This window comes from Pongo pygmaeus, chromosome 7 (genome assembly GCF_028885625.2).
Source record: "Pongo pygmaeus isolate AG05252 chromosome 7, NHGRI_mPonPyg2-v2.0_pri, whole genome shotgun sequence".
Classification (NCBI taxonomy): domain Eukaryota; kingdom Metazoa; phylum Chordata; class Mammalia; order Primates; family Hominidae; genus Pongo; species Pongo pygmaeus.
In genome coordinates, this window is record NC_072380.2 from 108,607,629 (window position 1) to 108,729,524 (window position 121,896).

General features: G+C 42.4%; 3 protein-coding genes across 6 annotated transcripts; 1 reads left to right on the forward strand and 2 right to left on the reverse strand.

The window, feature by feature from the left end:
* Positions 1-8,247: 8,247 nt before the first annotated feature.
* LOC129042353 (cytochrome b-c1 complex subunit 7) lies at positions 8,248-12,943 on the reverse strand. 2 transcript variants are annotated; one of them, XM_054498236.2, is made up of 4 exons: positions 12,818-12,943; positions 10,462-10,533; positions 9,081-9,247; positions 8,248-8,441 (listed from the first exon to the last, which is right to left on the reverse strand). In XM_054498236.2, exons 1-4 carry the CDS (start codon positions 12,834-12,836, stop codon positions 8,364-8,366), a joined length of 336 nt encoding a protein of 111 aa, XP_054354211.1. In that variant the 5' UTR covers positions 12,837-12,943; the 3' UTR covers positions 8,248-8,363. The 2 variants fall into 2 exon arrangements, with proteins under 2 accessions (XP_054354211.1, XP_054354212.1); XM_054498237.2 differs by lacking the exon at positions 12,818-12,943 and adding an exon at positions 12,735-12,816.
* Positions 12,944-16,720: 3,777 nt separating this feature from the next.
* Positions 16,721-38,927, reverse strand: MTERF3 (mitochondrial transcription termination factor 3). 3 transcript variants are annotated; one of them, XM_054498240.2, is made up of 8 exons: positions 38,795-38,927; positions 35,660-36,003; positions 34,273-34,425; positions 28,231-28,420; positions 23,588-23,735; positions 23,141-23,212; positions 21,204-21,365; positions 16,721-16,985 (listed from the first exon to the last, which is right to left on the reverse strand). In XM_054498240.2, exons 2-8 carry the CDS (start codon positions 35,991-35,993, stop codon positions 16,791-16,793), a joined length of 1,254 nt encoding a protein of 417 aa, XP_054354215.1. In that variant the 5' UTR covers positions 35,994-36,003; positions 38,795-38,927; the 3' UTR covers positions 16,721-16,790. The 3 variants fall into 3 exon arrangements, with proteins under 3 accessions (XP_054354215.1, XP_054354216.1, XP_063525059.1); XM_054498241.2 differs by having other exon boundaries at positions 35,660-36,022; positions 38,795-38,918; XM_063668989.1 differs by lacking the exons at positions 35,660-36,003; positions 38,795-38,927 and adding an exon at positions 35,495-35,642.
* Positions 38,928-38,929: 2 nt separating this feature from the next.
* Positions 38,930-111,938, forward strand: PTDSS1 (phosphatidylserine synthase 1). The gene is made up of 13 exons (XM_054498238.2): positions 38,930-39,514; positions 50,532-50,623; positions 61,157-61,201; positions 64,079-64,203; positions 72,243-72,401; positions 76,840-76,991; positions 81,198-81,339; positions 83,608-83,720; positions 86,712-86,777; positions 97,595-97,694; positions 107,579-107,647; positions 108,391-108,460; positions 110,848-111,938. Exons 1-13 carry the CDS (start codon positions 39,336-39,338, stop codon positions 110,955-110,957), a joined length of 1,422 nt encoding a protein of 473 aa, XP_054354213.1. The 5' UTR covers positions 38,930-39,335; the 3' UTR covers positions 110,958-111,938.
* The last annotated feature ends 9,958 nt before the right edge of the window (positions 111,939-121,896 follow it).

The following is a 121,896-nucleotide window of genomic DNA, read 5'->3' on the forward strand; positions in this document are numbered from 1 at the left end:
CAATCCAGCAATCCCAGTTCTGGATATATACCTCCAAAAAATGAAACCACCATCTCGGAAGGCATCTGTGCCCACATGTTCGATGCAATAGTAAGGACATGGAAACAACCAAAGTGTCTGCCAACAGATGAATGAATGAAAAAATTGTCATACACACACACACACACACACACACACACACACACACAATGGTATGTTATTAAGCCTTAAAAAATAATAAGATACTGCCATTTGTGACAACATGGATGACCTGGAAGACATCACACTAACTGAAATAAGCCAGACACAGAAAGAGAAATACTGCATGATCTTATTTATTTGTGCAATCTAAAACATGTCAAATACATAGAAACAGAGAAGAATGGTGGTTTCCAGAGTGGGAAGGATCAGGAAATAGGGAGAGGTAGGTCAAAGGATACAAACTTGCAATTATATAAGATGAACAGGTCTAGAGATTTCATGTACAGCATGGTGACTATAATTAATTATATTGTAAACTAAAAATTTGCTAAAAGTGTAGATTTTAGGTGCTCACCAGACACACATACACAAAGTACTATTGTGGTAATGGATATTTTAATTTGCTTGCCTGTAGTAATCATTTCACTATGTATATTTATATCAAAACATCATGCTGTACACCTTAAATAAAAAAGAAGACAACATAGCAATTTCAAGGAAGACAGAATTTAACTTTCCATTTGCTCACTTGCAAAGTGTGATCTTGTACCCATTACCTAACATCTCTGAGCCTCTATGAAAAGAGGATAATTGTGCTCACCTTGGAAAAATTTTCAAGGAATAAATGAAACCTGAAATGGCCCACAGTGAACACTAGGTAAATAGTATTCATTATTGTTAAACAATAAATGATTGGTTGAAGCAGTAAGTGCTTTACAAAGTCAAAGAAAATAGAAATGTCAAGTGCCTGGGAATAACAAAGAGCTTCTCCCAGTAGGCAGAATTTAATTTTTGTCTTAAAGTAAAGCTAGAATTTAGACAGAGAGCATGGTGAGGATTGCAAGTGGCATTGCAGGGGACTAAGAATAGAAGGAAAAAAGGTTAGAGGTAGAATTTTGCAGAATGTGTTTGGGGAAGAGGGAGTTAAAACAGGAGGAAAGAGAACACAATGTTTTCAGAATGGACAAACCTTCTGTTTTCTATCATATGGCATCTTTTTAGCACTGGCATTTACCTGCATTAAATTGTGTAGAAGAGTAAGTCTCTGATTGGAAGCAGATCTATGATGGGTAGAGGCAGACAGGTGGGAGTGGTAGAAGCCAGGCTTTGGAACGCCACCCCTTCAACAGGAACTAGTGTGGCCTCCTGGAGTCTGACTCTGGGGCATGAGTTAGCTTACCTCAAAGAAGCAAGCTTTGGTTTTCCAGGAACAGACCACAAACCAGTTCCAAGTGGCAGCACTTGGTGCTCTCATGGGGCAACCCAACCATTCTCAAGGGCAGCCCAGTTCTGTGTGAGTCAGAGTCCTGGCAGGCAAGTGTGGCACACCCAATCAGGCAAACCAAAGAATGTCCAATGAAGGGACAATTAACAAAGGGCAGGCAAGGTCAAGGAGAACCAACTTTGATAGAGATAGCACAGTGGGGAGGGATGGAAGGGAGAGCTGTAGCAATCTTGAGAGGGACTGCCTGACAGGAGCTGTAGCTTTCTTCAGAGGAACGTGGGCTGGGGAATAAATATCCCTGTCTCTCTTATCTGCCCTTTCTTGCAGGTGGCCACCCTCCCCACACTGGCTGGCCAAGCCCAAGCCAGAAGCCAGAAGGCAAAACTGTCTATTTGTGCGGTCTTTACATCAATTTCTCTCCTGGGGTACAGAGCTGAATCCAGAAGGGACAAGAGTAGATTTAGAATATGCAGCACAGCCAACATCTCACAGAATGAGAAACCACAGAAGGGGCTGATTACCAGGCTGCATCACCCTTAACAGACCTGTGTTCGTGGAGCCCCTCTGGACCTCTCTCTTTTACCCTTCCTCACATCCACCTCCTACACATCTAATTATCATCTAGTCAGGCCAACTGGACTTCTTAGTATCTCTCAAAAATATACTCTGCTCACACCATATACCTAAACTCCAGAGGGATTGAAGATTTATGGTTTTGTTTCTTATACCTAAAAGTACTGGATGAAACCTTGCTGGATATTTATGAAACCTTGGAGTAAAGAGAGGACTTCTCAAAGCATGACCTCAGAGGCAAAACCACAGAGGAGAGGACTGAGAATTTGTACTACATAAAAATTAGAAACTTCCATTTGACAAAACCCACCGTGAACAAAGTTGAAAAGGCATCCAAAAAACCTCAAATAAAATTCAATGAAATAAAAATATCGTTTCAGCAAAAGTAAGTAAAAGGAGTACTATCTAAACATATAAAGGTCTCATACAAATAGATAAGAACTGACCCAGGTTTGGGAAGGGGGAAGAGGGAGCTAAGAGGAAAACTACACAAATAAGGAAAAGGCTGTGAAAATTAAAAATAGGCCCATAGGTGAAGGACATGAACAAGATTGATGAAAGAGAAATAACAACTTGATAATAGCATATGGAAAAAGGTCTAGCTACTCAATCCGAGAAATGCAAGTTTAAACAAGAAACTCTCCAACCAAATTCACAAAGATTGCTTTTAATGAGAGCACTCAGTGCAGGCAGGAATGCAATAAAGGGACCCTCGTGATTGCTTAGATGAATATAAATTATTATAAACTTTTGAAAAGCAAATTGGAAGTCCAGTATTGAAAAACTTCAAATATTCATCCCCTTTGCCCCAACATTTTCACTTCCCAGAATCTATCCAAACACTCTGCTGCTCTCAGGATGAAGTCCAGGCATCTCAATATGACGTACACCTTTCAAGTTGCATCTCCAATGTCTCTCCAGCTGATATTTGCCACTCCATCAGTGCAAAACTGCCTGTCCTTCCCTAGACATACACCCTGCACTTCCATGCCTTTGAGCATTTCCTGCTCATTTTCTTCTGCTTGGAAAGCCCTTCACCATCTTCTTGGCTTAGCTAACTTTGCTTACTCTTCCGGAATCAGCCACATTATCAGAGGCCCTGATTCCCATCCAGGTTTAGTTTACCTTCTCCATGTTTCCATAGTACCCAGTACATACTTTCTGTGGACAATTCACACAGTATGTACATATATGTTTACATATTCATGCATCTGATTACATACCTGTCTCTACCATCTTGGTTTTTCTCTGTATTCCCTACACTGGTGGTTTTTAGCTGGGGACAATTCTGCTCCCCCAGGGGACATTTCCAGACAATGTCTCGAAACATTTTTGGTTGTTACAATGGGAAGCAGGAGGTGCTACTGGTACCTACTGTGTAGAAGCCAGGGATGCTGCTAAATATCCTGTAACATACAGAGGGGGCCCCCACAACAAAGAATTATCTAGCCCCAGATTTCAACAGTGACGAGGCTGCTATATTCTTCCTAGCTTCTGCCTAGCCTGGAACATAAACACGTACATCAATTTAAAAAACCCAAAAAATTATGTAATGAACAAGCATAAAATGGACTTTCAAAGCCCAATTTCTTCTTCCATACAATGGGCATTATAATAGCCATGCCAGAAGGTTGCAGGGAGGATTAAAAGAGACAACATATGAACAGTGCCTAGTACAAAGCTAGTATTCCATCAGTATTAGCTCATCCCAACAATAAAGAGCATAAGTTAAATCACAGACCCAGAATGTTTTGGTACTGAAATGAAAAAGACTTTTTAGTCAAAGCCCTTCATTTTATAGCTGAGGAAGCCAATCTTTAGACTAATGACTTGCCTAAATCATTGGCCTCAGATCAGTGTTTCCAGTTTAGTGGCAAACCACATTTTAAATGCATGCATAAGAGAGAAATTGTAAGCTGACTCCTTTGTAAAACAAATAATTATCTTTTTTTGGTTTGGCTTATGAATACAATTGTCACAGATATGTATAAAATTTTCTTAAAAATATTTAGAATACTAACAGAACAATTATTCAATTGGATAATGTTACCAGAAGTTTTCAGGGGTTTATTTTAAAATTACATTTTTATATTTATGCAAAAATAGGCACATGTATTCAAACAAAAGTTCAATAAATAATACACTCTTTATCTGTAGGAGATATAATCAGAATCCAGAATGACAATTTAAATAGTTTATCATAAGCCTCTGGAATATTAACAGGCTTTCTGACATCTATGCTAAAAATTAACCACCTTATAACGATTCAGTTCTTCTTTCCTGCTCAATTGCTAATACAATAAAATTTCTTAGCAAAATATAACTTAGAGGCACTATCCGACCTGAGATCTCAGATTCTAACATGTTATGGCTTTTAATATGAACACCAGTATAACCAGAATGTAAACAAATTATGGCATATAAATTAAAACATTTAAAATATTTTAACATCTATAGACTTTATTAGGTGTTCCTTATACAGTCATCTGGTATGTTTAAAGAGTGAGCAATCATATAAAAGGAAATATGGTCATAACTGATTGAAGTAATAAAATCCTGAAACTAAATAACATCTCATAATTCATTGCACAACATATATTAGATTTCATTACATCAGTATATAGCTTAGTAGTAAATTCTCCTGATGGCCATAAACCTCTAAGGTGTTGTCATCCTGAAAAATGAAGGAGAGGAGGGAATTGGTGGGGTGCAGAATGGAGAAATCTTCCATAGTGCTCGTGTGATGTACCCTGTTGTAAAGTTATAGGGCATCGCCACCTAGTGGCAGAATTTCATGCCTTGTTCTAATAAAGGGACTTTCCTTGTTTTCCAAAGAGCAACCTGTCTTACTCACTTTCTAACCATCCCTCTCTGATGCTGTCCCTCCTAAAATCCATGCTTCCTCCCATACAGTGTAAACCCATCTGCTCTTCATCCATCAAGCTGTCAAGGATTTGGTTATGACAATTTTTATGTGCACCTAACTTTTTAATTCCAAGTACTTTGGTTATTTTGAAAGCTACACACAGGATGCCCATATTTTTAAAACTCCATCCTATTTGTGAAGGATTATTACTTTGGGCTTTGGCCCAGCTTTTATTCTTACTGCTGAATCTTTTCATAAGTCAAAATTAGTGCAGAGTTAATGCTTGAAAAGGGAGTCCTTAAAGTAAATAACCAAATGAAATCACTACCAAAATGTACACTTTGGATTTATTAAGATTCTAGAATTTAAAAACAGGAAAAGGTGCCATTAGTGAAAATTCCATCACTAATATTTTGGTACCACTCGTAGAGCGTCACATAAATATTCAGACCATGATAACTCAGTGCAGAAATGTTATCAAATATTTCCATGCAATCTGGAACTAGGACCAGAGCTGGCAATTGGGGGTCTGAAGGCCCAACATCCCTTACGCTGCTTCCTACATCTTGAAAACAGGAGGGCCAAGTGATACTCGGTAGTGCACTACAACAGTGAACATAAGCCAGCCATCTGTTTTTTGCAAAGTATAGTAAAACAAAAAAACAGAACATAGACCACTTCAGAGTAAACAAACATAACCTTCTTCAAGATGTAGGAAAACCGTATATTCAAAACCAATCTCAAACTTTAAACAACAAAAGATATCAAACATTTTAAACTGTACAAAGCAAATTAGCAGGATTTGAATGTTGGCAGTTTTAAAATGTCACCCATCCAAAACACAAAACAGGGAGATAGCCAAGTCTTAGCTCCATCCTAATCAAAGCTGTCATGCAGATCCAGTTCCACTCTTCTCATCTCCAGCAGGTACTTCACTCAAGGAGGTGACACCCAAGGGGAGTAGATGAACCAGAAGCAAGAGAGCCGCATAGAAGGAAGAGAGGGGACCTTAGACCTTAGCTACTGGTTAGCTATTCGACTTTGACGATATTCAGCGTTTTCCCAAGTTATTTTTTCTCGCTTCTCATCACATAATTTACATTATGCATACTATGTGCCAGAAACTGTTAGTGCTTGACATGTAGTCAGTTAATTTTCACAACTGGGTAAAGTAGGTTTCTATCATTAGCTCTATCTTAGGGACAAACAAACTGAAGCACGGAGAGGTTAAATTGTATTCCTAAAGCACTACACAGTGAGCAAATAGATTCAGACCTGTGCAGTCTAACCCAGAATTAGCTCTGAATCACTCTACCGTTCGGTCTACGGGACAATGTAGAATGCCTGTGTTTCAGGCACTCTCATAGTGATTTTTCACACAGGACAGCTTTTGATTACAGAAAGGCCCTCTCTTTCAAATGAAAGGACTTCACTGATGGATTAACAAATTCTCACCCATTCACCTGTGTGAGCCAAATACTAGATCTACTTTCTTAGTCTTCATAACAAGCAGGACGATAATCATAATTTATAATGAACAGAAAACATTGATCTAGTGTTCAAAGAACTTTTGCACACTTGTTCTCATTTAGAAGAATGAAGTAATCTGGAAACATAGAATGGGCATACACTTTGGCTTTAGGAAGAACTCTTACAAAATCAGAGGTTGCCCTATGTAATACCACACTTTACCTTGAGCAGGTGAATAGCCTGGGGGTTCCTGTTATACCTCAATCTTGGTCAGTTCTGTTTGTTCCCCTGTCCTTCAGCAGTGCCCTTAGGCTTGCTTTAAACATTAACAGCATTCATAAGCATGGTTTCTAGGGTCAGAGCCCAGCCTCCCTCCACCCACCCGGCTCCCTACACACCTTGACAGTGCTCTTTGAGATGCCTCAGTTGTAGTCTCCTTGTAATTGTGCACAGTAGACGTCTGAACGAATAGACCAGAGTCCTGCAAAAGTGATCTTGAAATCACAATTAAAAGAGCCTTGGAGAGATCTACTCAGGAAAATTTTCTGAATACACAAATGCTTTTAAAGGGGATTCTAGACAGCCCATCTTCTTGGCCTCCTTCTGCAAAGTAGGACTACATTAAAACCTTGTCACAGTGTGACCTGAGCAAAACCATCATCAAGTGATCTAGTTGTCTTCAACCAGACAAAAGAAAATTGACATGATTTCAGGATAGGTTTAGAAAAATAATGACCAGCAAAAAGAAAAAAAAAGCGGGGGAGGGGGTTCCTAGAGAATTTAAGAGGCTAATATTTTAGCAAAAATTTAAAGATGCTCTTTATGATACACACATTTCTCATTGCTTTACAAATTTTAAATGTAACACAAATTTGTTTTTCACACTGTGTTGTTATTTGAAGTAAGGCATTCCTGCCACACACAGCAATGACTTGTCCTGGAAAACCAGGGAGGCTGCAGGTCCTACTGTTCCTTCTCTACTAGCTGTGGCTCCACACTCTCACCTCTACCAAAGAAAGCATTTCAGAATTTAGGAGCAGAGATGATGACAACATTGAATAATCCTAATTTTTTTTTTTTTTTTTTTTGAAGCAAGAGTCACTGTCACTCAGGCTGAAGTGCAGTGGTGTGATCTAGGCTCACTGTAACCTCTGCCTCACGGGGTCAAGCAATTCTCCTGCCTCAGCCTCCCGAGTAGCTAGGATTACAGGTGCCTACCATCACGCCTAGCTAATTTTTTGTATTTTTAGTAGAGACGGGGTTTCACCATGTTGGCCAGGCTGGTTTCAAATTCCTGACTTCAGGTGACCGCCCGCCTCGGCCTCCCAAAGTGCTGGGATTACAGGCGTGAGCCACCGTGCCTCGCCAATGATTCTAATTTATATATTTAAAAATTACCCTATAATCTTAAAACTTTTAACTGACTGGTATCCAACCCTTAAACTTCATCACAATCATTTCCAAAGTGGAAAAGTCACTGGGATATGGGGACAAGTATGATTTGTCTTTATACTTCTATTTTTCTAACGTCTACTTTTTGTTTTCTAGTATACACATTAGCACAGGAGTATATATATTACTTAAGTATGCCTATGTTGGGGTACATACATAATTTCTTTTTAAATGATAGGATGCAAAATCAAATCTATTTGCGTAGCAGTGAAGAGGCTATTTCTCAATCTTGGCAAACTAGGGGGTGCATACCCCCTTCTTTTATTCAGTAGCTTCCATAAGGATGTAACTTATGGAAGTTATATCCTTCCATAAACTGATAGGCTATCCAACCAGTGAGGAAAACTGATAAAGTGGCTTCTGAGCTCCAAGTAGCAGTTAAACGCAACTAAATATATCTTGAAAGTTTGGAAAAAAATTTAACAGTAAAGGGATTCAGAAGTTATTCAGTATAAGGTTTGAAATTCAAAAACTCCAGCCATTACAATAGACATTTATTTAAAGTAAAACATCAATAGACCAAATAATTCTTAAAATTGTTTGTTTCAAGTTTAACCATCTTCATAACAGCTGCATCCACAGACTTCAACTACATGATTACTTCTTTGCCCATTCTTCTCTTTCTTTTCTTTCCCGAATAACCTCTTTCAGATACGGTTCAAGATAGAAATTTTCCTAAAGAATGAATGAAATATTACGTTACCATCACGTACTGATACATCCCAAACACTCAACAGGTCTTCAATAACAAGAAAAAAGCAATTACTTTTGAATTTCCAATTTTAGAAAATATATTCTCAACCTAAGAACTATCTGCTTTTTAAAATGTCAAATCTGTGGTGATGGTGTGATAAGTTGCTTTGATAGGTTATGAGAGGGAAGTCTTTTCGGGAAGAAAAAGAAATGAGTATCTACGGGCCTTTGCCTAGTTTCAATGCAGTTCAAGGGGTGAGAGTTTGCTTCACAGAAGCTCTTCTTGGGATCTGGAGGGCCACTCAATGGGCTGATCTTTTCATCTAAGTAGGAAGCAGAGTGCAGAGGTGGAACAGCAATGACCTGGGAGGCAACAGACCTGGATTTTAGTCCTGGCTCTCTATATTAGAGACTTGCTTAGTAATTTCAGAAGAATCATTTCACACATAAGACTCAATGTGGTTTTCTTCTAAAACGGAAATAACATTTGCTTTATTAACCTCACATATTTATTTGACATGACTCAGAGAACTCTAACGCTACACAAATGAACATGTTTCTCTTGTTTCTAAAACTCCATCCTTAATGAGCAACACTGTCAGGTAGATAAAGCTGTGCTACCTCTTCATATTTGGTCCACTGCTCTTTAGGCAAGATCTGATGCTTCAAGGACAGGTCCAGTGCCCTCTTAATGCGAAACATCCTGTCATTATAAAGGTTCTCAGGAAGCCTTCTTATGGCTTCTTTTACATCTTCATCCTCGTATATTGTATCATCTCGCATTAACCCTATGATAGACGACAAAGTTAGATTGCACATGCATCTCAAAAATCGCGGTTTTTTTAAATTAGTAAAATATCTTTATGACTTATAACTTACAACTTTTAGTGAACTATCGAATTCAAATCACTAGATTCAATGGAAATTCAATGCATTTCATACATTATTAGGTTGGTGCAAAAGTAATTGCAGTTTTGCCATTAAAAGTAATGAGTTATTACTTGATATAATGGGTTACTTCTTGAACTAGACTATGGAAACAATATATGAGGCCTCTTAAAATCCAATGCCACAAAATTCATATTTTATCTAAACCATTTACAAAATATTTTAAATGTTTACTTTGTTTTTAAACACACATTAATAAACCACATCGCTTCTTTCTCATAGTTTAAATCTGAGATCAAGGTATTAAAGAATCTTAATATGATAGTATACTAAGGAACAGTGACTTTTGCTTACACTTTCCTCAAGCTTCAACAGCAAAAGACGAAGTTCATGGTAAATTACAAAGTTCTAAAAAAGCTTAGGAATCATATGATTGCATGGACGTGATAAAATTTTAATATTCAAAAACTCTCTACTTTCAATGTTTATATAATTTAAATTAAAATTTTAAGTGGAAGGCCGGGCGCAGTGGTGCACACCTGTAATCCCAGTACTTTGGGAGGCCGAGGCAGGTGGATCACCTGAGGTCAGGAGTTCGTGACCAGCCTAATATGGTGAAACCCTGTCTCTACTACATACAAAAAAAATTAGCCGGGCGTGGTGGCACACGCCTGTAATCCCAGCTACTCAGGAGGCTGAGGCAGGAGAATCACTTGAACCCGGGAGGCGGAGGTTGCAGTGAACCGTGATTGTGCCACTGCACTTCAGCCTGGTGAGAGCAAGACTCCGTCTCAAATAAATAAATAAATAAATAAATAAATAAAATTTTAAGTGGAAGAGTTGGGAAAGGGGGTGTAGAAGGAAAATGTCTTACTACTTAAATCATTACCAAGTCGAACATTTTAGAGGCTTTCATCCCTCTCCTCTCAAAAAAACTTTAAAAAGGAACTGGATTTAACATAATGTGATTTAATTTTAAAATCTTCTGATGTATACAAGAACTGAAATGGTTTTTGGAACCACAGTAACACTTGCAAAAGCAATACTCTCAGAAAAACAAAAAAAACCAAAGAAACAACAACAACAAAAAACATTAAACAGCACAGCTGCTTACCCAGTTTATTGAATCCTGCAGCATTGTAATACCATTTTCGAATACCATCCAGCCACTTGCCTGATGCTGAAACTGATAATTGTCACACTGTTAGTTGCTACAATTTAATTATACTATACGAACACTTTGATAGGCAAGCAACCAGTACTCGGTTATCTTGCTGATGAATGCAAAAATAGAAATAAATTTCCTTTTAAAAGTATATAGTATATACAGCAAGAATTTAATCAAAAAAGAATTAGATTTAAAAGAAAAAAGTTTGTACTCTATAAAATGTTGATAAAAAGTGCTTATTTATGAGCAAAAGTGGTTGCAGGAAAATGGTGGCAAGTCATGAAAGAAAAGGGTAAACTCAAACACTGAATGTACAAAAGATCCATAGGTACATCGTGTGCCCTTATGCCTGCCCTGTTACCTTCAGAAATGAAGGGGTGGGAGATAGGAAAAGGACTTGGAAATTTCTATCATTTGTAGTTTCATAAATAGATCACAGGAAATAATTGTAAACTTTTCATTTCAAGAGAGCTGGAGTTGTAGGGAAAAGAGAGTGAGATTTCAGCATAGACTGGCAGGTCTAAATGACCCTCATCCTCTAAAATGTTTACTCGATATTAGTTACTTCATTTGGCCACATTCTTTAAAAATGTATCTATTTTGGGGAGGATTTTGATACCATTAGTCATTTAAACATTAATATGGATTCGTAAAAGAAGTCCATTTACCTCCTCCTAAGCAACTAAGTTCCCCCCAGGGGAATGGATATTGAAAACGGATGAGAAATAGGTAATTTTAAAACTGTTTGGGGAACAGGGCTGAGCCTGATGAAGTAACCCAGCAGGGTCCAAGTACAGCAGAACCGTATCTGACATTTTAGGAGAGACATTTTACAAAAGGAGAGGTAGAACAAGTTTGCATTCTCTTTTAAAATTTTGTCTAGTGTTAGCCCTTACCAAGGAAGGAAAACAAACTCTCCTTTCACTCAACTCTCCTTGCTTGCAAACTCAGTGCACTACAGATTACGTGGCTTTAGCAAATCTCCTTGGAAATTAAGAGTCATGTATAAAACTGCTGTTAGAAAAACAAGTATCAGTCAACAATCTACAAACATACTTGTGGAAGACAGATTATTTTCAACCACCTATCTGTGACTATAATAATATTCACTAAGCACTTACTGTGCACTAAACACTTTCCTATTTGCTTTACCAACATTACCTGATTTATTTACATGTCTGTTACTACAGAAGGGGAAGCTGGCTTACACAAGTGATCCCACCCAAGGTCAGAGTTAGCTAATGGGAGTTGAGATCTGGTCTATGTAGTTCCCAAACACGCACAGAAGCAGTGTCTTGAATTTAGTAAGACTCCTTCAATATCTGCCAAATTAATAAAATAATTATTTAAAAAGTCTCCCCCACCTCCAAAAAGCTCAATGTCAATTAGGTTAACGGATGTTTCTGGCAACCTGATGTTTCCTAACAGCTTCACAATTGCTGAGGGCGGGGAGAAAAGGATCAACATTTTTTAAAAACTACTCCAACTTGGTTGCATTGCAGTGAGACGAGATTGTGCCATTGCACTCCAGCCTGGGTGACAAAGCAAGACTCTTGTCTCAAAGACAAAAAACAAACAAACAAACAAAAAAAGTTACTCCAACTTGTACCGCCAGAGGGCAGAGATTAGCAAAAAAAAAAAAAAAGAAAAGGAAAAAAGAAAAAAAGAACCTACAATAAATTCAAATTTCTCCAAACCTACTGATCAAGCTGACGCTCTAGATAATCCAAGGTCAACCTGAAGCGTCGCTCGTATCCCTTGCTCAACTGTCTCTGATTCGCAGTTTGAGAAGCGCGAGGGGTGCAATGAAATTTCCAATTCTACTTCCTTGGGTCACTTTGCCTCAGTTATCTTATCAGCGTAAAAGGGAAATTAATATCTCCCTCGTCGCAATGGCAAGAGAATTTATAGGGCCAATGCACACGATAGAGCACTTGGGTCACAGAAAGCACTGAGCTCATTCGGGTTGAAAGTCATCCACTAGTTATCCTCTTGTGCCCTTTAACTTTTCTAAGGCCAAGGGGAAGGACTTCCGAGCACGGGCAGCTGGAACTCCAGGGCTGTCAGAGCCACCGCGGGCACCTTCACAAACAGCGGGTTAACATCCCAACCCTATACAGGTAAGCCCGCCCTGGGGACAGCAAACGAGTGGGGAAGCACATTCTTTTCGCTGGACTGAAGCAGCCACTTTCCCTTCCGCGACAAACTTGGCCACTTACAAAGAGATTAAACGGAGCAAGCTGCAGCGAAAATAAACGGTGGAGCGCGACGATGCCCGCCAAGAAGACCTCCAGTTACTTACCAGCCTGCTTGCCAGCCATTTTGACCAGAAACAAAAGCGTTGCCTTCTGGGTAAGTCATAGAGGACAAGCTGGGCCCAGTCCGCAGGCGCGTTACGCCGCATAGCGAACAGAGGAAGGCCGCTTGCGCAGGCGCAGTTCTGACGACTGCCGTTCAGCACCTGCGTAAGCACCTCTCGACCAGGGTGAGGCCAACGGAGTAGGCGGGGCATTTTGCGTGCTACATTCTAAGAAGTATTGGTTGTGATGTGACGGGAAGAACACAGGTCAGGAATTAGGAGACCGAGGCTTAAAGCTGGGTTATGTTACTTGCTGTTAATAGCTATGAGAGCGTGGACAGTATTAATTCAGCTCTTTGTGCCAGGCAGGAAGCTAAATGTTTTAAGGGCATCGTCTTACTTTCTATTGAAGGACTGATGGATGTGCCATCCCAAAAATATATGGAATTGGTACATTGATTATTTCGAGTTGAAAATATTGGAGAAATTGTAGTTTCAGAAAGGGTTTAATGACCCATCTCTTCCTGCATGCAGCAAGCCATAAAGCTTCCTCCACTATTCCTCTGGAGTACCCGTCCCTTACCAGAGGGAGAAAATAGCACCTATCGCTAGAGACTGGAAACTGGGGGCTGCTTTGGACCTGAATATACTTTCCGAAGTAACCCTTATCTTCCACTAAGTTTACACCGCAACACACACTCTTTTCTCCTAATGACTCCACAAGAAATTTACTGCCCCTAGCCAGATCCCCTTTCTTCTGATTTGTAGTTCGTGTAAAAAGTATAAAGGCATCTTACACTGGCCACTTCACTCTCTTGTGCGGATCCCCATGTACATGTAAAACTAGTAAAATTAGTATGCTTTTCTCTTGTTAATCTGCCATGTGTCAATTTGGTTCCTAGATCCAACCAAAGAGCCCACGTAAGAGCAAAGGGGAGGGAGGGTTGGAGGTGATCTCTCACTCCCTTACACTATCATTTAATTCTAAAAGTACTGTAATTACCTCATTGTAGAGAGGAGAAAGCTGAGGCTCAGAAAGGTTGAATAACTTGTCCAAGAGCACATGACTAGAAGAGTCCAGGTTCTTCTTCCAGAATCTGAAAATCCAGATGCAAATTTGGGGCTCCTTAATTCTAGGGTCATATGCTACACTACTACACTACTAATCCAGGAAAGACACCAAGCCTTTCAGGCCTTGGGTTTCTCCAGCTGAAGATCTATATCTAGCTATTTTAGTGGAAGGTTAGCTCAGAAAAGGTTTTGGGGTTTTTTTTTTTCACCTCTCTTTTTTGTTGTTCAGCCTCTGTCACCCAGGCTGAATGGCACAATCTCGGCTTACTGCAACCTCTGCCTCCTGGGTTCAAACGACTCGTGCCTCAGCCTCCTGAGTAGCTGGGACTACAGGTGTACACACCACCATGCCCGCTAATTTTTGTATTTTTAGTAGAGACGGGGTTTCACCGTGTTGGCCAGGATGGTATCAAACTCTTGACCTCAAGTGATCCACCCACGTCAGCCTCCCTGTAGATTACAGGCATGAGCCATCATGCCCAGCAGAAAAGGTTTTTAAAGATTAAATCTAAGATGTATTGCAGAATTTGCACACAATTTTAAGACAAAAGAGAAGTATATAGATTTCCTCACTTTTAAGGTCTCAGCCCCAACCTGCAAAGTCTTAGGCATAAACATCTAGAGACAGAAAACAATTGGGGGGAGCTAGCATGACTAATAGTTACTGGTGAACTTCTACCATTACTCAGTGATATCTTTTTTTCCCCTCAGTTTTAAGCTCAGAGCTGGGACAATATAGAGTAGAACCTTGTCTCATCCTAAGTTCAAAAGGTTAGATTTAATGATCTTAGTCACATTCCAGTTCTACAATTCTATTGATTTTCCTTTTTCTTCTATCTCCATGCTGTCACAATTTCTTCTATTAGTCAGTCCTGTATGCAGCACTAAAGCTGATGAATGATCTCTTCTATCTTACACTAGCCAAAGTGAAGTCTGAAAGATGTGAAGAAATGCAATACATTTGTACATTGGCACATTGCCCTGCAGAGGGTAGGTACTCAATAAACTCTCCTCCTTTCCACCCTTTAAGTTTTAGCTTGCTGGTTACAGGTGAAGGTGGCAAGAAAAGACATATCAAAAGATCTGAAACCCAAAATGGTCACAAAATCCAGCTCCTAAGGAATTAAGCTAGAGAGACTGAATGTTTGCTGGTAGTGATTGTTGATTGAAAAACTATTTTTGGTTTTCTTTCCTCCCAGCACAGGATTAGGGATTGCCTCTCTGCCCTATTAAAGTTAGGCATGGCCATGTGATACTTTGGCCAAGAAAAATGTGATAACTTTTTAAGAGCAATTCTTCACATTCCTTTCCTTTTCCATAAACTGGCAACACTCCAGAAATGATGGAGACAGGATACATCAACCTGTATCACTGAAGACGATGTGGAGCAGAGCCTTTGTGGTCCTAAGAGACATGTATAAGATAAAAACTTTTGTGGTTTTTCAATCATTTGAGGTTTTAGGATTGTTCATTGTATCAGCACAACTTGCCTATTCTGACTGCTAAGGTTGTTCAGTGGGTTATTCAAAAAGGCAAAATGCGGTTGTGAGCCATAGAAAGAGAGGACAGGATGGTTCCATGGTGTCCCCAGCTTATTTTTTATTGTTTCCTGTTTATTGATCTCCGCCACTGGAGAACTCCATGAAAGCACATATCTATGCCACACTCACCACTGTATTCTAGGAACTCAAATGTCGGTTGCATGAATAAAATATGTAACAGGAAGGCCACTATACCTGGCCCTGACCAATTACAAATTTAGTTTTTCATGAGGTTTTTTAAAGGGCATCCAGCACACCACAGAACCCTGTGCACAACAAACTACCCCCAAAGTTAGCGACTTAAAACACTTTCTCCCAATTCTGAATTCTGCTGGGTTGTTCTGCTTAGTGTAGTGTCTACTAAGGCTGGGACATCCCAGATAATTTCTTCATGCATGTCTGGTGCTCAGTTGGCATGGCTGAAAAAGCTGGGGTTGGCCAGACATCTTTCTGTCCACCTAGTTTCTCCAGCAGAGTAACCAGACCTCTCTACACAGTAGCTTATGGTGCCAAGAGCAAATGTTCCAAGAGGGCAAGCCCTGATGTGCAAATTCTTAAGCCTCTGCTTGACAAATGTCCCCTGGGCCAAATCACATCAGCCCAGAGTCAGTGCGGGAGAGGACTAACTACACAAGAGTGCAAATACCAGGTGTGGTTCATGGGGGCCACTAGTGTTAACAGTCTACCCAATCTGGTGATCATAAGGCAGACAACTGAAGTCATGATGCTTCGTTTTACAAATAAAAAAGCAAAGACTCAGAAATGAAATCACTTGCCCAGGATAACACATGTTGTAAATGGAAAACAAATCTTTGTTTACTGGTAATAAGTCAAAGGCTAGTTAAGCCTTTCACTATATCTCATTGCCCCTAATCTTTAAACTCCACTTTCCTTTTCCTAATTCTTAGCCAACTGTGAATATCTGTGTTCAAGAAGTTAACAATGTAGATAATCCAAAATGAAGTGTGTTTTGTAGCATTATCTGAGCAGTAGATATTAGATGACTAATGTAGTATGCTCTGGAAACTCGTAACAGTTCAAAGGAAATACAGCCATTTTATAATGAAACCACTTTAAAATCCTCCACTGTTTTCATCTTCACTAGAATGACAAAGCACCAACTTAAAGTAAACCACCTCTCTCCCCTTCTCTGAGCTTGCTGTATTTCCTAAGAAGGAAGGAAAAGGTCAAACAAGAATTAAATCACTAGGAACTTGATGAAAGACCTACCACAGTATATGTACCCAAATTTACAGTATCAGATGGTTTCCAATATCAGTTGAGACCCGAGGCATTTAAAAATATATTCATTTATTCATATATGTATTCACTTTACAATACTGCATTTTAACATACATAAAAATCTAAAGCGTTTTTAAGAATTTTTCAAAGTCTCGTACTGATGCTTTGGCAATCTCTTCACAAAATATTTCATCAGGAATAGATACTAGTTTGTCCAAAGAGATGTAGTTAGGTTTTACTGGATCATACTGTGCTCTTCCTAAATAGGTAAGAAACAAGTGTCTTTCTTTGACCTTAAACAGCCTTGCATTAAATACCTAGAAAAGAAAAAAAGTTTTTAAAAAACACTGCACACTGGAGGATGAAATATTAAAAAGTTTACTTGGCAAAAATTTTAATAGGTTAACCAATACAAAGTACTGATCATGTGTTCAGTAAGTAGAGTAAATACCAGAGGATTTAAATCCTATATTTTCTGTGAAGAAACTAGAAAAAGGGATTCAAAATCAACATACAAAACAATAATTAAATAATTAAGGGCTATACTGTGGGCAAAGAAGATTGAGTGCTCCAGAGACAGAGGAGAATGTGTTAAAAAAGCAAATCTTCGGCCGGGCGTGGTGGCTCACGCCTGTAGTGAGGCTGAGGCGGGCGGATCATCTGAGGTCAGGAGTTCAAGACAAGCTTGGCCAACATGGCAAAACCCTGTCTCTACTAAAAATACAAAAATTAGCTGGGCGTGGTGGCACATGCCTGTAATCCCAGCTACTTGGGAGGCTGAGGCAGGAGAGTTGGTTGAACCCAGGAGACGGAGGTTGCAGTGAGCCGAGATCGCGCCACTGCACTCCAGCCTGGGCAACAGAGTAAGACTCCATCTCAAAAAAAAAAAAAAAAAAAAGGCAAATCCTCAAGCCTCACCCCAAAACTACTTAATCAGCAACTTTGAGAGAACCCAGAAATCTGTCTTAACAAGCCCTCTATATGATTCTGATATCTACCAAGTTTGAGAACCAATGTTAGAGATTAAGAGGTTATTATAAAAAAATTTATAAGATTTCATAATCTGTAACACCTCTCTCTCCCTTTTTAAAATTCGCACTCCTCCCCTTAACTAGAATCAAAATGAAATGAATCTGACCTCTGGGAGAGCAACTAGGGAAAGTATGTCTTACCTGCCTCAAAGTAAAACTCCTAAAAACTAGAGTGAGCGGCAGCAACTTTAGAAAGGAGTCAGAAGCAGGCAAGGCTCTACAGCCAGCTACAGAAAGGAGAGAGAAATGGGAGATCTGGCCAGACTTGAGCTACAGCCCTGAAGCCTGAGAGATCTGTGAGGTTCCCTGGCGAGGCTCAGAGGAAGCCCTTTCAATATTATGCCTGCCTCGAGCTCTCCTCTTGGCTGTTACAGATACAATGTGAACACGGGATGTGACACATAACCCCTAGGCCTCTTTCCCTATATTCAAGTGGAAACAGTAACAGATCAGTTGGAAAGGACACTATGAAAAGCAATTGTTGAAAACCAAAGTACTATGAGAAGAGTGACTAAAAAAAGTACAGGGTGCTACCTCAACATGGGTTTGGCTTGCTTTTGGTACAGAACATCTCCCTTTTCAGTCTCTGCTATTCTGCCCTTGTTCTGATAACTAAATTCCCATGATCACAATATTATGGATAATGAAGATTTAAGAGGTTTCAGATAGATTTTTTTTTAGAAGTATGACTCCTATGCAGTGATTCTTGGCTTAAAAAACTATCACCCGGCCGGGCGCAGTGGCTCACACCTGTAATCCCAGCACTTTGGGAGGCCAAGGTGGGCGGATCACGAAGTCAAGAGTTTGAGACCATCCTGGCCAACATGGTGAAACCTCATCTCTACTAAAAATACAAAAATTAGCTGGGCATGGTGGCAGGCGCCTGTAGTCCCAGCTACTCGGGAGGCTGAGGCAGGAGAATCACTTGAACCTGGGAGGCGGAGGTTGCACTGAGCCGAGATCACGCCACTGCACTCCAGCCTGGCGACAGAGCCAGACTCCGTCTCAAAAAAAACAAAAAAACAAAAAACAACAATCACCCAACAACAGACAAAACCACAAATGGTTCTGGTGCTCCTAAACTATTACTAATTTCCTAAATATAATATAATTTCAAAGCATTTATTTAGCTTATGAGCAGATATTATGTTTACTTCTCCAGTGGTCCAAAGTTACTCCATCATTAGAGAGTTGTGTACTCTTTCAAGTCCAAAAGCTACTGCTCAGATTGTGGTGTTTCTCCCTTCTTTTTTTATGGGTGTGGTGGTACGGGGGGAGGGTTGTTGGCCACCAGGGGCTACTTTGCCATTGGCACAAAAATTTCATCCTATTAATGACATATTAAATTCTTCGGAGTTAAAAAAAGTGCCCCTAGCCTGAGAATTATTGGTCCTCTCTAATCCTAAGATGGACTTTGGCTTTGCCTTCACAGAAAGTCACAGAGGAAGGGGAGAGCCAAGGTTTTGGGGGATCCTGAATATAACCTCTTTCCTTAGCCTAGTGATTTCTTCACATTCATTACCCTACAACTGCTTTTGTTATCCTTTACTTTCCACGATCTCTTCTTTGAAATGACTAAATTAACCACAGTTATTAAGTTATACTTCTTTCCCCATTTTTAATTAATCGTAAGTCAGATCTGCCAACCAGGAATATTATCTGCATGAGAAAATTAGTTCTACGCCACTGAGATTTAAACACCAGCCAAAAATTTAAAGTCTATATCAGCCCGTTCACAGCCTTACTGTCCGTTAATGTATTTTTTCATTAATAAGCTTTTTATTTTTCTGGGGTTTTTCCCCAATAATTCCACCTAGACTATAGGAATCTGAGAATCGCAATTTGGAAGCCACAATTCTACAACAGAGCTTCTCAGAGGCAAGGGTTTGGGGTGCCTAAAATCTGTGTTTTTAAGCGATTTTGATGCATCTGGTAGCTTATAATTTCTTCTATTTGGAAAGCTCCTCTCCATCTTTTAAACACCACTCACTCTTCTACAGACAATTCAAATGTACTTCTAGCAGATCCTAGTAAAGGGCTTGGGTTTTTAAACTGGACTGTTGGAGTTCTAATCGTGGTTCTGCCCCAACCTTGTTACTTGGGTAACCTTGGACAGGTTACTTAAATCTCTTTAAGCTTAAGTTCTTTATGTGTAAAATAGGGGTAATAATAGCATCTACCTCATATGGTTGTTGTGAGAATTAACTGTGTTAATACAAATAAAGCAATAAAGATAGAGCTGGCACACAGTAAGTACTCAATTGCTGTTATTACTTCTATAATTCTCCTACTGCTTCTAAATCACACTGTAGGAGCTCTGGTTAGGACTCTTTACCATCATATAAAGCAATTCTATTTTTAAACCTCTCTTCCACACTCGATTATAAGTTCCACAAGAACAGAGACCATGTCTGCTTGACTTTTGTATCCTCAGTGCCCAATTTGTAGCACTGATGGATGCTCAGTGATATACTAGAAAAATGAATTACCCACCAACCCAGGGAAAAACAAATTGTCATTGGTTTTTCGTTGAAGATTATTTCACAATTACTCCATGAGCCAAATTCACAAAACTGTAGGCTTCTAACACTTCTCTAATGAGTATATTTACGTTTGGTAAAATAGGAAAATCCTATATTAGAGGCCCATTCCTAGTGAAGTATAATAGGCAAATAAATATAGCTGTATGTGAAGGAACTGGACCTAATGCAATCTAGTTCTGAGAGTTGTATTAAGGTCATATTTCTTTTACCCATCTTTTTTCAAAAACAGGAACACATGTGTTCTAGCAAATGGAGTAGAGGGATCACTTAAATAAAAATTCAGTTTGTCATTCATCCAATAAATACTGAGTAGCTATTTGCATAGGAAATAGGAAAAAAGGATTACTTTGATAAAATCCAATCATTCATTTGTTCAACAAATATTAATTGTGTGCCTACTTAGTGCCAGGTGTAGTTCCAGGCACTGAGGATTTGGCAGTATATAAATCAGACGAAGTTTCTGCTTTTAAAGAGTCAATATTCAAGATTAATATTCTTGTGAACAGCAGATAATATCATTCACTAGGTAAAGAATATGAAAGCTTGATTAGCTTAGAAAATATAATTACGGCTTTGGCATGATGGCAGACTGGATCACTTTTATATTGGGATGGGGATCATTACAATATGGCTTATTGATTCATGAATTTAAATAAACTGTGAATAAAAAGTACACGTAGCAGTGAAAGGACCTTTAACGGAAGTGATCTATTCCAAAGTTAAGTGGAGAAAAACATGAGAGAGACTACATTAGATTTGTTGGCCTGATTCCAACAATCAGAACTAGGACTAGGTAGAAACTCTAGGGAAAGAGACTAATCACTGATTTCTCCTCAGGAGATGGACATTTGCGCCCTGCAAGTTGTAAACTCTTCCCAGTGTACAGAACTATGCAGCTGGAGAGCAGCTCTGAATGAAGCACAAGGGCAGCGCTTACAGAGAGAGCTGTGAGTGGCATTACCTGTGGGAACTTGACAATGATGTGGTGGGGAATGCTCATCACATTGTGCACAAAATCAAACGTCTCGGTAAGTTTCATTTTATTTGCAGTTAACATCTTTGGGATTCTGGTGATCATATGTTGAATTTCGTTATGTTTAAAACCAAGTTCAAGACGATAAACCTAAAAGAAAGTAAATTTGCTATGAGTCATAAGTAGAAATAGTTATTTTGGTACCATGGCAAGGCTGCGCTGATTCTTTTTTTTTTTTTGAGATGGAACTCGCTATGTTGCCCAGGATGGAGTGCAGTGGCATGATCTCCTGCCTCAATCTCCCAAGTAACTGGAACTACAGAGGAATGCCACCACACCTGACTAATTTTGTATTTTTAGTACAGCCAGGGTTTCACCATGTTGGCTAGGCTGATCTTGAACTCCTGACCTCAAGTGATCCACCCACCTTGGCCTCTCGAAGTGCTTACAGGTGTGAGCCACTGTGCCTGGCCATGATTTTTTTTTTTGAGACAGAGTCTCGCTTTGTCATACAGGCTGGAGTGCAGTGGCATGATCTCAGCTTACTGCAACCTCTGTTTCTCGGATTCAAGTGATTCTCCTGCCTCAGCCTTCTAAGTAGCTGGGATTACAGGTGCCCACCACCATGCCTGGCTAATTTTTGTATTTTTAGTAGAGATGAGGTTTCACCATGTTGGCCAGGCTAGTCTCAAACTCCTGACCTCAAGTGATCTGCCCACCTCGGCCTCCCACGCCAGGGTTACAGGCGTGAGCCACCACGCCTGACCATGATTCTTTTAAACTTAAAATAACATTTTAAAATTTGGAGACAACTATGCCAGTGCCTTCAAGGAATTACAGCTTCTGGCTCCTGGGGTCACTGGAATTTCAAACCCCTCTGCTGAGAAAGAGCTACATAGTGATGGCCATGAAGATCACCAAAGGGGCAACCATAATTACGAGAGAGAATGAGTGACATAGGAGGTCTGCAGGTCAGAGGCATGGGCCCAACACCAAACAGATCCTTCAGCAGCAGGATCTTCAGAATGCTTTTTGAGCTTTTGCTCCCAAGTACACCCACATATGTGTTGTCTGAAAAACGACATGTCAACATTCCAAGCAGAGATGAGGAACTAAACAACCAAACATGGGCCAGGTCCTCTACTTGCTTTCATAGTGTCCTGTGTGCCCCCACCAAGTAACTGCCCCCATCACTCTGGATTTGATCCCCCACTAGATTGTAAGCTCCTTGGGAGGAGGAGCTGTCTCCTCAGCACGGCGCTTGGGCAGGAGCTCAATAAAGATTTCTTCAATGACTGAACTGTTCACCTCAGAAAACAGCCCTTATATAATATTTCAAATACTACTACAGCTTTATATACTAACTAGTCAGCTGCTCTTGGCTTCATCTTATTCTCTTGGAGGAAGGACAGTAAAGAGTGTCTGGTACATTCTGTGATAGAATGAGAGTTGGCAATTGGGACAGGTGTAAAGGAGAACAATGTGCTGGCTACTACTCTTTTCACAGAAGTCTTTTGGATCCAGCCTCCAAAACTCCCTGAGACATACACAGACTGTCATGCTGGCCAACAGGAGTACTTTCGTAGACTGGTAACACTGCCTAGGTAACAAAGGCGTCAGACTCCCACACTGGGCAACAGAAGCAGTTTCAGGGTACCACTTATATCCCTATCTAATGCTTTAGAATTGTGGGTATCAATGTCTGCAAGGTGATTTACTCATGTTAATACCTGGTCAATGTGAAAATATTAACTGAAACAAACTGCTTGCTAGACATTTGTTAAAGATAATTTCCTATTTCTCTTTTTAGAAATAACTTTATTAAAGTCTAGTTTTCTTTTAGATGACAATAGCAAAATCTGTTCTCTTCAGAGGATTTTAACACTTAAAGAAACGGATTTCTCAAAAGCCTAAAGTTGTCCTACCTTCATATTTTCTTTTACGGGTTCCAGACTTCCAGTTAGCAGCCTTGGGAGACGAACTATCAGATCTCTAGTCTGTGGTTGCAAACAAAACAATCTAGTATTACTATATGTGCATCTTTAACTAGATTGGAAAATTAAGGCATTATTAAGATACAAAGTTAAAACTTAAAATATGACCCAATCAGAAAAATGATAGGAACCCCAGGAATATATAAGATTAGTACTGTTTGGAAAAAAAGAAATAAAAAACTGAAGGAACCAGTTTGATTAAGTATTATAAAATGATGGAGCTCTATGTTTAAACTAGCAGGATAATTCATTTTTGTACAAAAAATACCAGGAATTTATATGATTCACATGGGCCAGGCATCTGTTAGGAACATGAGATCTGTCAGCTACTAAAATGTACCTGACATGGAAATAAACAAATTCTCTCTTTTTCTTTACCTTCTTCACACTAAGTTCAAGTTCTTTCTGAAAAAATCCCAATCTGTTATCCAGTCTTTCCACTGAAAAGTTCAGCAAAAATGGTGCTTTTCTGACCATCTGTGCAACATCTGCTTTACTGAAATTTTTTGAATGCAGATAAGCCACCCTAGAGAAACATAAATACATACGTGTGTGATAAACATTTACATTCTTTTTTTTTTGAGGCGGAGTCTCATGCTGCTTCCCAAAGTAACAGCTATTTTTAAAAAGGCTCCCACACCCTAAATTACGAACTAAATAAAAGCATTCTGTAACAATGGCAAAAACATGTTTAAAACAAAACAAGCATTCACCCAACTCTAGATGGTTTCCATTTATACTTAAAAACAGAAAATAATTCTGAAATCCACTAATAGGTATTAGTTGCGGTTTTTGCCATTACTTTCAATAGCAAAAACATGATTACTTTTGCACCAACCTTTAGATTCTCTTTTCAATTAATCTGGTTTATTATCTGGTAAGAAAGAATGAAATAGCTTCTGCTTAAGATTTTTTTTTTTTTTTGGATAAGAACAGAGAAACACAAATTAAGAAAATAACATAAATTAAGAAAATTAAGGAAATAATGGTTATAACTGAGAGAGGCATTTTTTAGGTTAGTATATTTACTGAGCCCCTTCCCTCCCCTCTTCTATTCTTTTCTTTTCAGGAAGAGTCTCGCTCTGTTGCCCAGGCTAGAGTGCAGTGGCATGATCTGGGCTCAATGCAACCTCCGCCTCCCAGGTTCAAGTGACTCTCCTGCCTCAGCCTCCCAAATAGCTAGGATTACAGGCAGTCACCACTAGACCCAGCTAATTTTTGTATTTTTAGTAGAGACGGGGTTTCACCATGTTGACCAGGCTAGTCTCGAACTCCTGACTTCAAGTGATCCGCCCACCTCGGCCTCCCAAAGTGCTGGGATTACACTTGAGTGACCATGCCTGGCCTGAGTATGTATTTTTATAAATGATTTTTACTAGTCTTTTCAATATGTATTTTGTTAACTGAGAGATTTTCCTTCTAAGTTTTTGAAGATCAAACTATGTAAGTTAGTAAAATATAGAAAGTTTGGCTATAAAATAACATTTTTAAAAAATCTAAAACATAGTAAAAGATAGTTTTACTAAATGTCTAAAATATATCAGGATATTATTTTGTTTAATTCTAACCAGTAAAACAAAAAAACTTGTGAGCCAAGTAAATTTTCCACATTACATCTGAGGAAACATGGATTCAGGGAAGTTAAATAACTTGTCTGAGATCATCACCTAATTACTGACAAAACTAAGATGTGAACTCAGGCATGCCTACATCTAAAGCCTATGGTATTTTTATACTATATACCAAAACTTATATTACTTTATAATCACATGACTATTACTCCTTTAAAAATAGTTAAAATATTTATAAATTTAAGTATATAAAAATTTTAAATGCATGGCAAAACAAAACAACAACAAAAAACACCCCACTATAAATGAAGTCAAAAGACAAGTGACAATCTAGGAAAAATATCTGCAACATGTCTCAGAGACAGAACTAATTTTCTTCATATATAAAAGAACGTTTACCAAACAAGAAAAAAGCCTGATTAAAAAATAGCAAAGGATATATTACAGAAAAGGAAATGTAAACAGAAATTCAACATATGAAAAGATGCTCCAAATAACATTCCATGTTTCAACATCTGATGCTCCAAACCAACCAATAAAGTATTCTTTTTATCTATACAATCAACTGAAAGCAAAGTGTGATAGCACTGTATCTGTGCGGATAACAGAGAAGCTGGTACTTCTGTACATTGTTGGGGAGAGTATAAACTGGAAAACAACCCCTATGAAGGATAATTTGGCAATATCTATTGAAGTTACAGATGAACATACCCTTTGACCTAGCATTTCCACTTCTAGAAATACGTCCTACAGAGAGACACCAATATGTGTGATTTTTCAGAAGTATCTACAAGGTAAGTCACTACAGCCTTGTCCTAACAGTGGACTGGAAACATACTCCATGCTTATCAATAGGTACTAGCGAGATCCACAGCATGGACTGTACTAGAGTTAAAAAGAATAGGCAGCACCAGGAAAAAATAATCTCCAAGATACAGTGAAGGTAAGATAGTGGGATACAGAATAGTATGTATAAATGCTACCAATTGTTATGTATTTGTATTCATGTGTGTATACACAGATATATGCATCCTAGAAGGTTGAACAAAAAATCCTGATAACAGTAGCTGTGTCAATAGGTGGGTCTTGAAAGGCCAAGGGACAAAGTAGGAGAAAAGGAGGTATTGTTTTTTTGGCAGCAAGGTTCAGCATTTGATTAAAAAATTATCAAAGCTATTGTCTACATTGTAATGATTTTTCCAATAAAAAATCAAGATATAAGGCCCACCCAACCAAAAAAAGAGTATTTAAATAATTAAAATGCCGATTATTCATTTGAAAATTCTACAAGGATTTTTTAAATATAACTTTTTATTTAAAAAATAAGTACATGAAATCAGTGCTGTTATAGAAATAAGACTGCTGCATATATCAGAACCAGAAACAAAGTTCATGTAAATAAAGGTTCTCATACCTGTGCCTATTCAGTATTTTTTACTGTATACTCTTTTGAATACATGTGGCTGCATTACCTATTAAAAAATTCTAAGTAATTTTAAAAAATGTTTTACAGCTTAATTTGATAGCCAGCCAGGTTTAGGAATCAATGGACTATGCTACCTATGTGAGAATATTCCTCAGTTGTTAGGAGCATGTATGGCTTGAGCAAGTAACTTAAGCTATTAAGCTTAAGTTTCCTTCAAAGAATTAAATGTAGAGACAGTATGTAGTAGTCAGAACCCTGGAGTCTGATTAACTGGGGTTGAAACCACTTACGCTGCTACTTATACTAATGGTGTATAATCTTGGGCAAATTATTTAACCTCTCTGCGACTCCCATGTACAAAAGTGCTATTAACAATAATGGTGCAGCCTGTGAAATGATCCCTACCCTCCTGGTATTCACGCTTTCTTGGAATAAATCTTGAGCAAAAAGGGCAAGCTGGTTTTTGACTGCAGAGGGAATTAGTGTTCCTGACAGCCAGGAAGACTAAAGCTGGATATGTCAGATGGATTTCTTAGAATCATTCTCTCTCCCCTCTGTACTATGATAGCCTATCTATATTACACCAGACTATCACTCTCATGAAGGGAAAGACTGTCTTTGATGTCTAAAGTTTAGGCCAGTGTCTCGCATATAGAAGGGCTCAAATGTTCAATTTAATAAATGCGGTTTTTGTTTCGTTTTTTTTCCTAATTCCGAGAAAAGACATTAGACTATGATGGTTTAAGGAATCGCAAAGCTCTCTGAAATGTAGTGAGAATCAACATCAGTGTGGAGAACAGTCTGGAGGGTCATGACTAGAGGCAGACCAATTAGGAGACCATTGCAGTAATCTTGGTGTGATATTATGGGGAACTGAGGCCAAATAGTCAAAGCAAAGATTCAGAGAGATGTCATGACTGATTTGAGCTATAAGAAGAGAAGAACTGATGGGCTTTCATGATTTATTAGATGTAGATGATAAAAGAAGAGAAGACAAGTTAATACCAATATTTCTGAGTTGGGCAAAAGGGTATTCAGTGAAGTTGGGAATACAGACTGGGTTGAGCGACAGACGGGGGCGATGATGAATTCAAAATGTTAACTTAGGGACAGGGGTTTTGCCTTGTTCTCTGTGGTATTCCCAATGCCTAGGAGGATTCTTACCTCACAGATCAATATCTCACTGTATTTATTTTCACAAATTCAATAATTCTTTGAATGTTAAATGAAGTACAGATATGTTTATAAAAGTGCTCCTTAAGAAGAAAACAAGGAACAACCAAAATAGCCAACTTATGGAAATGATTAAGCAAATTATACAGTAATTTGCCAAGACAATCTCAAATGTCTAACAACAAAAATTGGCCAGACAAAAACTACAAAAGATCATATCTTTAAGTGCACTCTCAGATAAGTTAGCTATTTGTTGATGGATTTTTTTATTTTTAGAAAAAAACTTATTCCAGTTTCTAAAGAGAAAGAGTTAATTACTGACTCAGTAATAAGTTGAAAACATAAAAATAATAATGGGGCCGGGCAGGGTGGCTCATGCCTGTAAAATCCCAGCACTTTGGAGGCCAAGATGGGCAGATCACTTGAGGTCAGGAGTTCGAGACCAGCCTGACCAACGTAGCGAAACCCCATCTCTACTAAAAATACAAAAATTAGCCGGGCATGATGGCCACCTGTAGTCACCCAGCTACTTGGGAGTCTGAGGCAGGAGAATCACTTGAACTCGGGAGGCGGAGGTTACAGTGAGCCGAAATTTTGCCACTCAACTCCAGGCTGGACAACAGGGCGAGACTCCATCTCGAATAATAATAATAATAATAATAGGTACTTGAATAAAAGAACTGTTGTAAATACTTAATTTAGATCAAAGAAGGTCTATAACAAAAAATAACATTCATGTTCATTATCTCAGTAGACCCTTGTGCAGCAGAGACTTAAAGAATAACTTCCACATATATTTCCTTCATAACCATTTCTTAGGTTATATGAGAATCCTTTTAAAAAAGTCCTACCTGATCTTCAGATTTTCAAGGTCTTCAGAGAAAATTGCATGATTTTTTGTCAGGAATGCTCCCAGTTGGTTATCCTCTATACCCACATCTTTAAGAAACAGAAGCATTTGCTTAATGTCTTTTTCAAAATCCAGTCTCAGAAGGAGGTTTGCTGCTTCTGGATGTTTTTCTATCTTGGACAAATCCACGCCTATAATAAATTATAAATACTGTTTAAAGATGACTTCTTAGTTCACCCATTAAACTCATATACATAAACACAATAAATTACTGATGGAGATCAATACCTATCCAAAGGAGCACTGAGAGAGATCAACAGAAACTTATAAATATTTTTAAACTAAGTTGGTTGCAGAAACAACATAGTATTTATTTTAAAAATCAAGTACAGAGGAAAATAGAGCATTTAGTGCTACATTTCCCCCCAAAACAAATTCACTAAGTCATATTGGTGTAGGGTCATCATCTTTGTCTAAGGTTTCTTGAATATTGTTTCAGAATGTTTGTCAGTCCCTAATGAACCCCATAGTAACTGGTAATTCTGCAGGGTAACAAACAATATGAATAAAATGTTACTTTCTTTGAAGATTTTATTATTTTCTTAGTTATAAGCATTATTTTAAAAATATGTTTATGATTCCCATCATAGGGGGAATAAAAATGACCCTGTGCCTTACTCATCGTTGTAATCTCTAGGTCTTTAGCATGGAGACAAGTCCCTTGAAGAAACTCAAGAAATGTCTGAGTGAGAACAAGTGAACACATAGCCCTTCAAGTATACAACAAAGCAGAAAGTAAACAACCTTAAACCTCCACATTTAAAACTTCTTAATGGCATCACACAATCAAAAAAATAAATCATCATATTCATTATAACTCCAAATATTATTAGAACCAAATATAATTATAAATCCAACTTTCTTGATATTAAACAGGTATTGATATAAGATGCCCATGAACAGTAAAATGGATTAAATACACATAGACACAATGATATGGTTAGGCTGTGTCCCCACCCAAATCTCATCTTGAATTCCCATGTGTCGTGGGAGGGCCCCGGTGGGAGGTAACTGAATCATGGGGAGAAGTCTTTGCTGTGCTGTTGTGTGATACTGAATAAGTCTCACGAGATCTGATGGTTTTAAAAAGGGGGGTTTCCGGGTACAAGCTCCCCTCTCTTGGCTGCTGCCACGTGAGACGTGCCTTTCACTTTCCGCCATAATTGTGAGGCCTCCCCAGCCACATGGAACTGTAAGTCCATTAAACCTCTTCCTTTTGTAAATTGCCCAGTCTCGGGTATGTCTTTATCAGCAGTGTGAAAACAGACTAATACACACACTCAATGAAGATGAGAAACAGATCCAGAATAAACTAAAAAATGTTATACAACAATAATGCATTTTAAATCAAATAGACTATTTGTTAAAATATATGGGACCATTAGCTATACTTTTGAAAAAAAAATTCTTTTTATATCTTATACAGAAATCAATTCTAGATAAAGAATCTAAACATATATTAACTCTACTAGAAAAAAAAATTAAGTTTAACTACAGAATAGTATAAAACTTATGTGTAGAAAAAGGTCTGGAAAACTATTCCACATTTTGGTTAATAGTGGTTACCTTTGAGAAGTGGAACTGGGAACGAAGAGAGGGTAAGAGGTCCTTCTCTTATAATATCTGCACTTTTGACAACCGGATGTAATTCTTTTGTAATTTAAAAATAATATTAGTAGAAAAATAAATCCAATTATTAGATGGACAAATAAATAAGATAAAAACCAGTTCCAAAAATCTGTGATAAATGGGGGAGCGGATGCTTTAAAAATAACATAAAGGGTTCAGACTTCACATTTAACTAAATATTACAGCTGACATGAACTGAAGTGCCTTGCTCAGCATGAGCTGTCACACCCTGACTGTGCTCGAACAGAAATCCTGAAAAGCTGCTTTTTAACAGCAGTAGGAGAGCAGAATCTCATCAGGAATGCACACTGCTCTCAATGCAAATAACTTGGGCTCACTTCATTTCATTAACTTGAAAAAATATTCCCTGAATACCCACTATGGACCAGGCACTTTTTTAGGCACTGGGGTTATAAAAAAAGAATAGTACACGATTCTAACCTCTAGGTGACCAGTCTAGTTGGGCTTTACCTCATCAGTTCAGTAATTACGAATATTACCATTTTATTCAGTTATGGTTACACATATTTAGTACATCAGTCAGGGTCTAGCAGCCTATACAATGTGCCCTGGAAAGTACAAATGACAAGGACTTTAATGAAGGGACTCTATACAGCGGTGTGAGCAGCCTTAAGAGAACAAACAAGAGCCTTCTCAACACTAAAGAGGCAAGGAGGCAAAATGTTACCAGGGTGCAGAGGGACTAGAGGCTATTAAGGAAGGGCTGCTCAAGAGTGCTGTTGTCATGGAGTGAGGCAGGTACAGGACCCAAAGAAGGGAAGGAACAGGGGAAAAATATCTCCACCTGGCCCTTCTACCTTCTGTCCTGTAGGTGCCTCCCACTGGCTGAAGCTGCCAAGAAGCCAGCTGGCATAGGAGCCCTGGTGCATAGGGGTTGGCCTCCTGGGACACAGATCAGGCAGAAAACAGGTCTCAGAAGCAAACAGAGAAAAAACTAGGACTTGGGTACTCAAAAATACTGTCTGACAGAGCAAATAAGGCTCCCCTAAGTTACTATGATTTAAGTTACTTCTAAGACATGCTGTTGAAGTATCAGCATACAGGTAAAGGAATGGCTGAAACATATTCCAAACCTGTAAGTATACTGTAAATTATTTAAAGATAAGGACTAGACCAGGCACGGTGGCTCATGCCTGTTATCCCAGCACTTTGGAAAGCTGAGGTGGGAGGAAAGCTTGAGCCCAAGAGTTTGAGACCAGCCTGGGCAACACAGTGAGACCCCCATCTACAAAAAAAAAAAAAAAAATTAGCCCAGATGGCATGTGCCTATAGTCTCAGCTACTTGGGGGGCTGAGGTGGGAGGATCACTTGAGCCCAGGAGGTCAAGGCTGCAATGAGCCAAGACTGTGTCACTGCACTCCAGCCTGGGCGACAGAGCAAGACCCTGTGTCAAAAAAAAAGATAAGACAGGGACTGTGTCTTAGGTTTATCTTGTATCATCCATAGCACCTGCCATAAGACAGGGAAAGCTGTTTCGAGAGGAAAGGTGACTGTCTCCTCACAGCAGACGTCATCCTTTTCCTGCCTCTGAATGTACACTTTTTAACTTAAATGTTTATGGGATACAACATGATGTTTTGACATCTGTATACATAGTGGAATATTAAATCAAGCTAATTAACATATTCATTACCTTACATACTCATTTTTTTTTTTTTTTGTGATGAGAACACTTAAAATCTACCCTCTTAACAATTTTCAAGTATACATTATTATTAACTACCATCATCATGCTGGACAATAGATCTCCAAAACTTATGCCACCTGTCTAATTGAAACTTTGTACCCTTTGCCCAACAACTCCCCATTCCTCCCCACCCCTACTCCCCAGCTTCCTCTGCTCCTGTGAGTTCAACTTTTTTAGCTTTCATATATAAGTGAGATCACATAGCATTAGTCATTCTGTGCTTATTTCACTTAGCATAGCATCCTCCAGGTTCATCCATGTTGTTGCAAATAACAGGATCTCCTTTTTCAAGGCTGACTAGTACTCCAATGTATACATATACCACATTTTAACCATTTATCCACTGATGGACACTTAGGCTGATTCACAGAACATTTTATTTGCATCTCTCATGTGGGACTTATCACTTTGCCCTTCATCCTTGCATTCCAGTTATTCTTATATATTTAGATGTTTGTGAGGACTTGAAGCTTCTTGAGAACAAAGGCCATTCTAAACATACGGGTAACATTTGGGTAACTGGGCACAGAGAGATGAGTATACAATTATAATAGAGTGTCATTAGTGCTAGGATCCAAGTAAGCAAATGAGAGCCTGAAGAGGGTCACTCTATCTGCAGGGTCAAGAAGACACTTTAGAAGTTACTTGGACTTCAGTGATATTCTCCAGTTGTTGGAGTTGGCTAAACAAAGGAGGGAAGTGGCAAGCCATGAAGCTGAACAAGTAAGCAGAAGCCAAATCAGGAAAAGCTTTGATGCCATGGGAAGGTTTTGAAGGATTTTAAATAGGTCACTGACTTAGATCTGCATTTCAGAAAGAGCACTAACACTGGAAAGATATCAGAGCCAATACTGCTGAGGAGAAGACTATCAAGATAGGAGGCTCCTGCAGCCACTCAGTGACAAATGAGGACCTAAACAAGGTAGTGACTGTAGGATGAGAGAAGTGGATGGATTTGAAAGAAATAGAGAGGGTAGAATCCATAGGATAAGCTGTTAAATTAGATATAAAGAGGGAGGGGACAAAAGCAATAAGAATCAAGGATAGGACGAGTGCAGTGGCTCATGCCTATAATCTCAGCACTTTGGGAGGCCGAGGCGGGCAGATCGCTTGAGGCCAAGAGTTCAAGATCAGCCTGGCCAACAGGGTGAAACCTCGTCTCTACTAAAAATACAAAAAATAGCCAGGCATGGTGGCACACACCTGTAATCCCAGCTACTAGGGAGGCTGAGGCGGGAGAATCGCTTGAACCTGGGAGGCAGGTTGCAGTGAGCTGAGATGGCACCACTGCACTCCAGCCTGGGAGACAGAGTGAGACTCCGTCTGAAAAAAAAAAAAAAAAAAAATCAAGGATGACCCCCAAAGTTTCTAACAGAGCAAAGGTTTCTCTTTTTCCTCTCCTGTTAAAAATCACCTCCCAAAAATATGGGAAATGAGAAACAAAAAATAAGATGCTTCTTTGAGGAAACGAGATTATATCCCCACATATCTGAAAACATCTGAAAACGGATGAAAACATGGCAACAGCCTTATCAGAGAGGAGAAAGACGACATTGAAATGCCTGCAAATGAGCATCTGGCAAGTGGTAAGTGATCAGTACCACAAAAAACTCAAGTCTCCAAAATTGGAGTCCCTAGAAATCTGAGAAATTAGAGGTGAGGTACAGACTAAAAACTGGGGGATTGGGTATGGAGAAATCTGACCTCCCCCAAATCCAGTTCCTCTCAATGCACCAGGAGAAAGGAGATTCATTATCTGGGAAAATCAAGTATGAGAAGTACCAAACCCAGAGAAATGAGGAAAGCAAAAGTTTGTAATAAAATGCTAGACTAAAAATAAGATGACTAAATGAAAGTTTGGAGGGAGATCCCCTGGCTCCCTTAAGCTATCCAGATCCAAGTGCAACCTAATGGTCAACAAGCGAAGGCAGCTATAGAGTAGGCCTAGAAACCATTCAAATCAGGAGGACAGTGGCTTCAGGAAGGAGGTCGGGTAGTGGGACAAGCAGGGAACAATCCACTCTGGAGAAATGAAATACATCATCTGATAGAGTTACCTGGGAAAAACTGTCCTGAGAGGCTATTGGAAGGTATGGAAAAGTTTAACCCCAGAAACAAACAAACAAATAAAACAATTCATCAAATGAAGAACAAGGCAACTATTAATGCTGGAAAAATGAAAAGTTGTACAGGAAGGTAAATAATGATAGCATACTTCTTGTTAGGGCAGATAGCAATATTTATAGTCATAATTTAACTACTGACTAATGATTTATCTAAAATTGTAATTTATATTAGGAGAATTGAAAAGAATACAGGAAAAGTACATGTGTACATACGAGAGATCAAATGGTGTCTAAAACTGATGAACCAAACAACAGCACTATAAACAATTATTTTAAAATGAGGAGTTTGAACACAAACAGAAAGAATGATACAAGTTAAGTAGATGCATCTGGGGAATAGGATGCAAGATCAGCAAGGATGAGGCAGGGAATACAGTTTCTCACTAGAAGCCTTTTTATACTATTTGACTTTTGCTTATGTTTCTATACTACTTAGTATAGATTAAATTGTTAATTTAAAAAAGTAAAAAAAGTAATGAAGACTACATGCAAAAAGTACTTGTAGTTTAGTCAAACTTACCTAGAAGAACCAACTTCTGCAGAGTCTCAGAATGATCCACATAGTCTTGAAGTGTGAATGAAGCTGGTGGCAATGGAGGGTCTGCAATAATCTGAATAGCCTCTTCCTCCGAAATTGGCTGCATTGGAGACAATGGAGGCAATTCATCCAGTTCTTTGAAAGAGAGAAACAAATTAGTGCTCTAATATGCACACTTAAAACTATTTCTACAAAGACCAGCTCTTCCCTTGTTTGCTTCTTTCAGTGGTTAAATCTTGGGATCATTTTAGAATTAAACATCCAAGCCCCCAATTTTTCACCTTTTAAGAGGTAAGGTTACAACTATTTAGACAGACTAACTACTGTTCCTCCGAGATTAGAAATTTGTTGGTAAATTTCAAAGCACACAATGCCTTTCCTTCACTTAATCAGTAGCTGAGAATGCTAAAAATCACCTAACTTTCAAGTGAATTTTGAAACAGAGATTGAGTTTACCATAGCCTGTTAACTTGGCCAAAAGTACACATATGCCAACAGTCTGAATTGCATGGATTAAAGTAATCATATCCTGAAAGTCTTTGTTTTGACCCAATGCCCTCCCTTCCAAGTTACCCTCAAATACATCTTCAAGAGGGCTTCTATGATTGTGTCTACAACCTATAGTCCTCTCTACAGGAGATGTGACTCTCTAGTACAGCCCTGATTCTGAAGTTGTTTTTGTTTTTTTAAAATCAAACGCAGCATGGAAGACACTTAGAACTACACATTGCCTTAAGCTAAGGAATCAGGTCTGTGATCTTTTGTTCTGTTTTTTGCCTCTAATCATTAACTATCCTTTCTCATCATTTATAGCCAGCATCTCCTCCCTGCCCTCTCCCCAGCTCTTTCCTTCATATTCTACTTAACCTTATATTATTTCATTACCAGCTAAATATTCCTAGAATAGGACCCATAGGAAGGAGAGGACTGACTAAAAAGCAACATGAGGGAACTTTGTGGAGTGATATAACTGTTTTATTTGTTGATTGCAGTAGTTGTTACTAAATGCGTATGTCAAAATTCATAGAACTATATATCCCACAAGATGAATTTTACTTGATATAATTATACCCTAATAAAACTAATTACCACTAGAAGAATTTTGTTTTAAGAATCTAAACAATAAAGTATTTAGAAAGCAAATGTTTTATATGTGTAGCTATAAAATAATCTTACATGTTAGCCGACGAACTTTTTTTCTTACCAGTAAAATAAAGGCATGATAGAAGTTCATCAATAGAACTGGTATTATTCTTTTTCTTTCTTGGCACAAAATATTACCTGAAATGGGCTAGCAGAAGGTAAACAGGTAGCTTGTTCAAATGGCCAAAGTAGGTAAAGGGAGACTTTTCTGAAAGTTCAGAATTACCTTCTAGAAACAGCTCAGAATCAAAGCTGGATATATTTTGTGTCTTCTGTGACTGTTCATTCATGGAAGGAAGAAGACTGCTTTGGGCAGAATTATTCTCTTGACTACTTGAGCTAGTAGACTGGGAACTATTCCATAAGGAGGAAGTCCTGTAAGTCTTAAATCCCCACTGGAGAAAGCAATTGTCAGAGGATATCTGAGGCTGAGCAGAAAAGCCATGTAACAATGTTCTTGCTGGTCTAGTAAAACGTTTTGTGAGTTGTGCAGCATTAATGAGGCTCCTCAACTTAACTGAGTTAAACCATCTGGGTATCTGTTGGGCTGACAAAGCCATTTTTCTTAGTCTACAAAGGAAAGATACAACTGTCAAAAGAAGAGAAATTTAATTTACTTAAATGTTTAAAACAGTATTCAAACAACAAAAAGATAAACTGGAAATTATTTTTTTCTAACTGAAAGGTGTTTAAATATATATTTAGTCTAAAGTAGTGAGATGTTTCTTATGTACAGGAAAAGCCAACAACAAGGCAATCTCAGTTACAAACCAACAGACAGGAACTTCTGAGTGGAAAAATAAAGATATACTTTACAATTTAAAAACAAAATGCAACAACACTGGTGTAAGAAAAATGCTTAAAACAAAAATCTGCAAATGTTCAAGTGACAGCAGACCTCACTAATCTGTTAATTTAATCATTTAAAGAGAATAAGCTGATGCAATTAAGTGTTCTTGAAATTTGGTGTGAAGGATGTTTCCGCAGCAGATTGCTGATCAAAGTAACACTGAATTATTCAAATGTATTTTATGCATATAAATTTGTCCCAAAATGAAAAAACAGAAATCTACTGTGTCCTAAATGAATCATCAAAATATTATCATTGATACATAGAACAGTGAAAGCAGTTTCTTGCTTCATTCTCAGGGCTGAACACTGTTGATTACTTCACAGATAAAGCTGTTCTTCCAAAGGGAATTGAACAAAACCAGTTCTATCAAGTTTTGTTTCACTGTAGGAAAGGAGAAAAAAGCCTTCAAAAAGAAAAGGTCAAAACTAGTAAACAAAACCAAGTGACAGAAATAAATAAGCAACCAGAAATTAATACCTGTATATTTTGACTGAAAAAGTAGTTTTCAAAAATATTTTTATCAGGAAAGGCTAATGCTATGTTAAACTCCAGGAATATGAAGGGATTTTATATTTAGCCAGCTAATTAGAAAGGTAAATTTGATGCATATAATCTTACATTAAATAACATTATCCATATAAAACACAGGATGGAGTCAGGATATAAGAAATGCTCAATAAATGTTAGCCATTATTATTGATTACACAAGCAAATACAAAAATTCTGCTGAATTAACTGCTGCCTACAGCTTTATACTTTGTTTTTCTACATAGTGGAATTCAGCTTGTTTTATGGTCTCAATTAGACCGAGTACTTGAGGGTCTAATCTTCTCTTGGAGATCTGTAGTTTTGGGAAGTTTGCTGAAAGAGATTTTACAAAAGTGAAAGTTTTCTTTCATTCTGCAATTACTTATTATTATTATTTTTTTGAGACGGAGTTTCGCCCTTGTTGCCCAGGCTGGAGTACAACCGCACCATCTTGGCTCACTGCAACCTCTGCCTCCCAGGTTCAAGTGATTCTCCTGCCTCAGCCTCTCGAGTAGGTGGGATTACCCACGCCCGCTACTATGCCCGGCTAATTTTTTGTGTTTTTAGTAGAGACGGGGTTTCACCATGTTGGCCAGACTGGCCTCGAACTCCTGACCTCAGGTGATCCACCCACCTCGGCTTCCCAAAGTGCTGGATTGAAGGCGTGAGCCACTGCGCTCGGCCCATTCTGCGATGATTTTAGAAAAGAAGTAAGTATTCACAATACACTGCTGGGATAGGTGGTTTCTGTTAGATTTTGGTGGGAAATGGGCCTCCAAATGTGCCAAGTTTTCCCTCAAACCTACAACATTCATTCTCTGCACGGTAGTCATAAGGGCACTAAATTGAAAGTCAGAAGACCTCGGTTGTGCTACCTTGACAAGGCTGTTTCTGGCAGCAGTCTAACAAAAGCAGCAGTCTAGCCCATGATGCGGGGGTGGGGGTGGGGTCAATAACCATTCTTCAAATAATGCTTTTTTAAAAGGCTAGGGGTACAATAAGATGATTCTTAAGACCCCTATCAGCTCTAACATTTTTTGACGTCTAAACACTTCATCCTACTTCAAACTCCTGAAATCCCAAATTCATCCTGAAGTCTTTCCACACTCAATACCACTTAAACATCAGGAAGACTCACTTTCAAGTTTCACCCCGTCATTAAAAGATCTTTGTGCATACAACTAATGTTTATCCTTGCATTTTTATTTACAAGTGCACTATCTTCTCCACATCCTTTCATTGCTGCCTACACATCTTAACAATTGATTAACTGTTCATTCACGAGAGCAGAGCTGGGTCTCATCCCTGGATCCACCCTTCCGGGGACTATTCTCCACTTTCCCAGAGCCTTGTACTGCTCTAATGTTTGCGGAATGGAAATAAATCAATGGCAAGTACAGTTAACTCACTTGCTTACACAGTATGTAAAAGCGGGTAGGGGATGTGCAGATGTGTATAAAAGCCCTGTGAGGTGGTAACCAGAAGTCTTCTAATAAGGTCTTTTAATCAGGAAAATTACAGAAAACCCTTAAAGAAACTCTGAAGTCTCTTAACAATTCATATATACTGTTCTCAATGAGTGCCTAGTGCTTCACTAGAAAAAGGCACTGAAATAGAGTTCAAGATTTCTACCTACGAAATACTATAAATGAAATCAGGAGAGAAAGGGAGGTTATGGGGGTAGCTTCCTAATAAAGGGCCTCTCAATACTTCCTAGGCCATTTTAGCCCATTTCAGTTCCCCAGACTTGCGCAGGAAGGCAGAGCGCCTCCTGAGGCTTCTCACACTGCGCTAATTAGCCAGCATGGTTGAGTTTTCACTACATCAGCCAGGGAAAAACACAAAACAAAACCACCCTCGACTGGGCCGCGAAAACCTAAAGGCCCTTGAGGCCCTGGGGCGCGGTCTGGACGCGGGTGCGCCGGAACCTGCACCCCCGCCATGAGCGCGATCCTCGCGCTGGGGCAGCTCCTGCTTTACCTGTGGCGAGGCCTGCGCCCCGTGGCGGGTGACCCCGGGACCGACCAACTCGCTGGGCCACACGCCCCGTACCGCTGCGCCGCGCGCCGGCTCCTCAGCCCGCCCTACCCAGCGCAGTCGCGCTCCCCGGCTCACGTGGGCTGCGCCCGGAGTGGGCGAGACCATGTGCCAGGCTACGCGGGGAGACAGCGGGCTACGTGCGCTGAAAAGAGCCAGCCAGGGGCCGCAGCTACCCTTCTCCGGATCGCCACTCCCCTGAAGTCCTGTGGACTTGGAGTCTGACGATTCCTCCAGTGCGCAGCGATGCCTCAGCCGGGATGACAGCGTGGGGACGGCCGGCGGCGTCCCCTGCCCCAGGCCGCGGTGGCGGCGCCGCGACCCCGCCCTCTCGCGCCTGTCCTTCCCTCCGCTCCCAGCCTTTGCTGGGCGCCAGACCCGGCTTCGCCGTCCGGCTATTAGCCCACTGTGGCTAGTCACCCCCGGGGTCCCGGCCTCAGCGGGCTGGGGCCGCCGCCACCGCGGCAGGACGGGGAGGCGGGCCATGGCGTCCTGCGTGGGGAGCCGGACCCTAAGCAAGGATGATGTGAACTACAAAATGCATTTCCGGATGATCAACGAGCAGCAAGTGGAGGACATCACCATTGACTTTTTCTACCGGCCGCATACCATCACCCTGCTCAGCTTCACCATCGTCAGCCTCATGTACTTCGCCTTTACCAGGTGGGGCGGCCCGGCCGAGCGGGGGGCGCGTCCAAGGGCTAGGGAAGAGGCGGGAGGGGGGCCCGGCGTGGCTCTGGGTGAGGAAGCGGGCTGGCTGCTCCACGCACACGCACTGGCAGCCCGCCGCCCACGCAGCCCCTCCGCCCGCCCGGTGTCTCACAGTACGCTAGCCTGCTCCCACACCCCTCAGTGCCCCTTCTCCATATAGCGCCTCCGGTTACACGGGGAACGCACGCGAGTCACCTAGCACGATCGCCCCCCACCCACCGCACTCGGCATCGCTCCACACAACATCACGACGCGGGCCCCTCCTCTGCACTGCTCCAGCCCCCCGTCCCTACCCAGCACACCGCATGAATCATCTCGTATGCACCACTTTCAGCACACACCGCTACACATACAAAGCACCCCAATCCACAGCGCCTGCAGGCACCATACACAGGCCCAGGACACAACCGATCCCTTCCTGTGGAACTCCGGTATTCGGCACTATCCGTAACGCACAAAAAATGCACATGTGTGCTACATACACGGCCTTTCCTGTGCAGCACTTCCCCGTATGCATTCCGCACAAGTCATCCAGCATAACACTTCCCCCAGCCTCAAACACTACCATCTGTACCACGGCACAAACTGCCACTCTAAACACACACATCACAGCGGACCTTTCCTTTCCAGCACAGCCCAATACCCATCATCTGTGTACATGGCTGCACAGACACCAGCCCGCCACACATCACGCAGTGCGTACCCTGCTCACTCATTACCTGACATACGTGCTGAAATGTGATCTTGTCCAGCAATTTTAACGGTGCCTGGGGTATAGTAACTGCTGTGTGTTAAATGAAACACATAAACCTCACACAGCATAACACAACTCTCTTAGTCCCTGGAAAACATACACACACATTCTAATATATACCGGTTCATAGGAGCTGCCCAGCCCAAATCTCGAACACACCTCATGTAACTCTGGCACTGCGCCTGTGGCCCCTCATTCCTAATCTAGGTAACAAATTCATCCTTGGTTCATAAGGAGGTACACACCGTGGTTCCTACTTAGAATGATTTATACTTTCTGAATGAACCTCTTTAAAGAAAGGAAAGTCACACCTCCCTCACCATTATGGCTTAAAAGGCCAACTTAGAGTAGTTTTTGAGCCACACTGTTGGTTTCAAAACTGGCTGTGTGTCCTGAATTAAGTTGCATAACCTTGCTCTGAGCCTCAGGGGCCACACTTGTAAAATGGAGATGAAATATCTACTTATATAGGGTTATGAAAATTAAATGAATGTGTGTGAATGCATTTAGCAAAGTCCCTGGAGCGCAATGTAAAATTCATGTCAGTTACTTCTCTCCCAGTATTTTTATCCAACAATCAAGGTTCTCTGTCAGGGTCAGCAGAACATGTGTAGGGATATATATATTGGGTAGTCACAAGGATTGAGAGAACTTCTAGTATTTGGGAGGGGGAGCAGTTAACGGATACTAAATGTATTGTGACATATGTGACAGCCCTGTACAACATAAAGTGAATTGTCTTCTACACAGTCGTTTGCGTACACACACACAAGTGCCAGTGGTGCCTCCCTTGGGAATAACTGCAGTTTTTCAAATCCTCATAAAACTAATATCCTCCCACATCACACTTGTTCCTTACCTCTGGGATTCACTTGACTCTTGGTTCTTGTTATGTAAGTGTTTATCCATTTGAAAGAATCTACCTAAAGGTATAAAGCTTAAGTAACAATTGCTTACTCTTTAATGATTGAGGGATCTTGCCACTATTACTATAAAATCTGCTAAAGCTGTGGAGCAGGTTAAGACCAGACGTTTCCACAGTACCTGACCAGACATATTTCTAGCTTTGGAGAGAAGTGAGTCATGTCCCTAACTATGGTTACTTTCAAATACTTCATTATGTTGCCTGATTTTATCACTTAATAGCTGTGTGGCCACATAATTTTGCTAGGCCTTAGTTTCCTTATCTGTATGTAACATGAAAATATCAATACATTAATCTGTCAGGATTATCTGTCATGAGGATTAAATTCATCTTTTTAGATAATCTGTTTAGCTCAGTGCATGGCAAGTATTAAGTGCTTAATAAACATTAGTGGTTATTACGATGTGATTCCATTGAATGCTACTGTCTTCTAAGTTATATTTATTATTGAATGAGGATGTAATATGCTCTGTAATTGAGAAGGATAAAAGCATTGGAAAAATGGACATTAGATAACATACATACCTGTTTCATGTTAGCTTCAGTTTAACTTCATCTTAGGTGTGGGCTTGAAATAATGAAATTAGTGAGGGAGTTTCTCTGGAAATTAGAAAAATAATTATGGTATTTTGTTTTAAATAATGAGAAGCAAGAATGAGCCATTTGTTTCAGCCTTTCATTTTTAATATTATTCTAGGTCCTTTCAAAATAGGTTTCTCTTCCTCTTTTCTGATATAAAAAGTCACAATCTTCTGAAATTTCCTTTTACATCATATTCTGTCAAGGCAGTCAATAAATTGCAGCAGTGAAAGTATAAGAAATGAATATGAATTTTAACAGCTTGTCCAAAATAATAGAAGAACCATAATCTGAACTTCAGACTGTGGCCTCTTCCAAAAATGTTAACAATTTTATTTCTTCCACTAATTTCATAAAGAGACAGAAATCACATAATGAAGAACTAATTAATAACAAGTTTAACTTTATATAAAATCATAAGCACCATTAATAGAATTAGTACTTACTAAATCTTACTCATTTTTTGTAATGATTTGTGACTTAAGTGGGGCATTACAATGATAGCTCTTTATTCCTCCATAAAGACGGAAAGTAACAACTTCTTAAATGAAAATTTATGCTATGCTCTTTTGTAATTATTAACTCCAGTGCCTTATATTTATTTTATAAGATTTTAGTTGGACAATTGTTCAGTGCAATTCTTTCAGTAAAACTTAAAAAATATGTCTTAAAGTTTGTTTTGCAAAGACTAGTTGTCTAAGAGAACAAGGAGATAGGATACTTTTGGGATGTCATATAATGAGTATGTGAGAAACAGTACTTGGGTACTGTCACATGCTTCAGAGATCCAGCAAGAATTTAAGATTACAGAGGATTAGATACCTTGCACTGAAGTCTGAGACAAGTTTGGATTTGTCAGGTAGTTCTTTTGTTAGACGGCCCTTAGGTCAATTCCCTGTTAAACCATAGTGTTTAAATCTCCTGTCTTTATCACCATCATTAAAAATAAAGTTAGATACTACCTAATCATTTTCCTATTTGAAAAAGCTCATTTCCAGCCTGGACAACATGGTGTAACCCTATCTCTACAAACAAAACAAAACAAAACAAAAATTAGCTGGGCGTGGTGGCATGCACCTGGAGGCTGAAGTAAGGGGATCACCTGAGCCTAGGAGGCAGAGGTTGCAGTGAGCTGAAATCATGCCACCATACTCCAGCCTCCACCCTACTCACTCAACAGAATGAGACCCTGTCTCAAAAGAAAACCAAAAACTTACTTTCCCACATTTTAGAATAAGTAGGCTGGGCGCAATGGCTTGCGCCGGTGATCCCAGCACTTTGGGAGGCCAAGGTGGGAGGATTGCTTGAGGCCAAGAGTCCAAGACCAACCTGGCTAACATAGCAAGACCCCATCTCTATTAAAAAATAAATAGTATTTTTATAAATAAATGCTTACGCATATGTCTTAGAAGTTTGTTAGCCAAAGTAGGGCAAGGAAAACTTTTGTCTCAAGCTCAGAGTATAATAATTACCTATAAGATACCCTCATATTTACTCTGCATTCAGAGGTTCATAACCTTGGAAATATTGAATGCCTTTAGTTTAAAAAACTCAAGCTTTAGATTTAGAAAACACCAGAATCTATTAATTCACATTCAAAGAAGCCCACCTCTCCTTAAGAGGCACCTGCCATTAAACAGTAGAATCAGCCTTTGTTAGCACTTGTCCAACAAAAATTGTTACTTACCTAGAAGACATTGGCTTTCTGCGATTTGTGTACTTAAGTGATCATCAATTTGTCTATGCTTCATTTCTCCTCGATTTAGAACTAAGGAGACAGGCAAGGACAGGGAAATGGACAGACTGATTGATTGATTGATTTGTTAATAATGGTTTTTACTTAATTTCCCTTATTGGCTTTGGAACTCCAGTTCACCGTCATATCATTGGGGCATACTTCTGGCCACCTGTATTGTATTGCTTATGGATACTTGCTAGCCTTCCCTGTTCTTTCCCTCTTGACCACATAAATTCCCATTAGAAAATGTCCCCTGATACTGCTGACTCAGTTGTCTTTATCCTGTTTCCTTTATATACATCATGTTCCTTCTCTCCCAGCAACAAAAGCCCTGCATGCCCTTGTTCCCTGACACTAGCAATGTTAAGTGCTCATCTATAGTGATTATGGGCTAGGATTAAACCAGCCCTGGAGGTGAACATTGTGTTAGGTTGCACCTGAGGTCCAGTTATCGATGATTGTTAACATTTCTTTTCCCCAGTTACCATATGAATCAAATTTTTTATTGAACTTAATGTTTTATATTTTTTCTTACACTGATTTCCAGAGTTTTATGTCCATAATACGATTTCTAATTTATTAAAGGGGGAAATGTGCCATATATTTCTCTGGGGTCTTCTGCAGTGAATGGGCACTTGGATAACTTAAATTTATTTGGCTTAGATGATGCCTCAGCCCACAGAGATTATATACCTAGGAACTGCTGCCTTTCAGACTCCTCTTTAGTAAGCGACCTTAATTCAAGTTCATCTGTTCTGAATAAACTGTGTTTAGCATTTTAGATGTAGTTCTATTACCAGATGTGACACAATTTATCTTGTGACATAATTCCTATTGCCCCAGATTTCTGTGGAGAAGTTAGTTTTTCAGTCTTAACTAATCCCAGAACCAGGACTAGTCCAGTCAGCCTGCACTGCTTCCTCAGCCCTGGCATCCCATTTAATTCAATTAATTCAATTCAACAGTTCATAGTCCTCATTGCCTCTAGCCCAGGTTTCTCCCATCCTGGAGTTCACCATCTCATTTATCTTCAGCAGGTCTGATTGGGCCTTTATAGCTTTCGGGACTGTTCTCTTTCTGTTCCCAAGCCTTTGCTCAGCAAACTCCCAACGCTTTGGGATAGCTGACTCCCAGGCCCTGGCTCCCCCTCCCTCCAGTGCTGCCCCTGTGATCTTTTTAGACAAAATCATGGTCCCATCTTTCCCTGTTTAAAATTCTCATTTATCCAATAAATACTTTAAAACATATCACCTTTCTCCTGCTTTAGTTGATAACTTAGCTGTAATTCTTCACAAGGATTGTGACTTTCCATAAAATGAAATTAGTATGGTATGAAAGATAACACCAAAGCTGGTTGACATCGGTATTTCAGTAGATGCCTGCCACCTATAGGAAAATACTAGCTGGACTCCAGGACTCCAGGGTCCTTTGTAATGGAGTAAGTCTACTTTCCCACCTCTATCCCTCCCTCCATACACAGCACACCCAACACCCAGCAGGCCCCGACAGCTCACATGTCTCACACCTAGGCAGGGCTGCCATCTCTCAGACTGGAAGGCACCTCCCGCCACCTCCTGCCCACACATGACACCCTTGGCATCCTTCACAATCCATTTGGATGGTTCCCCTCCAAGATACCTTTCTCAATTGTTCCAAGAAGCACAGAGGAAGAAATGTTTATATCCTTCCAAATACTTGTTATTATTGTTTAACATGTCATAATATTAGTTTCTGTATCAGCTTCTTGAGGCCAGTTATCTTAATCATCCCAGGATAGACATCCAGTAAATGCTGAATGAATTGAATGCATGAAATCATTTATTCAATAAGAACTTAAATTTTATCACCATTCTTTTCCTTTAGTTGATGTCTCACCCATAATTCTTGACAAGGATCATAGCTTTCTATAAAATAGATGAGTGTGGTATTAAAGATAATACCTAAGCTACTTAACATTGGTCTACCATGTAACCTGGGATTAAACTTTTTATTGGGAGAGATGATCCTTAACAGTGACTCATCTAAACATGAACCTATAGGTCTTTATTTAAGGACTTATATTAAAGGTAATGAGGGAGAAGATGGGAGGGGGAGAGGGACAATTAACCTAGAAGCCTTAGGAATCATAATAAAGGTTAGATATTCCTGGCTGCCTGACCCCAGGGAGAAAGACTTGTCTAAAAGGTTGTAGGCAAGTGAATGGAGTTTGCTTTGGTTTCCTGAAGTTACCACCCCTCTGGTCAAATTCCTGTACTCAGATATTAAATTGAGACAGAATCGGAGTCAGACTCCAGAAATTCTTTGGAGTGCAAACTTTTTTTTTTTTTTTTTTTTTTTTTAATCTCAGGGCTTTCCTGATACTTCCTGCTGTTAAGACTTTGTCTCTTTGGGTAGTTCCCTATCCTAGCTGAAACAATGCTCTGCAGAAGAAGCCAAGGTGTTTGAAAACTTGATTGGGATTTTAGATATTTGCTGATGGTCTCAATAGCCCTCTGTAGCCAACACTCTGCAAGGGGAGAGGGAAGTCGCTGCCAGTGGACCGTGTGGGTCAGGCTGAGACTCCCCCCTCATGTTACCTGAGTCACTGGCCTACTCTGTCATATCATCTTGCTCATTCTTGCCACCTACTATGGCAGGTGGATGCCTGCTGTGTGTCAGGGCATTGTGCCAGGCACTAGAGCTACCTTGGGGAAATGAGGTGAGACTTGTGCCCTGGGGAGCTTTCTTATTTTAATCTGTACAGTTGGTATTTTCACAATATGTGGTCAGTGCTATGCTGGAGAACCTCCTAAGTTTAGCAGAGAGCGAGGACTTTGCCTCCCTAAGCTTGTCTGTTTGTGTCCTTATTGGAGAATGTATAATAGCAATCTTGACCTACAGCCTGCATTCCAGAAGCCCTCATACCTACTTCCACTCTGCCTCTATTTGTGTGTGACGGTGGGCAAGATAAACCAAGAGCTTGATTTTCCTCATCCTTCAAACAAAGATAATATTGGCTCTACCTTCCCCCACAGAACTGTGGAACTGTTAAATAAAACACCAGCTGTGAAAGTTCTTTGGCGTGTTCAGGGCACTGCAGACTGGGGCATTTTGTTGTTAGTAGCTGCAGTAGACCCAGGAAAGAAGTCAAGGCGGTGTCACAGCATCACAATGGAAAGCTTTAAGTCTTCATATTTTTTGTTGCTGTGAACTGAAATGTCTTAGTTGAGCAAGTACCCTTAGGCCAGGAAGAGTCAAGATGAGGATTGGGCAGCCCAGACCACAAGTCATGATCTTTCCTGAGAAGCAGGAACCACACTGCAGCCTCACAAAGCCGTAGGAGACAATTACAACCCCACCAAGGGGCCAATCACAGGTGAATACCCAGGCTTTTTTGAGGTTTGTCAGAGACAGTTCCTACATATGGAAAACATTTCCTTCAGGGCAAGGCTATACTAAGATAATGTCTCATTGTCCTTTTTTATCTTGATCCACTCAAGAATAAGGGTCATGTCTCTTCATCTCAGATCTCAAAGAATCCCTACCCAATGATAGGCATTAACTAGATGAAGGAATGAGTGGACATAAAGGAAGGGCATTCAAACGTTGTGAACTCATGATAGTAACGGACACTTCCTCTGTGCCAGGCACTGTTTTAAGTGCTTTACATGTTTTAAGTTATTTAATCCCCACACAACCCTATGAGGTAGAACTATTACCATCCTCTGTTTACTGAGGAGGAAACTGGGGCACTGAGAGGTTAGGTAATCTGCCCAAGGTCACACAGGCTGGTGGTCTGGCCCCAGCCTGTACCAGTCACTGCACTGTATGGCCTCCTGTAGGGGAAAGAGCTTGTACTTTGGGGCCAAGCCCTATCAGTAAAATGCAGATTATGATCATTTCCTGCTTTAGAGTGTTACAAAGCTTCAGAGAGCAAAGCCACTAGAATATAGTGGCTATCCATGGATACTAGATCTTGTCCCTCATTTGGGGTCCACTCATGTGGACTCTGCAGCCAAGTTCTGTTTCATGATTAACTAGGAAACCTCAGCATGTGGTTAAATCTCTGGATTATTCGGGGTTCAGAGAGGAGGGACTCACACCAGACCTTGTAGAATGGCCCTGTGTGCTCAGGTTGCCCTGTGGCCAGAGGGGAGTTTGGCATCCTCACCTGTCAGGCATTCTGTTCTTTTTGTGCACCACCACCACAGACTGGTAAGGGGCTGTTCTAAATGAGGTGGGGGCACCCTCTCTGCTCTCAAAACTCACAGTAGAGTGTGACATTGGGGCCTTTAGTCTGATAGGACTCACATGGCTTCATAAACTCACTCTCCTATCCCCTAATCTTTGATTGCAGAAGTTTGATCTTCCCATAGTGCATATTTTCAGTTTATCCAAAGACCTCACTGTCTTTCATTAATACATTTTTTCCTAATTAGACAAATATAAAACTGCCAACTTTTCAGACCCAACTGCTATTTTATTACGTTTAATCAACATTTTGCCCCCTCTGAAACTAGGCCATCCATTTGATCCTGTTTTTCTAATAAAATTGCTCAAAATTACAAAACTGCCATTTCATTGGTTTTATAACCTAATGTATTACCCATTTAGTTATAAATTTAGTGCTGATGTACCTTTTCAAGCATTTTGATTGGTAGATAATTTTAAATAGAGACTAATTTACTGATTTGCCATAGCCGTTTATTTGTGGTTAATAACCCATTAATTAAAATTTTAGTTAATGTTTTTAAAGAGAATGATGTATTCACGTCGCTTGAAATCCAAGAAACATCAAAGGGTATGTGGTGAATACCTCTCTCCATACTTCTCCCCAGCCCCTCATTTTTCCTCTTTGGAGAAAACCAGTGTCACCATTTTTTGGGGTGGATTTCCAGTGACATCCTATGCAAGCATAAGCATAAATTATAAGCTACATACCCATACACATTCCCCCACCTTGTTTTGCACAAATAGTTGCTTATTATACCTACTATTCTGCAATTTGCTTTATTTACTTAATGATATCTTTTAAGTTATTATGAATCAGTTGATTCTTAAAAAGCTTCCTTGTTTTTTTAAATGGCTGCCCAGCTTTCCATCGCAAGACTGGACCATAATTTCTTTACTCAGTCTCTTTTTGGTGGACATTTCGATTGCTTCCAACTTTTTAAGAGTACATGTAATGCCATAGTGAACAATCTGGGATATATGTCATTTTTGCGTGAATGAGAGTTTATCTAAAGAATGAATACCCGAAAGTAAAATTGCTGAGTCACAGAGCATATGCATTTGTAGACTTAAAATAATGCCAAATTGCCCTCCATAAAGGTGATTTGTTTATACTGCTACCAGCAATGTATGAGCATGCCTATTTTCCTGTTTCTTCATATCCTCCCCAGCTCAGTCATTAAAGTTTTACCTTTATCAATAAGGTAGATTTTAAAAACGGTTTCTAGTTTAACTTACCATGAGTGAGGCTGACCATCTTTTCACTTCTGAGAGCCTTAGATTTTTCACTCTGTGAACAAACCCTTCATATCCTTTGCCCGTTTTTCAATAAGGTAGACTTTTAAAACGGTCACTATTTTTAACTTACCATGAGTGAGGTTGACCATCTTTTCACTTCTGAGAGCCTTAGATTTTTTAATCTCTGAACAAACTCTTCATATGCTTTGCACATTTTTCTTTTTAGATTTTTTTACTTTGTGAACAAACTTCATATCTTTTGCCCGTTTTTCTATTTGTTTTTCTATGTTCATTTGTTGTTCTTCCTGTTAGTTGATTTTGGGGAAAATGCTTTGCATATTAAGGAAATTAGTCTTTTGTCTTGATATGAGTTATAAATTTTTTTCCCCAAGTTTACCTCTTTTCCTTCGATTTTGTTACTGATTTCTTTGCCATGTGAATTTACCACTTCATGATTGTTGATTGTTTTGTTTTGTTTTGAGGTTCGTTTGTTTTTTTTAATTCTCCAATTTCTTCCAGTATTTTTTAAAATTTTTTGAATCTTTAATTTTAATTTTTTGAATCTTCCAGAATATATTTATTATAAAGTATGAGTTACAGAATCAACCTTCTTTTCCCATGCAACAGTTGTTAATTTCAGCCTTGCTTTTAATTTGTAACCTACATATTGTGTGTCCTGTCAATGTCTTTTATACCAACCCTGTGCCTCTAACATAAGTCAGGCTGATTTAGGATGACAGATCATTTTTTCATGAGACAGCTTGGCTTGGGGGAACAATCATTGTCCTCAGTGTCTAGCAGACCTGGTTTTGAATGCCAACTTAGCAATGTCTTACCTACACAGCCTCAGACAAGTTACTTAATCTTTCTGAACTTTTGCAACCTCATTTTGTAAAATGTGGTTGATCATACTTCCATGTTGCAAACTTGGGATCATTAGGGATAATGTTTATAAACTGCCTGGTCAGTGCCTGGCACACAGTAGACAGATAAATGGGAGCTATTACTGTTGTCATCATCATTCTCAATGTCAATTATGTGATGTCAGTCTGAATGAGGACATTGTGTGCCCTCAGTGTGCAGCCATTCTTAAGTAAAAACTGGTGTTCCTGGAAATTGGATGTTGAGCCTCCCTACCTAAGCCAGAAGGCATCACAGGTACCCTAGTAAAGATCAGGCTGGCATTTTGAGGGCCACATTTATAACCTCTGGGCAGATATTCTGTTGTTAGGTGTCTATTAAAAGTGCACTTCACTGGAAGGTAAAGTGTGTCTGATTATGTAGTCTGGTTTTATAATCAGGTCTGTGAAATTAACAGTCAGCATTAGTTTGTTAGTGCCGTTTGGACACATAATGATCTAAGAATTATTGTATGATCTGTATAAATCTCTTATTTCAGAACCTATGTTCAATCCTGTCATACATCTAGCAGTCCACCAGTTTTTAGAACATGGAAGTCTTCCTTCCTCTAGGTTTTCTATTTGGATCTGAAAGTAAATGCTCAATGTTGTTTTTCTATTTTCAGGGATGACTCTGTTCCAGAAGACAACATCTGGAGAGGCATCCTCTCTGTTATTTTCTTCTTTCTTATCATCAGTGTGTTAGCTTTCCCCAATGGTAAGTAATGTCATGCATTACCACATTTCTCCTATATTGTGTCTTTCTGGTTTTTTTGAGATATGAGTCATCTAGAAGATGGAGTAAAGAAATAATCTGAGTTTTGTGTAGTGGTTAGGGGCACAGGCTCTGGAGGCAGACTGCTCATTCTGCCACTTCCTAGCCCCAGGGCAGCCTCCTAAGAGTGCTGAGAATACTTCAGTTTCCTTCTATAAAATGGAGATAGCAGACAGGTACGGTTGTAAGGATTAACTAAGTGGGTGCACGTTAAACACTATGAACATGACTGACAAATTATAAGCTCTCAATAAATGTGGTTCTTTTTGTTGCTGTTTTTGTTATTATCAGTTGAGTCATAAAATACTCCATTACTGCTGAGTTCTTCCTTTGTGCTAAGGACAGGGTCAGTGCTGTAATGAGTATTACTTAAATAAGTTGTCCCAAATGATCTTTTATCATCATAAACTTTGCTGATTGTGCATTTAGGATATGAATTTTCATCAGCAGGAAAAAAAGACAATGATTTCTGTGAATTTTACCCTCATCATGATTATGGAGTGAGTGAGGCAAAGCTTTTGTTTAAAAAGCAAGTTTGGTGTTCTGCCGTGCTCACAATTCATCCGTTTCCTCCAAATTCTTCCTTAAAAGTTGTTTTCTTTTTTCTTATTCCCTTTCAGTACCTTTCCACTAGAATATTCTCTACTTGTTCGCCGTAGCCGTAGCCACTTCTAAACGCTCACTCTTGTCTATTTTTTTTTTTAACACCTATGATATTTGGAAATTGTTCCAGTCTTTCTTAGGGGTTATTCTCCATGGGCTGGCCCTACTCGGGTTTTAAATATCATGCTTTAAGATGCATTTCTTTTGTAACCGCTCATGCTATTCAGTAGGCTATCATGTGTAATATAAGAAGCTCATTATGAATGTTATCAGATGCTACCTGGAAATGTTCCATGTCAGGGCCTTCAGGCTTCCTAAGATGGTGGCAGTGGAATTTTGTCCTATTTTTTGAGATACGAGTCATCTATAAGATAGAGTAGAAAAAACAGCCGGGTGCGGCGGCTCACGCCTGTAATCCCAGCACTTTGGGAAGCTGAGGTGGGCGGATCACCTGAGGTCAGGAGTTCGAGACCAGCCTGACCAACATGGAGAAACCCCATCTCTACTAAAAATACAAAATTAGCCAGGCATGGTGGTGCGTGCCTGTAATCCCAGCTACTTGCGAAGCTGAGGCAGGAGAATCGTTTGAACCCAGGAGGCGGAGGTTGCAGTGAGCCAAGATCACGCCATTGCACTCCAGCCTGGGAACAAGAGTGAAACTCCGTCTCAAAATAATAATAATAATAATAATAATCCGAGTTTTCCATCGTAGTTAGGAGCATCGCTCTGGAGGCAGACTCATGTAGCACTGTGTTTACAAGAACGTAGTGGTTTTAGTATGTAGCAGACTAGCATAATAATCATGCTGATAAAACCATGACTGAATCTCTCAGAGAATGAATTGTTCTACATAGCCAAGTTATTTGGGAGCTGAGTTTAGCTCTCCAACAACCACTCAAGCTTTTAGGTTAAAAAATTTTTTAATGAAAATCTGCATAACTTAGGCAGATATGTCAAATGTAGTTTGGCTTTTCCATAAGGATTGATGGTTCTGGTAATGCACAATTATCACGGTATGAAGACAAGTAGTGCATAATATGGGTAAGTCATGGAATAAAGGGGTGTTGACCCTGCTATAGAATTTTTAACTTTAAAAAAAAAATTTTTAGAGATGGAGTCTTGCTGTGTTACCCAGGCTGGAGTGCAATAGCTATTCACAAGTGTGATTATAGAGCACTACATCCTCAAACTCCTGGGCTCAAGCAATCCTTCTGCCTCAGCCTCCTGAGCAGCTGGGACTGCAGGGTTACACCACTACACCCAGCTAATTTTTAATATTTTTTGTAGATAGAGATGGGGTCTCACTATGTTGCCCAGACTGGTCTTAAACTCTTGGCATCAGGCAATCCTCCATCCTCAGCTGCCTGAGCAGCTGGGATTCCTGCTATCAAATTTGCTGAAAAAAATCCCTGATGTCAAACAGCTTTTTGGCTATTTGCCAACTTTCCCTTCCCTCTCATCAAATTTTAGGTTAGAGGAGTGCTTGGGTCTTATGTAGACCCTCCTCTCCTTCAAGAGTGCCGTATTGTATATGGCATAAGTGGCCAGCCAACGGTGGGTTCCCTGAGCTCTTTCCATACAAAGGTGGCCTAAGAATACATCTCAAAGCAAGGAAGTGGCGAACTCTGTCTCAGGTTACATACCAACACAAGGCTGACCACCACCAAAGCAGACATTTGGAGCCTCTAAAACATGACTAGGTGACTATTCAGGTGGTGGTGACAGTTTATTCCCCATTCCCCTCAGCCATTCTACCTTCTGTATCCCGTGATCTGCTGCCTCCTTCTTTGTCATCACTCAATGCCGTGACCATTATTGGTTTGTGCCCTCTATTCCTACTTTTCTCTTATTTCTCTTATGTCCTCTGTCCTGTCTTTTTGTTCCCTTATCAGTCAATCAGAGCATGATACATGCATATGTCCTCAGGCAACTGATCAGTGCACAGGTATCAGGTCTGTTCTTTAAGTCTTCAGCTTTCCTTGACCTGTGTTATTTGTTGCTTAGTTCTCAAGGGTTACTTTTTCATGGCTTTGAAGGTTTCTTTTTGGCTTCTTATGAAAAATTTGCTGTTTCTGAGCCCAGAGCTGTTTTAGAAGTATGAGGATTCTAAAAGATTAGTCTCTCAATAGCTGAGATTTTTACAGCCTTCCCTTCTCTAAGTCTTTAGCGGGAGCTGAGTATTGGGGCTTCATTAGCAGATGTTGTTCTTGAGGTACCAAAGGCACTGAAGGTTAGGGGATTAAATCTATGTGATATAACACTTTGTGTGATTTCTTCTGGCTTTGCCTCTGTTCCCCAATGAAGTCCTCTAATCTTCAAAGTTGACTTCAGCTGCTCAATCTCTCATTGTGGGACTGTGCTTTTGTTTTGATCCTGGCTGCATGGACTTTGTGATACACACAAAGGGAGGAGGAGCCACAGAGCTCATCTAGTTCAGCCAGCTCGGTTTACCAGTGAGAAGGCTGAAACGTGCCACCATGTCCCCCAGCCTTTGATGTCAGCCTGCTGGCAGGGCCGCAGCTATGCATTTCCCTTCCGCGGTGCTGCTCTGGTCATATCTCATATTAGGTCCATTGCAATGTGCTTTATCTCTGGCTTTCTCCATAATATGTTTTCTGTCTCCTCCTGTTTCTCTTTTTTTCTGTCAGTCTCTGGCTTGTCTTTTCCCCCAGGGTGGGATCTTAGTTGGCCTGGACCTAGCGTGCTTTGCGTCCCACAAAGGAGGTGGGTGGTGACTGAGTTGATGCTCCTCCGTTGCCCATGTGTTGTCTGTGACTGGCAGGAGGTGACACATTGATCTGAGCCTTCCTACTATCTCCTGTTTCCACTCTATTTCTGCCCTACCATCCTTTCTCCTACTCCCGGGCACATACACACACACACACACACACACACACACACACACACACCATTCACCAAAAGGCAGACCATGCCAAAAATAAGGTTTCAGATAGGTATAGAAGGTATAAACAAGGAGGATGGCAGTTCAGTGTCCTGTGCAGGAGGGATTGGGACATTAGTCAGCAAAGGGAGGACTTGGATTCTCTTGAAGCCATGTGTATGTAGCAAACATACTGTGTTTACGTCATTTGTTTTCTAAGGATCTGTTTATTCATACCTTACCTAAGAGTAGTAAAACTAACTTTTCCACATGAAAGAATGTTATTGAATATTTTCAAATTAGGGATGGCTTTGGAAGGTGCCAGTGGAGATGGTGGGGTGTTGGGAGGGCCCTGGGCAGGGTGTCCCTGAGGTGTGTGGCCTCCCCTATTAGAGCCCGCTCTCAGGCCACAGGCCTCCCAGGAGCCCATGCTGAATGGCTGTCTCTGTGAGTGGAGTGTACATGCCCCTTCACACTCAGTCTTGTCCCGTTATTTTCCATTCTCCCCACCCTTGGCACATATTCTCAAATCAAGTAATGAAAATGAATAGGAAAAATGGAGCCCAAACTTGCCCTCTCCTTCACAGACAGTTTTGGGGAAGTGCCTGCAGTGGATAGCACGTCCGGAACAATTTTTTGGCAACTTGAAATGCATTTATCCTTGACCTGGTAAATGCTGCCCTGCACGGCTGTGTATAGGCCAAAAGTGGATTGTGTCCATTTGTCTCATCACGTATGTGTGAGTTCATGTATGTTATCTATGTGGTAGACTTGGTGAACGTCTATGGGAAGGGAGCCTTGTGATTCTTTTTGTAGAATCTAAATAACAAAAAAGACCTTTTACTTTCTCCATAGGGTTTTATAATAGTCAGGATGCTTTCGGCTGCAAGTGATAGAAAACACATTTCAAAATGGCTTAAACACTAAGGAAATTCGTTATTTTCTTACATAACAAGATGTTCTGAGATAGGGTGGTTGGCAGACTGGCTTATTCAGTGGCTCAGTAACCTGTGAAGACCCAGCTTCTTTACCCCTTTCTGTTCTGCCATCTTCTAGGCTGCAGTCTGCCCTGCTGGCCTTGAGACAGCTCCTGCAGTGCCAGCCATGTAGTGGCAGGCAATGGCCAGCAGATGAAGAGATCATCTCTTCTTGTGTGTCTTTACTTGAGTAGAGACCCCTTTTCTAGCAATCCTCCAGCACACTTACATGTCTTTGACTAGGATTGGGCCACATGTCTCTTCTCAACCAGTTCCAAGGACAGAAATGTATAGTGTTTAGAGGAGTAGGTGTTCAACAGATATTTGTTGGCTAGAAGAATGACAGGGGACTAGGATTACCTCCGTTGGTTTAGAATCCACCCCTGAGCTATATGGCAGAGGAGTGGACACTCAAACAAAATTCTGTGTGACAATCAACAGGGTGAGTGGCAGGATTAGGTCCCAGAGTTCTTTCATTCAGTCCCATAAGCAGATGTGGAGGGAGAGGGCTGGCAGTGAGAGCAGGGGAAGGAGAGGGTCTGATGTCCGCTTTTACACTTCTCTTCTGCCCTCTTCGCCTCTTCAGTTCTCCTCTTCATTCTCTTTTGGCTTCCTTACAAAAATGTTTTAATTGCTACCTTCATCCCATTATAGCAACTGACACTCAAGTGTATGTGTAATTTTAACTATACCACTCTATCACTGGAGTGAAATTTAGAAACCTATTTGAGTCTCCAGTTGGCTGGAGATTTCTTTCAACGGGCAACCTTCTGGTGTACATTTCCTACTTTTGAGAACTCCCTTTAACTGTTGTTCATCCCCTTTCCACCTTACCACGCCCCCAAAACCAGCCCAGCCTTATCTGTACTTCAAGTGCCTGGCCCACAGTAACTTCTCATGAATATATGCTGAATTAAATAATAAATCCGCCTAGAAAAAAGTTCATAGAACAAGCCCTCTCTTTTTCCTTTTGTTGTCTGCAAGAGAAACACCACTCAGCCCTTTTTTTTGAGACAGAGTCTCACTCTGTTGCCCAGGCTGGAGTGCAGTGGCACAATCTCGGCTCACTGCACCCTCCACCTCCCGGGCTCAAGCGATTCTTGTGCCTCAGCCTGCTGAGTAGCTGGGATTACAGGTGCATGCCACCACGCCCAACTAATTTTTTTTTTTTTGTATTTTTAGCAGAGACGGGATTTCACTATGTTGACCAGGCTGGTCTCGAACTCCTGACCTCAGGTGATCTGCCTACCTCGGCCTCCCAAAGTGTTGGGATTACAGGCATGAGCCACCACAGCCGGCTGCACTCAGCACTTTTTTATGGTCTTTGAGGAGAGTGAAAAACTAGTATTTCTTATTTTTCCTGAGTTTATCATTGTTTGTCCTTCTGTGTCATTTGACTTCTCTTTGCTAAGATAATGGTAATCATGTCTCCTTGATGTTTAAAAGTGGTCCAAAAGGTCACCATCTTCTAAATTAAAAAAAAAAAAAGTTCCTTTCTCCTTCCATCATGTGTCCCCTGCTTCACTACTTTTTGTAAAAAAAAAATTTTCCAGCCCAGCGTACTGGCTCACGCCTGTAATCGCAGCATTTTGGGAGGCCAAGGCGGGTGGATCACTTGAGGTCAGGAGTTCAAGACCAGCTTGGCTAACATGGCGATACCTTGTCTCTACTGAAAATACAAAAATTAGCCAGGTGGGATGGCGCATGCCTGTAATCTCAGCTACTCAGGAGGCTGAGGCAGGAGAATTGCATGAACCCGGGAGGCGGAGGTTGTAGTGAGCCGAGATTGCACCACTGCACTCCAGCTTGGGCAACAGAGCAATACTCCATCTCAAATAAATAAGTAAATAAATAAATAAATTTTCTTTTCCTTAGGTTTGAAAGTTGCCTAGAGATCATTTTTTTCACCTTCCCAAATTTTCCTAGAAGAACTCTAACTAATAATAATCAAAAGGAGAAGCTGACTAAGAGGGTCTGCCAGGGGGCCTCTGGCCTGAGAATACAAATGTTAGCTGTTGGACAGGCAATGTCTGATTTTTATTAAAATAATTATATTTCCCTAAGGTGAAGTCCTGTGAACTTAATTTTTTATAGGTGTAACTGTTTCTGGTGAGTCAGGCAATGATCTTATTTTCTAATTTCTGACGTAGATTTTAAAACGCTAGCTCTTCTCATGATGAAGACATTTGGTTTCTATTTCTTTTGAAATTAACCTTGCTCTTAATATCTGATTGAAAATGATGTATTCTAGGCCAGGCGCGGTGGCTGACACCTGTAATCTCAGCACTTTGGGAGGCTGAGGTGGGCGGATCACTTGAGGTCAGGAGTTTGAGACCAGCCTTGCCAACATGGTGAAACCTTGTCTCTACTAAAAATACAAAAATTAGCTGGGCGTGGTGGCACATGCCTGTAATCCCAGCTACTAGGGTGGCTGAGGCAGGAGAATCACTTGAATCTGGGATACGAAGCCTGCAGCGAGCTGAGATCGAAGCCTGAGTGAGCTGAGATCGTGCCAGTGCACTCCAGCCTAGGTGACAGGGTGAGACTCGTCTCAAAAAAACAAAAAAGAAAAAGAAAATGATGCATTCTAGGTGGAAGGAACGATAAATAAAACACATAGTTTTTAAATGTCCCTCATAAGAAAACCAAAACCCAGCGTTTGTTGCTGCACCACTGCCCTAAGAAGTCTTCCCCAATTCTCCAACATAAGCAAGAGAGTGAGTAACCAAACCACAGATCCAAATTCTCCCAGGCAGCTTTTATCAAATCTGATATAAAGCACAGATAAGTAGTAGGAACTCCTGTGGAAAGCAACCATGAGGCTGAGCCCTTCTAATAACCTCAGAACCATAACAATGCTCAGAGAAGAAAAGGAAGCCTGCCTTTACAAGACCACTGAGAAAGTAGTCAATAGTCTGTTGGGAAATAAGATCTGTGGAGAAGGCATTGAGATGACATGAATGTTCACAGGATGCTACAGGTGGGGCTCATGCCGGGCAGGTGATGCTGTGGAAGGTGGGGCTCTTCCTCAGTTGCGTCCCCACCCCTGGCACATACACCCTTAGGCTCTGCAAAGATGACTTGACTGGAGTAGCCAGGTGCAAGTAATCTAGTGAGCATAAGTATCAGGATTTATAATCAAGAACACGCCAGCCTCATCCTCGATTGTTTTTGAAAAAGTAAAATGATACTTTTAGCAATACTGCTGTCTGACAGTAAAGATTGCACTGTTAGTATATAATGCTACTAAAATGTACTTTTTAAAATACCGCTTTAAAAAATTCAGAGTTTCTTCTCAGGAGGCAATGGGCAGTTATGATAAGGCTCACACTTGCAGGGCAGCAGATTTGATGGTTGAAATCAAACCTAGACTGGGTTTTGAAGTTAGTTACTGAAAGGGTCACCTTACATTCCAGGGCCTTATCTCAGCTTTTGTAGGCAAAAGTTACCAGTGGTTCCCACCTCCCTGGATTAGGGTGGTCCCTGGCTTTTATCTCTAGAGCTATCAGTTCCCTGCCCTTTCCCTGGTCTTGCTTTTCCTGAGCCTGCTTATCAGTTCCACATTACCGTAAAGCCTGCACCATGCCTTTCCCCCTGTTGCATCAGCTCTAAACACTCCAGCTTGTTTCTTTCCCCTCACTCTCCTGGTTCTGAAACCAGTCTGGGCTCAACCCTCAGACACCCTCTCTAACCCTCTCCCCTTCCTGAGCCAACCCAGTTCTGTGAAAGTTCATAGGAAAGTCCCCAGGTGCTCCTCACGACTCAGCCTGGTGACACAGGAGGCTCTGATGGAACTAAGGTGGACTCCATGAGCTGCATGACCCCGGGCAGGTTCCTCTGCCTCAGTACCCTTATCTGTAAAGTGGGAGTAATGATGACACCTTTGTCACTGAGTCCTTATGACACTGTGTGGGAGTGTCTCATTCCACAGCCTGGTGCATAGTAAGTGGTCAGGAAGGTACTGCTGACTCCTGTCATTATGATTGCTCTTGGGAATAACATTATAGGATTTTTAAGTGCTGATTTTGTCGCAAGCCAAATAATAGGTCACACAGTTTTTGAGTTGAACCTTATAAGAGGAAACTATACAGAAAACTGACGTCCCATTTTATGTCTACAAGGTTAATTTAATGTTATAGATGAAGTAATATTTGCAAGCCAGGCAGCCACCAAAATACAGAAGTCACTTATGGTGACAAGTCAAGAGCTATCGCCTACCATGAGTAAAGAGGAGCATTTGGAAGTGAAAATAACTTAAAAGATGATAATTTTAGCCATGAGTTTCCCAATGACTTGACAAAAGGTGATGGTGTCACATTACCTGGCGGGGGATCCTGGTTTATAACCTTCACTGTGACTTTCTGAGAAAGAAGCAGCTGATTTTGAAAAGGAATATAGGTATTCCTCACTGTCTGAGCCCTCACTATTAGAACTCAGAAATCAAACAGATTTAGATGAATTTTCAATAAACCCCTAACCATCTGAGTTCTCACTACCTGCCATACAAAACGCAGGAACCAAATGCAAACGCATTTGGATAAAGTAGAGTCTCTCATGAACCAAACTCACCGTCCAAACTGCCACCTAGGAACTGATAGATTTGAATGGTGGGGGGTACTTGTAACTGATTTTCGTAATAAGAACTTGACTCATCAAAAGAAAGTAGTTAAAATATGTTTCAATGTGGTCTTTTTAAGAATATATAGTTGATTTTAGAATGAATTCAGGAATAAAACTTACAGTGGAATGTTTGCCTCAGATAGGATTCAAGATTGCAAGCAACAGAAGCTGACTGTGCTCATTAAAGAGCCTGTTAAAGACTAGGAGTGGCTCACAGTGTCATAGGCTTGCTTGGAAACCAACCATAGTCTGAGCTTCCAGAAACAGACACCACCCCCAGAACTGTTCTAAGGAGGAAACCCCAGCAAGCGTGGGCTATGATCTGCCCCAGTGTCACTTCTGCAATGGATTCTAAGGGAGTGCCACTTTGGATGGTCACCACCTGCCTACTGCCCCTACTAGCCAGGGCTAGAGAAACAGAGAGAGAGGAGAACTGTGCCTACTCCCTTTACTGTCACTAGCTCCTGAGGCCAAGCCTGGCACAAGTGCCACTGCAGACCGAGCCCCACCTGTAAAGAAAGTTGGGAAACAAGCTTTGGTGTCTCTCCTGGGGACGTGGGATTCATAAAGTTGGAAATTCTGCAAGTGTAGGAAGGCTGTTCAAAGGCGTTGGCAGCCCCGCACAGAACAGGTACTCACCAGAATGGTGCTTTTCCATAGCTGTGAGGTGTAAGGTCAAGGCTCAGCTTGCTTTCTTCTCCCTCTTCTGCTTTTTTAATGAAAAAAGAGAAAGTATTGGCGTATCACTTGTCATAAGGGAAAGTTTTGTCCTATGAGACTTTTGTTTCAGTTGTGTGGAATCTGCATGTGTCTGAACCGGATTGCCATGTCAGAGGTGTTTTGTCGGCACAGGTCATATCAAAAGCCACGCAGTGTTTCTTTTTCCTCTGTTATTTTTCAGTCTGTCTCTCTCTCACACACACACACACACGCACATGCATACACACACGCACACACCCACATGCAAACGCACACACAGGATGATGACTGTGCTGTCCAGAACCTCTTTCCCTGGAGCTCCTGGGCAGCTGGGACATTTTACTTGTTAAGGTACAATATGTGTCACACACACTTAAGCCTAGCCTGGTGACCCACTCACTATTACAACATTGTTTCCAAGGGAAATTATGTTCTGGCTTCTCAAGACAAAGCTTTAAAAAAATCTCTGTTGTGGAGAGTGGTGCCTGTGATGATTGTGGTGACAGTTGTTATAAAGTGGAGCAAACATTTCAACCAAATTGACCTCAAAGTGTTTATGTAGAGGAAAAAAAAAAAAAACTTTTAACAGTAGAGAGCTTTTTCTTCTTGTTATCTGTATGGAGATCAGCAGCACCTTAAGTTTTAGCCTTCTCTGAAACCAGTTCCTTCTAACTTTATAATGTTATTTATTTGCAGGTCCGTTCACTCGACCTCATCCAGCCTTATGGCGAATGGTTTTTGGTGAGTTTCCATTAGCAATGTAAAAGGATGTTCTATTTTTTTCATCTTTTTTTCTGTTTATCACTTTAAGACTTTTACTTGCCACTCTCACTAGTTAAAACTTTATTCTACCTTTTTACTTTTTGATGTTCCTAATATACATGTTTTCTTAAAATTATTTGACACAAAATAAAGTGTTGATGATGACTTAAATTCTCTTACACATGAACTGTTTCAACTCCACATGCCTCCTTATGTTGTTGTCTCTTAATGTACACAGGATTTGACTTAAGCAAATATCTCTTGTTTTCCTTTATGTGTTTTCATACTGCTTCTTACTAGTGCAAGCCCAAGTACCCACTATGAGCACATTTGTCTTGTGAGCATCTGGAAGGGAATGAAAACAAAGCAATTCAATTTCTTCAGTGTTATGAATGAGAAAGAACTTGGAAAGAGAAAGACTTCTGACAAAGAACCCTAATTTGAACTAAGAGTTAAAAATAAGCATATAAATATTGGATGTCTTATTTTTACCTGATTTTGTAGTCTAAATAGTGAAATCACCTAAATGGATTTAAAAATGCATCTTCAAAACTTTGGATATTGGCTTTATCTGGCCTAAATAAGTCACCAAATGAATTATTTTAGGTTTGGAAAATGTAATCTTATGTAAAAATGTTCAAGAACTCTAAGGAATTGCTATTTTGCTAAAAGCTGCCTATTTTTCTTTCAGCCTTCAGAGCTTCTAGGTAACTCTTAGTCTCTTTGAATTGATTTGTGAACTTTTCACTCAGCAGCCATTCACTGAGTGAGCTGTGTGACAGGTGCTGCTCTGGGCCCTGAGGCCACCAGGCAAGACCAGACAGACAGGAGCCTGCCCTCAAGAAGCTGCCCTTCCACTTGGAGACAGAGGACAGCTAGTAAACAAACTATTACACAAATCAGTAATCAAAAAAATATCAGCTATCTGAAGTTATTAGGAAGCTAGTTAAGACCAGGGGAGGTGACAGGAGCTGGTGTCTGGTTTAGCTTGAGGAGTGATGGGAGGCCTGAGGGAGTGATGCCAAGTCTGAAACTGTCATACAAAGAAGGATTCAAGCCTGCAAAGATTCTGGGGGAGGGGAGCATCCCAGGCAAGGGGAAAAGCTGCTAAAATGGCCCACAGCTAGAAACCACTTCCAGGCCAGTGTGGCCCAAGTATAGTGAGCCCTGGGAGAAGAGTAGGAGAGAAGTCAGAGAGTCATCGGGCACAGATGTAATCATGGGGACTGTGGGCCAGGGTAAAAAGCAGGGCATGACGGGCAGGGGGAAATCACGGGAGGGTTTTTCCCAGGGTGACCTGATTCCATTTACATTTTCAAAAACATAGTCCTGGCTATAACGTACATACCTCCCATTGATTTAATAGTGCTGTTTGAAGTTATAAGTTATTTTCAGCTATTTGGACACATCTGAATTCTTCCTATTTCAAATGATCTATGATAGGTAGTAAGCAGTTTTATTTCCTTCTTGAGAGCCTTTTGGGAGCATGGAGCCCTTTGATAATCCGATGAGACCTATAGATAGACCCATTCCCTATGTGTGCATCCATGGACATTCACCATGCACAGTTCTGCATATAGTGTCCAGGGCTTCACAGACCTTGAGGTCCAACCGAGAACTCCAGATTGAGAATCCCTACACCACAGATTCTTTCTGTCCTAATGTAATTATTCAAGAGGATCATAATTATTAAAAAGTGTAGTGGGGGGCATTTGTGGTGAAAATTGGTAAAAAAAATGGGTGGTACATAAGTGCAAACTGAAGGCAATTCTCGTATCAACTTGCCTAAAAAATGTGCATTCCCTGGGCCCTAGGTTGCACAATTATGGGCTGGCCACATACCACCCAGGCCTCACTTGAACTCCCTGAGGCCTGGAGAGGGGTGCCCGTTGGAAGGCCTGGCACTATAGTGCTTGCAGTGGATTTCATTCCAACCACAGACATGCTCTTCTCTGGAGTGGCTCACTGGAGATTAGTGCTGAGCCAAGTTTGGATGGACGCTGTGATACAAGGTCATTTGTATCACGGTCTCTAAATGTCCCGCATAAACATTCTAATTCCGATGGGTTCAAGAGAAAGAGAAACCACAAAACCCCTCGTGATCGTTTCTGAAATCTCTCTAAAATGTATTGGACAGGCTTTTGCCTTCTAAAAGTGCATTGTTAACATTTCTTTTTAAAATGACACATAGTGATTATTAGGATAGCAATTATGAGATGATAGGACAATAAAATAATGCCTACACGGGGTAATGTGGAGTGTAAGTCTCAAAAAAGTGGCCCTGGGCCGCCTCTTGAACCTTATATCGGTAGTACTGTCCACACCCAGCCTTGCCCTCCTCCAGTCCACTTAGTTGGCTTTTTAAAATGTTACCTAGATCATCTTATTTCCCCACTTAACTTACAATCATATCTGAAATTTTGGCCGTGGCCTTTAAGCCCTGACGGTCACTTCAGGGCTGCCTTGCTCCATTCCCCTCTCTGCCAGTGCTCTAGCCACATATGGGGTCCTAGATATTTCTCTTTTCGGAAACCAACCTGCACGCTGTTCTCTACCTGAATGTTGCGTGCAATCCTCACACCCACCCCACACACCCTTTGCCTCATGATCCTTCAAGTCTCAGTCTAAGTTAGCATCAGTTTCTCAGAGATGGTTTTCTTGACCCCCTCAATCTGAATTAGGACTGTGTATCAGACTGCCTCATCAAGGGAAATCCCAGATTATAAGAGGAGTCTTGACAGGCTGTGCTGCAATCTTAGTGTCTGGTTTTGGCAATGCCATTCGAGTCTAATGTGTATCGTGTGTGTCTGACTATTGGATCTCTTCTAAATTTCAGCATGTTTTTTTTTCTCTCAGGACTCAGTGTGCTCTACTTCCTGTTCCTGGTATTCCTACTCTTCCTGAATTTCGAGCAGGTTAAATCTCTAATGTATTGGCTAGATCCAAATCTTCGATACGCCACAAGGGAAGCAGATGTCATGGTATGTACTTGTCAGTGGCCTCTTGGAGAAACTGGTAGATTCTTTCTTGGGTGTAAGAGGTAGTAGACTTGACATTTTAAATTGTTCCTTCTCTGTATTTCCTGTGTAGTTACCTAAAAACCAGGTCTCTGGGAGGGTTGTTGAGTTGCATGGTTGTCCACAGGTGATAGAGTCCAGGGAAAGGAAATCCTCTCATTACGCAAAGGGGTCTGTGAGGAAGAACACACACATTATTATCAGACAGCCTTGGGTGTGAATTCTGCCTCTGTTACTTGGTAGTTGTGGGACTTTGGGCAAAGTACTTGTTAGATTATTCCATTTTTTTGTAAGTTGACGTAGTAATACTTATTGGGGGTTATTGTGAAGTGAACAAAGTAGCATTATCTGTGAGGCCTACTGCGAGGTCTGCCATGGTACCCCCAACACCCCATGTTGTTGGGCCATGCCCTAGGTCATGGTGGCTGCCCCTGCACCCGTCAGCATCACCCTCAGCACCTGCACTCTCTGACCCTGATGCCTTGCTCCTGCTCCACTGCTTGCCACAGAGAGGCCAGTTGTAATGAATTAGTTTATTTCATTTGTTACTATTATTTTTATTAAACCATACAAAAAAATTTTATTCTTGGCTAAAACGACTCTATTTTGGCTTTTACCGAGGAGACTAATTATATGGGAAAAACCAGCTGTTTTTCTCTTCACTGACGGTAAATACTTCTGTGACCAGATGTGTGGGTTTTTCCCACACTAACCAGTTCTCTTAACTTTCCTGACACCTGGAGTTAGCGTCAGATCCCACTAGTTAAGGGCCCAGTCCTATAAGACTGCCCACATTTCAGATGCCACTCGCAAGTCCAGGCTGTCACCTGTGCTTCTGACCAATCAGCTACAAATCAGGGGTTCCCACAATATCCTCCTTGTGCACGATCATTTGCTATGATGGCTCATAGAACTCAGGGAAGTATTTAAGTTTGCCAGCTTATTGTAAAGGATATGATAAAGGATACAGGTGAACGGCCAGATGGAGAGGTACCTAGGGCGAGGTCCAGCAGAGTCCTGAGGGCAGAAGCTTCTGTCTCTGTGGTGTTGGGGTACACCACCCTCCCAGCATGTGGATGTGTTCACTAACCTGGAAATTCTGAACCCCAGAGTTCAGAGATTTTTATGGAGACTATCACATAGGCATGATTTTTTTTTTTGAGACAAAGTGTCACTCTGTTGCCTAGGCTGGAGTGCAGTGGCACAATCTCGGCTCACTGCAGCCTCCGTCTCCCAGGTTCAAGCGATTATCCTGCTTCAGCCTCCCGAATAGCTAGGATTACAGGCACCTGCCACTACACCTGGCTAACTTTTGTATTTTTAGTAGAGACAGTGGTCTCACCATGTTGGCCAGGCTGCTCACGAACTCCTGACCTCAAATGATCTGCCTGCCTCGGCCTCCCAGAGTGCTGGGATTATAGGTATGAGCCACCACGCTTGGCCTTTTTTTTTTTTTTTTTTTTTGACATGGCGCCTCACTCTGTCACCCAGGCTGGAGCACAGTGGCATGATCTCAGCTCACTGCAACCTTGGCCTCCCAGGTTCAAGTGATTCTCCTGCTTTAGCCTCCTGAGGAACTGGGATTATAGGCATGCACCACCACACTCAGCTAATTTTGTATTTTTAGTAGAGACAGGGTTTTAACATGTTGGCCAGGCTGATCTCAAACTCCTGACCTCAAGTGATCCACCCATCTCAGCCTTCCAAAGTGCTGGAATTACAGGTGTGAGCCACCACACCCGGCCCATGATCAATTTTTTTTTTTTTTTCCCAAGACGGAGTCTCGCTCTGTCGCCCAGGCTGGAATGTAGTGGCACAATCTCGGCTCACTGTAACCTCTACCTCCCTGGTTCAAGCAATGCTCCTGCCTCAGCCTCCCAAATAGCTGGGACTACAGGCACCTGCCACTACGCCTGGCTAATTTTTGTATTTTTAGTAGAGATGGGGTTTCAGCATGTTGGCCAGACTAGTCTCAAACTCCTGACCTCAGGTGATTTGCCCTCCCAAAGTGCTGGGATTACAGGTGTGAACTACTGCTCCCAGCCCTCCATGATTTTTAACTCAATCTCCAGTCTTGCTCTCCTTCCCGGAGGATGGAAGGTGGGACTGAAAGTTCTAGGCTTCTAATCATGGTTTGGTCTTTCTGATGACCAGCCCCAACCCAGGAACTTACCAAGTCACCTCATTAGAACAAAAGATGCTCCTATCACCCAGGAAACTCCAAGGAATTAGGAGCTCTGTGTCAGCAACTGGGGTCAAAGAACAGATATTAGAACAAAAGATGCACCTGGCACCCCTATTGGTCAGGAAATTGTAAGGGTTTCAGGAGCTTTGAGCCAGGAACTGGGGAGAAGGACCAAACTATGTATTTATTATGAATCACAATATCACACTATTTTATATTATAATGTGTTCTTTTCCAGTGTTTTTTAATCCCAACATTTGGTACAGGTTAATTCTTTTCTGAAAAGGAGAACAGGAATTTGGGCCATAGATGGGTTTGCTTTGACAAACAAGAAGTAACACAAAGGGACTTCATAAAAGGTCCAAGAAATAATCATTCCCCCATAGTGACATTGGTCAAATCCTTCTTAGAGTGGTATTTAAAGATTGTTATCTGTAAATTTTTTAAGGGATATGCTTAAAGCAAAAATAAGAATGCCAGAAATTATTTATCAGTCTCGGGGGAGAAAGTCTGTTTTGGAATTTTTTTACTCTAAGGGAGAGAATGACGGAGGTTGACTTCTTAGCCTATGATGATGATGATAATGCAGATGACGGTTATGAGGATAATGGCAGTTATTTATTATGAATTGTCTATGTCAGACACTGTGCAGGGCACTTTATATTCTACATAAGCCTCATGCATGCATGCTAGACGTTCATATCACCATTTTACAGAGGAGGAGATGGAAGTTTAAAATACAGTATCTCACTGCAAACACAAGCCGATGGATCTCTCTGGCGTCAAAACCTGTACTTTTCATTTGGAGTGTGCTTTCAGTATATAGTTATAAAAATAAGTGCTTTGATGCTCAGAGGAGCCTTAGGAAATAGAAATTGGGAGAAAGATATCCGAAGTGTAGTATTTTCCCAGATATCTTTCTTGCATTTTTGAGCAAAAGTGGTCACATTGCAAAGTAAACTGACTTGCAGGTGGATGTGCTCCAGTTCTCACAGCCAGTAGGAGGAAATTGAATCGAATAATAATGCTCTTCACACCTGGCTTTCTTAAGAATTTGACATCACAGGGACATCCAGATGTCAAACTTACAGCCCCCAAGTAGCCGAACCTGGCTTTTGAACTCTGGTTTTCAAGTATTGGCTAAATCTTTCTTGCCAAAGTAAAGCACGAGGCTGTGTTCAGCCTGTAGAGTTCTAACTGGTGCTAAAACAGCCTCATCTTCTCCATCTCTAATCCCATCCCTTTATACTTCTTTAAAGTTGTCTTTTGCAATTCTAAGGACCTATTCATTAGTGGTTCCTTTATGCAAGACAGGTCTATAATTCCTGGCTTCCCAGAGTCCCTACTCTCTCCACTCCTTCATGCTGCTACCCATTCCTAATCTTGATAGACCATGGTCTATGCCTGGTATCATACATTGAGACTCAGACTTCATTTTCCCTTAGAATTAATATTATAAATTAATATTATAAAATATTATATAATATAAATATTATAAATAGTCATAAAATATATACTATAAATATTTATAAAATATTATATATTATAAATATAAATATTTATAAAATATTATAAATCTTATAAATATTTATAAAATATTATAAATCTTATAAATATTTATAAAATATTATAAATCCCTTAGAATTAATATTATAATATTATAAATATTATAAATTAGATCACTGAAATCCCATTAGAGGCAGTTTTTTGTGTAATTGAAAAGTTGCTGCATTTTAAAATATTGATTCTGTTCAAAAATATGTCTTTAAGCTTCAGACAAGTTTGTAGACTGGGTTGTCTTGAAGCAGCAGTCTTTGGCTAATTAATGCTGACCCAGCTTTTCTTCTGCATAAGACACCATCCCATGCTGGTGGGAGTGGGGGAGAGGGTGGGCGTGCTCCCTGTCCTCTTGGAGCTTAGAGTCTACCAGAAGGCAAATTAAACAAATAATTGTTGGCTATTGAACCCTAAGACAATTTCAACAGCTTTTTAGAATTTTATTATGAAAAATTTTAAACCTATGCAAGAGTAGAGAGAATCTATAACCTCATGTACCCATCACCCAGTGTCAATATTATCGACACAGGCCCAAACTTGTTTCATCTTTTCATCCCACATCCTGGATTATTTTGAAACAGTTCTCAGAAATTAAACCTAAAATAGATGGGCTTTTCTTTTCTTTTTTTTTTTAGCATAACCACTGAACAGTGAACAGTACGCAGTGAGTGTTCACATTTCTGCAGTCGCTTCGTAAATGTTCTGTACAGTTGATTTATTCAAAATAGGATCCAGACAAGGTTTACACATTGCATTTGATGTGTCTTTTAAATCTCTTTTCATCTGTAATTCCCCTCATCATGTCCTGAAAATTTATTTGTCAAAGAAACCACATTGCTTATTCTATAGGGTTTTTCACATCTGGATTTTGCAGCTGCATTTGCAGAATCATCATTTAACATGTTCTTTTTGTCCCCCTATATCTTCTCTAAAGTAGAACTCAGATGTAGGGGCTGGATGAGATTCTAGATTCCAGATCGGTTTTTATAGTGGGACTGCTTCATAGCTGGTGCTGCGTATCACACTAGGAGGCACACAGTGTCTGGTGGTCTCGCTTTTTATAATGTTAAGATTGGTCATGGCTTTGTGAGGTCAACATCAATTTTAAGATGCACCATCAATTATAGGTATGACTTTTTGGAGGAGAAAAAAAGAAACCTTGGGCTGGGCATGGTGGCTCATGCCTGTAATCACAGCATTTTGGGAGGCCATGGTGGGTGGATCAAGAGGTCAGGAGTTTGAGACCAGCCTGGTGTTTGAGACCATGTTTGAGGCCAACATGGTGAAACCCTGTCTCTACTAAAAATACGAAAATTAGCTGGGCGTGGTGGCACGCAACTGTAATCCCAGCTACTCGGGAGGCTGAGACAGGAGAATCATTTGAACCTGGGAGGCGGAGGTTGCAGTGAGCTGAGATGGTGCCACTGCGCTCCAGCCTAGGCAACGCTGTCTCAAAAAAAAAAAAAAAAAGAAACCTTATATTTAAAGTGCTATACATTGTAATATATTGAAATAGTCACCCTAATTCTCAAAACAATACAGTGTGAAAAAGGCATGTCATAGATTCAAGGAAGCACGATCGTTACAAAGGGCACAGTCTGTGTAGGGGCCCTGATTGGGGGTGTGGGGAACTGGGACCAGTCTGGTACGGAAGAAGTGTGGGGATCATGAGGCAGAGGGCCCTGCCTGAGCTAAGAGGCTGCCAGGGCTGAGCCAGCTGGGACAAGGAGTTTGAGTGTTATTCTAAGTGTATGAAAAGGCCATGGAAGGTTTATAAGCAGAGGAGCTACATGACCTGTGTTGATGTTTTAGGAGGTCAATCAATAAATACCTCCATTTCTAGTTGAGTTTGGAAACAGAAACAAGAGTTCAAAATCTCAGCTGATTTCTTCCTGTAAAAGCTCAGTGGAGCAGATTGCTTTAGACCTGGGCTGAATTAAGCAAGCCTATCTTCCCCTAGCCCATTAGACAACCACAAGCTGCTTCTACAAAGCAGGGCCTGACCCACAAAAATTGCTGCATGGCTGGGGGAGCTGATGAGAACCTGTGCTGTCTGTAGGCAAATAATTTCCAAAGAGGACCCAAAAGAGGTTGGATCTCTTTCTTCTTCCAAAGTCAGCAACTGCCCCAGAGAGGAGTGAAAAGATAGTTGGGCTGGAGACCTGGCGTGTGTAGTAGTGGAGATCCTTCTACATTGGGACGGGCATGTTACCCAGCCCCTTTCTCCCCACCCTCCTGCCCCAGACACCCTTACACACATGCATGCACATTCTGTGATCTGATTATGATTTTCAAGATCTCTGTAGTCTTAAGCTGAATGTGAACACCTAGGTGCTTATTATAGCATCATCTATACTTTGTTATGTGCCTGACACATTCCACAGTTTCGAAACCTATTATTACGGAAGTCTAAGCAAGAAATAATAGTGGCAGCGAGAAGCGTAAAAGAACAACCTGGGGAGGTAAAGTGAATAGGACTTGGTATTTGGTTAGGTGTCCAGCAAGCAAGGCAGAGGGTAAGGCCACCAAGATCAGCCTAGGACCAGTTGGGAGGTCAGCAGAATCTGTCTTTACCCATCTTTTGCTCACAGGCATGCACCTGTCCACTTGACCCCCTTTCCAGGCTTTAGCTCTATGCTGTCTTCAGTTAAAGCCTGTTCCTCCTGATTCCCAGGGTTCTGCCTGCATGCAGCTCTCTGGCTGCTTTAAACTGCAGTGCCCTGTGGCCCTTCCAGGACAAGGACCTCAGGTCTTATGAAGGGGATAATTGGCAAATTTGTTCATTACTAACTATAGTGCAAATAGACGGATTGGTCTTTATGATTTTTAAAATGCCTTCCCACATGTCAAAGCACAGAGATACTTAATAGAGTATAAAGTCCTCCAGAGTTATCTGCAAGCTGTGATTACTTTAAGAGCAGCCTTCTAAAAACAGATTTTACCCCTTCCTTATCTAACTCTACGCAGTGTATTCCAGAATAAAGAAGAGGGTGGGGTGGTTGAGACATTTGAGGTTGACTGGATGTGGCCCTGCTCCTTAACCTAATATACAACCTGCTTCAGCCTAAGGGCATTTCCCTCTGTCAGCCTGCAATTCTCTGTGACAAGAACGTGCTGTTCCAGAGTCCGGGAACGAGACTTTTCATCTTATTGCAGGGCAGTTTGTTTTTTTTAAAGCCTTATCTTGACTTATCCCTATTGAATTTTATCCTCTTTTCTCCAGATTTCCCATTTACACAGCATAATCTCACATCATACTGCTTCTCAAAAAATAGAATTCTTAAAAATGTTTGTTCAGCTTTGCAAGTTGAAATGCATTTTATCTGAGAAGGAAATCTGATGTGTGGTGGGTTTCAGAAGAGACAGGGAAGCTCTTTTGCTCTCAGAAAGTATCATTTCTGGAATTTAAAACTATTATAGTTTATAGGAATTTTTTTCAGCTGGCTGATTACAGGGGGTGAATATTTGCCAACTCTTACTACTGCCTGTCAAATTAATTTTGGGAAGAAAGGATGTGAAATGTAGAGATTCCCAATAAATGTTATATTATCATATTGTCATGCAGTCATATGATAAGATATTAAATTACTTAGAAATATGTATAATCAAAAACAAAGATATTAGAAATGGAACCAACATTCTGAAAAGCTTTGTAATTTTTAATATTTAAATTATGTAGTATCTGATATATTTTTGGGGAGGGGAGTTCTCTTTTAATTACTGAAGTTGGGTGCTTTTCTTCTTTTTTCTAGCATAACTATTTAAGGCTTTACATTTTCCTCTAAAGTTCAATTTTTACATGGTGTATTTTCATTATCATTATGACACGTTAAAAAAAATTCCTATTATGATTTCTTCTTTAATCCATGATATTTAGAAATGTGTGTTTAAATTTCCAAATCTATTGGGAATCTTTTATTTGTGCTTTAGTTACTGGCTTTAATATCGTTGCCCTGTGGTCCGATGACATGATCTATGTGATACCACTTCTTTAGGATATGTTGAGCCTTCGTAAAATTATTTTGCTTCTCATTTTAATGCAGCTTTTGCAATTCAGAGCAAAGCAGTTTTGATTTATAAACTCAAATACTTGTCTATTTTCCCTCAAGACCCTTAAGTTATTAAAACTTTCTCATTTTTTACTGAGCAGGACTTATTAGTTGTCAAGTTCATATCTGTTCTTTTCATTTACCGGCAGAATCCTGGAAGCAAGTTGATTTCTAGAATTTCACTAATTATTCTCTTTTTTTATTTTAAATAGGAGTATGCTGTGAACTGCCATGTGATCACCTGGGAGAGGATTATCAGCCACTTTGATATTTTTGCATTTGGACATTTCTGGGGCTGGGCCATGAAGGCCTTGCTGATCCGTAGTTACGGTCTCTGCTGGACAATCAGTATTACCTGGGAGCTGACTGAGGTAAGAAGGAGGGCATTGGGGGTTCCCCAGACTGTGCCGTGTGTGTAGTTTATATATAGGAAAAAGTATGTCAGTTAATAGTCAGTTAATCCATTCTCCAGCTCATGTGGTACAAAACAGAAGAATATTTTATACTTCTGTTTAAAAAACAAGCAAATATTTAAAAAACCTCCTTGTTAACTTAATAAAGTGTACCTCTGTCCTGCAAGTCTTAAAGAGAAACAAATGAAATAAAGCTAAAGAAAGAAGTTAAAATTCCAAGTAAGACGAATAAATGGGAATGAGGAGATCTGCTTAGAATTCAATAGGTCAGTTGACCTACTAACTAGCTTCCAGTTTGAGATAATAGAATTGTGTGTTCAAGTACTATAAGAGCATCCAGGGTATTTGGTGGCTGCAAAATGGATTCCAAATGTTAGCTCTAATATGTCAGGAATCAAAAGTTTGTTGCATTTACTTAATAAAAGAGTTATAGTCTTGAAAAACTATTAGCAAAATGAAATTTTGGGAACTAACTCATTATTGTTCTATCATTATGAATCATTCCCAGTGAACAGAATTTGGCCACATACGCAGTATACTTCTCCATGCTCATCATTGTCCTGACCCTAACTTAGAGACATGTGCCAACTAGATGTGGCTTCCGTTAATGTGCCTGTCACTGTTCTGGAGGCCAGAAGTCCGAGATCAAAGCGTCGGCAGGACTGGTTCCCGCTGGGGCCTTTCGGAGCATTTTTTCCAGGCTCCTTCTCTATCTTTGTGATTTGCTGGCAGTCGTGGTCCCTGGGCTTGTTGATGCATGACCCCTTCCTGGTCACGTGGCATTCTCCCTGTGCGTGTCTGAGCCTTCATGGTGTTCTTTTTTTGTTTTGTTTTGTTTTTTTTTTGAGATGGAGTCTCGCTCTCGCCCAGGCTGGAGTGCAGTGGCGTGATCTTGGCTCACTGCAAGCTCCGCCTCCTGGGTTCACGCCATTCTTCTGCCTCAGCCTCCCGAGTAGCTGGAACTACAGGCGTGTGCCACCACGCCCAGCTAATTTTTAGTATTTTTAGTAGAGACAGGTTTTCACCATGTTAGCCAGGATGGTCTCAATCTCCTGTCCTCGTGATCTGCCCACCTCAGCCTCCCAAAGTGCTGGGATTACAGGCGTGAGCCACTGTGCCCAGCCCCATGTGTTCTTTTTCATAAGGACACAAGAGCATTCCCTTTTATAAGGACACAAGTCATATTGGATTAGCAGCTCACTGTACTGCCTATGACCTCATCTTAACAAAGTACCTCTCCAATGACTCTATCTCCAAATAAGCTCAAATTCTGAGGTATTGGAGGTTAGGGCTTCAACATAGGAGTTTTGAGAGGACACAATTCAACCGATCCATAATAGTGCCCAACACTTTACATATGCCTTCTAAGTCCTCACAACAAACCGGGAAAGGCGGTGCATACAGGTTCCCACTGTACAGATAGGGGAGCCGGAGCGCACAGCCTTGCTTCTTTAGGTGAGCTAGGATTGGATTCCAGATGTGAAGCCCACGTTCCTGCCCTTATACCGCATTCCACCTCTGAATTCCATGTGTCTTTGGAACCCGGCCGCTGCATAGGCTTGTGTCAGGCACCTGGCCCTTGTCAACCTCGCTTGCTTCCCCCTTGCACTGCAGACTGGGCATCTGCTGTACCTTCTTTCCCTGCTTCCCAGTGCCTGTGGTCGCCAGGTCCTGTAGAGTTCTGTAGAGTCTTCTAAGCACCCAATCGTCCATTGACGTCTCTTCAGACCTCTGCTCCCACTTGTCTCTAATCCATGGTCATCTCCGTCAGAATTGCTTGTCTCTTCACTATTTATTGCCAAATGATCCTCTTTAGACCCCACCAGACCAAGGCTCTTCCCTACTCAGAGCTCTTTAGTGTTTCTCCATTACTCTGTTTTTTTTTGAGACGGAGTCTTGCTTTGTCGCCCAGGCTGGAATGCAGTGGTGTGATCTTGGCCCACTGCAACCTCCACCTCCCAGGCTCAAGCGATTCTCTTGCCTCAGCCTCCCAAGTAGCTGAGATTACAGGCATGTGCCACCACATCCAGCTAACTTTTTATTTTTAGTAGAGATGGGGTTTCTCTATGTTGGCCAGGCTGGTGTCTAACTCCTGACCTCAGGTGATCCACCTGCCTCAGCCTCCCAAAGTGCTGGGATTACAGGCGTGAACCACCGTACCAGGCCTCCATTACTCTTAAAATAGAATCCAAACTTCCAACCCTGCCTACGAGGCTCCAGGTTCACCAGCCCCTGCCTGCAGCCTCAGCCTCATCATGCCTCATTTTTGCCCTCGGTGCTGCAGCCGCCTCTGCTGTCTTCCCCACCACAGAGTCCTCCCTGCTGCTCTTCCCTCTCTTCTCTCCCTTCACCTGCTAACAAGCTGTCTCCAGAGCTCAGCTCTGGAAGGCTTTCCCTGCCCCTCCAGTAACTGTGCTCCATCTTCATACAGCTGGAAATAGAACACCTCGCCACTCTCCTTTGAAATGCTCCTCATTTCATCAAATGAATGTTAGACACTCAATAAGTGTCTCTTCTGGTAATCCTTGTGCCTCAAGAGGGCAGGGCCCATGCCTGTGTATTCCCAGATCCAAGGACTTTGCCTTATACACGGCAGATGCTCCACAAATCTGTAGTGAATGAAGGAATGCAGCCCCCTCCTCCTTGGGCTTGGGTCTATCAGGGGCCCATCTCACCCCCAGAACCTGGTACCTTCCGGGAAAGTTCCTTAGGCTGGAGGATGTCCTCCACATCCCATTTTCTCTTGCATAGTTTTCTTTCAGCAAATATGTGTCATTGACTTCTGCTGAAGTTTCTCCCTTCCCTCTCTAAGGGCGAGAGTTAAGGTTCCATCTCATGGCTTGGAACCTGGGAATACACTTCAAGGGTAGTACCAGGCCCCCGGGGTTAAGAATGCAGCCACAAGCCATCACATGCAGCAGCTACTCTGTAGCTTCTTGACAGCAGGTTCATTAAGAACAAAAAATTCCTCATATTTATAATTTGTTTATAGCTTACAGAATGCTTTCATGAATACTGTTTTATCTTTGCAGTATTTATTATATTACTTCAAAGGTTTGTAATTATAGGCTTGTCTCTTTCCAGAGAACTCCCAGGCATTGTCTTAGTAATTTCACCTTCTTACATTGGGCCTTCACACGGCAGGGCATGCTGTTCTGAACACAGCAGATATGCCCTTTGTTTTGGACAAATTGATTTCCAGAGAACTTCTGTTCCACCCTTGATCTTACTGTTTCCCCTTCCTGGAATGCCCGCGTCTTCATCTCCATCTCATGAAATCAGTCATTCTTATCCTTAGTGTTCCCCCTCCAATATGTCTTTCTTGCAGAAGCCCTCTCCAGGAAAGTTCCAGAGGCCAAAGGAACCTTCAGCCTCTGTCAGAATGAATGTTTTTTTCCACCATACTCCATTTATGTCACCGTTGTAACACTTTCCTCAGTCTACCATATTTTGTGGTTCTGATTATCTGGATAAACATCTGATCCCAGCACTTTGGGAGGCCGAGGCAGGCAGATCATGAGGTCAGGAGTTCCAGACCAGCCTGGCCAACATGGTGAAACTCCGGCTCAACTGAAAATGCAAAAATTAGCCGGGCATGGTGGTGTGTGCCTATAATCCCAGCTACTTGGGAGGCTGAGGCAGGAGAATTGCTTGAACCCGGGAGGCAGAGGTTGCAGTGAGCCGAGATCGCACCACTGCATTCTAGCCTGGGCAACAGAGCAAGACTCTGTCTCAGAAAAAAAAATAAAAAAAAAAAAATACAACATCTGACACCTCTCCTTGAAATCAAGACCCTTGACTTCCTTTTCTCTCACCACCTTGCACATCATGGGCACTTAATAAAAGATTGTCATTATTGTGAAACAGTTGGTGTGAGATTTCCTATTAAGCTGTCATGCTTCCTACATCGTGTCATCAAGAGCTAACTGTTCTTTTACAACTTACTCACTGTTTTACCTAAATATCTAGGGGATATTTTTGAAATGCACAACTTGAATTCTCAAGCTGCTAATTTTGAGAATTATGACAATGCTTTGTTGTCAGTGTTGGAAACTTTTCTCCTTTTCCCCTCCCAGATCCTTGTCATGTTGTCATTAGCCAAGGTAATTAATTGGTAGTATTTTTCAAGAGAGACCATCCTTTCTTTAAAAGCCCTGTGTCAAAAAGAGAAGAGCTGTTTGGATATGTGCTGTTTGTTTGCAAACCATCTGCAATATAAAAAACAAGAAACAGATTGCAGAACCTGTTACTGTTGGTTATTTTCTATACTTTAGGAAAAAATGAAATGTCAAACAACTTCTTCTAAAATAATGTATTGTTAAAAAGGAAATCTATCTATCTGCATGGTACCCCAGTTTTGTTTATTTTTCCAACCATGGGCTCTTGTGTTTCTCAGCTCTTCTTCATGCATCTCCTCCCCAATTTTGCCGAGTGCTGGTGGGATCAAGTCATTCTGGATATCCTGTTGTGCAATGGCGGTGGCATTTGGCTGGGCATGGTCGTTTGCCGGTTTTTAGAGATGAGGACTTACCACTGGGCAAGCTTCAAGTGAGTTGCCTTCTTTTTGGATATTAGTCACAGTTTTTCATGATATATATTTAATTGTTTTGGTAGGAATCCATTTTAGTATGGTCTTTGATGATAAGGAATAAATTCCCTGTTAATAACTGAAACTCATAAATGATTATAAACCCGATTTCAAACATTTGTCTAGAAAATGCTCAATCATTTATGATTTTCTCTTTCTCACCCTATGTATTCAGGGGGTCCTAACACCATCCTCCTAATTCAAAAGATTTCTCAAATCCACCCCCTCTTTTTTATCCTGACTGCCTCAGCCTTCATTCAGACTCCCATCCCTGGATCAATTCATCTCTGTTTCCAGTTAAGTCCTCCAGTCCTTCCCACACCATTGCTTGCGTGATCTTTTTAAGAACATCAGATTCACCATGTCATTTCCCTGTGATGGCTTCTCATGGTCTTTAGTCATGGTCAATACATCCATTGCCCCAGTAGGGAGATCCTTTCTCTACACCCTCCCAGGCAACCGAGAGTCTGTTTGTGCACACACTCCCCTCTCTTCACCTGAGATTTGGCCTGTGTACCCATAGGCCAGCCTGATCATCCTTATCTTTGCTGACTCAGCTCACTTGCCACCCAGGAAGTTCTCTGACTGGTTTTAAGTTGCATGCCCCACTATGCTTCCAGTAGAGGACAGTCATACCGCCGGCATTGCTTTATCCTGCGTTGTTAAACTTGCTTCTCATTTTGCTGCAAGAATCATGCCATTGATAAGGAAGAATAATTGTACTGATAATGAAAGTTGTGGTTGCTTCAATTGTGTTTAAAACTTTGTTTACTCTATATAACAAAATAGCATTTTCCCACATCATTAAATATTCTTGTAAAACATGATTTTAAAGGGCTTCTTTGTACTTCAACGTATGGATAAACCATGTAGTATTTAACCAGTTCCCCATTTTATGGTCCTTTAGTTGTTTCAAAGTTTTTGCTTTCATAAAGAAGACTGGAGTGATCATTCTTGGACATATATCTTAGTGTGCATCGTCTTTTTTTTGGTAAATAAATTCTTAGAAATAGAGTGTACCATTTATAATCTCACCTATAATATATATGTATATCTATTTCACTATTTCCTTGAACTGCATTTTTAAACCTTTGTCAAATTTATCACACATAAAATTGTGTGATACTGGATTTCTATCAATTTCTATTGGATTTACCCTCTTTTATTTGTGCTTTCTACAGATTAAGCTTATTAACACTTTGCCATAAATGTGACTTTATTTTCCATTTTGTCCCCCCCTTTTTTTTGTTTGTTTTTTTGAGATGGAGTCTCGCTCTGTCACCCAGGCTGTAGTGCAGTGGTGCAATCTCGGCTTACTGCAGCCTCCGCCTCCCGGGTTCAAGCAATTCTCCTGCCTCGGCCTCTCAAGTAACTGGGACTTCAGACATGTGCCACCATGCCTGGCTAATTTTTGTTTTTAGTAGAGATGGGGTTTCACCATGTTGGCCAGGCTGGTCTTGAACTGACCTCAGGTGATCACCTGCCTCGGCATCTCAAAGTGCTGGGATTACAGGCGTGAGCCACTGCGCCCAGCCTGTCATCCCCTTTTAAACTAGTTTGTGGTGGATTTTTTATTTAAACATCAAAAATACTGTTAATCTTTTTGTTTAGGTAAATATTAGCCAGTATTTTCTTCTAGTTCTTTTTTTTTTTTTTTTTTTTTTTTTTTTTTTTTTTGAGATGGAGTTTCACTCCTTTGTGCCCAGGCTGAAATGCAATGGCATGATCTCGGCTCACTGCAACCTCTGCCTCCCAGGTTCAAGCGATTTTCCCGCCTCAGCCCCCCGAGTAGCTGGGATTAGCCACCACGCCTGGCTAATTTATTTTTGTATTTTAGGAGAAACGGGGTTTCTCTGTGTTGGTCAGGCTGGTCTCGAGCTTCTGACCTCAGGTGATCCACCCGCCTTAGCCTCCGAAAGTTCTGGGATTACAGGCATGAGCACCGTGCCCAGCCTTTCTTCTAGTTCTTTAGTGGTTTTACTTGTTTTAAGTATTCAATCTGTCTCAAATTTATTTTGGTATATGACGTGAGGAGGAGATTTCACAATGTTTTTGCCATTAGTTAACCAGTTTTCCCCATCCCTTTTATTACTAAACCTTTCTTTGGTCACTAACTTGCAAGGACACTTTTTAATGTATTTAATTTTAATTCTAATTTTTATGTATTTGTTTTTTTGAGACAGAGTCTTGCTCTGTCACCCAGGCTGGAGTGCAATGGTGCAATCTCAACTCACTGCAACCTCCACTTCCCGGGTTTAAGCAGTTCTCCTGTGTCAGCCTCCCCAGTGCCTGTAATCCCCAGGTGGGATTACAGGCATGTACCACCACACCCGGCTAATTTTTGTATTGTTAGTAGAGACAGGGTTTCTCCATGTTGGCCAGGCTAGTCTCGAACTCCCAACCTCAGGTGATCTGCCTTACTTGGCCTCCCAAAGTGCTGGGATTACAGGTATGAGCCACCATGCCCAGCCACTTTTTAATATATTTAAGGCAGCATTTAACCTAATAAAAATAGCAGCCATGCTTCAAGTATTGCTCCACGCAAGCTTCATAAGCAGTATCTCATTTGAGCCTTGAATCAGTCCTGAGGGTAGACACTATTATTCTCTTCATTTTAGGAATGATGTGATACTGAGGCTTAGGTTTAGTAATTTGCCTAAGGACACACAGCTAGCAAGCAGCTGAGTCTGAACTTGCACCAGGATGTCTGCTTTCCTTGTTGTTGTTGTTGTTGTTGTTTTTGAGACAGAGTCTCACTCTGTTGCCTAGGCTGGAGTGCAGTGGCACAATCTCGGCTCACTGCAACCTCTGTCTCCCAGGTTCAAGTGATTCTCCTGCCTCAGCCTCCCAAATAGCTGGGACTGCAGGCACCCGCCACCACACCTGGCTAATTTTTGTATTTTTACTAGAGACAGGGTTTCACCATGTTGGCCAGGCTGGTCTCAAACTCCTGACCTCAAGTGATCTGCCAGCCTCAGCCTCCCAAAGTGCTGGGATTAGAGGCGTGAGCCACCGCGCCTGGCCTCAGGATGTCTGCTTTCTTGAACACTATTACAATATACTTCCTTGTTTTCTTATGTTTATTCTTGAAATTTGACTTGAGAATCATTTTGTCAAGTTCCCATGACATAAGCCCAACTAATAAACAACAACAAAAAACCTATTGGTGTTTTTTTTTTAAAGTAATATTAAATGTATAAATGAATACAGATTAAGTTGAATTAACTTCTTTGCTGTATTAAGTATTCTGATTCTTGATCACGCTGCATCTCTCTTTATTCCCATTTTCTTCTCAGTCTTTCCATGCACTTTGCTATTTTTACAGTACAAGTCTTTTGTGGTTCTTGTTTATTTTTGGATAGTCTCTATTTTTTGCTGCCAGTGTGCCGCAGATCTTGCTGTGATGTTTGTTGGTGGATAGGTGGGTGGATGAAGGAACAGCCCTGGTTTCCTGTCACTCTCCCTGCTCCCACCCACTAGAACAGAAGGCCTGACTGGTTGGTGCTTGTGCCTCCAAGCACTTAGCACAATGTTGGAGACGTAAAAGTTCATGATATAAATATTTGTGGAATTAAAGACTCTTTACCAGTTATTAAATAGTATTTATTATACCTTGGGTTTTGGCTCTCCTGGACCGGTACAGGAAGGGCTGGAATCTGCACCCACTCCTCATGCTGTGTGTGCCAGCCACTTGCTGTCTCTGGGCCTTAATGTCTGCATTTGTAAACTGTAGGACTGTTTAGTTCTTTCCTGGGTGTGTAAAACTTTTAATTGAGTGATTTCGAGGATGCAAATGAAGAAAGGTTAAATATCACTGCTAATCAACCCAAAATATTTACTGCTCTGGGGAAGAAATAGGGTAAAGAAGTGATGTGGGTGATGCAAGAATATGGAGTGTGTGCAGTTTTACATGGGAGACAAGCAGTGGGAGAACAGTCTCCTTGCTGCCCTGTGCCTGTCATCAATGAGTTTCCCCATTGAGTGTGCTTCTGTCACCTGCTTTACCTGTATAGAGAGACCTTTGAGACACAATTCGAATAAAAAGCAGTCTCTTTGTCCTGAGCATTTATTATAAAAATCATCAGCGCACAGGATTTTTTTCTTGCGCTTTGTTTTCCCCCCTGCCTTGTCTCTGGATTTTCACTGGAGCCATTCTCTTCTTACAGGGACATTCATACCACCACTGGGAAGATCAAGAGAGCTGTACTGCAGTTCACTCCTGCTAGCTGGACCTACGTTCGATGGTTTGACCCCAAATCTTCTTTTCAGAGAGTAGCTGGAGTGTACCTTTTCATGATCATCTGGCAGGTATTTTTTCAGGTGCCCAGAAGTTGGGAGGAAAACAAAAACTAAAATAAAACTTTTTAGGAATTTAGAGTTAACGTTAGTTTACATTGCTTTTCAGCTCCATACTTTACAAGATACAATATTCTGCAGCTGGCATGTAGAATAATTAAACAAAGTGATATTATTATGCCTAAGGTCTTGCCTCATTGTGAAGACAGTTTTAAAATATGGATCTTTGAATTACAAATTAGAAACAGATTAGATTCCGTGAAATAATTTGTGTCTAGCATCCATCATCCAATGAGTTAGGCATTGGATTGCTTTTTAGAATGAACATTTTCAAGACCAAAAGAACAAATGAGAAGGCTTTTCTTACATTCCTAATTCAGTGTTTATTGGTTAAAATTGTTCCTCAGCTGTTACCACTTTGGGTAATCTGTAGGGTGCTAAATGAGTGCCGGGGAATTGGAGCCTTTTGCTGAGTCCTCCAGAGTGTTGTCCTCCGTGGAGAGAAGCTGTATTTCCAAGTGGCCCACTTCACGACGGAAGTGATTCCGACAGCCCAGGGTCTGGGCAAAAGATTATCAAGCATCTGTTTCTGAGAGACAGCAATTTTTTCTGATGCTCCTGGCCCCAGGTTGTTTCACAACTTTTGGGAAGTAGCCAAGGGAAACCAGCTTTTGCCTGAAGAGGATCTTTCAAAATCATCAGAAATTATGTTTTGGACACATAAACACAAAATACTCCCAACATAAGGAAAAAATTAGCAGATGTCACTTTTAGGACAGACGATCTTCCTTGTTCACACAGAGACAATGCCCGTCTCAATAAATGAAGTTTATGCATACAGAAGTGTATGTGAATAGTTAAGTAAGTAATCACTGTGGTTTGGAGAGGTCAGTATCTTTAAAAACAGGACTGTAGATGGATTGGGATTAAGCTTTGCCTTATCAGGCCCAATGTCATGGAAAGCAGAAGCTTTCTTTTATTACAAGGAGGAATGATTGGATGTGTCAAGGAGAGTAGTATAGTGCCGTTAGGATGGAACTACCTGGTGGTATGCGATGGAGCACACTGTTCCCATGAGTGTGAGCACTGCGCTGGGATCAGCTTTCCATATGTGATATTAATTAGAAGACTATTTTTTATTTTGTGTCCTTGAAGTCAGTGCTATGGGAAAACAACATGCATTTTGTGGAATTGTAATGAACCTGCCAGTCCATGTACTACTGTGTTCTCCTAGCACAGTGACCGTTCCATAATCTCCACCCCTTGCTTGCTACCTGGAGCTGGGCTCCAGGCAGAGAGCAGCCACGTCCCAGCCACAGGATATTTTGTGCTACTCAACATGATGAACTGCATGAGGATGCTAACCTCAGGGAAAAGTACTACTGCTCCCAGCTGAAACTTGGACCAACCGTTCACACCTACTTTTAAGGACTGCCTTTGGTAGAGGATCTGCTCTGTCCCAGGCGTGTGCTGCACGAATCCATTGTCATCTCTCAGATGTGTCTCCAGCTTCTTTTTTTGCATTTTTTTTTTTTTGAGACGGAGTTTTACTCTGTCACCCAAGTTGGAGTGCAATGGCACGATCTCGGCCCACTGCAATCTGCAACCTCTGCCTTCCAGGTTCAAGCAATTCTCCTGTCTCAGCCTCCTGAGTAGCTGAGATTACAGGCGCCCACCACCACGCCTGTTTGTATTTTTAGTAGAGATGAGATTTCACCACATTGGCTAGGCTGGTCTCAAACAACTTACCTCAGGCGATCTGCCTGCCTCGGGCTCCCAAAGTGCTGAGGTTACAGGCATGAGCCACTGTGCGTGGCCTCAAGCCTCTTTTGATTGTTAAAGAGCTTACATATCTACATTTGGAATTCGGTTAGACCTGCCCTGATTTCTGTAAGGCAGCATAGGTGTTCTGTGGCACAGGTTTGCTTTCATGACTTCTGTATGCTCAAAGCATTTCTCTCCTGACTATCCCAGTGGATCACATGTGTGAGCTGAGTAACAATCATACAAACCAGGAAACATGACAAATAGCTGATATCCTGTGCCCCTATGTGCCCATCCACCACCCCTGCCACCTCTCCCTGGGCCTCCAGTTGCTCCCTGCCCATAATGTACTGGCTGTTAACTAGTTTGAATAGCAATCCTTGGAAGACCACATCTATTCTCTGAAAATGCTTTGAACATACCAATTATTTCTAATTGTAGCATGTCTATTTAAGGAATAGAGGATTTTGAATTAGCATGAGGTACCAGGTTGACGAATTTCTCCATCTTTTTCAGCTGACTGAGTTGAACACCTTCTTCTTGAAGCATATCTTTGTGTTCCAAGCCAGTCATCCGTTAAGTTGGGGTAGAATTCTCTTTATTGGTGGCATCACGGCCCCCACAGTGAGGTAATTCTGCACAAGCCCGACTGTCGTATGAGAACATTAACTTGCTTTAGATTGTCCTGTTTAGCATAAGGAAAGTCACATAAACTGGCAGATTTTCCATGAAAATACCATTGTAAAGAATTATACATCCAGAATATGAAGAAAATGTTTTGTTTTCAGATGTCAGTAACATTAACCAGACATTTAAAAAGAGAAGCATTTGATCAACACCACACCCATAGTACTATCCATTATTATCAGATTCCTTTACAGTCTTGGACTGCTGATCTTTTTTTCTCCTATAACATCGTATTAGAAAAAAATAACAGCATAGTGATGCTGAGTTTTTTAAAAATGAGATTACTGGAAAAATGCAAACGTTTTTATGGTAGAACTGAAGTCATAAATGACATTATTTTTTGAATGAGACTTTTAGCTTTTTCAGACCCAATTAATTTAATTTCCTTTTAAAAAGGCCCTTCCTGTAGTCCTCCAGGACAACTGAGATAAGCTTGGGTGTTCCCACCATTATTCCCCTGGATTAATGTGGGGCCCTAGAGGTGAGGCTTATTCAGACACCATCCCTCAAGTAGACTGGGCCCAGTGCAGTTCAAAGCAAGCATTTTCATTTGTTTCATTTTTCCTATTTAGAAATGGCATTTGAGTTTTATAACTAATACGGAATACTGGCATTAATGAGTAGCAACACCAAAGATCTGCCAAAGGTACAAATATAATTTAAGCAGTTAAAAGAGTTAGCTTTTCAGAAGCTGTAAGATTGTTTATTTCATTATTTTTAATGTGCTTGCACACCCCATAAGCAGCGGGCCTCACTTGCCAAGGACAGTAGATCTACACCTTGGTCAAACATACCTTCCAGCCAGCACCTCTTCTTGTCATCATTCATTATTACCAAAAAAAAAAAAAAAACAAAAAACTCCAGATCCTGGATTCAATAAATCAAGTAAGACATGTCCAAGTCCTGAGGAGTTAAGCCTAAAATTCCCATCTGTTCTTTTTGTTATGACCAAAATGGAAAAGAAGAGTGAGTAAGCCAGCAGCCCTTTGAAACTTCATAGATTAGTGGTCTATTGCAGTCATTATCTCATAAATCCTGTTTTTTCTTAATGGTTTAGAGTCCCCATTTAAAATGTAATTTAATTTGAGACTTTACAATTTTTTTCAGGAAAGATTCACCGCAGCTCTTTCATAAAATTAAGAGCAATCAATAAAGTCAGTACGAATGGAAAGAATTTTCTTCTTAGAACAAAATAGCAAATCATATATGATTTATCATGAAATTTCAGTACTAAACATTCCAAAATAAAAACTAGACACTAAAAATCCAATGTTTTGAACTTTTGAGAGATCCTCAAAATTTTACAATGCCCTATGGATTTCTCCACAACTCTCTTTGTTTAAAAAATCAGACACTTCCTGTGCCCTTACACTGTTTGAGGGAGTTCCCATGTAAGGAGTTTCTTTGACAAGTTACTCGGAAAGATGGATGTGCTGCTAAAGGATTTTAACACAGCCACCCCATTTAGCAAATGTTAGGTCCGAGAGGAGAGAAAGTTTAGAGGCTTCAGTGTAAATCATAACATCTCCAGCTTCTTCCTGTTTTATTAGACTTTCACACGAATCTGCTTTGAGAAGATACTTGAGTGAACATGCTTTTAATCTGATACTATAAAGTACAATATAAGGAAATGGGTCCAGTTAGAGGGTAAAGTAGCTAAAATGATCAAGACATATTAGGTCATGACAATATAAAGTTAGAGGAAAAGCTACATTCTTTATAATTAGAATATTTCACTCTGGTCTTTGGGGTGAGGAGACAGTAGTTTATGGATGAGCTTCAGGTATCTGTGAATCCTCTGAACTTTAATGCAAAGTGTTACGCCTTTCTTTCATCAGATCCTCAAAGAGTCAGTGACCCTAAAAAGATGATGAGTTCCTGGTTCAGATGCTACTGCTGAAGGGGTAGATTGAGTTTCAGGGGTACTTACAAGACTCCAAGCCATGCTGTCCCACACAGAGGCCACTCACCACGTGTGGCTATTGAGCACTAGGGATGTGGTCAGTCCACAGTGAAATGTGCCGTGCATGGAAACTGCACACCAGACTTTGAAGAGTTGGGGCCAAAACAGAATATAAAATACCTCATTATAATGTTTTAATATATTTGTTTAAATATTAGTTTAACATATTAATAAAATGGATTTTATATGTTCCTTTTTACTTTTTTAACATGTCTACTGGAGAATTTAAAATTGCATTTATGGCTTGCATTATATTTCTACCGGATGGTGCTGTTCTGAGCCTTTCAACACCATGTCATTGCCTGTTTTTTTCTGAACTTGTCAGTAACATTCCAAGTCATTGGCATTCAATGGCAGTGAGATATAGCTGGGTTCCCATTCCAGTTTCTGAAAGCCAAAAATCTGTATATTTTTGGCCTGGTTACAATCAGCAACCTTTGTCCTGGAGAGAACCAGACGAGACAACCAATGGACAGTGCTGCTCACTCTCTGAAGTCACCTCCACGGAGCTAGACATGGAAACACCCAACTGGGGTTGCTTTGCAGCGCTGTGGAAGTCTTACCACTGAATCCAGACTGCCTTTGCCAATAATCTGGCTCTTTTCAGTGTTTTTTTTGTTTTGTTTTTTTGTTTTTAAGGCTAGTCAAGTGAAGCAGTGGGAGTGGAAAAGGAACAAAGAAATCTGTAAATGGTTGTGATCAGTTAGTTGTAAACACCCCGGCACTCAGACCAGACAAGAATCTGGCTCTTTAAATGATACTCCCCTCCCTCCAGCCTAACCCAAACACTGAATCTCTTACAGGAATGTTTTAACAGGCACTGGCTTTCTCTTCTCTTGAACAGAACTAGACCAGGCAGCCTGACATGGGACAAGGAGGGACATTTTTTACATTGTCAAAGTGATTTAATTATGTCCTGACTTGCTGGTCTTCCAGCAGCTCTCAATGAATTCCAACTTTGTTCTTTCAGACAGTACTATGCTTACCTCACCGACACACAGTGCAAGCGCGTAGGAACACAGTGCTGGGTGTTTGGGTGAGTAATCTGTTATTGTGGAGATTTAAAAACCACTTAAGCCCTCAATTTCTTTGGGTATTTCTTGACCCTGTGTTAAGAGCCTTTCAGTATAATTTTTCTACGAAGGCAGGTGGACAAGATTCTATATATATCTATATCTATATCTAGATATATCTTTTCATCTTTAATATTCCCTTTTCTGATTTAAGTTAAGAATAGTTACTTGGCAAATTATAAAACAAGAGTATAGAAATGGCTCTTTTATTTTGGCTGGGTGCAGTGGCTCACGTCTGTAATCCTATCACTTTGGGAGCCCAAGGCAGGCAGATCACTTGAGCCCAGGAATTCGAGACTAGCCTGGTCAACATGGCGAAACCCTGTCTCTACTAAAAGTACAAAAATTAGCTGGTTGAGGCTGAGGCAGGAGAATGCTTGAACCCGGGAGGCTGAGGTTTCAGTGAGCCAAGATCGCGCCACTGCACTGCACTCCAGCCCGGGCGATAGAGTGAGACTCCATGTCAGAAAAACAAACAAACAAAAAGAAATGGATCTCTATTTTTTTTGAGATGGAGTCTCACTCTGTCCCAGGCTGGAGTGCAGTGGCATGATCTCGGTTCACTGCAACCTCTGCCTTCTGGGCTCAAGTGATTCTCCTGCCTCAGCCTCCCGAGTAGCTGGGATTACAGGTGCGCACCACCACACCCTACTAATTTTTGTATTTTTAGTAGAGACGGAGTTTCATCATGTTGGTCAGGCTGGTTTCTAACTCCTGACCTCATGATCTGACCCCCTCGGCCTCCCAAAGTGCTGGGATTACAGGCATGAGCCACTGCACCCGGCCTTGGCTCTCTTTTTTTTTTTTTTTTTAAATTAGGAAATCAGATGGTATTTCCCACAAACAACTGAGACTTTGTTTTATGAAATACACTAGAGAGAAAATGGATTGGTTGCATTCCTTCTGGATGTATCTTGAGTTTGGAATGCCATCCTGTCATGGGCTGACCCACATCCCATATTATTGTCACATCAAAAGGGCCCCTTGGAACAGCTGCTTGCTATATACTGAAGTATAATTTTATTGTTCCAAAGAGAACTAACATACAGCAGCATGGTCACAATGGTCTTGTTATAGATTCAAATGTTACATCTTTTTTTTTTTTTCTTTTTGAGACGGAGTGCTCTGTCACCAGGCTGGAGTAGTACAGTGGTGTGATCTCAGCTCACTGCAACCTCCGCCTCCCGGGTTCAAGCAATTCTCCTGCCTCAGCCTCCCGAGTAGCTGGGACTACAGGCGTGTGCCACCACACCCAGCTAATTTTTGTATTTTTAGTAGAGATGGGGTTTCACCATGTTGGCCAGGATGGTCTCAATCTTTTGAACCTCGTGATCTACCCACCTTCTGCCTCCCAAAGTGCTGGGATTACAGGTGTGAGCCACCATGCCCAGCCTCAAACGTTATATTTTAATTTATTATTTAACTGATGAGAAAGAGACCTTAGGTTATCTAGTTTAACCTCTTGCTGTTAAATGTGAGACCCTCTTGAATATCTCAGGTAAGTTGTTTTTCTACTTAACATCAGCAACAATTTACCATTCCATTTAGTGACTGAAGTTCCAGAGACATCCAGCAAATCTATACATGAAGTTCAATCCGCAAGGTGGCTTAGCTTCAAGACCTAATCAAGGTTCTAAATGGAGTGTGAGAGTATAAAGAAAAATTGAGGAAAACCCATTATAGAGAAGAAATTACTTTTCACAGATTTTTAAACAGTACATTCTTCCAATTAAAAAGTAATACATGCACAATGATAAAAATTCAGAAAAGGATCTAGAAGGAACTAAAGATCACCGAAAGAAGTCGACCATTTAGAGATAATTGTTCTTAATATTTTAATGTCATTCCTTTCCATTTTTCTGTGTATGTATGTATGTGTTTCCAGCTGTCATCTAGATTCTGAAGGATGACATAGTTTTAAAGGCTAAAAATGTTGATACTCAGGTTAGATTTAGGCAGGTTCCTCCCGACCCCTAGAAGACTAAGGGCCATTGTCATTTGTTTCTCATAAGTTCTGTGGTGTAAGCTGATTTTCTTACCCAAAGTGGTTGCAGCATAAAGGGTGATAAGATAGATTTAGTTTCCTTTGTTCATGATATAGCAGGAGAGAGAATTCACATATCTCCCAGATTTCTGACAGAGCAGAGGCGGCTCTCCCACTTCATGTGTGAGGGCCCTGTGTACTGGAAGAAGGGATGTGGGCCCCACCTTCTAAAGGATTGTCCAAGGAGGAAATGGTCTTTCCTGCATTTGAGCTCTTCTCTCCCACTCACACATTCTTTCCACGTGCATTTTGCTTTCATATTTAAAAGTCCTTAGCAAGGCCTTTTTTCCTTTTTTCTTTTTTTGAGACAGTCTCGCTCTGTCACCCAGGCTGGAGTGCAGTGGCACGATCTCAGCTCACTGCAAGCTCCACCTCCCGGGTTCATGCCATTCTCCTGCCTCAGCCCCCGAGTAGCTGGGACTACAGGCGCCCGCCACCACGCCTGGCTAATTTTTTTTGTATTTTTAGTAGAGGCTGGGTTTCACTGTGTTAGCCAGGATGGTCTAGATCTCCTGACCTTGTGATCCACCCGCCTCAGCCTCCCAAAGTGCTGGGATTACAGGCTTAAGCCACTGCGCCCAGCTAGCAAGGTCTTATTATTCTGCTGTGGAGTGGATTTTTTTTCCACAGAATTGTATCGATTTACGTGTTGACGAAAATAAGTGGGTCAGAGAGAGAGGTCGTGTCATGACAAAGTTTCTTTCTAATTGGACAGCCATAAAACACCATCCCCACGGTGGGAGAAACGGCAAACGTAAACTCCACCATGGTGGTTCACGCCTGTAATCTCAGCAATCCAGGAGGCTGAGGTGGGAGGATCGCTTGAGGCCAGGAGTTTGAGACTAGCCTGGGTAACATAGCGAGACAATGTCTCCACAAAAAGTTTTTTAAGTTAGCCGGGCATGATGGCACACGCCTGTAGTCTGCTACTCTAGAGGCTGAGGCAGGAGGATCACTTGAACCCAGGAGGTCAAGGAGGTCAAGGAGGTCAAGGCTGCATTGAGCTATGATTGTGCCTCTGCACTCCCACCTGGATGACAGAGCAAGACCCTCTCTTTTTTTTAAAAAAAAAAAAAAAAGGAAAAAAGGAAACTATGCCAAAGAGTGGTAAACACTGCCCCAGAAAGTTGTGCCTTGTTTGAAAGTGATTAAAATATAGTGAAATGCAAAGGAGAGATCATTGGGCTAACTTAGTGTGCTTTACTGAGAATTGAGAACTCCCAGAACAGTGTGATATCAAGATTGAAGAATCTTGTGAGAACTAGTGAGCTGTGCTGAAAAATAATAAAGCCCTCCTCATAAATCACACCCAGTGGATCCTCCTGTGTGCGTGAACAACCGTGAGAGCTGCCCCCTGCACGGTCCACACTGCCAGCCAGGGAAGGTGAGACAGGAGCCACAGCCTGCCGCTCTCCTGACCCCGGAGGCCACCCACTTCCTTCCTCTGCCCCAGCTCTACCTCCCTGCCATTTTGTCATTATTTCCTCTCCTATCAAAACAGAAAACACTGAAGTGTGTGGTTTCCTTTAATCACAGTAGCTGCTTTATAGCTTTCTTTTCACTAATTTTGGAATGATCTCAGACTTTGGTAAGGTGGAGAAATGAGAGGGAGCAGTGCCCTAAATAGTGACTTTCTGAATGTTGCCTTTTGGGAGGTAGAAGGGGGAAGGCAAAGGTCAAATAGGATCACCCGCCTGGGGTTCTTTCCCAGCACTCCACCCTTTTTCTCCTGAAGAGGGTACTTTCTCTTCTATAAAGATGGTATCCTCAAAATATTTTTATGAATTACTTGCTGTTGTAGCTAAATACATGTCATCCCTAATGGTTGTGCCATAGACTGAGCTTTTAAACCTTTTATACGATAGGTGTTGCACTCAGCAGAGAGAGGGCGGCATCCAGCAAGGGTATGGGATCCCTAACAGAGAGAAAGCAGCCGTGTGGAAAGGTCGGCTGTTTCTCTATTTAGATGTCACATGATGTTCCTTCAGCTCGGTGGGAGTTTTGGGGCCAGACTGATGTGAACAAATTCTCCAGGTGTGGGGTTTATGTCATCTTTGTCTTTTCCCCACTCCATCCTGATTAGAATTGAGCTTCTCTGCCTCAAAAAGAGAGTATTGGCCCAGTTTAAATAGAAGCAGTGTTTTATCACCTGCTCCTGGGAGGAAGGTGGCCAAGCGTCGGCTGAACAGCAGTGCACAGTTGCTTTTCCTCTTCCTGGGAGTGCATGGGGCGGGCCCTCATGGGAGAGTGAGCCTACCTTGCCTGAGGGCCCAGGACTGCATCCTGCCTCCGAGGCAGCCGGGGTTGCTCCTCACCCGACCAGTTTCCTCGCTGCCTGTGATCCCACCTCTGTTAATGTGTCCATCACAGTAAGTTCCCACCTCTGCTGCTCTCCAAGGTCAGCTCCAAAACCAGCCAGTCCTTTCCTCATCCTCTTCTTGGATACTTCTGCACGGTATCTGCCTTCTTGAAACTGTCCTCTTCCCTCTGCAACATCTGTCCTGGATTTCCTCTCACTTTTCTGTTTTCAATTCCCTTTGCTGGCTTCCCATTCTACACCTCTCTCCTCCTTACAATTTCTCATAATTGTGCTTTTGTTCTATTGTTCTTCCAGGCCCATAGTTCAGGCTTTCTTTCTTTTTAAATTTTATTTCTTTTGAGACAGGGTCTTGCTGTGTTACCCAGGCTGGAGTTGAGTGGCAGTGATCACAGCTCACTGCAGCCTTGACCTCCCAGACTCAAGCAATCCTTCCACGTCAGCCTCCCAAGTAGCTGGGACTATAGGCATGCACCACAATGTCCAGCTAATTATATTTTAGTTTTTGTAGAGACAGGGTTTCACCATGTTGCCCAGGCTGGTCTTGAACTCCTGGACTCAAGCAGTCCTCCCGCCTTGACCTCTCAAAGTGATGGGTTTACAGGCATGGGCCACGGCACCCAGCCTAGACTGTCTGTCTTAACGGTAGATGCAACTATGAGGATGAGCTTCCTTCTAGGAAGAGGGTGCAAACACAGGGGAACAGATGTTGGGGGGGGTCCCTTCCCAGCGCAAGGGAGTCACCGCTGTCCTGCTGGTACAGCCTTATAGCCAGTTCCCCTTCTCCTCGTGACTGTGTCTGTTCATCCTCCCTTTATCTTGCCACACCCCACCCCCTGCACTCAAGTGCACCTCCACTGACATCTCAGAAGCTCTGACAGTAGTTACATTTGAGACGGAGTCTCACTCTGTCGCCGAGGCTGGAGTGCAGTGGCGCCATCTCAGCTCACTGCAAGCTCCGCCTCCCAGGTTCATGCCGTTCTCCTGCCTCAGCCTCCCGAGTAGCTGGGACTACAGGTGCCCATCACCTTGCCCGGCTAATTTTTTGTATTTTTAGTAGAGACGGGGTTTCACCATGTTAGCCAGGATGGTCTCAATCTCCTGACCTCATGATCCGCCCGCCTCAGCCTCCCAAAGTGCTGGGATTACAGGCAAAAGTCACCACGCCCGGCCCACAAAGCTTTTTTTTAGCAGCCGATCCCCTTTCTTCAAATGGCATCTTGCCCCAAATCCTACTAAGTAAACGACTAAGCAGAACAGTTCTGGATTTGTCACCCAAGACCCGCTTCTCCCCTCCCCTCCTTGTGCCGGGGATTCTTTGGAGGTTAGAAAGTTGAGAGGAGCACAATAGGAATTGTATCTATTGTTTATGCCACACTTAGCTCTTCCTTCCTCCAAAAAGGTGTCTTTGCCCACCCTAATCAGAACTAGAAGCTCACTCCTGAACTTGAGGAACCCTTCCTGGCATCCTGTGTGATTGTGAGGTCATTGAGTTAATATGGATACACATCTCATTTCCACTATTGGAGGCTGGGCCCTGTCTGCCAGGAGAGGGGGTCACCCCCGCTCTGAGCCATCCAGGGATTGCTTGTGCAGCCGTGGGGCAGTGCGTGTGGGATGCAGCAGCCAGGTACCTGGCCTCCATGTCCCTGGCATTGCTGTAGCATCCTCAGAATCCACGTGCAGGCTTGTTGGCAAGCCAAAATCTCTTCTTCTGCTTCTCAAGTTTGGCTCATACACCCAGCTCACACACACGAGCCTAGAGCTTTCATGCCCCGGATTCCTACAACAACCCTGCCACCATGCCTGCTCCACTCAAGTCACCGAAGAGCTCCTGTCTCTGGGCTCTACATTAACATCATCTTTTTTCCCACGTTGTGGAACTGGCTCCACAAGTCGGGGGTGCTGGGAGTACGTGCGCCAGTAACCAGCCCTAGGTCAGGAATCTCTAGTGCCTGCTCCCAGCAGAAGCACCTCAGACTTCCCAAATGTTTATTTGCCTTTTAACCCTGCTAAACCAAGATACAGGATGGTGGATGGCATCAAAGGGAGTAGAGGCCCTGACTGAATTCCATTAAGCCACAATTTGTCCACCTAGCTTAGCCTGGGAAAGATCAGAGAGATTTAAATTGAACTGAGTAAAGGGACCTATTGCTGAGCTGTGCGGAGGAAACCCCAGCACCCCCGGGGGTGAGGAGGTAGGAGGAGGTATGTGTTCTCACACTGGCAGGCTTAATACAGGCTCCCACTGTGCTGAAGCCTCGGGCCTCAGCCCTAAACTAGCCACTCTGAGTCTTGGTAGAAAAGTAATGTCAGCCTTCTGGAAGGGTGCTGTTGATTAGGACTCCCTCTAGTGGGCCAGAGGTAATGGTGGGGGCAGTGGCTGGTGGTTAAAGGAGCCCATGTGATTGTTGGGTTCCCACCACTTCTCACCATCTCCACAGCCCTGACCCGGGTCCCCATGTCTGGATGAGTACAGTAGCCTCCCTGCTTCTGCTCTTGTCTTCTCACACAGTTCTGTTCAGCCAGCAGAAGGTTCTCGAATGATCATCACCACGCTGTTCACAATAGCAAAGACATGGAATCCACCTAGGTGCCCATCAGTGGTGGACTGGATAAAGCAAATGTGGTACATAGACACCATGGAATAATACACAGCCATAAAAAAGAATGGGATCATGTCCTTTGTAGCAACATGGATGCAGCTGGAGGCCATAATCCTAAGTGGGAAAAGAAGACCAAATACTGCATATGCTCACTTAAAAGTGTGAGCTAAATATTGAGTACACATGGACATAAACATCAGAGTAATAGACACTGCTGACTACTAGGGAGGGAGGAAGCGGAGCATGGGCGGGAAAACTACTTGCTGGGTGCTACGCTCACTACCTGGGTCCAATATACCCATGTAGCATTCCTACACAGGTACCCCCTGTATGTAAAATAAAAGCTGAAAAATTTTTTAAAAAAATATTAAGCAAACTTGCCAGGCACAGTGGCTCACTCCTGTAATCCCAAGCACTTTGGGAGGCCAAGGTGGGCGGATCATGAGGTCAGGAGGTCGAGACCATCCTGGCCAACATGGTGAAACTCCGTCTCTACTAAAAATACAAAAAATTAGCCAGGTGTGGTGGCACACGCCTGTAATTCCAGCTACTCAGTAGGCTGAGGCAGGAGAATCGCTTGAACCCAGGAGGTAGAGAGGTTGCAGTGAGCTGAGATTGCACTACTGCACTCCAGCCTGGGCGACAGAGTGAGACTCCGTCTAAAAAAGAAAATACATACATATATATATAGAGAGAGAGAGAGAGAGAGAAGACCGTGTTAAACCCTCTGCTCTAGACCCTCTAGGATCACCTCAGACTAAAAGCCAAGCCTACGGGTGGCCTTCCAGGTCCATGTTACCCTGACCTCAGCTCAGCCCTGTCCCCTGATTCCTGGCCCTTCCTTGTGCCTTTCCCATGCCCGGGCCTCAGTCTGGGACTCTCCACACTTAATATAATCCCATAGCTGGCCCCTCACCTCCTCCTAGCCACCTTCTCATGAGATGTGCCCACACACACGGACAATGGCTCAACTAAGACTCCTCAGCACATTGGAACAAATCATATCCTTAAGTTGCTAACTCAAAAGCACTGGTCTTCAGAAAAAACTACAGGTTGGCCAGGCACAGTGGCTCATACCTGTAATCCTAGCACTTTGGGAAGCTGAGGTGGGTGGATCACTTGAGCTCAGGAGTTCGAGACCAATCAGGGTAACACAGCAAAACCCCGTCTCTACAAAAAATACAAAAATTAGCTGGGTGTAGTGCTGTGAGCCTATAATCCCAGCTACTCGGGAAGCTGAGGTAGAAGAATTGGTTGAGCCTGGGAAGTGGAGGTTGCATGAGCCAAGATTGTGCCACTGCATTCCAGCCTGGGCAATGGAGTCAGGGCCGGTCTCAAAAAATTAAAACAAAAAAACTTCAGGTCATTATGAAGCCAATGATTGGGTTCTGGCCAGTATTTTCTTAAAATGAAATAGAATAGGAAAATATCAGAATAAGGATGCAAATTGTCTTATGAAGTTTTTGTTTCAGTGAGTGAGCGAGTGTGTGTGTGTACGCGTGTGCGTATACTGGATCACAGTGAAAATTGTGTTTCTTGCTGTGGTTTTTAATGGGTCTTAGATCACAAAAGTTTGAGAAACACAGCTTTAGTCGGCCAATCAGCATGCTTTTAAAAGGGGCCTCAAGCTGGCTCACGCCTGTAATCCCAGCACTTTGGGAGGCTGAGGTGGGTGGACCATTTGAGGTGAGGAGTTGGTGACCAGCCTGGCCAACATGGTGAAACTCCACCTCTACTAAAAATACAAAAATTAGCTGGGTGTGGTGGCAAACGCCTGTAGTCTCAGCTACTCGGGAGGCTGAGGCAGTAGAATTGCTTGAACCGGGGAGGCGGAGGTTGCAGTGAGCTGCATTGTGCCACTGCACTCCAGCCTGGGTGACACAGCTGGACTCTATTTAAAAACAAACAAAAAAAAGGTAGAGGGCCTCAAGTCTAGTTGAATATTCAGAAATCTTTCATAATAAACTCAGGGTGTTCTGTCTGGCTTGTGGGTAGATAATCACACTTATGTCCTGGGCTCAACACTCCCATCATAGGAGGTCTTCAGGAAGTCCCAGCCAAAGATGAAATCATCCTTTTTATGGCTCCTCACTGCACAGGCTGGAATACCAAACATGTAACTGCCACTTAGTGTCTTAATCACAGTCTAGACTTTAGAAGTACAGTGAGAAAACCTTCTGGGTTCCTCCACTGAAATGATACTTTCTCACATGTGACATGCTTTGTGGAGCAGCGCTTTAAAGATTCAAGCCAACCACTCTTAAACCTTGTTTGGTTCGGGCTAGGGGAAAAGACAGCCCCAGACTCTCTAAAGACAAATTGAGGAGAATTTCTGTTGATTTTTCTGCTTTGCTGAAGTGGTTCTAACTCCAGGCATTCAGGCCTTCTGTTGTTTAGAGCCATCCACACTTGTAATGATGGCAGTGACCACTGTGTCTGCCAGTAAGCAGGGGTACCAAGGGCCTTCTTGGCCCCTTCTTCCCTTTTTTTTTTTTTTTTTTTGAGGCAGAGCCTCACTCTGTCACCCAGGCTGGAGTGCAGTGGTGCCATCTTGGCTTACCGCAACCTCCACTTCCCAGGCTCAAGTGATTCTCCTGCCTCAACCTCCCGAGTAGCTGAGACTACAGGTGTGTGCCACCACGCCTGGCTAATTTTTGTATTATTGGCAGAGATGGGGTTTTACCATCTTGGTCAGACTGGTCTTGAACTCCTGACTTCAAGTGATCCGCTCGCCTCAGCCTCCCAAAGTGCCAAGATTACAGACATAAGCCACCATGCCCTGCCCCTTCTTGCCTTTTTAGAAAACATCTGTGTGAGTACACCATTCCTGGAGTGTACAGATCTCATCTTGAGCAAGGAATGCATAAAATGGACTTGTCTAAAATCAGTATTCATATGCTGCCTGGGATCTCATGGCCAGCTATGTCAACCTCACCTCATCCATTCTTACCTCCAAGTCCTGAACCTTTAGAAAGGCCTGATTTTTATAGTCATAAATGAAGATATAGAATACAAGAGTGACTTTTTTAATGCTTTAAAGGGGAAATAAGTGTGTGGCGTTTCTTAAAAAAACCAAAAAATTTGTGTTTAGCACAATCTTTTACAGATCAAGAGAAGATAAAGGGTTTATATTGTCACCAAAAACAGGGGCTATTTCATCTGAAAATTCTTAGAAGGCTGGGAAGGAATGGGATTAATGCCTTCAAATTATTGAAAGACTCCCTTGGAAGGGTCAAACTCATCCTGTGTGGCAGCCACCTAGCCTCTTAATCACAGTCTAGACTTCAGAAGTATAGTGAAAAAGCCTTCTGGGTTCCTCCACTGAAATGATGCTTTCTCACCTGTGACATGCTAGGGTAATGTTAGGACCCAGGGTGGGAGGTATAGGAGGCAGATACCAGCCTGAGACAAGGAAAAACTTTCTAACTGCTAAAGAGTTTGACCAGAAAAATAAGCTACCTTGCAAAGGTAGTAGGTTCCCTGTGCCTGAGAGGGTTCCAGCAAAGGCGGCGTGATCACCCACCCTTATGGCAGTGGAGGTGCTGAGTTAGGTGATGCCAGTGCCCCTAGCTATTAAAATTTATGAGTCACGATTTTGGTCTGGGAAGAAGGAAGAGGTGAAAAATACTTTATTATTTCCGAAGTAAATGCAGTTGGCTTGAACAGTGTTATTTTGTGGGGTACCTGCTACCAGTGTTTGAGGCAGAAATCACGTGATGAGTTGAACTTTTTGATTCAATCATGCATATTTTGGATAAAATGTATGCTCTGGTAAGATGGATTAATACTTAACCTCTGTTCTCTGTCTAATAGGGTCATTGGTTTCCTGGAGGCCATTGTTTGCATAAAATTTGGACAAGATCTCTTCTCTAAGACCCAAATACTCTATGTTGTGCTTTGGCTTCTTTGCGTGGTAAGTCATTGCATTTTACCCAAAGGCATTAGCTAAACTCTCATAGTATCATTTTAAATGGAGGGGGAAAAGGAAACCCTCTTGTGTATCAAAGTTTCTTAGAAATTCATAAAAAAAAGTTCTACTTGTAATTGTCTGAGACTGGCCACCAGCCTAATTTCAAGAATAAGACACAACTACACAGTATCTGAAATGGGTCACCTCAGCAGGTTCCAGTCAAATGCCCTTGTCAGGTACACCCCACGTGCATTTCCTTGACTCACGAGAATTTGTCTGCACTTGCTACGCATTTAGGGACCATCATGAAAGGACAAGGAAGATCACAGTGCACTTTGCTTTCTCATCATCATGCCACGTACATCTTAACGTACATATCATTGCACATGGATTTCTATATAAAAGGACATATGGTCATTCATAGGCAATAAAATATGTTTTGGAAGATAATTCGATCCTGCAATTTCTGCCCTCCAGGTCCACGTTATAACCCAAGCCTGGATATCACCTTCCACTCTGAAGGGAAGAGCCTATAGGGACACCGGCCTAAGCCTTGGTTCTTTAGCCCTGGGGCTCTCCCCTCACCTTTCAAATGAAGTAAGATAGTACCCACTTACACATTTTGTGACTGCCGTTCTTCATTTAAATATTTGAAGTTATTATTTTGAAGAAAAGTTCTTATTTTATATTTAAGCTTAAGATGTTTCACTTAGTCTAGAAAATGTATTGGGCTTTTTAAATAATCATAGAAAATTTCAGACGTGCAAATAGAGAGAATAGATGGCCCCTCATGAACCCATCATTGGTTATCAACTCAGGGCTAATTGTGTTTCCTCTTATACTCACTGCGCCAACCCTAACTTATTTTGAAACAGATCCACCTTTAATATTTCAGGATGGATCACTAAAAGAAGCTCAGGATGCTTTTTAGGTTTAATGCAACCACCCTACCATTATCATATCTAAAAAAGAATTAACAGTAATTCCTTAATATCATCAAATACCTAATCAGTGTTCAGATTACTAACTTTTTCTTAAAGCTTGTATTTGTTTAACAATATATTTGAATCCACAGTCACCCATCGTGATTGGTTGGCATGCCTTTTAAGTCTCTGCATCCATAGGTTTTCCTTCTATCACTAACCCTCTTTCCCTCGTAATTTATCAGCTGACGAAAGCAGCTCTTTTGTCCTATAGATTTTCCCACAGTCTGGATTTTACTGGTTTTATCCTATCTTGTAATTTAACATATTTCTTTGTCCTCTGTATTTTCTGTAAGTCGGTAATTGGATCTAGAGGCTTAATCACATTTGGGTCTAGTTTTTTCTTTTCTTTTCTCTTTTTTGGCAAGACTAACCTTTGTATTTTTAACGTGTCTTTTATCGCCTTTAACGGGATCTATTTTTAGGGTTACTTGTTAGAAATCCTAACTGTGCCAAGGCACAGTGAGCCTGTTCTGTCCTGTTTTATCTTGAACAATAAAAGGGAATAATGATCTCCTTTGTATTTAAACTACAGAATTAATGCCCAAGTATATTTTTCCATGTCACTGAGACCAGATGTAAGGAATCGGTTAGGGAAATGTGTCAGACATGCCCAGAGATTTTCACTATGCTCTTCTCGGATATGTCTCTGGCCTGTGCACCTCAAGTCTGAATTGTAATAGGACCTGACTGCAGGGGGCAGAGGTGGGTGCCCTCGTCACCGGGTACCAGAGAACCACCTGCCCACACGGAGGGTGAGACAGGCAGGAGTCCCAGGACAAGACAGACAGCCCTCCTCACCACAGCAAATCACAGGCCTCCCAGCTGCCTCCTCACCACTGCCCCCCAGGCAGCAGTGGCCAGAAAGGTCTTCTCAGGCCACCTACCCAGGCAGCCCTCTCTGGTCCCTGTCTTAGTCCATTTTCTGTTGCTATAACAGAATACCATGGGCTTGGTAATTTACAGAGAAATTAAATCACAGTACTTTATTTGGCTCATGGTTCTGACAGCTGGGAAGTCCAAGAGCGTGGTACCAGTATCTGGCAAGGGTCACCCCATAATGGAAGGGCGGAAGGGGGAAGTGAGCATGTAAGACAGCAGGAGGTGGGCTGGACTTACCCTTATCAGGAACCCACTCCCACAATCACTAACACACTCCTGTGATAACAATCCCACTCCTGCAATAATAGCATCAATCCATTTATGGGGTACACTCCTCATGACCTAATTGGGTCTTAAAGGCCCCACCTCCTGATATCGTTACATTGACAGCTAAGTTTCAACATGAGTTTTGGCAGGGACATTCAAGCCATAGCATTCCACCCCTGACCCCCACTTCTCACATACAAAATGCATTCATTTCATGCCAGTAGTCCCAAAAGTCTTCACTTGGCCCAGCATCAACTCCAAAGTTTAGAGTCTCATCTAAATCAGATATGAGTGACAGTCAAGGCACAATTCATCCTGAGGTGAATTAACCCCACTTGGACACCACCGCACTTTCTGGCCTATACCTTCCAGAGTGGTATCTCAAGCCACACCAAGGTCCACTTGAGCCACAGCCAAGAAGAACTATGCCAGCCGTGAGCCTGTGAAATCAAACAGGTCACCTACTTCCACAATACAATAGTGGGACAGGCATAGGATAGACATTGCAAATCTGAAAGGGAGAAATGGGCAAGAAAAAAGGGATAAGCAGTCCCAAGTAAGTCCAGAACCCAACAGGGAATCATTACATCTTAAAGCTGGAGAATAATCTCCTTTGACTTCATGTTCTGCATCCTGGCCTGGGGCAGGAGTTGGGCCCCCAGGCCCGGCAGCTCCACCCCTATGGCTGTGCCGGGTTCGGCCAGTGCTTCAGTTCTTCCAGGTGGGAGTTGCACACTGGCGACCCTACAGTTCTGTGGTGTTGGAGATGACCCTGCTGCCACTGCTTCTCTCTGGTGGCTCCGACCCCACATTTCTCCTTGGCACTGCCCTAGTAGTGGCTCTCTGCAGTGGCACTGCCCCTGTGGCAGGTTTTTGCCTAGTCTTCTAGGCAGTTTGCCACATCCTTTGAAATCTAGATGGAGGAATCCATGGCCTCCACAGCTCTTGCATTTTGCATAACTGCAGAATTAACAACACATGGACACCACCATGGGTTATAGCTTATCCCTCCCAGAGTGGTAGCCCAAGCCACACCAAGGCCCACTTGAGCCACAGCTAAGGCAGCCAAGGAGCACTCTGCTAGAATGTGGGAGTAGAGTCCCTAGGTAGCCCTGGTCAGTGAGCCCATGGAGGGCTCCCCAGGCCTGTAACCGAAAACCATTCTGCCCTCTTAAAGCTCTGGGCCTGTGATGGGAGGGGCAGCCTTGAAGATCTCTGAAATGCTTTTGCTTTCAGGGGTCTTCCTCACATTTTCTTGATGAATAGCACCTGGTTTCTTTCTTTCCATGGTAATCTCTTTAACAGCCACGTGGCCTCACCCTTAGTGTTTGGAATATGCTTTTTCACTGTTTACATGGCCAGGCTTTGAATTTTCCAGATTATTCCATTCTGCTTCCCTTTTAATTATAAATTGTCTTTAAGTCATTTCCTTCCTCTGGAATCTCATTGTATGCAGTCAGAAGTAGCCACACAGTAGCCCGAATGCTTTGCTGCTTGGCTGTCTTCCACCAGATATCCTAGTTCATTGCCCTTAGGTTTCACACTCTAGAAAGCCTTCAGGCATGGACACAATTCAGCCAAGCTCTTTGCTACTGTGTGACAAGGATGCCCTTTACTCCACTTTCTAATCCTTACTCCTCATTTCCATTTGAGACCTCATCAGAATGGTGTTGACTGTTCATATAGCTACCAGCATTCTGGTCATGAACGCTTAAGTAATCTCTAAGAAGACTGAGGCCTTCCCTCTTTTCTTCTGAGCCCTCACCAGGATCGCCCTTAATGCTCCCTTTACAGCAATACAGGCTTTTTCTAGCCTGCTCCTCCAAATTCTTTCAGCCTCTACCCATTAGCCAGTTCAAAAGCTGCTTCCATATTTTCAAGTATTTGTTATAGTAACCACCCCACTTTTTGGTACCGATTTTCTGTCTTAGTCCATTTTCTTTTGCTATAACAGAATACTGCAGACTGGGTAATTTCTAAAGAAAAGAAGTTTATTCTGCTCACAGTTTTGGAGGTTGGGAAGTCCAAAAGTATGGCACTGGCATCCAGTGAGGTCATCCCATGGTGGAAGGGCAGAAGGCAGAAACAAGTGCACCAGACGGAGAGAGAAGTGCCAAACTCATCCTTTTTATCAGGAACCCACTCCCAAGATAACAGCCTGAATCCATTCATGAGGGCTTTGCCCTCATGACCTATCACCTCTTAAAGGCTCCACCTCCTAATACTGTTAAGTTGGCAGTTAAGTTTCCAGGAGAGTTTTGGCAAGGACATTCAAACCATAGCAGTCACCCAGACTGTAGGGACCCCTCTAATTTCTCTTCAGGTTTTAGAGACTTTCTGTTACTTATTTGACACTTAGAATATATCTCCTTTTGTGGGTCAGCCTTTGTGTCTGTGTGATTGTAACTTACTGAGGACATGCACCACTTCTTATGCTCCCATTGACCTCTGCTTCACTTGGCGCAGACGTCTGCTCTTAGTCCGGGCTTCGTTCACAGACAGCTGCTGAGTGCTCTTCCGTGCTGTGCCTGGGGCTCTAGCCACATGGATGGATGACGGTGATAAGATTTACTGATGCCTACTATGTGCCAGAGACCATTCTGAGCACTTTCATGAATTCCACATTTGATCTTCACACTTTGAGGGAAGGTATTTTATTATCCCTCTTTTATAGATGAGGAAACAAAGGGACAAAGAAGTTCACTAACTTGCCCAAGGTCACCTAGGTAGTTAAGTGGCAGAACCAGGACTCAAACCCAGACATTCTCTCTAGGGAACTGCTCTTCAACACTGCCCTCCAAGGATCTCTGAGTTCAGATGGCAATTAGACATGCAAACTAATTATGTTAATATGTGATAAATACTGTAAAAGATTGTGTGCATAAGGCTAAAGGATACTTAGAGCAACAGACATGCTGGGGGTTGCTGAAGGCTCCTTGGTGATATGTTAGCAGGATTTTTAAGGGTTGCAGTGAACCGCTGGCTTTCCCCCAGCCCCCCAGGCCCCAGCTAAAAACCTGGAGGCTGCTTCCTGTCCTCCATCACTCTTCGAATCAGCCAGTCACTGAGCTCTGTTAATTCGACAGCGTAGCTCAACTCCATCTCCTCTCCATTCCCACTGCCTCTGCGGCTGTCAGGACACCCATTTTCTTGCCATTCTGCCCTCCAAATCCATTCTCCATGCTGCTGTCAAAATGATCTTCCAAAATTCAGAACTCAATCTCTTTCCCCTGCTAAGAGTCATTCTCTCTGGTTGGGGGCTTGAGAGGGCACAATAACAGAATCTTTTTCCCCATCTGAGTTAAAAAATAAGTAAGAGATAAGCAAGATAGAGGAAAGATATGGGGATCAGAGTAGCGTCTTCATTACTGAGAATTCACCTTTTTCAGGAAATGCTGGCTTCCTTAGAGTCACCATTCAAGGTGTGACTCCTCCCCAGGGAAGGAGTGAGGGGTGGAGGGAAGCAGTGAAGCTTCCTCCACACAAGAAGAAACTTCGGGAAGGAAGAAGGCTCCCCACCACGAAACCTCCCAGATGAATGATGAAATCTACTCATGTGTTCAGGACCTTCATAGTGGGAGCATTCCATCACATCTGCCCACGTGTACTCTATTCTCAGGCTGCACTTGTCTGCTGGTAGTAACCTAAACAAGTCATCCTTCCAGACTTCTTTTGCCCTTCCCATGCTGTTTTCTCTGCCTGATCAGAAAGATTTTCCCTGCCTTATCTACATGATGAAACTGATACCCCAAAACCAACTTAAACATATGCCCCCCATGAAATATGCTCTGACCTCCAAGGCAAGTAGATAGCTCCCTTCTTGGGACCAGTAGCGCTTTGTACGTAACTCTCAGTTCTAACCCCAGTGCAGTGGAATTTGTTGTGTTTCTATCTGTCTCCTCCACACTGCACTCCTTGCTCAGAAAGAATAAGTTGAAGTCATCCTTTTGACCCCGCTGTCTCAAGCACCGTGCCTGGTGCATAGGAAGCACTCGGCAGCTTCGTGGAGAATAAAGGAGTGAGTTCAAGAGACAAAGACTTGCGACATGCAGGTGGCTGGGGGACAAACATACAAAGACAGGAAGGTGTGAGAGTGCCCAGTGGCTCAGGAAAGTGGTAACCTGTTTGAGGAGTGACAGTGAAGAGAGCGAGTTGGATGAAGAGTAGGACAGGGTCCCCTGCTTAGGAAGGGCTTTGTGCGGCTGTAGTTGGAGCCCCAGCGATTTTCAAGCAGGGAAACAATGTGGTCTGATCTGTGTCTCATGGGGAAACACCATGGAGGCTGGGAGAGTCTAGAGGGAAGATGGGTTGGGGGGAGGAAGTACAGTCAGAGGTGCTGCCAGGCCTAGTTGACAAGTTAACTAAAGCTGAACCAAGGCAGAGGCATTGAAGATGCAGAGGAAGGGCTGGATCTGAGAGTTGTTTAAGGAATTTGCTCAACAGGATGCCATTCCTCTTGTGACAGCTGGGAGGGGACTTGAGTGCCACTCCAAAGGTTCTAATTGGTGCCACTGGGTGGCCACCAGTGCTAGCGACAGATTGGGGGATATAGGAGAAGCCCATTGAAAGGAGGAGGTGAATTTGGTTCAGGGAATTTGGGTTTGAGGAACCTTTAGAATTTACAGGTGGAAGTGTCCTGTTTTATGGGTAATTCTAATCTGTCAGTAACACTGGAAGGATTTGGTCGTTGGTGGAAATAAAATACTTGGGAGGAGCCCATGTGGAGGGCGTGGTTGGAGTCCTGGGATTAGGTTAAGAGCTCAGGGAACTTGCCTCTGGGAGAGGAGCTGACTGAGGCTGGGATTCCTTAATAAGAGGTCAGGCCGGGGACGATGAGCAGGATTTTGAAGACAGGCAGAATCTCTGATTAGACTTACAGGATGAGACATGAGAGAGGGACCTGGCCTGAAAAGAGGCCCTGAGACAGGATGATTAGGGGTCTCCACTGCCTCCCTTTAAAGAAAAACAGAAACAAGGTCCTGGCACTTTTTAAAATATTCCTGACCTTTATTATAAAGAGCAAGATTGATCTCAGACTCAGGAGTAGAGGCAAACATTATTCAATAAGAGAGCTTCAAGTTACACCGTGCCTTCTGCCCCACTCAGAGAAGCAAAGCCCCTAATTACTCCCCTGGCCTGGTAAGAGAGCGCACACGGAGCTTGAGATTAATGCAGAAGCAAAGATCCCGGGTGCTGGTTAATAAGCTTTTCCAGGAGCGTGGTTGTCTGCTCGGCCGTCATTAATTTGAATGCTCATTACCATAATGTAGAAGCCAAGCTGGGGTCCTGCGCCCTCGTTGCCGCCAGCCCCGTGGTCTTGGACACCCTGGCTCTCATCCCACGTAGTTTCTTCTCGCTCCCCCGCCCTTTCTTTAAACGAAGTGTGCAATTGCTGTTTTAAATCCGAGCCTTGACATTTTCAGTGGGTACGTGCCTAGATTTCCACAGTTGTGACTGCAAACCTGTAAATTACCGGCTTCCGTTTGCTGGGACAAGTGTAAAATGGGCCTCTTTGTACGCAGGTGAAGTAGATTTGGCAATCACAACAGACTCTCTGTGTGACGATTGTGATGATAAGCACCTGTCGTTCTCCACTTGCCTGCTGTTTGCCGCTGGAGGGAGCGGCAGCTGCCACTGCCTGTCCTATTGGGCCTGGGGCTGGGGAAGGGAAGAGCCCCGCGTGCCTGCCCTCTGGTGGTCAGAGTTCGCAATGACAGTCCAGTGGAAGGACCCGCCTCCCCACAGCCCTCTGGTTAGGGGAGGTGGAACCTAACCCCCCAGTCCGCTGTGTGAAACCCAGAATGTCCTGTTTTGCTCTTTGTAAGGGGCCTAACGCATACACAGGCTTACACTCTGCAAATCATTTCTAGTCCTTCCCACTCTTCCCATGCCATGAAAATGGCACACTTAACGTTGGTATATCTAAGAAATCTGGGCAAGCATTAGAGTACGTTAAAGGTTGGAAGTCATTTTCACTTTGTAGTTTTAATGTATTCATTCGTGGCCTAATTTTTTGATGGATATGAGCTTTTTAATAAATCCCTAACCTATAGGTATATGCCGGTTTGCACGTGGGTTTAATAGGAAATGAACCAGTGGCGCTGCTTGTGTTTCTCATTCTCTCTCCACGCTGTCACTGTGCCTGCTTCCACGTAACTGGCACGGAAGAGGACGGCCAGCCAGAGTGTTGCTCTCCTTTCTTTTTTGGAACTAAGATGGCACTGTGTATCCAGCAGCTACCAGGAAATGTCGCTGATAAAGGAACTGGGCCAAAGCTAGACTGCAAGCTGCCATGATGAGAATTCACAGCCCCTGCCTTCCCACCCTACCACCAGACTGTGGCTGTGCAGAGGGGAAGCTGCTGCTGTTCAGTGTTCCCATGATGCTTTTCGTTCTCAGGGATGGATACATGGATGGAGAAATAAAGCTATATAGGCATAAAGCCAATATTTGTATCAATAGCCATCCCTTAAACTCAGATCCGGGGGTTTCAAGAGAACTGAGTTCCCGCTCCAATGTTCACCTCTCTGAGCTTTCATTCTTCTTCTGGAAAATGAGGGGCAATGAAATTAATGGTCTCTGAGGTGACCTTTTAGATCTAAAGTTATGATTCTTAGAACTAAAATTATTTCCTTGAGAAGGTCCCTCCATGCTCTCACAGCTGTCCCCACAGTTGGTGCAAGATGATAGGGGTCCAGGAAAATGACAGGTGCCCAGGTGTCCACAGGAAGTGCAGGGGGAGAGATGGAGGCTCGACAGCCAGGATGGCTTGATGTGAATGGGTTTCTAGAGCAAGGAATTTGGAAGGAACAGGCAGTTGCCTTGTTTTGTTCTGGTTGCTTTGCTTGCAGTGGGGAAGGTGTGGCCGGGGAGATTCATGGCCCTGCTCTCCCCGCTCACCCTCCCTCCCTCCCTCCTGCCTTTGGTATGCAGTCCAGGCAGCTGGAGACTTTTCCTAAGCTTTGACTTTTTGACATGTTTTGAAACTTTGGATTCTTGTCTGTGCTTTTCTTTCCTTAAATTAGGGTATAATTTAGGGTGTAGGGGCAGGCCCAGTGGGTGGGGCAAGTGTGGAGTAGAGGTTGTCCCTGCCTCTGGGCACCCACAGGCCACACCCTCCTCATTCCACTCAGGGCCTTACAGAGCATCTTTATTTTCTCTTTGTTTTCCTATCCATATAACCAAGAAAAACAAAAGCAATAAAAACTGGGGTCAGAGTAGGGTCACTGACACTCAAAAGCCTGGAAAAGCAAGGGCAGCCCTGTCCAGCTGAGCTCTCCACCCTCTACCGCAGGAGTGTTTGTCCTTGGGCCCTCAGGTGCCACTGTGACCTCTTCCCCCTAGAAGCTGGCACACTGAGTCCTCTTAGCACTCTCCTGTGATGGGGAAGCCGGGAGAGGATGGGCCCTGAAAATCAGAACTAGAACATAGAATCCTCTATATCTTCTTCAACAGAACCCACAAAGCTATCAAGAAAATGCATCCCACTGTATCCCACATCTGAAAATGGTCTTTCTTTCTTTCTGATAGTAGAGTCATAGGTAGTAACTGTGGTCTCATCATAACCCTTGTTGTCAGAAGCTTTGGGTGTGCACCCTCCCCTTGAGGTCTGATCTCTGCCACGTCCAGCCATTTTGTAACCGGCGTCCAGACAGCAGAAATGCATTGAGCGGTCCTGCATTAATTCCCATTGAAACCCTGAAGTTCTGAGAAATTGAACTTTCTTGTGCAGCATCATTTGTTTTTCTCTTCCAGGCTTTCACCACTTTCCTCTGTCTGTACGGCATGATTTGGTATGCAGAACACTATGGTCACCCAGAAAAGGTATGGAAGGAGAGGCGGGGATGGCCATTGTTTAAAATAATCACCCCGGGCTTGGCAGGTTAGCTCAGAGCACGTGCCTGTAAGGATATGGCGAGGTGAACACTGAGGTCGGGGCCTCCAGTCCTGCCACTGCAGAAACTGCATGTCACAACTCATTCCCTAGCTGTTGCTGGCCCTGCTTGTGACGGCTCTGTTCAGTAGATCAATATTTTTGTCTAACTTTTGTTAGATAAAAAAAAGTTATGTTTGTTTGGAGAAAAAAAAAAGTGATAGGAAAGCCGTGGACTGGCTTTTGGAAGCTGGGTTTTCTCCCCAGCTCTTGAACTGTGTGGAGGCCTCTTCCTGTGTTCCAGCCTGTGGCTCTTCTGGGCAAACGCTTGCCCTGACCTTCATTTAGTAGATATGAGGATACGATAGAAAATAGACATGAATGGCTTTAAGACACGATGGCAGTCTGGTAGACGGTAATATTTTTTTCAGTAAAAATAACACTTTCATCCTTTATTTACACCTTCAGTCTAAAGAACTTAAGGCATGTTGTGGAAGATTGATTCTGCATCACCTGGGAGAGGAAAGAACCTTGTTTTTATAGCAGAGAAACATAAGCACAGGGAGGTTCTGTCACTTGCCAGTGATGATCCCAGCCTGGGAGAGGCAGGGACGCAGCATGCTCGCCTTTTTGCCCTGCCACTTCTCCCAGGGAATTCCTGAAATTACTGCACTAAGCCTGTCTGTCTCCCTAGACCTACTCAGAGTGTGAAGATGGCACCTACAGTCCAGAGATCTCCTGGCATCACAGGAAAGGGACAAAAGGTATCTTGTTCTTGTTCGTTGTTTAAAATTTTACTGGGTCCTTGAGATGTGGAATTATTACCTATTCTTTGAGTGGAGATGATATAAGCCTTGAAGGGTCTCAGGCCTACCCATCGAATGTCTCCTGTCACTTATTAAGAAACATGCAATGGCTGGGCACGGTGGCTCACGCCTATAATCCTAACACTTTGGGAGGCTGAGGTGGGTGGATCACTTGAGGTCAGGAGTTCGAGACCAGCCTGGCCAACATGGTGACACCCCGTCTCTACAAAAAGTACAGAAATTAGCCGGGTGTGGTGGCGGGCGCCTGTAGTCCCAGCTACTCAGGACGCTGAGCCAGGAGAATCGCATGAACCTGGAAGGCGGAGGTTGCCATGAGCCAAGATCGTGCCACTGCACTCCAGCCTGGGCAGCAGAGTAAGACTCTGTCTCAGAACCACTGCACTCCAGTCTCGGCAGCAGAGTGAAACTCTGTCTCAAAAAAAAAAAAAAAAAAAGAAAAGAAAAGAAAAAGAAACATGCAAAATGCTCACAGGATCTGAGTGAAACACTTGGTTTGTAAGAAGAGGCTCCATGTAGCTCTGCCCATCGTGAGGGCCCTACACCATTTCAAGCACCCTGATGGGAACGTTCTTCCTCTTGGCTTTCATCATGAGTGAACAGGAAGAACTGTATATCCGGCCAGGCACAGTGGTTCACGCCTGTAACCCCAGCACTTTGGGAGGCCATGGCAGGATCATTTGAGGCCAGGTATTTGAGACCAGCGTGGGCAACAGAGCAAGACCCTGTCTCTACAAAAAGCTTAAAAAATTAGCCAGATGTGGTAGCATATGCCTGTAGTTACAGTTAGTCAGGAGTCGGAGATAGGAGGGTCACTTGAGCCCAGGAGTTCGAGGCTGCAGTGAGCTATGCTTGCACCACTGCACTCCCACGTGGAAGACAGAACAAGTCCCTCTCTCTTAAAAAAAAAAAAAAAGAAAGAAAAGAATTGTGTATCAGGAGGAAAAGCCTTTCAAAAGAGGGGGATCATTTTAATGGCATTTATTCAAGAGGCAGAACAGTGTAAGAGATTTCAGTTGTGTAGTTAGGGAGCCTCCACTGGCCTCTAAGGATCACTTTGGGAATATTTGGGGCCACCTGATTATTTCAAAGAATTAGACTTGTAGAATAATGACATTGAGGTGACTCCATTGGACGGTAATTCCTTGTCAATCCTTATAAGCTGCTTGGGAAGCTTGGCTGAGGAAAGAAAATTACAAATACTAAAGACTGAATTTTAGCTCACAAAATTGCTCAGAGAAACGGTGGGCCAATGGAGAAGAAAGCGCCCTGTTGCAGTCATTCTCCTAAGTTCTTTTGGCATCAGGCTCATTAAAGATCTCCCAGGGGAGACCCTAGCATACACTCTGCTGAGTTGCTGGCCGCCTTTTTGGGGAAAGTTTCTCCTGAACCACGGAATTGATCAGTGAGCGGCCCGTTGTGAAATCTGATGGAGATGGGCGGAGGGGCTTCCCAGGTATCTTATTTAGAACCATGCCCTTACAAACAACCTTGGCACTTACGGGCTCTCCACTGAAAAGAATTAAGCAGTAGTAGAGATGTATTTACTAGATGGAATAATAAAAAAAGAAAAATAACAAAAGCAGGAGTCTTCTGAGTGGGGAAAGAATCTCTTAGTCTAAGTCAAATGCTCCTTACAGTGGAGACTGTAACTCTGGTAACTTTTTTTTTGTTGGCAGCCTCAGGTGGAGATTTCCTATGGGGCTGGATCAGAGCCCTGGGGCAGACAAACCTTTGGCTTGGCCGCTAGGCCAGGCAGGGGCTGAACACAGGCTCAGCCGGAGGGCAGAGGCTGCCCAGTGCCCTCCATCGTGGGCAGCAGGGGCCTGAATTGTGAAGATGTTCTCCAGATCAAGTGGTAGAGGGCGTGAAATAGCTCTGATTTCATAGTGTCAAGAATCCTTTCCGATGTTGGGTTTAGAAGGTGGTGTGGAGCAGGTGAAGGGATGGAAACCCTTGGTTGATGGGCACCGCGTGGTGTGTGTTTTAATTGCCCCTCGTTTGGGCTTCCGTTTCACTTGTGCTCTCACTTCTGGGCCTCACCATCATGACCATGTCCATCATACACAGGACAGATGTACTCACGCTTCAGGAACCACCCAGACTTTGGGGGGCTGTTGCGTTGAACCCCCCCGTCCACCGCGTGTGCTCGTTCAGTACTAGTTCTGTGTTTGAGAGCCTCGCCTTCATTTCTGAATGAGGCCACTAGGGGGAGTGGACGTATCAGGGAAGAACCTGTTCCCCGGCAAGCCTAGGGCGGTCTGGAAAGGGAGAGCCACCAATCTCCAGAGCCCAGGGTGACAGTGTGCTCTGATTCCTTTGGCCAGGTTCTGAAGACAGCCCACCCAAGCACGCAGGCAACAATGAAAGCCATTCTTCCAGGAGAAGGAATCGGCATTCCAAGTCAAAAGTCACCAATGGCGTTGGAAAGAAATGAAAAACCCTGGTTAATCAAAGATGTTCCAGAGTGCCTAGAACTGAGAGGGAAATGGAACTCATTTGGACCTCCCTGTGAGGAGGTCGAGACGCACAGGGCAAGCAGAAAGAGGCGAGGGCACTTGGGGGTCATTATTTGAGATCGTAAGTCTTGTTTCCCACAGACCTGGCCGCGTCAGGCAGATCATCGCCTGGGGGGCCTTTGCCAACGTGGGGTCTCTTCTAACTTCAGCACTTGGCATGCGGTCACCGGTGGCAGCGCGGTGTGTTGAAGGGAAACTGTAGCTATTCATTCACAGTTGCCAAGAGCAGCTCCGCGCCTGCTGGATCGTGGATGCAGCGTAAACATCTTCCTTCAGACAAGGCATTAACTCCATGGTTAAAGGACTGGTCACCAGTTTTTATTTTATTTTTATGAATCTACCTTTCCATTGATTGATTTAAGTTCAGGCCACTTTTCTGTCTTTTATTTGGTTATTGTTGTTATTTGTTTTTAAGTTAGGATGCTTTTTAACAGTCTTTAGAAGCCGCTGCTGAAATTGACACTGGGGGAAGGGTTCCCCTTCCTTCTAGAGCAGAAAAGGGAGAGAGGTATTGCATTCCTGTTTGGTAACCTCAGTCTCCTGTAAGACCTTCTACCACATGGCGAGTATACACCAATCAGGAGAGGGTAGCTGCCTGCATAGGAGCCTCGCTTCCGATTATTCCCTTCCCAATGTTATTCATCCAGACTCACCCACAGTGCACAAAAGCAAACCTGCTAGAGAGGCAGTGAACACCACAGCTTTTCCCCAGCCAGGTGCCTTTTACATCGGGTTTGTTCTCCTTCCATGGTGTGTTGCTGACATTGTCACTGAGTCCCATGTGAGGTGCTGGTGAGTATTACCTTTCATCCGTGCCATGCTCTAGAACCTTGACCCTGATAGTTCACCACCTCTGATGGATCCCTGTTTTAAATAAAAACGATTCACTTTAAAGCCTATCAAAGGTCTGTCTGTAAAATGCTCATTTTCTTGCATCTTACTGGTATCTTCCATTGATTGTAAGCAGTCAGTGTGTTTTTCAAGTGACTTTAGGATAATATATATGTGTTTTATATAGTGAGAAGAAAAAAGAAAAGATGTGTATTTTAAAGGGCTTACAGACATATATGTCCTACTTCTTAGACTTCCCAAGTGGCCAACAGGAAATGGACAACATAGTCATTGTTTTTTCCTGTGGTAATGGTTTCCAAGTTGGATTTTTTTTTTCCTCTAACAAGAGGCCAGTACCCAGTTGATTAGCTTACAGATATCAACTCACTGAAAGTAATCTTTTTTTCCCTCATTTCACACAGCACAAAGGTTCGTTCCAATGTCTCTTCTTCTTTAAGGAAATCTTTAGCCATAGAAGTGTCAGTTTTTGTTTTTCTGCAAAAGAATTCTGAGATGAAGGGGTTGAATGAATCATGCCAGCCAGGGTCACATCCTGTCCTCAGGGGGCCCAGGGCTCAATAGTAGATTCTGCAGGAGTGGAAAAGCGTCAGTGGCAGCTCCGCTCACTTGGTGAGTGAGGGCTTTGGCTGTGATGAGCCTCAGCTCTGAGCTCTCAAATGTCCTCCAGCCAGCATCCGCCTGCTTCCCACAAAAGGACAGAAGAGAGGCAAAGTGCGTGTTTTATAAAACCTGCCTGCACTTTTATAACCCATCAAAGAGGCCATTTTTAAACACAGGTACAATTTAAACATGATCTTTCTTCGCAAACAAATATGTTTTGTTTCATCCTGTGTTCTGCTTTTCTAAGCATGACATACTTGTGCCCATTGGAGAAGACACCTGTCTCTTCTTTCTCATGCCTGTGGTGCCTCACTGCGTGTTTCCGGGTTCATTTTCCGGGAGCGCTGGGCCTGACACTTTCACACTCTTCTGACTGTCGCCTTGTTCCAACTGATGGAGCATGTGTGCTTCCTCCGAGGCCAGCCTACAGGAGGCAGCTGTTTCGCAGGTGGTGAATTCGACTTTACTGTGGCATTGTGAAGAGCAGGGTGCACAAGAGACGATTTTTTCTCCATGGCTTTGTAAGAAACAGCCAGGAAAGTCCTCAGATACTTTCCATGCCCTTTCTTTGAGTTGAAACTTTCTATTTCCCTTCAGTCAGGGCTCTTGACTATAGTAGTTACAAAACCAGTGCTTTCCATGGCTGGCCAGAACCACAGCTGCCATTCCTTTTAGAAGCCATACTGCTGGGTTTGGCCTACTTTTTTCACCGTTTCTATGGAAATAGACCTCACATTGATGGAAATAGAATGCATGTTTCAGAATCATCATTCAATATCTGAAATGATTTGATTGTAAATCATCTCATGTTCCCTGTTTGCAAACCGCCCTCTTAAGAGACAACATTGTTTTGGACCTAAAGCGTGAAGAACAGTTTATGTATTTTTCTCCTTAAGTAGCATTGCACTGAGTATTAGGTTCTTTTCCCTTTTTTTCATTCTTGGTCTTCCCAAAGCTTCTTCCCACATTTCTTTTGTGTCTGTTTCCACCATTCATAGAAACTTGGAACCACTCTCACAGCAATGCTAGGATGTTTCATGGACCTGTTAAGCATTTTGATGATACAAGATGTCCTATCAATGCCAGTCTTATTTTCACTAGGACTCTGCTTCTACAGTAAGCTCCTAAGGTGCTCACCCAGGAGAAAACAAAATTCATTACCAAATACAACAGATTCAGCCTTCTTGGTCTTCCCTCAGAAGCCACCGTGTAGCACCCTGGAGTGATGCCTCTTTATGCCAAGGCCCACCCTTTGGAATTGGGAGGATTTTGGGTAGAATCCTGCACTTACAGAGGCCCTCGGGGTCATTGAGAAGTGGAGGAGGTTGGACACAGAAGGGAAGGCTAAACACAAGGTGGGAAAGAAAAAATGTAACCATTGGCAGCCAAACTGAAGCTAGCCCTTTAAATACGGGGGTGGGGGGTTAATATCCATGCTCTTTGGAATGTGCTCAGTGACTGCTGCAGAGTTCCTGGGCCCACTCTAATGTTTACCAGGTGGGTGTTGTTTATATGGTTCTTATTGTTATGACAACTGGAAATCCCACAGTAGACTAGACAGTGCTCCATACCATTTCCCATTTATAGGATTGAAATCAAGATGTAAGGAGAGCTGGCCGGGCGCAGGGCTCACGCCTGTAATCCCAGCACTTTGGGAGGCTGAGGTGGGTGGATCGCCTGAGGTCAGGAGTTTGAGACCAGCCTGACCAATATGGTGAAACCCTGTCTCTGCTGAAAATACTTAAATTAGCCGGGCATGGTGGCAGGCACCTGTAGTCCCAGCTACTCGGGAGACGGAGACAGAAGAAATGCTTGAACCCGGGAGGCGAAGGTTCCAGTGAGCCAAGATCATGCCACCGCACTTTCCAACCTGGACGACAGAGCGAGACTATCTCAAAAAAAAAAAAAACAGAAAAAAACTGTAAGGAGAGCTAAGACGTCTGTCTGTCAGTGTTCCATTACATAATACACCTCTTTCCTTCACGTGTGTGTGCACATTCCCAGGATTATATTAGAGATTTGGTTCTTTGCAAGGGTCAGTATCAGTAATGGCTGAGACTGGTGGGCTGCAGTCATGTTGCTATGCTGTAAGAGGTTTTTACAACATTTCCTCTTATCACACTTTATTCTAATCTGATGATGGGCCTATCTCAGGTGAAGATTGCGATAGTTTCCTTAATTGAACTTTGGTATTTGATGCATTAAATAAATATGGCTTTTTAATTTTGCTATCTTCTGTGAATTTAAAGGAATTATTTCATTGATGTCTACCAAAGAAGAGAAAAAACAGTTGGATGTGAAATTTTTTTAGTTTGTAGGAATGCTACATTGTAAAAATCTTCCTTTTCTTCCATGTTCACTAAAAAATGCCTTCAGTCCATTTCAGAAAGTTCATCCGTGACTTGGTCTACTCTGATATTCCCTTTCCTGCAGCTTGTTAGGTGGACTTCTGAAGTTGCTTGTCCTGCAAAGAGATATTTGTTGTCACAGTCTAACAGTGTTCAAGGGTTTGCAACATGTCCAAGTACCTCCAAGGCCTCACAGGGCTCAGCTGAATTTATCCCTCTTGATGCTCTGATACTCATAATACTCTGGTTGAAGCCTGGTCTCTACCTCCATATTCAGTACACCCGGCTGGGGAGGCGGGTGACAGCAAGCTTCCTGCCTGCATTTCTGGCAAAAGGGACTCCTAAGCCCTAGCATTGTTGTCCTCTTGGAGCAGAGAGGAGAAGGGTGTTGGCAGATCCCTTCCCCTCTCATAACCCCAGTGAGGACAGTAACATCATTCAGAACATAGAATTTACCCAAGGGTTTTGCTTTCACAGCTGATGCAACCAACCACCCAGCCTCTTTAAGTGATCTGGGCTCATGCTTGTACTTGTGCCTGGGAGTTAATTGTTGGTTTTTCTTTGTTACTGGAACGCTCAAGACATCACCTTGGCCAGGGTCTGCAAACTGTGGGCACCGACAGTGCCCTGCGGTGGCAGGAAGATTTGCTCAGAGCTGCGACCTCCTGCCCCTCGGAGCAGTCATCCCGGGGCGTCAGAGCCTGGTGTTCCAGCGTAGGGTGTGGCCCCTTTCTGGATGCTGAGTAAAGGAGACTCTTGTGGTTTTACAAACCACAGGAAATGAGGTTTGTCTGCCTTTAAAAGAAAATTGGTTTTCTAACATTTGAGACTAAAAAAACCAAAATACTTCATTTTCGTGTCTGAAGTATACACACAATAGCTTTCATTACAGAGTCAAATTGCAGGCAAGGTTTATGTAACAATCCATACTGGAAATCCGGGCTGTAAGCCTGACTGTTCCCACCCTCCCGACAAAGGGCTGTTTGGGCTCATTCTCATCTCTCCAACTGCATGCGTCATGGACTGATTAGGTATTTTATGAGTGCAGCGTGGGAAAGGCTTAAGAAAGATCTTCAGCTTTCAAAATGTTAGGGATCCTCCACCTCTCTTAGAGTGGATGAAATCCAGACCAGGAGCAGGGGAATAAGAGTTCACTAGGGCCACTGCTAACATGACTTCCAGACAGTGGCATTCAGAGGATTGGAGCCTTCAAAACACCCCTGTGTGGGGCTCTCCGCACCCCTTCCCTCTCGTCCCTGAATCCTCCCAGCAGCCACAGTAACACAAGTTTGCACATAGAGCACACGGCCAGGAGATGCCGGGGGGCCGCCGGAGCAACACAGCCTGAGACTCTGTGCCAGGCTCCTCCCCTGGATTCTTGTGCACATGTCTTACTCCTATCAGCAGACCACAGCCCCATAGATCCTCACCAGCCTCAGAGCTGGCAAACGGATGGCAAGGAGCTGATTCCCTGGTGACCGCCACACCTTTGCTCCTCCTCCTTGGAAGGAGACTCAGATCTCAGGTGCTTGCTTGATTAGAGATGGCCACACCTCCAAGCCACTCTTCAGATGGCTCCAGGGGTGGTTGGCTGGTTGCGTGCTCTGCAGACAGAATAACTGGTGTTGGCCTTCGTTGTCTTTTGTGTCCTGTGAGTAGACAAACTCCGGCCTCGACATCCCTGAGTTTCTGTGGCCTGAAATCAGTTGAGATGCCAGCTCTTGAACAGGGTCCCCATACTCATGTGGATTCTTCTCCCAATGTTTTGACGCATTCTGCAAACTGTTGGAAGGCGATTTCTCTCCCCTGTAGCAGCTCCCTCTGCCCTCAGGAATGTGATTTACAATCTGATGAGGCCATAAACCTCTACTTTTCACATCTGAAAAACAGCAAAGTATGGGAAAGAATGTAAATTATAAATACTGAATTCCTATGGTCAGCAATAATGGAATGGCCTGGGTGGGTTATTTTTTTAGTATGGTATGCATATGGCTTTAATTTCGAGGGGGTTGGGTCCTCCCCCACCGCTGTATTTCTTGGGAGAACAGATAACAGCAAAATGTCCTGCTGTGATACAGTGTTTTTCCAAAATGAAAAAATAGCATTTTTCTGATGACTCACTGGCCAAATACTTTGAAATGCCACTCTTCATGGAGGGGGATGGGATGGTAGGTGACAGTGACATTTCCATACTCACCACCCTGGTGATCTGGTGTCTGTCCACCCCAAAATAACCCCCAATGTTCTCACTTAGCAACCTCCCGCCACCCCACTTTAACTTTCTAGGAGGAGATTTTCCTATAAGATTTTTGAAATTCTCTTCCCATCTCTCTTATCAGTCAAGGTTCTGCTCCCTAACTGGGAACAGACTTCTGATTGCCACCATGAGCAGGAAAGACAGCCACAAAGCCAAGAGGCTGTGCAGGTTTGAGTTTTCATTCCAGCGGTGGGTCAGCGCCTGGCTTAGATTTCACACGCTGGGCAGCAGCAGCCCTGCGCTTTGCTGAGGTGGGAAAGAGCCACCAATCACGGAGTGAGTTCCTGCTGCTGTTCTCAGACCACAGAAGCCAATGTGTGGTATTGCTGTGCTGGTGTTCAGCATTTTTCCCCTTAAACCCTTGCTTGTCCCAGTTCAAAATGATGGGTGAAAGCTGAAAAAACACCCAGGGCCCAAAGTTCCCAAACTCCTGTTATAACAGCCCACGCCTGCCGGAGCATCTATGAAAGTGAATAGGGCTGTGTTTTTCTTGGTGTGGTCAGTTAAGTATGCTGACGGTGGAGTAGTGTGCATGAGAATAGGATGTCTGAAATCGCAAACATATCCACCCACAGAAACACATAATCTCACAAACACCTATTCACTCAACACTTACCCTTTGTGTCTTCCTGCCGCTTTCTCTGGACCACATTTGAGTCACAAAATCCCAGGCTCAGCTTGAGTGCGATCACAAATGTATCCACCTACAGAAATGCATAATCTCACAAATACCTATTCACTCACATACTCACCCTTTGTGTCTTCCTGTCGCTTTCTCTGGATTGCATTTGAGTCACAAAATGCCAGGCTCAGCTTGAGTGCAAGGCTAGCCAGACCACACATAGGGCATGAAGGAGAGGCCGTTATGGTTCTTGGTAACATCCACATATGTTTGTATGCTTTGGCCACCCAGATCACCTCAGCTGCAGGTCCATTCATCAATATTGTGTATCTGCCAAAGAGTTTTTGTTTATGTACATCTAAGAAATTTCAACAGAAAGGACATAAGCCCAACACTGTTATCCATTTAAAAAAAAAAAGTACACATCTTGTTCTCACTTATAAGTACCCTTGTCCAGGTGCGGTGGCTCATGCCTGTAATCCCTGCACTTTGGAAAGCCGAGGCAGGTGGATCACTTGAGGTCAGGAGTTCAAGATCAGCCTGGCCAACATGGTGAAACCCCGTCTCTACTAAAAATACAAAACATTAGCCGGGCATGGTGGCAGGTGCCTGTAACCCCAGCTACTCGGGAGGCTGAGGCAGGAGAATTGCTTGAACCTGGGAGGCGGAGGTTGCAGTGAGCCAAGATCGCACCACTGCACTCCAGCCTGGGTGACAGAGTGACTCCATCTCAAATAAATAAATACCCACTAAGCAATGGGTATACATGGTCACACATAGTGAAATAATAGATGCTGGAGACGACAGAAGGTTGTCAGAGAGGGTTGAAAAATTGCCTGTTGGGCACAGTGTCATTTTGGGTGATGCGTGCACTAAAAGCCCAGGCTTTGCCACTCCTTCATATATGCATGTATGAAATCTGTACTTGTACCTCCTAAATACACAAATTTTTAAAAAATTAATAATAAAAAGTTGGCTTAAAAGCAACAGTGGCAGCCAGGCGTGGTGGCTCATGCCTGTAATCCCAGCACTTTGGGAGGTCAAGGCAGGTGGATCACCTGAGGTCAGGAGTTCGAGACCAGCCTGACCGATATGGTAAAACCCCGTGTCCACTAAAAGTACAAAAAAAAAAAAGAAAATAGCTGGGTGTGGTGGCGTGTGCCCGTAGTCCCAGCTACTCGAGTGACTGAGACAGGAGAATTGCTTGAACCCAGGAGCGGAGATCACGCCACTGCATTTTAACCCGGGTGACAGAGCGAGACTCCATCTCAAAAATAATAAATAAATAAATAAATCAACAGCCGCTTCCCTTTGGTCCAGATGGTGCCCTCTTGTGTAAATAGTGTTGTTAAATGCATGCCTATCAGCTGGAGGACATTCGATGACACACTGGAATGCAGAAAGAGCAGGGCAGATGAAAGAATCACCAAACACCCTCTGAATGAGCACTCACATCAGTCAACAGGAAGCCTCCACTATATTGTGATCAGTTTTCACTTTCAAGTGATTGACTATTATGTTAATAGATTATGAAATGGAAGAGATTAAAAAAAAAATGGATGCATCAGCCTTGCATTTGAAGTAAGTTTTGTAAGTAAATCTTATAAAGGGAAATGACAGAATCAGAGTTCTGGAGTAATGGATGCTCCAAAATGTGATTGTTGGCCTGTAAATTATCTTGTATTGTCACGGGTTTTTCAGTCAACATTGCTGCGAGCAGCAGAATTGCCTTTTAGGTTTGGAACAATGGTGTAAACACAACTTCTGGTGCTCTGTTTCAGAGCTGGCCAGCTTCATGAAATCTCACCCAAAATGAGTATGATAGAGTTGGCCCAAGGACAGAAACAAGGGTCTACATCTTGTGTGAGATCCACTGCCTCAATCTTTCTCATTTTTACTGTTTTAGCCCTTGATTTTTAAATATTGCAAACAGTTGTATCTTGTTTAAAAAAATTCTTTATTGTCCAGCTGCTCCGACTGGGAGAGGGAAAAGGAATATTGAGGTTTTCCAAATAAATTGTTTAATATTTCAGATGTTGACATCACCTTTGTGCTGTTGAGTTGCTAATGTGACTGGCACGTGATGTTTTTACCCTCCTTGGCAAAATAATTTCTATCAAAGCTAATGCTTCCTTAGGCTGTGTGCTATGCACCTTACTTCGTGCTTTTCATGGATTTTCTGATTTATTCCTCACAAGATCTTCACTGATGTTGCCCCATTTTACAGATGGAGAAACGAGAGGTTTGAAAAAGTTAAGTGACTCAGGTAATCTTCTAGAATGCAGATCTTGATCCTCTACCTGAGATGTGATAGTGTAAGAACTCTAGCTCACACACCAAACTTTTCTGGTTCAAATCCTGCCCCTACCACTAACAAACTGTTTAACTTTAGGCAAGTTATTTCATCGCTGTGCCTCAGTTTCATCCTCTGGGAACTGGGAATGATAATACCTACCTCATAGGGTTGTTAAGAAGAAATCCCAAATGCATCTTTTACGAGCACATACAACAGTGTCCAGCCTGTCATGAGTGTTCAATAAATATGTGCTGTTATCACTGTTACACTGACTGCCTCTTTAGAGGCAGGGAAACATTAAGAGGCAATTGTGATAAACTAGGTAGGAGCTGGTGAGGACCTGAACTAGGGCAGCCTTTGGATGGAGAGGAAGAAACAAACCAGAAAGACCGTACAGAGAGAAGCAGTGGGGCTTGATGCCCAATGAGAGGGATTCAGGATAAAGCCCATACTCCTTGGCATCTCAAGGGAGTACCAGGATCCCACCCAGGTGTGTGTCCAGCATCAACTCCTGCTGATCCCTACATCTCCATGCTTCTCCCTTATACTTAGCACTGTGGAACCACTGGGCCTCCGCACAGCCCACCAAGTGCACCACACTCCCAGGCTCCTGCCTGGAATGCCTGCCCCTGGCATTCTGCCTGGCAAGTTCCACTCGTCCCTCAAGTCTCAGTGCAAACACTCTACATTCTATTTCTGTGAAACTCCCTTCATCCCCGATGCACTTGGAAGTGCTCTCCTGTGCTGTTATTCACCTCTTTGATACTGGTGCTGTTGCGGATCTCAGCTAGACTCCAGGCTCCTTGGGTGTTCATCCTCAGCACCTGGCACACAGCAGGTGTTCAGTAAATGCCCTCAGAGTGAGATTGCAGGACAGAGGGCACAGACTAACCCTCCCTGGATGTGACACTTCTGGTGTGTGTTGTTCGGGTTCCCTCTGATTATGTAGAAATGTTGTAAGTGTCCTCTGGCCCATGAGCCCCTCAGCCTGCATGTGGTGGTTGGGTCCTGCCACCTCCACTTCTTTAGCTGGCACATTCAGCTGTGTCTGAGGGCCCACACCTGGCATTGCTTACTTTTTTCTTGTAAGACCTCCACCAACTGTGGAAATTGATAGCCCCTGCTTTGGCATGCTAATCAGAAAATACCTTATTTCCAAGTTTCTTACAACCTTCCTTCTTTGGAGGTAATGACTGAGGATCAATTTCTGATCATTAGTACTTGAGCTGGGACAGGTGCCAAGGCATCCACTCTCCTCCCCCAGTACCTGCTTTGATCTTGCCAGATCCCAAAGAAGGCTGTGATTTTCTCCCTTGGATACCAGTTCATGGGTATAACTCAAACTTCAGGTTTTGTGGGGCTCTCCATTTGGGGTTCACAATTCTAGAGATTCTTTAATAAAAATAATATCAAAAGCTCTAATTCTTGAAATTTCACGAAAATGAATGCCATGTGGCCCCATTGCTAGACTAATTCCCAGGATCTTGGAAGATGCACATGCAAAGGAAGGGAGGGGACTCAAGAGCAGAGCTTCATTAACTTCACAGTGAATCCACCTCTAATATAACCAGGATAACTCGCTTTGCCTGCTTGGAGTTCAAGTAAGCCACATCTCATATTTTTCCAATTAACTGCTCAAATCCCGAGATGCCATTACCAGCCAGAAGTGCAGCATATCCCTGTTGAGGCCTTCCACCACGCCCAAATTCTCTTTTTTTTTTCCAAGACAGAGTCTCACTCTGTTGCCCAGGCTAGAGTGCAATGGCGTTATCTCGGCTCACTGCAACCTCCGCCTTCCGGGTTCAAGCGATTCTCCTGCCTCAGTCTTCTGAGTAGCTGGGATTACAGGCGTGCACCACCACGCCCGGCTAATTTTTGTATT

Bases quoted from the DNA above. Each gene is read 5' to 3' on its own strand.
- LOC129042353 (XM_054498236.2), bottom strand. The intron at 9,248-10,461 runs GTAAGCAGCTGT...CGTCTATCATAG, and splicing joins TGCAGGATTCAATAAACTGG to GGTTAATGCGAGATGATACA. The intron at 8,442-9,080 runs GTAGCACAGCTT...TTCATTCTTTAG, and splicing joins AGTGGACCAAATATGAAGAG to GAAAATTTCTATCTTGAACC.
- MTERF3 (XM_054498240.2), bottom strand. From the start codon at position 35,993: ATGGCTTTGTCAGCCCAACAGATACCCAGATGGTTTAACTCAGTTAAG. The intron at 34,426-35,659 runs GTAATTCTGAAC...TCTCTTTCAAAG, and splicing joins TTCTGAGCTGTTTCTAGAAG to AACTGGATGAATTGCCTCCA. The intron at 28,421-34,272 runs GTAAGTTTGACT...AATTTATTATAG, and splicing joins GCAGAAGTTGGTTCTTCTAG to GCGTGGATTTGTCCAAGATA.
- PTDSS1 (XM_054498238.2), top strand. From the start codon at position 39,336: ATGGCGTCCTGCGTGGGGAGCCGGACCCTAAGCAAGGATGATGTGAAC. The intron at 76,992-81,197 runs GTGAGTTGCCTT...CTCTTCTTACAG, and splicing joins TACCACTGGGCAAGCTTCAA to GGACATTCATACCACCACTG. The intron at 81,340-83,607 runs GTATTTTTTCAG...CATCTTTTTCAG, and splicing joins TTTTCATGATCATCTGGCAG to CTGACTGAGTTGAACACCTT.